The sequence below is a fragment of the Bombyx mori genome, chromosome 2 (genome assembly GCF_030269925.1).
Source record: "Bombyx mori chromosome 2, ASM3026992v2".
Taxonomy (NCBI): Eukaryota; Metazoa; Arthropoda; class Insecta; order Lepidoptera; family Bombycidae; genus Bombyx; species Bombyx mori.
The window spans coordinates 2,462,012-2,599,999 of record NC_085108.1 but is presented as its reverse complement, the minus strand read 5'-3'; the positions used below and the strand labels follow the sequence as shown (position 1 = coordinate 2,599,999).

General features: G+C 41.9%; 25 protein-coding genes and 1 non-coding gene across 27 annotated transcripts in view; 15 read left to right on the top strand and 11 right to left on the bottom strand.

Annotated features, from left to right (window-relative positions):
* Window positions 1-7,008, top strand: part of Era.5 (chorion protein gene ErA.5) — an 8,872-nt gene extending 1,864 nt beyond the window's left edge. The window contains 1 exon segment of the mRNA NM_001118907.1: window positions 6,703-7,008. Coding sequence (NP_001112379.1) covers window positions 6,703-7,008 — 306 coding nt within the window.
* Window positions 7,009-10,624: 3,616 nt separating this feature from the next.
* Window positions 10,625-12,829, top strand: LOC101740949 (chorion class CB protein M5H4-like). Its single transcript, XM_004933187.5, has 2 exons — window positions 10,625-10,952; window positions 12,284-12,829. The coding sequence occupies exons 1-2, from the start codon at window positions 10,902-10,904 to the stop codon at window positions 12,779-12,781; spliced, it is 549 nt and encodes a 182-aa protein (XP_004933244.1). The 5' UTR covers window positions 10,625-10,901; the 3' UTR covers window positions 12,782-12,829.
* Window positions 12,830-18,486: 5,657 nt separating this feature from the next.
* LOC101740806 (chorion class B protein ERB4-like) lies at window positions 18,487-20,071 on the bottom strand. Its single transcript, XM_004933186.4, has 2 exons — window positions 20,003-20,071; window positions 18,487-19,033 (listed from the first exon to the last, which is right to left on the bottom strand). Exons 1-2 carry the CDS (start codon window positions 20,051-20,053, stop codon window positions 18,551-18,553), a joined length of 534 nt encoding a protein of 177 aa, XP_004933243.1. The 5' UTR covers window positions 20,054-20,071; the 3' UTR covers window positions 18,487-18,550.
* A 2,989-nt stretch (window positions 20,072-23,060) lies between these two features.
* Window positions 23,061-24,361, top strand: LOC101740521 (chorion class B protein ERB4-like). Its single transcript, XM_004933184.4, has 2 exons — window positions 23,061-23,151; window positions 23,871-24,361. The coding sequence occupies exons 1-2, from the start codon at window positions 23,107-23,109 to the stop codon at window positions 24,318-24,320; spliced, it is 495 nt and encodes a 164-aa protein (XP_004933241.2). The 5' UTR covers window positions 23,061-23,106; the 3' UTR covers window positions 24,321-24,361.
* Window positions 24,362-27,319: 2,958 nt separating this feature from the next.
* On the bottom strand, window positions 27,320-29,287 carry 5h4 (chorion CB early protein gene 5H4). Its single transcript, NM_001118902.2, has 2 exons — window positions 29,240-29,287; window positions 27,320-27,876 (listed from the first exon to the last, which is right to left on the bottom strand). Exons 1-2 carry the CDS (start codon window positions 29,285-29,287, stop codon window positions 27,400-27,402), a joined length of 525 nt encoding a protein of 174 aa, NP_001112374.2. The 3' UTR covers window positions 27,320-27,399.
* A 4,041-nt stretch (window positions 29,288-33,328) lies between these two features.
* Era.1 (chorion protein gene ErA.1) lies at window positions 33,329-34,201 on the bottom strand. The gene is made up of 2 exons (NM_001118904.2): window positions 34,117-34,201; window positions 33,329-33,697 (listed from the first exon to the last, which is right to left on the bottom strand). Exons 1-2 carry the CDS (start codon window positions 34,165-34,167, stop codon window positions 33,389-33,391), a joined length of 360 nt encoding a protein of 119 aa, NP_001112376.1. The 5' UTR covers window positions 34,168-34,201; the 3' UTR covers window positions 33,329-33,388.
* Window positions 34,202-34,390: 189 nt separating this feature from the next.
* On the top strand, window positions 34,391-36,104 carry Erb.1 (chorion protein gene ErB.1). Its single transcript, NM_001115005.2, has 2 exons — window positions 34,391-34,475; window positions 35,570-36,104. Exons 1-2 carry the CDS (start codon window positions 34,428-34,430, stop codon window positions 36,053-36,055), a joined length of 534 nt encoding a protein of 177 aa, NP_001108477.2. The 5' UTR covers window positions 34,391-34,427; the 3' UTR covers window positions 36,056-36,104.
* A 10,706-nt stretch (window positions 36,105-46,810) lies between these two features.
* Erb.2 (chorion protein gene ErB.2) lies at window positions 46,811-48,185 on the bottom strand. The gene is made up of 2 exons (NM_001118908.1): window positions 48,138-48,185; window positions 46,811-47,344 (listed from the first exon to the last, which is right to left on the bottom strand). Exons 1-2 carry the CDS (start codon window positions 48,183-48,185, stop codon window positions 46,811-46,813), a joined length of 582 nt encoding a protein of 193 aa, NP_001112380.1.
* A 290-nt stretch (window positions 48,186-48,475) lies between these two features.
* Window positions 48,476-49,715, top strand: Era.2 (chorion protein gene ErA.2). The gene is made up of 2 exons (NM_001118905.1): window positions 48,476-48,526; window positions 49,407-49,715. The coding sequence occupies exons 1-2, from the start codon at window positions 48,476-48,478 to the stop codon at window positions 49,713-49,715; spliced, it is 360 nt and encodes a 119-aa protein (NP_001112377.1).
* A 4,114-nt stretch (window positions 49,716-53,829) lies between these two features.
* On the bottom strand, window positions 53,830-54,554 carry Era.3 (chorion protein gene ErA.3). Its single transcript, NM_001118906.1, has 2 exons — window positions 54,504-54,554; window positions 53,830-54,138 (listed from the first exon to the last, which is right to left on the bottom strand). Exons 1-2 carry the CDS (start codon window positions 54,552-54,554, stop codon window positions 53,830-53,832), a joined length of 360 nt encoding a protein of 119 aa, NP_001112378.1.
* A 333-nt stretch (window positions 54,555-54,887) lies between these two features.
* On the top strand, window positions 54,888-55,959 carry Erb.3 (chorion protein gene ErB.3). Its single transcript, NM_001118909.1, is given in 2 exon segments — window positions 54,888-54,935; window positions 55,417-55,959. Coding segments are annotated over 2 exon segments (591 nt in total).
* Window positions 55,960-58,950: 2,991 nt separating this feature from the next.
* On the bottom strand, window positions 58,951-60,110 carry Era.4 (chorion protein gene ErA.4). The gene is given in 2 exon segments (NM_001118901.1): window positions 58,951-59,259; window positions 60,054-60,110. Coding segments are annotated over 2 exon segments (366 nt in total).
* A 339-nt stretch (window positions 60,111-60,449) lies between these two features.
* On the top strand, window positions 60,450-61,488 carry LOC101740388 (chorion class B protein ERB4-like). Its single transcript, NM_001118910.2, has 2 exons — window positions 60,450-60,497; window positions 60,952-61,488. Exons 1-2 carry the CDS (start codon window positions 60,450-60,452, stop codon window positions 61,486-61,488), a joined length of 585 nt encoding a protein of 194 aa, NP_001112382.2.
* A 4,896-nt stretch (window positions 61,489-66,384) lies between these two features.
* LOC101740255 (chorion class CB protein M5H4-like) lies at window positions 66,385-67,295 on the top strand. Its single transcript, XM_004933182.4, has 2 exons — window positions 66,385-66,510; window positions 66,801-67,295. Exons 1-2 carry the CDS (start codon window positions 66,463-66,465, stop codon window positions 67,242-67,244), a joined length of 492 nt encoding a protein of 163 aa, XP_004933239.2. The 5' UTR covers window positions 66,385-66,462; the 3' UTR covers window positions 67,245-67,295.
* A 3,317-nt stretch (window positions 67,296-70,612) lies between these two features.
* LOC101740116 (chorion class B protein M3A5-like) lies at window positions 70,613-71,635 on the top strand. The gene is made up of 2 exons (XM_004933181.3): window positions 70,613-70,660; window positions 71,183-71,635. The coding sequence occupies exons 1-2, from the start codon at window positions 70,613-70,615 to the stop codon at window positions 71,633-71,635; spliced, it is 501 nt and encodes a 166-aa protein (XP_004933238.1).
* Window positions 71,636-74,078: 2,443 nt separating this feature from the next.
* On the bottom strand, window positions 74,079-76,237 carry LOC101739985 (chorion class B protein M3A5-like). The gene is made up of 2 exons (XM_004933180.4): window positions 75,981-76,237; window positions 74,079-74,588 (listed from the first exon to the last, which is right to left on the bottom strand). Exons 1-2 carry the CDS (start codon window positions 76,026-76,028, stop codon window positions 74,136-74,138), a joined length of 501 nt encoding a protein of 166 aa, XP_004933237.1. The 5' UTR covers window positions 76,029-76,237; the 3' UTR covers window positions 74,079-74,135.
* A 1,643-nt stretch (window positions 76,238-77,880) lies between these two features.
* Window positions 77,881-78,839, top strand: LOC101739848 (chorion class CB protein M5H4-like). Its single transcript, XM_004933179.4, has 2 exons — window positions 77,881-77,979; window positions 78,255-78,839. The coding sequence occupies exons 1-2, from the start codon at window positions 77,929-77,931 to the stop codon at window positions 78,753-78,755; spliced, it is 552 nt and encodes a 183-aa protein (XP_004933236.1). The 5' UTR covers window positions 77,881-77,928; the 3' UTR covers window positions 78,756-78,839.
* A 2,948-nt stretch (window positions 78,840-81,787) lies between these two features.
* On the bottom strand, window positions 81,788-83,854 carry LOC101739706 (chorion class B protein PC10). Its single transcript, XM_004933178.5, has 2 exons — window positions 83,771-83,854; window positions 81,788-82,437 (listed from the first exon to the last, which is right to left on the bottom strand). The coding sequence occupies exons 1-2, from the start codon at window positions 83,819-83,821 to the stop codon at window positions 81,946-81,948; spliced, it is 543 nt and encodes a 180-aa protein (XP_004933235.1). The 5' UTR covers window positions 83,822-83,854; the 3' UTR covers window positions 81,788-81,945.
* A 188-nt stretch (window positions 83,855-84,042) lies between these two features.
* On the top strand, window positions 84,043-86,520 carry LOC101739564 (chorion class CA protein ERA.1-like). Its single transcript, XM_004933177.2, has 2 exons — window positions 84,043-84,121; window positions 86,024-86,520. The coding sequence occupies exons 1-2, from the start codon at window positions 84,071-84,073 to the stop codon at window positions 86,318-86,320; spliced, it is 348 nt and encodes a 115-aa protein (XP_004933234.1). The 5' UTR covers window positions 84,043-84,070; the 3' UTR covers window positions 86,321-86,520.
* A 2,924-nt stretch (window positions 86,521-89,444) lies between these two features.
* On the bottom strand, window positions 89,445-92,097 carry LOC101742372 (chorion class CB protein M5H4-like). Of its 2 annotated transcripts, none has more exons than XM_062673266.1 (3): window positions 92,031-92,097; window positions 91,380-91,539; window positions 89,445-89,961 (listed from the first exon to the last, which is right to left on the bottom strand). In XM_062673266.1, the coding sequence occupies exons 2-3, from the start codon at window positions 91,428-91,430 to the stop codon at window positions 89,500-89,502; spliced, it is 513 nt and encodes a 170-aa protein (XP_062529250.1). In that variant the 5' UTR covers window positions 91,431-91,539; window positions 92,031-92,097; the 3' UTR covers window positions 89,445-89,499. The 2 variants fall into 2 exon arrangements, with proteins under 2 accessions (XP_062529250.1, XP_037871975.1); XM_038016047.1 differs by lacking the exon at window positions 92,031-92,097 and adding an exon at window positions 91,925-92,028.
* Window positions 92,098-93,906: 1,809 nt separating this feature from the next.
* On the top strand, window positions 93,907-95,907 carry LOC101740807 (chorion class CA protein ERA.2-like). The gene is made up of 2 exons (XM_004933594.3): window positions 93,907-93,974; window positions 95,363-95,907. Exons 1-2 carry the CDS (start codon window positions 93,927-93,929, stop codon window positions 95,672-95,674), a joined length of 360 nt encoding a protein of 119 aa, XP_004933651.1. The 5' UTR covers window positions 93,907-93,926; the 3' UTR covers window positions 95,675-95,907.
* Window positions 95,908-102,139: 6,232 nt separating this feature from the next.
* On the bottom strand, window positions 102,140-104,205 carry LOC101740664 (chorion class A). Its single transcript, XM_004933593.4, has 2 exons — window positions 104,137-104,205; window positions 102,140-103,125 (listed from the first exon to the last, which is right to left on the bottom strand). Exons 1-2 carry the CDS (start codon window positions 104,179-104,181, stop codon window positions 102,712-102,714), a joined length of 459 nt encoding a protein of 152 aa, XP_004933650.1. The 5' UTR covers window positions 104,182-104,205; the 3' UTR covers window positions 102,140-102,711.
* Window positions 104,206-113,056: 8,851 nt separating this feature from the next.
* LOC101740523 (chorion class B protein M2410-like) lies at window positions 113,057-114,800 on the top strand. Its single transcript, XM_021352910.3, has 2 exons — window positions 113,057-113,129; window positions 114,404-114,800. The coding sequence occupies exons 1-2, from the start codon at window positions 113,082-113,084 to the stop codon at window positions 114,704-114,706; spliced, it is 351 nt and encodes a 116-aa protein (XP_021208585.1). The 5' UTR covers window positions 113,057-113,081; the 3' UTR covers window positions 114,707-114,800.
* Window positions 114,801-116,739: 1,939 nt separating this feature from the next.
* On the bottom strand, window positions 116,740-119,405 carry LOC101740390 (chorion class A proteins Ld9). Its single transcript, XM_004933591.5, has 3 exons — window positions 119,278-119,405; window positions 118,029-118,197; window positions 116,740-117,905 (listed from the first exon to the last, which is right to left on the bottom strand). The coding sequence occupies exons 1-3, from the start codon at window positions 119,320-119,322 to the stop codon at window positions 117,628-117,630; spliced, it is 492 nt and encodes a 163-aa protein (XP_004933648.3). The 5' UTR covers window positions 119,323-119,405; the 3' UTR covers window positions 116,740-117,627.
* Window positions 119,406-119,503: 98 nt separating this feature from the next.
* Window positions 119,504-124,036, top strand: LOC101740257 (chorion class B protein Ld34). Its single transcript, XM_062673304.1, has 2 exons — window positions 119,504-119,628; window positions 123,527-124,036. The coding sequence occupies exons 1-2, from the start codon at window positions 119,590-119,592 to the stop codon at window positions 123,950-123,952; spliced, it is 465 nt and encodes a 154-aa protein (XP_062529288.1). The 5' UTR covers window positions 119,504-119,589; the 3' UTR covers window positions 123,953-124,036.
* Window positions 124,037-133,151: 9,115 nt separating this feature from the next.
* Window positions 133,152-133,223, top strand: TRNAE-CUC (transfer RNA glutamic acid (anticodon CUC)). The gene has a single exon. It is a non-coding gene; the product is annotated as a tRNA-Glu (tRNA).
* Window positions 133,224-137,988: the final 4,765 nt, after the last annotated feature.

Sequence of the window (137,988 nt, the reverse complement as noted above, 5' to 3'; positions counted from 1 at the left end):
TGGCCTCTATTCCTCGAGCACCTACGTCTGCGCTTTCTCGCCCCCCGCGGAGGGTTGAGTTAAGGCCTGCGCTGCCTCCCCGGATATCGGCCGCCCCTGCATCCGTGCAGAGAGGAGTGCAACGGCCTGCGCCAGCACAAACGGAGGACATCCGTTCGCCACTGGCAAGGATGGTGGACGAGTGGCCGGCACTGCCGCGGCCCAGATCTACAGAGCCGTATCTTTCGGCCCCGCGTGCCGTGGGGCCACAGAGTCCACACTACGTGGCTGCTGGTATGCGGGAGGTGAACAATTCCCTCCCAAGCAAAGAGGAAATGGTGGCCTGCATTTCGCGGGCGGTGGCAGTAGAGGTCGGAAAGCACTTTGCCAGCCTTGAGGAGATGCTCCGCTCCTCGGTTGATTCCGGAGTCTGCGTCCTGGCGCCAAAAGCCGCAGCCGCCCCGCGCGACCAATCCACTCGGCCGACCTCTGCCTCTACCCCCTCTGCGAGGGTGGTACAGCGTGGAGGCCGAAACCAGAACAGTAGGGCTGCGGGTGCTCCGCGATCCCAACCACAGTCTCGTTCCCTTCCTCCTCCTCCGTCAAACATGGACGAGGGCTGGACGGAAGTGGTGAAGAAGGGAAATAGAGTAAAGGGACAGACAGCAACTCTGGCAGCTCCCCGAAGGGGTCGAGCGCCGATCAATGCAACTCAAAATACAGCGCTGGTGGCCATGGCTGCTCCTCGCGAGGGTAGAGCACCGGCCGCCAGCAAGAAGAAAAGAGAAAGGAAGAAGCCGCGCGCAGCGCGGTCGGCTGCCGTCGTAGTGACGTTGCTGCCGGCCGCCGCCGAAAAGGGCCTCACCTATGATGAGGTGATGGCCCGGGCGCGCGCGGCCGTAAATTTGGAAGAAATCGGGGCGGAGGAGGGTCTGCGCTTCCGGCATACCGCCAATGGGGCGAAGCTGCTGGAGTGTCCCGGTGCCAATAGTTCTGGCATCGCAGACAAACTAGTAGCGACGCTCCGCGTGGCACTGCCGGAGGAAGACGTGCGCGTGCACAGGCCGGTGAGGATGGCTGAGATTAGGATCACCGGCCTGGACGATTGCGCCACCAGGGAGGAGGTGGCAGCTGCGATAGCCGCCCAAGGTGGATGTGCCCCGGAGAGCGTGACCGTGGGTGAACTCCGCTCAGGGTACTCCGGGGCCAGGTCGGCGTGGGCGCGCTGCCCTGTGGAGGCGGCCACCTTCTTAGCCACTCCTCCGCCGGGAAGATCGACGGGGGATCCGGGGAGACTGCGCGTGGGCTGGATAGCGGCCCACGTGCGTCTCCAAGAACCGCGTGCCTGGCGATGCCTTCGGTGCTTTAGTACCGGACACGGCCTCGCCAGGTGCACCAGCTCGGTTGACCGCAGTGGTCTGTGTTTCCGCTGCGGCCAGCCAGGCCATAAAGCGGCTTCCTGCACGGCCGCCCCGCACTGCGCTCTGTGCGCTGCGGCCGGGCGCAGGGCAAACCACCGGGCAGGAGGCAAGGCGTGTTTCCCGTCCGGTGATAACACCGAACGAAACCGGTGCCGGAAATCAAAGCGCCGGCAAAAGAGAAGGTTGGCCAGAGGAGCACTGGCCAACGTTGTAATCCCCGTTGCGGCGCCGGTGCCGGAGAGCGGGGGCAGCGGTGAAGGGGAGGGGGCGATGGATGTGGTCCAACAGTAATGGACCGCACCTATCGCTTCCTCCAAGGAAACCTGAACCACTCCGCCAGAGCTCAGGACATGCTGTCTCAGAGCATGGCGGAGTGGTCCATAGATGTGGCTGTGGTCGCCGAGCCGTATTTCGTTCCCCCAGCAAATGATTGCTGGTTTGGGGACGACGGCGGCTTGGCGGCCATAGTCATAAGAAGAGACGCGGCGATCCCCCCCCTGGCGATGGTGACCAGGGGTCAAGGGTTCGTCGCGGTGCAGCTGGAAGGGACCGTCGTGATCGGGGCGTACTTCTCTCCGAACAGGCCTACCGTCGAGTTCGGACATTTCCTGGACGGGATCGGGGCGATTGCTCGCCGCCTCGCTCCCCGTCCAGTGATTCTTGCGGGGGATCTTAATGCGAAATCTGTCGCATGGGGCTCCCCCCGCTCGGACGCTCGTGGTAGGCTACTGGAGAGGTGGGCGAACGCGGCCGGCCTCTGTTTATTGAATAGAGGTACGGTTGCGACGTGCGTGCGGTGGCAGGGCGAGTCTATTGTGGACGTTACGTTTGCGAGCCCGGCCATCGCGCGCCGTATCCGCGACTGGAGGGTTTTGGAGGGGGCGGAGACACTGTCAGATCACCGATATATTCGGTTCGATCTCTCCGCCCGCTCCACAGTCGCGGACGCCCGCGGGGGCCATCCCCGTGACGCGTCTCGATCATTCCCTAGGTGGGCATTGAAGCGCCTGAATAAGGAGCTCCTGATGGAAGCCTCTACAGTGGCGGCGTGGGCGCCCATGCGTCCACACCCGGTCGAGGTCGAGGGCGAGGCGGGGTGGTTCCGGGACACGATGCGTCGCATCTGTGATGTGTCGATGCCCCGGATCGGCCCTCGACTTCCCAATCGCCAGGCGTACTGGTGGTCGCCTGAAATCGCGCAACTCCGCGTGGAGTGCGTTCGGGAGAGGCGCGAGTGCGCCAGGCATCGCCGCCGCCACCTGCCGCGGCGCAACGATCCGGTTGCGTTCGCGGCAGTGGAGGCTCGGCTGCACGGCGCATTTCGCGTCGCGCAGAGAGCGCTGCAGCTAGCCATCAGAAGAGCCAAGGACCGACACATGGAGGGTCTCTTGGAGACGCTGAATGAGGATCCGTGGGGGCGGCCCTATCATATGGTGCGCAATAAAATGCGCCCATGGGCCCCCCCGATCACGGAGCGTCTCCAGCCTCAGCAGCTGCGGGACATCGTATCGGCGCTGTTCCCGCAGGAGCGGGAGGGATTTGTCGCTCCCGCTATGGACGCGCCGCCGGAATACGACGGTGAAGTCCCTGCTGAGGTGCCCCATATAACTGGGGCGGAGCTCCGTGTGGCCGTGCGCAAAATGTGCGCGAAGGACACTGCACCCGGCCCGGACGGCGTCCATGGCCGGGTTTGGGCCTTGGCTCTTGGTGCCCTAGGGGACCGACTCTTGAGGCTTTATAACTCTTGCCTCGAGTCGGGACGGTTTCCTTCATCGTGGAGGACGGGCAGACTCGTGCTGTTGAGAAAGGAGGGGCGCCCGGCGGATACTGCCGCCGGGTACCGTCCCATCGTGTTGCTGGATGAGGTGGGCAAGCTGCTGGAACGTATTCTGGCGGCCCGCATCATCCAGCATCTGGTCGGGGTGGGACCCGATCTGTCGGCGGAACAGTATGGCTTCCGAGAGGGCCGCTCAACGGTGGACGCGATCCTTCGCGTGCGGGCCCTCTCGGAGGAGGCCATCTCCAGGGGCGGGGTGGCTTTGGCGGTGTCACTCGATATCGCCAATGCATTTAACACCCTGCCCTGGTCCGTGATAGGGGCGGCGCTAGAAAGACACGGAGTGCCCCCCTACCTTCGCCGGCTGGTGGGTTCCTACTTGGAAGACAGATCGGTCACATGTACCGGACACGGTGGGATCGTGCACCGGTTCCCGGTCGTGCGCGGTGTTCCACAGGGGTCGGTGCTCGGCCCTCTTTTGTGGAATATCGGGTATGACTGGGTGCTGAGGGGTGCCCTCCTCCCGGGCCTGAGCGTAATCTGTTACGCAGACGACACGTTGGTCGTGGCCCGGGGAGGGAGTTTTGCTGAGTCTGCCCGTCTTGCCACCGCTGGGGTGGCGCATGTCGTCGGCAAAATCAGGAGATTGGGCCTCGACGTGGCGCTCAGTAAATCCGAGGCCATGTGGTTTCACAGGCCCCGGAGAGTACCACCTGTCGATGCCCATATCGTGGTTGGAGGCGTCCGGATTGGGGTCGGGGTGCAGCTGAAGTATCTCGGCCTCATTCTGGACAGTCGTTGGACCTTCCGTGCTCACTTTCAGAACCTGGTCCCTCGTTTGTTGGGGGCGGCCGGCGCGTTAAGCCGGCTTCTGCCCAACATCGGGGGGCCTGACCAGGTGACGCGCCGTCTCTATACAGGAGTGGTGCGATCAATGGCCCTATACGGGGCGCCCGTGTGGGGCCAGTCCCTGGCCGTGGGGGTGGCGAGGCTGCTGCAAAAGCCGCAACGCACCATCGCGGTCAGGGTCATTCGTGGTCACTCTAGCGCGCTGCCGTGGAGTGAATAGAGCGACCGGTCGACGGTGTATCGCGTCCCGACCCGGCAGGCTGGTTCTGGTCCAGCGGGGTATTCCGGGACACCAGCGGCACCGTCTGGGCGGCCCGACGGGCTGCCGTACCGAGACGTCCGACGTTTCAGAGCCTTCGATTCGCCTCGAAGGCTCCGTCGGCTGGGCGTCCTTGGGGTGAGCCGCGCCGTCTGGTTGTAGTGTTGACCGCGGTAGCCCCCCTACCTCATCCGGGTTCTGACCTCGGAGGGGATCGGACGTCGGGTGTAAGAGTGCAGGGGAGTCGTTTAGTGGGTGGGCTCTAAAATCCTTGGGCCCGCGGTCTGCTCACAACACCATGCAGATCGTTGAGTCTCACATACCCCGCGCGCCCCTTTTGCGCGGGGACCTCGTAGGAGGTTCGGCCCTCTACCCGAAAAAAAAAAAAAAAAAAAAAAAAAAAAAAAAAAAAAAAAAAAAAAAAAAAAAAAAAAAAAAAAAAAAAAAAAAAAAGTATCACGTAAAAACTATCAGTGGCGGGCTGACCTTCGTGCCCGGGGCGTGGCGCGTCCCAGCCCCAGTGTGGTCAGAGCGCGGAGGGCCCAATCTCGGCGGTCCGTGCTGGAATCATGGTCCAGGCGGCTGGCCGATCCTTCGGCTGGTCGTAGGACCGTCGAGGCGATTCGCCCAGTCCTTGTGGATTGGGTGAATCGTGACAGAGGACGCCTCACTTTCCGGCTCACGCAGGTTCTCACTGGGCATGGTTGCTTCGGTGAGTTCCTGCACCGGATCAGAGCCGAGCCGACGGCAGAGTGCCACCATTGTGATTGCGACTTGGACACGGCAGAGCATACGCTCATCGCCTGCCCCGCATGGGAGGGGTGGCGCCGTGTCCTCGTCGCAAAAATAGGAAACGACTTGTCGTTGCCGAGTGTTGTGGCATCGATGCTCGGCGACGACGAGTCGTGGAAGGCGATGCTCGACTTCTGCGAGTGCACCATCTCGCAGAAGGAGGCGGCGGGGCGCGTTAGAGACGCGCAAGCCCGCCGCCGTCGAGCGGGGGCCAGGGAGGCGGATTTCGCCCTGGCCCTCTAAGTGTTTCGGGTCCCCCTCATATGTCGGTCTGGGGACCGGCGAGGGGGACCTAAGAAGACGTCGTGCAAGCTGCTCTGCACGCGTTTTACGCAAGAGCATCCGGGTGATGGAAGGCCGGCTATCCTCGACCCACGCTGGTTCTGACCCAGAGGGGTATTCCGTAGGATAGCTCACTCTAACCGGCGCCATCTAGGCGGGCTCCGGATAGCCTGCCGACCGAGAGGGCTGGTGGTCGTGGCGCCGACGACCGCCAGTCCGGCGTCCCGAGGGGGAGGGTGATGGGAGAGATGTGCTCCGCACTAAACACTTCACTTTCCCCCCTTTGCCTTTTCATGAGTTCTGTCTCATGTGAGGTTTGGACGTTGGTTGTTGAGCGACAGGAGGTTTTAGTCGGTTCGACTCCGACATGCTCCGCCCGCCGTCCCCAGTGGAGGGCGGAAGTCCGGCGATTTCCTCCTGACCAAAAAAAAAAAAAAAACCACCAGTAATTACGCAAATTATAATTTTGCGGGTTTGATTTTTATTACACGATGTTGTTCCTTCACCGTGGAAGTCAATCGTGAAAATTCGTTGGTACGTATTTCATTGGAAAAATTGGTACCCGCCGGTGGGATTCGAACGCCGGTGCATCGCTACATACGAATGCACCGGCCGTCTTATCTTTTAGCCCGCGACAATTTCTATAGTTCGACCATTCTATCCATTTCTGCCATGACGCAGTCCAGTGGCACAGTTTTACAGAAGACAACCGTCATTGATAAGGCCACATTATTGAACCCCAATAACCGCATGACATCAAGGGGGCCGTGAGTTTCTTCAAAGATTTAAAAAGTAATATTTCTGATGAGGTCAAATGTCTAAATTCCAAAACACTGATTAAAACAAGCGCTTATTGAAACGCGGATTGAAAAGAGCAGTTGAGAGCGACTTGGCTCTAACATTGGTAGCGTCAGCGGCAGTAATCACATATTATAAATTTCGCTGTGATGCTTTTGTTTTTTTTTATTGCCAGGCAGACGAGCATACGGCCCACCTGATGGTAAGTGGTCACCGTCGCTCATGGACGTTAGCAATGCCAGGGGCAGAGCCAAGCCGCTGCCTACCAATTCTCTACCTTTGGCGAAAACAGAAAAGCTATTTAGCTAGCTAATAAAGCTATTTAAGTTAACTCTAACTCTCCCAAAGGTTTATTCCATACTGAGACATTTTTGTAAATTTTATCAAGACAGGATAATGTATTCTAAACATTTATGTAGACTGATGATTATATGGCCTATCTCATCGGTCATGAACTTCAGCATTCCCAAGGGCACAACGAAGCGGCTACCTACTACTGTCACTTCCAATCTAAATAAAACAATATATCTAATTCTGTTTTCCAGAATGTGTACAGTCAGTGCCTGGGTCGTGTGGGTCCCGGTGGGCCTCCTGTAGGTCCATATGGACCTCTCGGTGGGCCTGGGTACGGTCCTGTTGGGTACGGCGGCTGTGGAGGGTACGGCGGCTCCGGCATCGGTAACGTGGCCGTTGCTGGCGAACTCCCCGTGGCCGGCTCCAGCGCTGTAACGGGACAGGTGCCCGTCATCGGCGCGGTCGAGTTCGCGGGTCCTGCCTGCGCTGTCGGTTCTGTCTCCATCTCTGGCGCGTGCGGACCCACCTGCGGATGCGGCGGCTCTCCATACTATTAGTAATCTATGTTGTTAAATAAATTAATTGTTAAGTTTATACGGGTGTTTAATTCGAATTGAAATTTGAATGAGATAAGGCGGAAGATCATAAGTCGTTTATGATAATTCGTCTCTGTGTTGGTACTTCAATTTTTTTTTTTTTTTTTCAGTATAATAGGTTGGGGTAAAAGTATTTTCGGTTTATAGTATGTATGAACTTGTAATAAAATCTATTTGGCTATACTATTTGTATCTGGCTGGTTTTGGTATCGTTAAAAGTTTCAATTTTAAAGAAGATAATTCCAAATTCAAATTAGGTAAACGTGTGATTTTTATTTATTTTTCGTACTGTCAAGATGAGTGGATCAAATGAAGAAATTCAATTCATTTTAAAATTTTACTACAAAAAAGGTTAAAATGAAACGCAAGCCGCGAAAAAAATTCTCAAACCTGACGAGACTGATTCACATACTATGGGATTAAGGGTCTTATTGGTGGGAACGTTATAATATAAAGGTTTTGGGTTGACAAAATTCGTTAATTAGGGGTATCTATACTTTTTTTTTCGCAAGAAATCTTCGCAATGTTAAGGTATATTTTACATTGACTCTTAAGGACTCTTTTAGGACCTCTTGGGAGTCCGCACGGGTAGGTACCACCACGGTTCGAAGGGTGGGGGTAGCCGTTGTAACTATACAGAGACCTTAGAAATTATATCTCGAGGTGGGTGGCGCATTTACGTTGCAGATGTCTATGGGCTCCAGTAACCACTTAACATCAGGTGGGCTGTGGGCTCGTTCACCCGTCTAAGCAATAAAAAAAAAAAACAATTTAAGGGGGATAGCAAAGGATTTGTTAAATCAAGGACGTCGTTTAATGAGGTTCGTTATATTAACACGTTGACGGCTAGACTATTTGAGGGACTTTTAGCCGGTGCGTATGCGGTCTTTCCAAGGCGAGATTGGACTTGTTTACGCTATGAGACCTTATAGGCCTCAAAAATGTTTTCGTATATACCCATACTTATAGAAATGTGGACTTGTCGCCTTAAGCACTTAGCGAAAAGCTTTGGACTGCGGCATCAGGGAATCGTCGCTTGTGGGGCTTTTAAGTCGCATAACGCAGTCAACGTGTTAAGGTTGCACTGTATAATATATACAGCGGAAATGAGATATTGTTTGAGACAATCTCGCCGTTGTGAAGAGCCATCAGTAGCAGGCTAAGGCTTGGCTCCACCACTGGCAATGATGACGTTAGTATTTAACCACTCGACAGGCTGGTATGGAAATTAGATTGTAACGTGTCTGTGTCTGAGGGTGCCCTGGGTATGTTAATGTTACATGAGGCCCAGTCGAGAGACCCGGGGTCGAGTCGCACCACTTCTAGACACGTCACCACCGGTAGACAACCGGTGAACAGGAGACTCGTTGAGGAGGATCTCAGGGCGCCATCACTTACCGCTCTGGGAGACTTACACCAGTAAAAAAAACAAGTTAAAAATAACAATATAGTGTTTATTACACACACATATAAAAACATACGAGTTAAATTTACAATGGTTGTAATATAAAACTAGTGAGAGGTTATGATACAAATTTTAAATTAATAATGATGGAGTGTCGGTAGATACACCGAACACTCGAGAAAGTCACAGAAAGAAACTTAATATAAGATTATTTAAAAGGAACAGTAAGGTTCACCGGATCGCTTCCCAGCAACCGGGGTTGCTCAATTCGAGCGAGGATGGGAATGCGAGTGTCTTCTAGGTCTACCGCAGTCAAGTAGCTTTTCTTGGACCGACTTGCCAGAGCACCTCGCTTCCGGCAGCGTCCACACAGAAAGGTACTGCGGGATCTCGAAGAAGGTCACGCTCCGCACCCTAACTGTAGTACAATATTTTGTACCAGTTACAAGGACCTAAGTGATAAGACATAATTATGCTTTAAATTTTATTTAATTATAGATTGTGGACACAGTGTGGAGAATAATTTAAAAACACTTACCCTGGTTTATCACACGACACCAAGAATTCATGAAATTGACTTTGGTAAATGTCTAAGGATATAATCACCTCGCAGCTCGAGAGATGTTGAACGAAAAAGACTTGGACAAAGTGAACTTGTCCTTTTATATTATTTATCTGTCGTTTCTCGAAAATTCTGCATGCCAGTGATGTGCAAAATTTGTTGTCGAACAACATACAGAATCGCACAGTCACGGCATGCAGTGTCGAGTATGTGAGGTTTAAAATCATTTTTTTCACACTGCGCCAAGTATAAACGCTAGATGGCGTTAATTTATAAAAAAAATTATTTAGTTTTTTTTTGTGTTACAAGATATTCAACTATAAATATGTTAAAATCGAAGCACAGTGCTGTACCCGGTATTTCTTATTTAGGGGATGTCTTGTATATCGACGATAAGCACCGAGCTTCAGGTTTTGTTTTATAATACGCGACAGAGTCCTAGCGGGAATTTTCATTCCTCGCGTTAAATTTTTGCTTCCTAATGGGGCTTCGACGAATTCTGGCTTAACAGCATTAACAGCCTTTGTAGTTCTAGCGGCACGCGGTCGACCCGTTCTTTTCTGATCTTCGACAGACGAAGTGTTGTTGTATCTGTTGATAGTACGAACCACGCACATACGGCTGATACCAAGCTTTTGAAGTGTCTGGAATATGACCGACGGCTTCATACCCACTTTGTGCAAGGCGATCACTGCAATCCTATTTTCTTTAACATCCCATTCCATATTGTAATTTGATAATGAACACGAAAAATATTATGGAAATGGCGCAAAATCGAAAGAAGTTTTAAAAATAATATACGTGTTCCAAATTAAAAATAATTAAAAAGTTGAAAAAAGCAAAAGTTTTTATGTAACGGATTTTATGGCCAGACTATGTAGTTATAATAATATTGTTACGCGCTGGGATTCGGAATAAAAAAATGTTTCAACAAAGTACAACATAAAACTGTATTCAACACTTAGAACGCTTACAGCACTTCACAAACACTTTAAAATTCTCAGTTCGCTTCTTCCGCTTCGCTTCAGGTGTTCCGTTCGCTGTTTCGCTTCGAGTAGTTCCGATTACTAACTGACTGCATGCCATCTCTGCGACGCCGAGACGAAATTCCTAGAATCGTCGAGAATATTCCACAGAAGTCGAGTATTGTGTTTCCGCTATCTAAAATAGATGGCGTTGTACTTCTCGAGCGTACTAGATCCTTCGATATTCGTTAGATCATTCGGCGATAGATGGCGTTACTCTTACGGACGTAACAATATGTACTACGTACTTACTATAAAAAACTAAAGTATGCGTAAATAGCAAACAAAAGTAACAATTACTTTCAATCATATATCCTGTTGATACAAGTCAGTATACTAAAGCGAAGTTACAATATTATGCCGATATCTTCAGTGAAGCAATCCTGCTTGCCGATTCAAAAAATAAGTATGCGCACTCCTTGTTATAATTGAGCAATTATCCAATTACCAAACGCACTCCGACACTAATAACGTAAAATGTCTTCATGTGTATTATTGTGTATACACATGCCTTGCAGCTAATTGATAATGTAGGTATATAGATTATAGTGTAATATCTGTAGGTATGTATGTGTAAGCGAGAAATGTGCTATCACTAAAACTGTTCGACTGTTACACAAAACGTGATAAATATCCATATTATTACAGAAATATTATTAATTCGAAATTATGGAGGCAACACAAATCGTTGTTGCATCAGAGAAATGCATAAAATGAAAACCTAAATAAATGTTGCTGAATATTACGTAAGCGCGTTACAGTAATTTTATTGGGCCATCAATATTAATTTAATGTTTAAATAGAAGGACTTTAGGAGGAAAAATTCATACGAGTATTGTTTCTCGTGTAGTGACCAAACAAAATGGCCGCCAAGACCGCTATCTTTGTCAGCGTCTCCGCATTATTGTGGGTGGTGAGTTTATTTTTGTTTTAAATCAAAGTGGATATCAGTTTATCTATACTAATATTATAAAGAGGAAATATTTGTTTGTTTGTTTGTATTGAATAGGCTCCGAAATTACTGAACCGATATAAAAAAATCTTTCACTGTTGGAAAGCTACGCTATCCCCGGGTGACATAGGCTATATTCATAGATTATACACTTGCTATATTTATTATAACATATTTTCAAAAAATTAGGGATCCCTACTGAAACTCCAATAATGTGATTCAATGTGTAAAAAAAAATTACCTAAAATTCTTTACATCGCGTACGCTACTTCCCAAGCGAAGCCGGGGCGGGCCGCTAGTGTTAAAATAAATATATAGCACAGCTAACACTCATATAACACGGTATTTTACAACACGGTTCCACCCTAACACGAAAAAAATTGTCCCCTAAGCGTTCTTACATCACTGGTACTTAAGTACTTCTAAAACACGAAAACAAAATTTTTGTTTAAAATTGCTTAGAAAATTATATTATGCACTATGAACACATAATATATTCAAATAACCTAAATTTTACTGTTTATTTTATGTATCATTGAGATTAAGAGAGAGATAAATTGCATAGTTGAGATGCTTAATTTAGAAATACTACTGTTATTTTTGTATTGACTTCTAGTTTTAGCACGTTTTCGTACAACATGGGACTTTGTAAGAACGTATCTGCCGTGTTAAGGTAGGGCTACCTGTGTCGGGCGTCCTCGAGGTGGCGCCGCGTGTCTGGTTGTAGTGTTGACCGCGGGGACCCCCCTACTCTGACCGGGTTTTGACCCCGGACGGAGATCGGACGTCGGGTGTAAGAGTGCATGGGAGTCGTTTAGTGGGTGGGCCCTAAAATTCCTTGGGCCCGCGGTCTGCTCTCAACACCTGCAGATCTTTGAGTCTCGCATACCCCGCGCGCACTCTAGGCGCGGGGACCTCGTAGGAGGTTCGGCCCCCGGCCCGAAAAAAAAGGGTTACCTGTGTATAAATATATATATTTAATAACACATCAAATGGCTCTGTCGCTATCAGAATTTCTAACAGTTTTTTTTTTCTAATTTAAACTATCTAACTATCTAAAACTAATATATCAATGTTACTTATAGATAAAAAAAAATTTCATAATTTTTAGAAACAATTCAATGATTCCACATGTTCATCACAATACAAACATAATTTACTTGTTCATGTCATTAGTCTGGATCATAGATTTAATGTTGATTATAGCAACAATAATAAAATATCATTAGGGGTTGTACACACTAAACTTTTAAAAACAGATTCAGGGTTACCTCCAGCTTGTTTGTTTCCAGAGTGCTGCAAGTCAATACCTGGGTCGCGATCCACTGATCGGTGGTCTAGGAGCTCCATGTGGTCCCTGGGGACCGTACGATGGCATCGGATACGACGGTCTGGGATACGGAGGTCTGGGAGTTGGGGGATTCATTGGTCTCGCTCCCGGTAACCTGGCAGCATCGTGTGGAGGCGGCTTCACTGTCACCAGCACTTCGCCCATTGCTCCTACCGGCATTACTGTGACGTCAGAGAACGCCATCGAAGGATCTTTGGCTGTGATTGGACAGCTTCCGTTCCTGGGCACTGTGGTCACGGAAGGCACCTTCCCGTCTAATGGTAGAGGTCTGGTGTCTTACGGCTGTGGTGATGGTGCTATCGGTATTGTCTCCGAGACGCCGGTGGCAGCTCCAGGGGCGCCCGTCGGTCCGGGACTAGGTTATGGTCCAGGGATCCCCCCGGTCGGCTTCGGATATAAGGGCATCGGTCCGGGATGTGGATGTGGCGGGTTGTTCTAAATTTGTTACTTATTTCTAAGTTTGCTTTTAAATATATTTTGGAAAGAATGTTTTTGTGTATTTATTATATTATACGTATTTTGTTTTTGTGTTTTGACTAACGTGTTTTGGTACCGAAATGATAATGTCCGAATAACTTCTCGAGCGAGATGGTTTTGCGTATTATATTATCCGTTTTTTTTCCTACCTAAGCCGATAGCTTTGAGAGGCTATGTCAGCATAACCGGGCGAGTAGGTGAACTCGCGGAGCTCAAACCTGATGACGTTGCTAACACTAACCTTAGCAAGAGTAGTGCTTCGCAGAATCTACCACCGGATCGGAAACACGACCCAATGAGAAGATCCAACGAGAAACTCAGTGGGCTGTGTCTGTGGGTTAATTTACTCGCCTAACAAGCGCAAGCGACGGGTTCGACGAGAACGATGACCGGTGCTTGACGTACCTAGAAGCGCCATTAGTGGATCGGGAGGATCCGAAATGACGTGTTTTGGGCGACGTCGACTGATTTATATTTTTAGTAGTATTTTGGGCAAAATTGTCCGAATGTTCATTCGGTTTTCTTAACTTGCATATACGGGTAAATGAGCCCACGGCCTGCTATTAGGTGGTGACTTCCGGTCTATTAATATCACGATATGAATTTCACCCCCAGCAGGATAGCAGAGACCTCATCCAAACTATATGGGAGTACTGCGTTCATCCGCAGTGCATTTCAAAAGATCCACGTTCATACGACTCTGGAACTAACTCACCACCATCTTATTTTGTTGCTCATCCAAGGAAACAAAGCAAAAGCAATCACCACCCCTCAACCCGAAACCCGTGTTTTCTTTGCAAGCACAAATATACAAGTACCTTTGTCGGCTCACAATATAAAGCGAAGTAAACTGTCCCTTTGTAACAATATAACACTCTATAAAACTTGCATATGTCCTGTCATGACCTATGCAAGTCTGTGTGTGTAGTGTGCAGTGTTCGCTCACTCGACTCACGTACTCATATGTAAGCTATCTCCAGATCATTCAATGTCGTTTCGGTAGAATCGCCATTAGAGCACCGTAGAATGTGAAAAACTTCAGTCATCACGATACCCTAAGCATAGAACCAATACGTAAATATATAAAGGATAGCCGTAGCCGCCCACTTTGCTGGGCATTTAAAATTAGCATTATTATTCATTGTCATTATTATTAGGGAGTTCAACAGTCATATAAATATTAGCCTATCCATCAAGTACATGTATTTTCTACATGGATAACAAGTTTCAAGTCAATCGGATGCATGTTTCAATAGTTATAACGGAACATCCAGACAAAACCACTGTAAATTTATATATAAGTATAGATGCGTCTATGCTGTACAGCAAGACGATCAAGAAACCGGTGTCGAATAATAAAACTAGATAATAAGTGTATTAAAAATGTAACTTAAATGAGATTGTTAATAAAGGCTTATCTTATCTTATCTTATAGATGCGTCAGAACGCTACTTTGAAAAAGCGGCGCGACACGATAACCTTATCATGGCCGCCGCTAATTACATACCTGACCCAGGCGACGCAAAAGCAAAGCCGCCATCACTCGAGACCTGTCAGATCCCCGGATCTACTCTCGGTGCTTTTAGGCCCCTTAAGCATCGGTCACCGTCCTCATCGAACTCGTCGATGACTACGAAGAGTTCGACGAGAGAACTAACCCATAGACGAAAACCTAATGAGTTTCTCGCCGGATTTTCTCATTGGGTCTCAATTCCGATCCGGTGGCAGATTCTGCGAAGTACTGCTTTTGATAGGGTTAGTGTTAGCAAAGTCAGTGTCTCTCAGGTTGAGCTCATGAGCTCACCTAGCTGTTTGCGAGAAGCTGGAATATTCCTTAAGCTACCAGCGAATTGGTAGGGAAATAAAAATGGCAATTTCCCTACTGATGATAATGACTAACCACTGTCAAAGAAAAAGTATTTTTAAGAACGCAGATCATTGTTGATGTCTATGGGCTCCGGTAAACATGTAACACCAGGCCGCCGTGAGATCGTTCACTCGTCTAAGCTAAAAAAAAAGCTTGAAAATTTTCGAGAATATGAATTTCGAGAAGAAGTTATATTTCTCAATAGGGTTAATTTCGCACCAAACTCCTTTATCAACAAGTTGTATTCATAACGAGGGTATTCGCAGAAGACGTAAGGTACCTGATATAGCCTGAAGAGTTGCAAGATTTAAGTGGCAGTGGATAGAGCACATTTCTCGTATAATAAATGGCCGTTGGACTCAAAAAGCTCTCGAGTGGCGGCTGCGTATTGTAAACCGGAGCGTGGCTAGGACGGTGGAGTGATGACCAGCGGAAATCCGCTGCAGCAGTCTGCGTAAGACTGGTTATTATGGTGAGCCTTGGAGCCGGTCTATAAATAAATAAAATAAATATTTACTAACAATCACGCCACGTTAACTGGTCCCGTGATAAGTTCGTAAAGAACTTGTGTTACAAGGTATTAGATAACGGAAATAAATGTAAGATTTTTATTATACATATACATATATTTAATATACATCCATAACCCTGGAAAGACATTTTATATTTATTATACACATATCTTTCCTTGGCGGAGTTCGAACCCGTGACCCCGTTGTGTAGTGACCATGTCACTTACCACCAGACGGCCATTATGTCCAGTAGAAGTAAATAGGATTGAAAAAACAAAAGCTAAAACAAACAAAACTTATTTAAGCGGCGACTAGAACACTAGATTGACTAGGCGTCTTTTTTGGTCATTCAAATGATCGCTTAGCTTACAAACGAATTGATATCAATTTGCGAGTCACTTACCGGATTGTATCTTTGTTTCCCAACGAGCTTGCCTACTCCGAATGCGAGCATAAACTACGCATCTAATATTAAAAGGATTTTATGTACACAAAAACGTGTCAATAGCATAAATAAGAACAAAAGCCCAATAACAAAATGGCGATAATTTTTAACGTGCATGCCAATATGCGATTCCGCCTATCGTCTGTAAAATATCAGCTTCAGTCAAATACGTCTTGGAATTGCAAGCTTTAGCCGCTTTGATTTAAGTCTGAGGATCCTGTGTTAGAAAAATGAGAGTCTTTGTTCGCGAATTCGGACACGTCAGTATCTTTATCATGATCACTTTAGTATATAATGGTGAGAAGATCCATTGAAAGTATTGTTATTCTAAGGATACTAACATGAATACCTCATTCGTCTTCCTTCTCTGCCTCCAGACTTGCTTGATTGCGGTATGTATACCTTAAATTATATTTTTGATCGTGTCTTGGGCGATAGAGTTTTTTTCTCTTTTCTCTTAATGATCAATTGGTGTTGGGCCATTTTTGCAACTGTACAGGGAGTCATTTAAAGTAACTTAATTGAATTTTGTTCTGAAGTCTTCTGAATCGAGAACTAGATAGAATTAGAAATCCCATTTTACCCAATTGAAACTGTTTTTTTTTCTATATTTATTTTGTTTGCGTAGCTCATGTTAGACCTTTTTTATTGTATACATGAGCCAACAAATCTACCACCAACTTATTTTAAGTGATCACTGGCTCGTCTCAACTTGAATACCGCCTATTTACCTTGAAACATGAGGTCTAAAACTTAATTGTATAGCACGACTGTCTGACCCTTCAAACCGAAACCTATAACTGTCTGGCCGTAAAAATTGGCAGGTTAGTGGTACCTACAGGGGCCACAAGACCTGACACCGTATTTGGCAGATTTAGTTTTTCACTATTACTATTTTCTTACTGGTGTTGGGACGTCCTGTGAGTCCGCACGGGTAGGTACCACCCTGCCTAATTCTACCGTGAAGAAGTAATGCGTTTCGGTTTGAAGGGTGGGGCAACCGTTGTACTGTAGAAGAATAGAGAAGCTACCTCATCGAAGATATGCTCTTTGATGAGGTAACCTGAACTTTGTTTGGGTTGTAAAACACACGTTGAAATGGAGAACATATATTATTCTTCTTCTTTGTCTCCACCTTATCCCACTAGGTCGGTGCAGCGAATTTTGCTATTCCATTCTCTTCTATTAGCAGTCATCTCAACAGTCACTCCTCTCTTTCTCATATTGTTATTGTGTCCACCTATGTCTTCTTCTGTCGATCTCTTCTTCCTCTACTGTGCACTACCATTTCCATACATCTTCTAGTCACATGTATCTCGCCGTTATTATAGTAGCGTTAGGTTGACCGAGAGGAATATCAGTAGACCGCTTTTACTTCTACTTCTGAGGCGGTCTTTTCATTGCTGATAGTCATGTATCATTCATTATACCGCTAGGGATGATAATAAATTGAACTGAATGAATTTCGTTTGATGGTACTTTTTTCTTCAGAGCATTTACGGACAGTGCACCGGGAGAGGTGGCTACGGTGGGTTGGGATACAGCGGTCTGGGCGGAGGTAGCTGTGGCAGTTGTGGCGGATGCAGTGGCTACGGAGGCGTCGGAGTCGGTAACATGGGCGTCACCGGTGAGATCCCAGTTGTCGGTACCGCCACCATTACTAGCAAGGTGCCCATCGTCGGCTCTTTTAGATTCGGTGGCAGTGCTTGTGCTCCCGGTAGCGTTTCTATACTTGGACGCTGCACTCCCCCTTGTGGATGCGGCCGATGTGGCTCGTCTTAGCCGCGCGGTAAATCGCATTGCGACTGGTTCGGTTTGTAAATCAAACTGCACTACATCGCGCCTTTTATGAATAAATAAATAAAGCTGTATCCGTTTGATTGCGCAGTTGTAGCCGAGATTAAAATATAATTGTGATAACACGTAATAGACTTTTTAAAGGCTTAGACGGTATGCTAGGATGTTTCTTCTTGGAAATACGTCTCATGGATTTGTCGACAAGCGGCCGACTATTGTCGACTGACATCGCTTAATAAGTGTCAACATATTTTACTCATAGTTTATATTAATAAAATCTGGCTCTATTACAAATGTGCCAATTAAATACGTAGATACAGAATTACTGTTTTATTATCTACCACAATACTAAAACGTGAGAGGAATGTTTCGATCGAGTGACCTAAAAATCTATTTTCGATCAACAAGGAGTTTTTAGTTGAGTGCATTCTTAGCTAACCCACAAACGGACATAGCGGATTTGATTTTTATCAGACGACGCTGTCTCATCTCTTTGTTTTGTAATACGATATGCAACTGGTATGTTTTTTTTATTATTTACAAAAAAAACCACACACACACACACATTAGATGGTTATATTAATCTATACTTCTATACTAATATATTTTTTTATATTATAAAGAGGAAAGATTTGTTTGTTTGTTTGTATTGAATATGCTCTGAAGCTACAGAATCGATTTGAAAAATTCTTTCACTGTTTGGAAGCTACACTATTACCGAGTGACATGAGCTATAACATTTTTTGAAAAAAAAATAGATATCCTTACTAAAACTCCAATAATGTAACCCAAGATATAAAAACATACCTAAAATATTCTTTACATCGCGTGCCCTGCGAAAACTATTGATGATAGAATAAAATAATGTACTAAGACATTGTAGAACACATTATTATTTACCAAAAATGTCGCGACAGCATATGTCTAACTATTAGAGTTATGCCGCGATAAGTGTTCTTTTATTTAAAAAAATAAAACAACGTCGTTGAAATTTTTGTTAAAGATCCGAGCGAAGCCAGAGCGGGCCGCTAGTGCTAAATAAAACATAATAAACATATAAAAACAGTTCTTAGATTTATTTATCATGAAATTATCACAGGGTGTTCCTGATTAGTACAAGGCTCCTCCGCATCCGCATCCAGTACCGGCATAGCCTGAGAAACCACGGTAACCAAAGCCTGGTTTGGTAGTAGCGATAGGCGCAGTTGCAGTCGGGGCTATCGGCCCAACGGGGCTCTCGTCAGTAATGCCAACAGCACCATCACCGCAACTGTAGTTAATGCCACCAAAACCAGAGCTAGAGAAAGTGCCTTCTACATCAGCGGTGCCCAGAAACGGTAGATTTCCATTGATGGCCACATTACCCTCGTAGTAATTCTCGGATGTCACGGAAAGCCCAGTGGGTGCTGTAGATGATGAGCTGACAACAGCCAGGCTGCCTCCATTAGAGGCTCCCAGAGCACCCGCTGCAGCGATATCTGGAGATCGACCAGCACACCCAGCTCTGCTTTTCCAGCCCCCGTATCCGATACCATTTGCCCAATCACCGCGTATCGAACCAAAACCGGGTACACGCATTTGACTCGAAGCAGACTGTGGAATTTAAAGCAGATATTGATTGTGCCTAGGATTGTGAAGACAAAAAATGCCGTGATCTGGACACGAAATGGGAACATGGTAAGCATAAACCCCCTTCTAATATAGCCTTAAATTGCTTCAGTGACGACCTCACGTGTACAAAATACTCTAAAATATTTACAACTATAATTGGGTATGTCGATGGTATAGGAAGCATCAGACCTATAGAATGAACATCAAGTATGAAATACATTGCCGTAGTGGATTTTTTTTTATTGCTTAGATAGGTGGACGAGCTCACAACCCACCTGGTGTTAAGTGGTTACTGGAGCAAATAGAAATCTACACCGTAAATGCGCCACCCACCTTGAGATATAAGTTCTAAAGTTTCAGTATAGTTACAAGGGCTGCCCCGCCCTTCAAACCGAAACGCATTACTACTTCACGGCAGAAATAGGCGGGGTGGTGGTACCTACCCGTGCAGACTCACAAGAGGTCCTACTACGAGTAATAATTGAAAAACTTAAGCTATTTTTCCTATATAATAGAGATTTTGAGTTTTAGCGACTGCGGAAAAAGAAGGTGGGTACCTTGAAAGCGTTTAATGCATTGTTTATAGTTTCCGTCAATCGGAAATAGTTTTTACTGGTGGTAGGACCTCTTGTGAGTCCGCACGAGTAGGTACCACCGCCTTGCCTATTTCTGCCGTGAAGTAGTAATGCGTTTCGGTTTGAAGGGTAGGGCAGCCGTTGTAACTATACTGAGACCTTAGAACTTATATCTCAAGGTGGGTGCCGCATTTACATTGTAGATTTATATGGGCTCCAGTAACCACTTAACACCAGGTGGGCTGCGAGCTAGTCCATCCATCTAAGCAACAAAAAAAATAGTACCCAGATTTCCAATTCGGTGATCGGTATCCTGAATTTTTCGAACTCTGATGTGTAAGTGCATCTAAAGCAATAAACATAAGCCAGAACTTACATGAACAAAAATCATTGAGTAGCAAATAAATCCGATGTATTTGCGAGACATTCTAATGTTGGCTCTATGCGAACTGGTGTATGCAATAGCGGTTTTCCTATTTATACCTAATATAAGTACTGCACGTGAAATATTTGATGATGCAAATTTAATTATATTATTTTGTAACTTTTAAAATGCATCTATGATAATGTATTTTTTTGTAATACACTGACCCGTTGATAATGGTCAAAGAATTTTATAAAACAGTTTAATATTGATTATGTTTTCATTCGTGGAATTCTTTTGTTGCCTAATAGATAACAGTTATCTTTAGGCATGATTGCTTTTTTTTCTTTAATCAAGGTGGGTGGCGCATTTACGATGTAGATGTCTATGGGCTCCAGTAAACACTTAGCACCAGGTGGGCTGTGGAGCTCGTCCACTCATCTTAGCAAGGTCCGTGCTGGAGGCGTGGTCTCGCCGCTTGGCGGACCCGTCGGCCGGCCTCCGTACCGTCGAGGCGGTCCGCCCGGTTCTCGCGGACTGGGTGGGCCGCGACCGCGGATGCCTCACCTTCCGGCTGACGCAAATGCTTACCGGCCACGGTACTTGCACAAGATAGCCGGAAGGGAACCGACGGCGCAGTGCCACCACTGCGCGGACCGCGACGAGGAAGACACAGCGGAACATACATTGGCGCGTTGCTCTGGATTCGACGAGCAACGCGCCGCCCTCGTCGCGGTCATTGGAGAGGACCTCTCGCTGCCGCGCGTCGTGGCTACGATGCTCGGCAGCGACGCGTCCTGGAAGGCGATGCTCGACTTCTGCGACTCCACCATGTTGCAGAAGAAGACGGCGGAGCGAGAGAGGGAGAGCTCTTCCCTTTCCGCACCGATCCGTCGCCGTCGAGCCGGGGGCCGGAGGCTGGAATACGCCCGTACGTCCCGGCCCCTGTAGGTGGCGGCCTCCCCCCGGTGAAGGTCAAGGGGCGATCTGAGGGGGTGAGGCCGCACGGCGCGCTACCAGCACTCTAGCGCGCTGCGGTGAAGTGAATAGAGCGACCGGTCGACGGTGTATCGCGTCCCGACCCGGCAGGCTGGTTCTGGTCCAGCGGGGTATTCCGGGACACCAGCGACACCGTCTGGGCGGCCCGACGGGCTGCCGTACCGAAACGGCTGACGTTTCAGAGCCTTCGATTCGCCTCGAAGGCTCCGTCGGCTGGGCGTCCTTGGGGTGAGCCGCGCCGTCTGGTTGTAATGTTGACCGCGGTAGCCCCCTTACCTCATTCGGGTTCTGACCTCGGAGGGGATCGGACGTTGGGTGTAAGAGTGCAGGGGAGTCGTTTAGTGGGTGGGCCCTAAAATCCTTGGACCCGCGGTCTGCTCACAACACCATACAGATCGTAAAGTCTAACATACCCCTTTGCGCGGGGACCTCGTAGGAGGTTCGGCCCTCTACCCATACCCCCTCTACCATAAAAAAAAATCCCATGGAAAGAGTGCGGCGTGCTTCTATTGATAACTGGCCTCAACGTTTAAAGGACTGTATTGCAGTCAATGGAGACCACTTCGAATAAGCTATTTATACTTTAAATTGTTTTATATTTATGTATTAAACTAACACACTGTAAAAGTAATAAATGTTATTTGCAATAGATTTTTTTTTATTTTTAGTTGTAACAGTATTTATGGCCAGACTAAGTATATAAGATAGAAGATTAATACGTGAAGCAAAAACTTTGTATCCCTTTTTACGAAAATTGCGCGGACGGAGGAGTACGAAATTTTCCACACCTATAGAGAATATAGAGAAGAAGTGCACAATATTAATTTTTTTTTTAAATAATGCATAAATGATACAGATACACACACTACATACCATATATTTGACGCACACACGCATGCATACTATTTATTTTATTGTCAAACTTTTGTTCTTGACGTCTGTTGTCAAATTGAGAAAAGATTAAATAATGTTTGTCTTTGTTAATATTTTTATTCTTATTACTATTTATTCTTGGCGAAATTTATGATTATAGAAGTATAAAATACAATCATAATAGTGTACAAACTTACAATTCCAATTAATTATAGTCGAATTTCGACTACTGCTGGACCACTAGTCTTTATTAATATTTGTCTAAAGTGTAGTCTTCGCGAAATATGTGATTAATGAGGTATAATAAAATGGTCTTTGACAATAGAACCTTATTAATGTTCAAACTTATAATTTCAATTAATTATTGTCGAATTTTTACTATGCGGGACTACTAGTATTATTTATACTGTCAGAAAATTATATATATAATACAATCATATATCCTCTGTTTGCTTCCAACGTATTCTCACATACTTCGATCACTTCGCTCGTAGAGGCCCCGATAACATAGAGAAGCTGATGGTAGTTGGTCAGGTTGACGGGAGAAGATCACGCGGACGTTCACCTACCCGCTGGTCTGATCTAGTAAAGACGATCACCGGCCTGCCGATAATCGAAGCTATAAAGACCGCCGAGGATCGCCGCACTCAAATACCTCTCTTTCTAATCTTTCTACCATATAAACCGAAGCGATTGGGATGTTATTTGCGAGTACATGATATGCCACACTACAATTGTCTTGTAGTCCTATACAAATAATTACAGAAATTATAAATTTAGCATGCTTTATTAGGTGATATTAATCCTTCATTGTATAAGTAAGTCGTTTGCGATTTTTCACATCAAAAATTTTTATCCGACAGCGGGATTCGAACTATAGCACCATCGCTCGATATTTTACCGGCCGTCTTATCGTTTAGGCCACGCGGGCTTCGGAAACATGCGTCATTGAATACTGCCTAAATATTGTTGGAAGCTTAGTGCTTACGTAGCTCTTACTCACTATTAGTGCAGTGAGATATTTGAATTCGAAAATTTCCTTAAAGTTACTTACGTAACTAATTTTATTGTATGTAATTGCGAAATTGTAATCACACGAAATGTTTCTTGGAAATAATTGAAAGTATTTTTTTTTATCAGCAAATACACTGACGTAATATCTGTTGTTTATTGTAACCTAAAAAAAATTGGGTATAAATACGCGCTCACAATTGTATTATGTTGAGTATAATTTTTAGGAAATAATGTCTGTCAAATTTTGCGTTCTTCTCGTGGCCGGACTTCTAACAGTGAGTATTTAAATTTTTAGATTAGTTACTAGAACTATATTGTCTTCTACGCTTACTTAATAAATAAAATCTAAAATAACATGTAAATGCTAAAGTCGAGCTTACTTATGAGCTTATTCCAGCACACGACTTAGAGAAACAGAGTGTTTATGAGGGGTAAAATTTTCCTAAATTAAATATGTTTAAAAATATATGAGATTGCGAAAATCATTTTAAAATTTTAATGTGAAAAAAAAAATAGGCCAAAAAACAACACGCACTCTATATGTGTACATGTATGAATTACCCAGACTATTATTTGAAGGGTACTTTCAATGTTTTACACATTTAATGATTATCCGATATTTCGACATATTCCATACATCCTACCCGGAAGGTCTGTGATGAAATAATAGCGTGTGTAATGTAAATAGTCGCGACAGCTTAAATTATGGTGGCCCATAGACCATTACAGTTTCTCCAGACGAGTGAAGCTCAGTTTGATGGGATATGAACGTTAACAGCCTTTCCGAACATCAAGAGAAGCTGCTTCGCTAATGTATCTATTAGCGGATCGGAATCACGATCTACTGAAAAGATCCGGTGAGCAACACAGTGTACTAATGCTATGGGCTGAGTTTCATGTCGAACTCTTCGATGATTCAGGCGAGGACGGTGCTTCTAGCAGCTAAAGCAGTATTTACTAATCTTCAATTAATTTCCTTTCACCAAATTTCCAGTCCGCTCTCAGTCAATGCTCGGGTCGTGGCTGGTACGAGGGCCTGGGCGGCGAAGGACCGGGTTTCAGCTCCTGGTACAACCGTTACGGTAACCGTGTCTTAGTAGACCTTGCAACGAATTCAGCTCTGGGAGCGTCTAATGGAGGAAGTTTCGCAGTGACCAGCGTGAGCCCATGTGCTCCTACCGGCATTGCCTTGTCATCCCAAAACATTTACGAAGGTCCTGTTGGTGTGGCCGGCAATCTACCTTTCCTTGGAACTGCTGCCGTCGAAGAAACCTTCAAGTCCATTGGTGTTGGCCATATATCGTCTCAATGTGGGGACGGGGTCGTGGCTATAAGAGCTGAAAGTCCCGTCTCTGCTATTACACCAAGCCCTGTGCCTGCAGTCCGGGGAGTGGTCAATGGGCTACTAGGCCAAGGTACGGAATGTGGCTGTGCTTCTTACTAGAATTACAATGTAAGAATATGATTAAACAAAATGGAAAAAAATATTGTTTTTTTTTTTAACAACTATACTTTGGTTGGTTGGTATTGTTGGAGGTGATAAGACCTGGTGATTCTTGATACGATAACACTGAACAATATACTATTGGAATAATTTACGTGTTCGCAGTGTATTTACGTATAGCACGCAATGTAACAAAGTTCGTAATTAGCTAAGGCACAGGATTAACGGCCTAAAGGAAACAAGTTTGGTAGGCTATGGTAGGCAGCGGCTTGGCTCTACCCCTGGCATTGGTGACGTCCATGAACGATGGTGACCACTCACCATCAGGTGGGCCGTATGCTCGTCTGCCTACAAAGGCAATAAAAAAAAGTTTGCTTTTAACTACCTTTGTGTTACATTACCGGTTCACATAATATGGTACTATTACCGCTGATGACCGTTCTCAACGAAATTCAAGGCTAAATGTAACCTATTAATACAAAAAACTGAGTTTCTTATCGGATTTTGGCAGTGAGTCGCGATTCCGATCTGGTGGTAGATTCAGCTAAGCACTGCTCTTGCTAGGGCATCTATTAGGAAATCATTTCAGGCTGAGCTCCGTGTTCGCCCGTCAGACAAGGTGACAAGCTAGAATACACTGATTACGTAGATATAAATAAATAATAGTTAAAAAAAAAAACAAAAAAAAACACGCTTTATAGAAAATCCAACTAAAAAATAGAAAATAAAATTTGTAAATTTGAATTAAAAATGGTGTAAGAAAAAATGATTTTATTGTAAAAAAAGCGTGGGGTGCTTTTCAGGATATTATCAAAATAATCCTACTCACATCTGTTCATAAAATATTTATAACTACTGATACCATGCACCCAACGATTTTTTCTTACACTATTTTTAATTCAAATTTATTAAAATTTATTTTCTATTTTTTAGTTGGATTTTCTATAAAAGCGTATTTTTTTAGCTATTTTAAACTATTATTTATTTTTCATTTTTTAGTTGAATTTCAATTTTATCAATTTCTTTTTCAGATTTTTTTACTATTGAATTGTCACCGGTCCTTAATAAGTATACCAAATTTCGAGTTATTTCGACGTTTTGAAGGTAGTCAAAACCATGTTCAAAGATTCTGTTAATTACTAACATACATACGTCTGAAGCTAATAAAAGCGTATTAAAAAAAACTACTACCAAATTATTATAGGAAGAACTTTACTTCGGAGCCGGAGGTTGACCAAAAAATTATCTGGTTACGCATTGTGGCTTAAAGCAGCGGGTCAAAATAATATGGACGAACTCGTGCACCACAATCAAGCCCTAAGAGTTATATAGTACAGAAAACAGAAAGAACATGGTCTTTGCACTTTGCAGAAGTTTTTGTACACAGAAGAAACTTTTTTATTTATTTATTGCTTAGATGGGTGGACGAGCTCACAGCCCACCTAGTGTTAAGTGGTGACTGGAGCCCATAGACATCTACAACGTAAATGCGCCACCCACCTCGAGATATAAGTTCTAAGATCTCAGTATAGTTATAACGGCTGCCCCACCCTTCAAACCGAAACGCATTACTGCTTCACGGCAGAAATAGGCAGGGTGGTGGTACCGACCCGCGCGGACTCACAAGAGGCCCTATCACCAGTAATTACGCAAATTATAATTTTGCGGGTTTGATTTTTACTACACGATGTTGTTCCTTCACCGTGGAAGTCAATCGTGAATATTTGTTGAGTACGTATTTCATTAGAAAAATTGGTACCCGCCTGCGGGATTCTAACACCGGAAACCAACAATATTACGAGGTCTATCAGTTTAATTGGAGTACCATCATCGCGTTACCAAGTTAAAGTGTGCAGCAGTGGCAAATGTTAACCGTGTACCCGCACGTCATTGGGGTATAATCGGTATTCCCGACTACCCACCTTGTTTTTTTCTTTACCTATCTATTCGCCGGCTGCCTTAGGGGTTATTCTAGATTGACGCGGCCGAGATATCTAGCAGTGTTACGACATACACGACAGACAGACGGTGTTTCCCAAGCGTTATGACGTGTCCTTCTTCAAGCGAGGCTTGTGGAGTGGGCCTGGCTTTGTCCCTAGCATTGCTGAAGTCCATGGGCGACGGTAACCACTCACCACCAGCAGGGCTGTACAGTGCAATAAAAAAAAATACACTCTAAACCCAAACGTCGAGCGATGGGCTCAGTTGAAAATAATCCATTAACAATTATTTTTGTTAGTGCCCTAACTAAAATTTCTTTCTACACATTACACTACAATCACTGGCGGTAGGGCATTTTGAGTCCGGACGGGTCGGTACCACCGCCCGCCTATTTCTGCCGTGAAGCAGTAATGCGTTTCGGTCTGAAGGGTAGGCAGCCGTTGTAACTATACTGAGACCTTAGAACTTATATCTCAAGGTGGATGGCGCATTTACGTCGTAGATGTCGATCGGCTCCAGTAACCACTTAACACCAGGTGGGCTGTGAGCTAGTGCACCAATCTAAGGAATAAAAAAAAGTTTGATTGGACGGAACGACAAAGAGAATATCTTCTAAAAATTTCATTTCCATCTTTCATCACAATCACTTTTACGTTTTTAAAATAATGACTTTATTGGCATATTAATTACTACAAAATCGAAAATGGATACTCAAAATTTACCAACAAGTATTTAATTATTTAATGGTTTTTTTTATTGCTTAGATGGGTAGACGAGCTCACAGCCCACCTGGTGTTAAGTTGTTACTTGAGCCCATAGACATCTACAACGTAGATGCGCCACCCACCTTGAGATATAAGTTCTAAAGTCTCAGTATAGTTACAACGGCTGCCCCACCCTTCAAACCGAAACGCATTACTGCTTCACGGCAGAAATAGGCAGGGGTGTGGTACCTACCCGCGCGGACTTACAAGTGGTCCTACCACCAGTTTATTTAATGGTTCTGATATTATTATCAATTTTCAGTTCATTAGTAAGATATACAAAAACCACAAAACTATTATCCATTTTTTATTTAAATTAATAAGAACGAATCAACATAAAAAAAACAACAATTTTCTTAAAAATTAATGAACTATCAGTATAACCCGCCGCATCCACATGGCCCGATTCCTTTATAGCCTGCATTGACAGGCCATTGACCATAGCCGATCGGGGCTGGTGCAACAATAGGAGCTTCTGAAACTATGCCGATAGCGCCGTCACCACAACCGTAGAGAACAGCACCAATGCCGCCAGTACTGAACGCACCATCCGTAGCCACTGCACCCAGGAAAGGTAGCTGACCGAAAATTCCCAAGTTACCCTCAATTGTATTCTCAGAAGCAACAGTCAGCCCCGTGGGAGTGGTGGGAGAGAGACTGTTGACCGCCAGGGCACCACCACACGATGCAGCTAAATTGCTAGGACTCAGGCCAATAAACCCTGCTGAATAAGGTACGCCGTACCCCAAGCCATCGTATGGACTAATTGCGTCATAGCCTCCCCATCCTGAGCCGTAGGCACCTCCAAATCCTATAACAGGATCACGACCCAAGCATTGGCTGAAAGCTAACTGAAATAAAAACATAGTTTTAAATATGTACGTTGTAATGTTTTTGGTTTATTTTATAACTATTCTCTGTTTAAATGTTTTCTGTTTAAGCGGTAGGCAGCGGCTTGGCTAGCGGTAGGCAGCGGCTTGGCTAGCGGTAGACAGCGGCTTGGCTCTGCCCTTGGCATTGCTGAAGTCCATGGGCGACGGTAACCACTCACCATCAAGTGGGCCGTATGCTCGTCTGCCTACAAAGGCAATAAAAAAAATATATTCCAAAAATTGTAACAACTGTTAATTCTTTTAAGACAAGAAAATCCCTTTTTACTCATTCGCATCTTCATACATTAGGCGTCTTATGACAAAATTTCTGTATAATAGTAGAGCTTGAAGTATATTGGTGGCATCTATGAGGTTTAGTTAAAATACCAAATTTCCAAAGTCAACAGTTTTGGAAAAATTCACAATTAAAGGCAGAGTAGATTGTGTGAAGATGTTTATTTTCCAAATTCGTTGAAAAGGACTAAAGCCAGGGAGTATCATGACTGAATACACCGATATCGTTGGCAATAGGGAACTTTTTTTAATCACGTTCGCAGATTAAGTTAGAACTCTCATCTAAGATTTGGTAAAAGTGGCAGTTTTCCGGCGTGCATTTAATACTGGCTGTGCTTAGCTTGTTAATTCTTATATAGCTAATAGAAAATACGAAACTGATGTGAAAAGTGGACGCCATTAAAAAATAGTCATGTCTTTTCGAAATGTTTTTTTATTTTTTATTTCCTAGATGTGTGGACGAGCTCACAGCCCACCTGGTGTTAAGTGGTTACTGGAACCCATAGACATCTACAACGTAAATGCGCCACAGACATTGAGATGTAAGTTCTAAGGTTTCAGTATAGTTACAACGGCTGCCCCACCCTTCAAACCGAAACGCATTACTGCTTCACGGCAGAAATAGGCGGGGCGGTGGTACCTACCCGTGCGGACTCACAAGAGGTCCTACCACCAGTAATTACGCAAATTATAATTTTTGCGGGTTTGATTTTTATTACACGATGTTATTCCTTCACCGTGGAAGTCAATCGTGAACATTTGTTGAGTACGTATTTCATTAGAAAAATTGGTACCCGCCTGCGGGATTCGAACACCGTTGCATCGCTATATACGAATGCACCGGACGTCTTATCCTTTAGGCCATGACGAGTTCAGTGCTTTAAATCATAGATCATTTACTATTTAGGAATTCTAATTGTTTGGTATCTGTTTTAAATGCTTTCAGACCTTAGCAACTTGCATAAACCTGAAGCAAGATTAAAAAAGGTCCAGCCTAACTAGGAATCGTTTAGAATAATGCACTAATCAATCGAGGTTACATATTTACCTGCACGAAGAGAGCTGAGGCGCAAAGAAGAACTACAATAGTGGTCATATTTGTTCAGGTCTACCCTCCAAAGACAAGAAACGAATGTCATTTTGCATCCCTAGCTGATATTTATATGTGGCTTTAAACTGGTAAATAAGTTACATTGAAAGAATTGCCTAGGAGTTAAGTAAGCTTTGATAACAATTAGCTAAATGATAAAGTTTCAAGAAATAATAATTATGTACTCATTGTAGCTTCTGTTTTGATATGGGAATTGTGAAAGGTTTCAGCATTGTATTAAAAATTTGGGAATTTTTTTTTTTTATATTTCCAATTTCTTGATAGCGTTCAATATGTTGATAAGGTCAGGGCACAACTTGTTTTTAAAGTAAACCTATAAGGACTATAAAATGTATGGCTTTAACTAGCTAACCCGGCAAGCGTTGTTTTGTCATAGACATTATGTCAAGGATTTTTTGTGTGGATCACGCTTAAAATGTATGACAAATTTCACATTTTACCCGAATGGTAAGGAGTAAGCTGGAATGGTAAGTAGGTATTTTTTCTGTTTAAATGTAATATTGTTTCAATAAATGCTATATGTAAACTGCCGTGTTAATGACTAAACCACTACAAATTTCAGATTCAATAAAAGCGCAACATAGCACTTTCTTCCCTTTTTTTCTGTCACTATCAATCTTCTCTTACACTAGTGGTTTGATATTTGTACAGCTGTATTAAATATTATCTCTATCGTCGCTTTTTTTTGTTTCTATCTATACTTATTAAATAAATAGGTATAGGTATGAGTTGTTAGCTCCAAAACCGTAATCCACACATACTGGTCAATGCTATTTGGTGCATGTCACATGTCCTTGAATGATTAGTTCTAGGATACGCTGGTTACCTCCTGGAGAGAGAAATTTTCTCTCCATTTCTGAAGACAGTACCAGAGAAAACTCTTAGAAAAGAAAAGAACAGAAGAAGTTTTTATACCAGTTTCCACGAATGAGGGCAATGTCGATGATAAAAACAGTTATGAACTTAGAAACTCGTTTAACACACCACAAACTTCTACATCACTAGATATAGACCACAAAGAATCAGTAACCCAAAACTTGAAGAAAAAAATTAGAACTTTGAAGAAATATATGGCGAATAAGGCACAAAAAGATAAAATAGAAATAGAGTTATTGAAGAGAAAAAAAACAAATACAAAAAAATAATTCTGAGACTTAGGAAACGCTTACAGAATCCTAACACAAAAGCAAAAGCTCTAGAGAAAAGAGCATTCCACTATACAATTATGCGTAAAAAAACATTTTAAAGAAGCATAAAGTTTTGTCAGAAGCACAGAATTTCTTGCTGAGAGAGAAGAAACAGCCCCAGCAAAAAAAAATTTAATACGAAAAGTTGAAACAAGATATACAAGATTTTTTTGAACGCGACAACGTTTCTAGAGCTTTGGCAGGCAAGAAAGAGTTTATAACACGACAAAAGGAGAGAAAGCAGAAGAGATATTTGTTAGATAACATGAAGAACCTGCATAAAGTATTTGAATCCGAATTTCGAGCAGTGAGTTATTCTTACTTTTGCAAACAACGCCCATACTGGGTATTGATTCCAAGTGTAAACCAAAGAGATACATGTGTTTGTAAAATGCATGCAAATATGGAACTATTGATTCAGGCTCTGTACAAAAGAAGAATTATAAAACACGCCAGCATCAATGTTAAAGTCAATTTTCTCTGTTGTGGAAAAAATAAATGTCTTATTGAGCGTTGTAACTTGTGCGAAAACAAAACCATTTGCTACGAAGAATTTGATAATAAGGACCTAATAACATTCAAACAATGGCAAAATTCTACAACCAGTTATGAATCCAAAGGCATTAAGAAAAATAAAAGAATAATATCAAAAACAAAAATAACAACTAACCCTGAAGAAGTTGTTGAGCTGTTAGAACAGATGATTCCAAAGTTTCTAAAACATAAAGGGCTGCGCAGATGGCAATTTAGTGCAATGAAGGGTTTAAGGGAAAATCTTAAGGATAACGAAGGTATCATTCACATAGATTTCAGTGAAAACTATGCTTTAAAATATGAGTCTGAAGTTCAGGCTTTTCATTTTGGGGGAAGTAGGCAAGAGCTGTCACTGCAAACTGCTGTCGTCTATTTCATAGATAAGGAAGGTAAGTTCACTAACAAATTCAAATTCAAATTCAAAATCATTTATTTCAACTTAGATGTCAGTATGACACACTTGTTGAATGTCAAAATACAAATAACAATGTTAACTCTACCACCGGTTCCAAAAAAGCCACAGTCCTGAGAAGAACCGGCGAAACAAACTCAGCGGGCTTTTTTTTTTTTGGTTTTTTTCTCAAATATTTTCTTTTTTTAAAATAAATAAAAATATTTACAATAAAAGAAAAAACAAGTCAAAAAATACAATTAAAAAAATAATAATAATAATGAAAAATGAAAAGGCCAGGAGCGAGCGCCTCATTCCCATCATTTTGCACAGTAAGGTAAAATCTACGTCATGACTCTGCTGCGGTATGGGGCCATCTTATACCGCTACTAAAATTTGTCAAATTGGCTAATAACAATATTACTGCTCTTCACTTTTTATCTGATTCCCCAAGTAGCCAATATAGAAATAAAACTATGTTTTATGTCATCAGTAAATTATATTGGTATTTCGATGGATTGAAACACATTACTTGGAACTATACTGAGTCTGGTCATGGAAAAGATGCAGCTGATGGGGTAGGAGCAGTAGTTAAGCGTACTGCTGATGCTGCTGTACCACAAGGCAATGATGTTGCTACAATAGAATCCGGTGATGATGGTTTTAACTTAATTTGATAGACAAAGAAATATCGTTTCATATTCAGAAAACGATTTTTATATTCTCACCCAGGTTTAAAGAAATCTGTTTTTTTTCTGCAGCTAAAATTAAGTTGTTAATTATTTTCTTCGAAATCAATAATCGCTCTCATCATTATTTACAGTATTAAATAAGTTAATTGTTGTTAATGTTGCTAAAAATAAGCCCTTACGTACATTTTATTATTATTATAATATCCTCATAATAATAATAAAATGAAATGAAAATCCGGAAGCCGGCAACGATATTGTTGTTGTTGTTTTTAAATTCGCCAATAATTAGGCAAAGAGCGTAGCCTATACAGCCTAGTCTGTCGTAGTTATATTTTTTTAATGTCAATAAAAAGCCGGTGTATCTCTTTTTATTGCTTTTTGGGAGTTTTGACGTCAACTCGTTGAATAGCACATTGAGTGAGCGCAAAGTTCCACAGACCTTTTACCTTGAAAAAAAAAAAAAACAGTCAATGCTATGTTAGCCACAGTTTTATTCCAATGCCTCAATAATCGTGAATAACGATTATTTTCGTTTAATACACAAAACAACACCCAATTTATATATTATACATCACAATAAACTATTAAAAAAAATTTAAAAAAAAACTTCACGTGACGCTACACTCGGGTTGCTGCCAAAACTCTCTGATCATAATAATATATAATAAGAATAGAGTAATGGTAGGCCATTGAGATTTTTACTAATGAAATCATTAATATCTAAAAATATTAAATAATTCATGGTTTTAAGTAATAATTATTATTACAATATATAAATATGGAATTGAACAAAAATAAACTAAAAAGTCTGTGAATTATTGCCATTAGCTATTGTTTTTAATTTGTTTTCAAGTCACAGACAACTCTTTCGTGTGGCAGCATATAGGTTTACTATAAGGCTATATGGGCTAAGCCCTTTGCCTATTGGCGAATTTAAAAATTATGGCACTCAGTTTTGGGATGTTATCAAATAAGTAATTTATTCTTTTGTAAAACAATGCCAGGGTGAAAGAAATGTTGATATATAAACTAAACAACGTGAAAAAATAAGGCATAGTTTTTCAAGTACAAATAGTTTAGACATAAAGTTGGCCCACTTTGGGGCATTGTCCTTTAGCTCAATTTCCAACTTTTGGTTACATGCTCCCAATGGAAAACATACTTATTTAGGTCGCTCACTTTCAAACCGCAAAATAAAGTTTTATAGAATAAAAGAATTGAATATATCGAACATTTTACTTATTTGATTAAAATAACACTTAATTATTTACAATATAGATTGCTAATAGTATGGAGAACCGCCGCATCCGCAGGTGGGTCCGCATGCGCCAGAGATGGAGACAGAACCGACAGCGCAGGCAGGACCCGCGAACTCGACCGCGCCGATGACGGGCACCTGTCCCATTACACCGGTGGAGCCGGCCACGGGGAGTTCGCCAGCCACGGCCACGTTACCGATGCCGGAGCCGCCGTACCCTCCACAGCCACCGTACCCGACAGGACCGTACCCAGGCCCACCGAGAGGTCCGCCATATGGACCTAAAGGAGGTCCACCGGGACCCACACGACCCAAGCACTGACTGTACACATTCTGGAAAAACGTACCGGTAGTGATTAATATAACTCGAAAGACAAAATGATTACTATCAGTACTCAAGGCAGATCTTAGAGGAAAACCTGGAATAAGATATCCAAGATTACTTATACTGCAGATAGAGGGTTGGGAAATATTTGCTGACATAAGGACATGGAAATGGACGTCTTATAAAGTCCCAATTATACATGGCTATTGCGCTCTTCGAAGGGGATAAATTTCTTTTCATTACCATTACATGCTGTTAGAATAAATTGTGGTCGCATCGCTGGATACGAGAAAACCGGACGTTTTATCATGAAAGCCACGGAAACCGTAAATTTATACGTATTCAAAGATCTACAAACACGGGACAGTGTGGAATCTTGTAAAGACCTGGCCTAATAATAGACATTAATTGGCATTGTTAAACTTACTTGGATCAAGCAAGCCTGAACGCAAAGGAGTAAGACGGCGAATGTAGACATGACGTTAAACTTCTGAGGGCCTTTGAATCTTAATGTTTTGAACTATTAACAACTGTCTTTTATACTGAAAGATAAAAACACTGATTTATTGAAAAACACACAAAGATAGTACCAAAATTGGGTAAGGTCTTTGAATTACATACAGAAACAATCAGAGTTGCGTGATCCATATACGTTAATGTCGCAATTTTGATATATATAAAAGAGATTTGATATAAACGTTGTGTATTCGCAAGTTGTTCCTCAATTGATCAAATAAAATGGCGTTCAGGGATATTGTGGTCCTTGCTTCAGCACTTTTTGTTCAGGTGAGTGGATTTAAGAAGATTATTCCTTTAGTGAATTGAAATATAAGAAAGTCCAAGCTGACACGAGTTGATTTTGCATCTAAATGCAAAAATACACACTCATTGGAATTAGTTTCACTATACAAATGATAAGGAGAGATCATTTTTGCATTGATGTGGAATGTACTTCCGATCCACTTGGGTTTTTTTTTTTTTAAACAGTCACGCCACGTTATCTGGTCCCGTGATAAGTTCGTAAAGAACTTGTGTTACAGGTACCAGGTAACGGAAATAAATGTAAGATTTTTATTATACACATACATACATATATTTTATATTTAATATACATCCATAACCCTGGAAAAGACATTTATATTTATCATACAAATATCTTCGGCGGGATTCGAACCCGCGACCCCATTGTGTAGTGACCATGTCACTTTTGACTACACCAGACGGCCGGTTATGGAGTTCGGGGCGATTATAAGGGCGTGAGTGCCGTCAATAATTTTGAGATTTGAAGCCAGTTTAACGTCCTAGTATTTGCCCAAATCGAATGAACGTCGGTATCAAATATGTACTTCTGCCGAACTTCTTGTTCTTATTCCGTTAGCCAAATGTATTAGCGCTTCACTTGGTATCCAATTGGAATTATAAGCCATTAGACTAAAACTTAAATGCTGCTTTTGAACATGAATACGGAAGCTCAATTGTAAATTTGCGATGCTCCTATTGATTATCTAAAAAATCCTATATCAGTACAGTTTTCTACTATAATTTCTTTCTTCTTTTTTTCTATTTTTTCACGTGACAACGTCTAATAATTCAATGGAGCCGGCTGCACGCACGAAAAATTATGACTCATGCGGCGTTACCGCACTCTGAGGCGTAATTTCTTATGATGTTGTCACGTTCATCTATCGTCAGTAAACCGACTTTACAGACAACCGATTTTTTTTGTAACAAAGTTACTAAAGGTAATTTTAGGAGTTAATAATTTTTTCTATAAATATCACACGTATGAAATATGACAATTATGTGGTTGACATTGAACCAAAGAGTTCGATACGAAGGGTACAATTAGATAAAGATATCTAATCATTATAATTTTCCAGTCTGCCTTGAGCCAGTGTGTCGGCCGAGCTGGTCCCGGTCTTGGAGGGTACCGAGGCGGTTGGGATGGCTTTGGTTACGACGGTCTGGGATACGACGGTGCCGGATACGAATGGAATGGTCGCCTCGGCTGTGGTGGTCTCGGAGATGATATCGCAGCGGCCAGCGCTCTTGGAGCCTCTCACGGAGGTACCCTTGCTGTGGTGACTTCTTCTGCCGCTCCCACTGGCTTGGGCATAGCTTCTGAAAATTCATACGAAGGCGGCGTTGGTATATGTGGTAACCTACCATTCCTGAGTACTGCGTCTATAGCCGGCGAACTCAGAACCGGTGGTACCGGTGGTATCGACTATGGGTGTGGTAACGGAGCTGTTGGGATAACAGTGGAAAGCGTAATATCTCCTGCCATTAACTATGCTCCTGCTGGTGCTCCTTTAGGCAGGAGCTTCAATCGCGGCTGCGGATGCGGTGCTGCCAACCCATATTAAAATTTAATGATGTTATTTTAATGTGTTAATAAAAATACTTATCAGTTAATTCTCTTACTTACTACATCCGTCAGTGGTCTTCGCTCTAAATAAAGCGTCTCAAATGCAAATATTAAGCTAAGAGCTTTAATTCTATGCTTTGCTGATGAATTTTGAAATACATACATATTTTAACGTATTTCCTGCCCGTTTTGGTTTTGTAAGCGGTAACATTACACATTCGATTTTTTTTCAAACATAACAGTGGACTTAGATCGAAATTATCCAAAATTACTAGACAAGGAAAACATATTTTTTTCTATAACAATACTTAGTTAAGTGGCTGGGTCTTGTCTGTAACTCAAATATTATGTTAGTAAACTCGGATTTGTGAGGAGAGAGACTGTACAGAAATGGGTTTGGATATAACCAGCACCTTAAATTGCTTTTTCTTTATTAGGCGTTATGATAAACACATCTGGTATTATTTTTTTGAACGATTTGTTACCCACTTTCCACATTCGGTTCCATAAGAAATCTGGATTGTGGCGGTAGTTATCATTCAACACAATATATTTAACAGAGGGCTGAATCTCGCTTACGACATTTTCAAGATAAGCTTACATATAAGTTCGGAACAATAATATTCTCGGATCTTTGGTCTACCAAAGACCTTGCCTTTGTCGTTAAACTTCTTAGAGGGTAATTGTGACAATTTGCTTAGACACTTGGTCGGATACTTGGTATTAGTTTAGTTATTTTCCCCTTCCGAAAATATATTGTAATTTATGAGGATTTTTATGTATATGAGCATAGTCATAGGGTAGATGTATCGTATTTTACTTATCATTCAATTATTCCAAGAAAAACATATAAAATAAGGAAATAGGTATAACTTTGCAAATTCAATGGACCAACTTATTAAAATTTAAGCTGAGCTTTTTGTACTAGTATTTACAAAACGAAATTAAATAGACACGGATTCCGAGAACTAGTACTAGTAGAGTAGTTTTGACAGCGTATCTTTCTAGACCGGTGTTTCCCAAGGTAGGGCCCACGCCCCCCCACACAACGTGGTCTCGCCTTGTCGCGGCGGTGGGGCTTAAGTGTGCACCCCGATACCGTGGAGCAGCATTGTCTGCAGAGGGGTGCCGCGAACTAAGAAGACTGCACACGGTGTTCCCTTTTCCCACCTTTGCTGGACAAAGGGTGCGTGAAGCGGGAGAAGGCTCCCTTCTGGAGACCTTTTGGAGGCTAGGCCATGTCCCCGGCAGCTCTTTGACTGCTAAAGGGGAAGGCCCTCCAGAGGAGGGTACCGGTACGCCGGCGTGGCCACGTCGTGGTCAGACGTGTGGGTCTGTCAGCAATGGTAGACCCCACGTGGATGAGAAGTGAACCGGAGGGCACTCCCTTCCGGTCGCTGGTTGCCATGTCCCCGGCTGCCTCTTGGCGGCTACAGGGGAAGGCCCTCCAGAGGGGGGTACCGGTTTACCGGCGTGGCTTCGTAGAAGCATACCGTAATCCCTACCGAGTAGGGGACGGGGGCCGCTGCCTAGCAGGGGCCGCGAGGATGTGTACCTCTATAAAAAATGCCCTAATCTTAAGCTTGTGACGTGCCCGGTGATGAGATGAGTGGCTGGAGGGAGTCCAGTCGTAAGGGCCGTCCCAGGGGACCGACCCCTGGTTAAATAACAAAGGACCAAAAAATGATGGCAAACTTAAAAATAAAATTACCCCAGGAGGGTACCACCCTAGGTGGAGAATCCCTCCGTGCTTCCACCTCGGTGGGAGCATGCTGCCCCGCGTATTCTGGGGGGGGCAAAGCATGCCACGATGAAGGGGGCTGTGCGACGGGCAGCGGAAAACCCGTCGAACCGAGGTGTGACAGCGCTGGCTCGACGCGCTCTGCGCTCGTCAGCGAAGGCGAGGCGGCTGGTCCGAAAGGGACAACCGCCAAGAAGATTAGGCGGAAGAGGAAGTCTTGGCGAGCTTCCTCTCGTGAGGGGGTAGGGGAGCCAGCGTCATCCTCTGGCGCAGATGCCCCGCCGGAAAAGGTGTTGGTAATCTCCGATGCAGCCTCTGCTGCGGAGGAGATGCCGCCCCCTAGAGGGAGACCCGCCCGGAAAAGGGGCGCGCCGTCACCGGCGCCATCATCAGTGTCAATGTCTGTCGCCTCGTTGGATGGGCAGACGACAGAGGAGGAAGAGAGCGGCCTTCAGGATCCTGCCATGGTCATAGACAGGGCCATGAAGACCGTGAAATCATACGCGGCCAATGGCACCAAGACCAAAGCCGCTGGTCGTAAACTGCGAGAAGTGGTCTCGCAGGTCTCGAAAGTTCTGCCATCAGTTGCTTCTGCCAATGACCAGGTGGTACAGCTGATGGCGGAGAATTTGAGACTTCGAGCACAGCTCCAAGCTCGGCAACGGCCCGATGATGGAGCAGCGACGTCCTGGGTCGCTGGAGCCCCTCGGAGCTCCCGTCTCCCGGCGCTGACTAGTGATCAGTGGCCTGTGCTGCCACCACCGCGTGCGGCACAGGAGCGTCCGCGTCTCCCGTCACCGCGCTCTAGAGAGACGACCGCCGCCGCGCGGCAGCAAGCACTCGCGGGGCCACGGATGCTGGCTCCGCCAGAACCGAAGACCTTCAGCCTGGACGAGGTCATCAACCGCACCGTCCAGGCTGTAGTAGAAAAGCTGGGCGGGAGGCTAGCGGCTCTCGAGGCGAGAGTGACTGTTTCGGCCGACGTTAGGCAACCGGCGGTGACGGGTGCTTTGGCCACCCGTTCCGCTCCCGTACGGGCTCCGGCCACCAGGTCGGGCCCGGGACGGGATCGAACTAAGCGAGGGGGCGGCGCTAACGCGAAGCCTCCATCACAAGCACCCCAGTCCCGTCCGCTGCCTCCGCCCCCGTCAGACATGGACGAGGGGTGGAACGTGGTGGCCCGGCGGGGTGCCAAAAAGGCCTCACTGGCAGCTCCCCAAATGGGTAGAGCGCCAGTGGCCATGGCGGTTCAGGCTGCACCCCAACAGGGTCGAGCACCTGTAGCCGCCAAGAAAAACAAAAAAACAAAAAAAAAAAAAGGGAAGAAGTCGTCGCGGGCGCCGCGATCAGCGGCAGTGGTTCTAACTTTACTGCCTGCCGCTGAGGCCAAGGGCATCACATATAATGATGTGATGGCCCGGGCGCGTGAAGCAGTCAACCTGGACGAGATTGGGGCGGAGGAGGGCCTCCGCAGCAGGCAGACGGCCAATGGGGCCAAGCTGTTAGAGTGTCCCGGTGCCGATAGTCCCGGCATCGCGGAGCGTCTGGCGGCGAAGCTCCGTATGGTCTTGCCTGAGGAGGAGGTGCGGGTGCACAGGCCGGTAAAAATGGCGGAATTAAGAGTGACCGGCCTGGACGACTGCACCACCAGGGATGAGGTGAGAGCGGCCGTCGCTACCCAGGGCAACTGTGCACCGGAGAATGTAACCGTGGGTGAGCTGCGCCGTGGTTATAACGGGGCCAGCTCAGTGTGGGTGCGTTGCCCGTTGGAGACGGCTGCCTCCCTGGCTGCTCCTCCGCCCGGGGGACCGTCGGGGAATCCAGGCAGGCTGCGCGTGGGCTGGATAGCGGCCCACGTGCGCCTGCTTGAACCACGCGCCTGGCGATGCCTCCGGTGCTTTAGCACCGGACACGGTCTCGCCAGGTGCACTAGCTCGGTTGACCGCAGCGGTCTGTGTTTCCGCTGCGGCCAGCCGGGCCATAAAGCGGCGTCCTGCGCGGCCGCCCCGCACTGCGCTCTGTGCGCTGCGGCCGGGCGCGGGGCTAACCACCGGGCGGGAGGAAAGGCGTGCCTCCCGTCCGGTGATAACACCGAACGCAACCGGCACCGGAAGTCAAAGCGCCGGCAGAGGAGAAAGTTGGCCAGAGGAGCACTGGCCAACGCTGTAATCCCCGCTGCGGCACCGGTGCCGGAGGGTGGGGGCAGCGGTGAAGGGGAGGGAGCGATGGATGTGGTCCAACAGTAATGGACCGCACCTATCGCTTCCTCCAAGGAAACCTGAACCACTCCGCCAGAGCTCAGGACATGCTGTCTCAGAGTATGGCGGAGTGGTCTATAGATGTGGCTGTGGTCGCCGAGCCATATTTCGTTCCCCCGGCAAATGATTGCTGGTTCGGGGACGATGGCGGCCTGGCGGCCATAGCCATAAGAAGAGACGCGGCGATCCCCCCCCTGGCGATGGTGACCAGGGGCCAAGGGTTCGTCGCGGTGCAGTTGGAAGGGACCGTCGTGATCGGGGCGTACTTCTCTCCGAACAGGCCTACTGTCGAGTTCGGGCATTTCCTGGGCGGGATCGGGGCGATTGCTCGCCGCCTCGCTCCCCGTCCAGTGATTCTCGCGGGGGATCTCAATGCGAAGTCTGTCGCATGGGGCTCCCCCCGCTCGGACGCTCGTGGTAGGCTACTGGAGAGGTGGGCGAACGCGGCCGGCCTCTGTTTGTTGAATAGAGGTTCGGTTGCGACGTGCGTGCGGTGGCAGGGCGAGTCTATTGTGGACGTTACGTTCGCAAGCCCGGCCATCGCACGCCGTATCCGCGACTGGAGAGTTTTGGAGGGGGCGGAGACACTGTCAGATCACCGATATATTCGGTTTGATCTCTCCGCCCGCTCCACAGTCGCGGACGTCCATGGGGACCCCCGTGGTGCGTCCCGGTCATTCCCCAAGTGGGCACTGAAGCGCCTGAATAAGGAGCTCCTGATGGAAGCCTCTACGGTGGCGGCGTGGGCGCCCATGCGTCCACACCCGGTCGAGGTCGAGGGAGAGGCAGGGTGGTTCCGGGACACGATGCGTCGCATCTGTGATGCGTCGATGCCCCGGATCGGCCCTCGACTTCCTAATCGCCAGGCGTACTGGTGGTCGCCCGAAATTGCGCAACTCCGCGTGGAGTGCGTTCGGGCGAGGCGCGAGTGCGCCAGGCATCGCCGCCGCCGCCTGCCGCGGCGCAACGATCCGATTGCGTTCGCGGCAGCAGAGGCCCGGCTGCACGGCGCATTCCGCGTCGCGCAGAGGGCATTGCAGCTGGCCATCAGAAGAGCCAAGAACCTACACATGGAGGGTCTCTTGGAGACGCTGGATGAGGATCCGTGGGGGCGGCCCTATCATATGGTGCGCAATAAAATGCGCCCATGGGCCCCCCCGATCACGGAGCGTCTCCAGCCTCAGCAGCTGCGGGACATCGTCTCGGTGCTTTTCCCGCAGGAGCGGGAGGGATTTGTCGCTCCCGCTATGGACGCGCCGCCGGACTACGACGGTGAAGTCCCTGCTGAGGTGCCCCATATAACGGGGGCGGAGCTCCGTGTGGCCGTTCGCAAAATGTGCGCGAAGGACACTGCACCCGGCCCGGATGGCGTCCATGGCCGGGTTTGGGCCTTGGCTCTTGGTGCCCTAGGGGACCGACTCTTGAGACTTTACAACTCCTGCCTCGAGTCGGGACGGTTTCCTTCATCGTGGAGGACGGGCAGACTCGTGCTGTTGAGAAAGGAGGGGCGCCCGGCGGATACTGCCGCCGGGTACCGTCCCATCGTGTTGCTGGATGAGGTGGGCAAGCTGCTGGAACGCATTCTGGCAGCCCGCATCATCCAGCATCTGGTCGGGGTGGGACCCGATCTGTCGGCGGAGCAGTATGGCTTCCGAGAGGGCCGCTCAACGGTAGACGCGATCCTTCGCGTGCGGGCCCTCTCGGAGGAGGCCGTCTCCAGGGGTGGGGTGGCTTTGGCGGTGTCGCTCGATATCGCCAATGCGTTTAACACCCTGCCCTGGTCCGTGATAGGGGGGGCGCTGGAACGACATAGAGTGCCCCCCTACCTTCGCCGGCTGGTGGGTTCCTACTTAGAGGACAGATCGGTCACGTGTACCGGACATGGCGGGATCCTGCACCGGTTCCCGGTCGTGCGCGGTGTTCCACAGGGGTCGGTGCTCGGCCCCCTTTTGTGGAATATCGGGTATGACTGGGTGCTGAGAGGTGCCCTCCTCCCGGGCCTGAGCGTAATATGTTACGCGGACGACACGTTGGTCGTGGCCCGGGGGGGGAGTTTTGCTGAGTCTGCCCGTCTTGCTACGGCTGGGGTGGCGCATGTCGTCGGCAAAATTAGGAGATTGGGCCTCGACGTGGCGCTCAGTAAATCCGAGGCCATGTGGTTCCACAGGCCCCGGAGAGTGCCACCTGTCGATGCCCATATCGTGGTTGGAGGCGTCCGTATCGGGGTCGGGGTGCAGTTGAAGTACCTCGGCCTCATTCTGGACAGTCGTTGGACCTTCCGTGCTCACTTTCAGAACCTGGTCCCTCGTTTGTTGGGGGTGGCCGGCGCGCTAAGCCGGCTTCTGCCCAACGTCGGGGGGCCTGACCAGGTGACGCGCCGTCTCTATACGGGGGTGGTGCGATCAATGGCCCTATACGGGGCGCCCGTGTGGGGCCAGTCCCTGGCCGTGGGGGTGGCGAAGCTGCTGCAACGGCCGCAACGCACCATCGCGGTCAGGGTCATCCGTGGTTATCGCACCATCTCCTTTGAGGCGGCGTGTGTACTGGCTGGGACGCCGCCTTGGGTTCTGGAAGCGGAGGCGCTCGCCGCTGACTATAGGTGGCGGGCTGAACTTCGTGCCCGGGGCGTGGCGCGTCCCAGCCCCAGTGTGGTCAGAGCACGGAGGGCCCAATCTCGGCGGTCCGTGCTGGAGTCATGGTCCAGACGGCTGGCTGATCCTTCGGCTGGTCGTAGGACCGTCGAGGCGATTCGCCCGGTCCTTGTGGATTGGGTGAATCGTGACAGAGGACGCCTCACTTTCCGGCTTACGCAGGTGCTCACTGGGCATGGTTGTTTCGGTGAGTTCCTGCACCGGATCACAGCCGAGCCGACGGCAGAGTGCCACCATTGTGGTTGCGACTTGGACACGGCAGAGCATACGCTCGTCGCCTGCCCCGCATGGGAGGGGTGGCGCCGTGTCCTCGTCGCAAAAATAGGAACCGACTTGTCGTTGCCGAGTGTTGTGGCATCGATGCTCGGCGACGACGAGTCGTGGAAGGCGATGCTCGACTTCTGCGAGTGCACCATCTCGCAGAAGGAGGCGGCGGGGCGCGTGAGAGACGCACAATCCCGCCGCCGTCGAGCGGGGGCCAGAGAGGCGGATCTCGCCCAAGCCCTGGCCCTCTAAGTGTCTCGGGTCCCCCTCACGTGTCGGTCTGGGGACCGGCGAGGGGGGCCTAAGAAGACGACGTGCAAGCTGCTCTGCACGCGTTTTACGCAAGAGCATCCGGGTGATGGAAGGCCGGCTATCCTCGACCCACGCTGGTTCTGGCCCAGCGGGGTATTCCGTAGGGTAACCCACTCTAACCGGCGCCATCTAGGCGGGCTTCGGACAGTCTGCCGACCGAGAGGGCTGGTGGTCGTGGCGCCGACGACCGCCAGTCCGGCGTCCCGAGGGGGAGGGTGATGGGAGAGATGTGCTCCGCACTAAACGCTTCACTTTCCTCCCTTTGCCTTGTCATGAGTTCTGTCTCATGCGAGGTTTGGACGTTGGTTGTTGAGCGACAGGAGAAAAAGGGCCCACGCCCCACAAAAGGGCAATTTGATAGTTAAGGGGGACAATCGCACTAAATTAATATAGAAAATGTGTATTAAAATTATTTTGAATATGAATTTCTTTTTTTTATTATAATATTATATGTTTTGAAATATTACTTACAGTGTTTTGATAACAATTTCACAGTGATTTCTTCAGAAAACCTATCATTTATGTTTCTTAAGTGAACATATTTTTTTTTATTATTTAAAAAATTATGTATGGAGGCATAAAAGTTTTAGAAATGTTACAGTGGGGCGTGGGGCGCACAAAAAATGTTTGGAAACACTGTTCTAGACGCTCATAGTACCGAGAAAATATGTACTGTACTTAATAGACACGGTTCTTTCTTCCCAGTCGTTCACTACTGGCGGAGTGGTCGTGGTTACGTAAATTTTAATGTTTGGTTGCGGCTTTTGAGAGACTTCTCCATCTTTCTCTGTTTGTGGCGGTACGTGTACACTCAGTAAGGGAACACTTCGTAGATAACTTAACCAAGTCTGTCCACCTTGTGGATGATCGGCCGCGAGAGCGTTGACCGTCTACTCTTCCTTGAACCACTAAACGTTCCAATGAGCTTTCATTACGAATGATATGTCCAAACATATTAAGGATTAAACATATTAATAGACACGGTAAAGAATAAAAAAAATTCCGTTAGTAAGAGTAACACCATCAGCCGTCATCCAATACCAGAAAATAACTAGTACTATCGGGAACGCTCGAGTAATGTAACGCCATCTATTGTCAAATAAAAACATATATCAAAACGACTAGTACTATCGGAAATGTTTTCGATAATTGTAGACATGTTGTGGAGGTTTTTAAGCGCGTTGCAGAGATGACACGAAGGCACCTGAAGCGAAGCGGAGGAAGTGAATTGCGATTTCTGAAGTGTACCTTAAGTGTTGTAAGAGTTATAGATATGTGGCGGGTAGCCATCATACAACGCAAGATAATTGACAGATGCTTGAATCTCGCTTACGACATTTTCAAGATAAAGCGCATATATACAAGTTCCGAACAACAACATTCGGACCGTCGGTCTACCGAGCAATATCATCCGCTCGGTGGAAGATCTTCCCTTTGTCGTATACCTCCCCAAAGATAGAGTTGTAAATAGAGTTTTAGAAATTGTGCTTCAGTGAAATTTTTAGCAAAATAAATTTTAAATTTTATAGCAACAAAGATATAGCAACAAAGACTCAACTTTTCCTGATGAAAATCTGACAACAGATTAGATTATTGTTTTTCAAGAAACAGATTGCTAAGATGCAGGATAGAGAAAAAAAAAAGTGAATTTTTTTTTGTACCGAGCCTTAGCGTGTAACAATACTTTGGAGACTCATGTCGACATGATACTGGTTGTAAATGAGCAAATAGCGATGTCTTCATTAAAAGCATTAGCGGCGGTAGGGAAATAAAAAGCAACTAATAATCTATATATTAATACGTGAAGCAAAAGCTTTGTATCCCTTTTTACGAAAATTGCGCGGACGGAGGGTATGAAATTTTCCACACTTATAGAGGATACAGAGAAGAAGTGCACAATGCTAATATTTTTTTAAAATAATGCGTAAACGATACATTAAATCAATAAAGAAAACATTACACACACTACATACCATGTATTTGACGCACACACGCATGCATACTATTTATTGTCAAACTTTTGTTCTTGACGTCTGTTGTCAAATTGAGATTAAATATTCTTTGTCTTTGTTAATATTTTTTATAGTGTAGTCTTTGCGAAATTTGTGATTATAGAAGTATAAAATATAATCATAATAGTGTACAAACTTACAATTCCAATTAATTATAGTCGAATTTCGACTACTGCGGGACCTCTAGTAAACTTTAAACTGTTTTAAAAGAATGGTGAAGGAACACTACTTATCTTCTTAGTGCTGTTTGTTTGCATCATCATTTATTATTTCCATACTGTTGATGTATTATGTGTATGTAAGTGTATTATTATGTATATAATTGGTATATAAATATAGGTATATATTTCATATTATATGTAAACGGTATATATTTTGTTTATTGTATGTATATATTTTCTGTAATGTATTATCTATAGTACACCGCAACATACCTGCTATATTTTTTTATATTTTCCAGAATTTTTATAAATTAAACGGTTGTCTGGAAGAGATGGCTTTTAGCGATAAGACCGCCTATTGTACAAATGTATCTGTTTTTTTGGTTGTTTTTTTGAATGTAAATTGTGTTTTGGTGTGCAATAAAGTGTATTCTCTCTCTCTCTCTCTCTCTCTCTCTCTCTCTCTCTCTCTCTCTCTCTCTTCTCTCTCTCTAATAAATGCAAATATGAATGTAGCCAAAGCCACTAGGCAATTCACCAATAAGGCGATCAAAAAAATAACCTTCTAATATATATTGTAACATACCTTTCGAGGTCGTCGTGGCCTAAAGGATAAGACGTCCGGTGCATTCGTATCGAGCGATGCAACGGTGTTCGAATCCCGCAGGCGGGTACCAATTTTTCGAATGAAATACGTACTTAACAAATATTCACGATTGACTTCCACGGTGAAGGGATAACGTCGTGTAATAAAAATCAAACCCGCAAAATTATAATTTGCGTAATTACTGGTGGTAGGAACACACGTGAGTCCGCACGGGTAGGTACCACCACCGCGCTTATTTCAGCCGTGAAGCAGTAATGCCTTTCGTTTTGAAGGGTGGGGCAGCCGTTGTAACTATACCTTAGAACTCATATTTCAAAGTGGGTGGCAGCATTTACCTTGTAGATGTCTATGGGCTTCAGTAACCACTTAACACTAGGAGGGCGGTGAGCTCGTCCACTAAGCAATAAAAAAATTAAAAAATATGTAAAACACTAACTGTTCAATTTAAGAAAATTTTAGTATAACGATTGATACTCTATTTATCAGGTTCATTGATTTTATTATGAGTACACTAATGTTTTTGATATCTTAAAAAAAACTATTGATAATCGCAATTGCATCAATACCTAATAATTAAATAAAATAATTAAATAATAATTAAATAAAACAATAAATATTAAACATAAATACTTTTCAAGTAAAGGCGGATAATCATTGTTGTTAACTCAGTAGTTGTTAAAATTGTGAGAACAAAAAAAAAAAAATTTTTAAAGAAGTCTTTATTAAAGTAAATTAAAAATTATTGCATTAATATCCGTAGTTAGCTCCACAACCGCATCCGCGGTTCACACCGCTGTAGGCAGCTGGTGCGATACCAGCTCCATAGACAGGGGTAGGGGCTGCGTTATAGACAGGGGCAGCAATGGCAACAGCTGGAGCGTAACCAATACCACCTTCAGCTGTTATACCAACGGCACCGTCACCACAGCTGGAGTTAATACCACCAACACCAGCAGTGGGGAATTCACCGGCGACAGCTGCTGTACTCAGGAACGGCAGATTACCGCAGACACCCACGGAACCCTCGTAAGAATTCTCAGAAGTCACGCCCAGGCCGGTAGGAGCTGCAGACGAAGATACGACAGCAAGAGTACCTCCATGAGAGGCTCCGAGGGCGCTGGCAGCTGCGATATCATCACCGAAGCCTCCACAACCAACGCGACCGTTCCATCCGTAACCGATACCATCATAGCCCAGACCATCGTAGCCAAGGCCGTCCCAACCGCCACGGTATGCTCCAAGACCAGGACCGGCTCGGCCAAGACACTGGCCCAAGGCAGACTGGAAATAAACAATATAATACTTCAAAACGATATCTAAGGATTTTTTTTCTTTTTTTAATTTTTTATTTATACAGCCCACCTGTTAAGTGGTCACTGAAGCCGAAAGGCATTGCTGAAGATCTAAGTTCTAAGGTTTCAGTATAGTTACAACGGCTGCGCCCACCCTTCAAGCCGAAAGGCATTACTGCTTCACGGAAGAAATAGGCAGGGTGGTGGTAACTACCCGTGCGGACTCACAAGAGGTCTTACCACCAGTGGTAACAGTTTAACAGTATCTGTCGCTAGAACGGAAAGATCTGTCATCGTCAGGCTTCACCAGGCTCTCATTATGATGAGCCATTTGATATCATGTTCTCAAGAATGATATCACTGCTCATCATGCGATATCATCGACGCCTTCAGTTCTAGCACTAGGAGCAGGCTTGGGGACACCGGTAACCGTACTCGTCGAACTCGACAAAGAGGTTGACGTGCAACCTAACCCACGCATCAGCCCGCTGAGTTTCTCGCCGGATCTTCTGAGTGGGTCGCGATTCCGATCCGGTAGTAGATTCATTCGCGAAGCACTTGAGTTGTTAAGTCTCCTTCGGAGGCGCTCGGGCAGTTGTTAGCAAATCCCACCCCTCCTGGTTGAACCTTTGCTCGCCCACCTGTCCTGCTGAAACTGGAAAGGCCTTCGGGCCACCAGTAAACTTTCAATCATAAAAAAATGCGATATCATAGCTCATTGTTAAGCCTTGCGAACAGACAAATTTGATTTGTTAATAATGAAAAAAAAACATTTAACTCACCTCTAGAAAAAGTGCTGAAGCGAAAACTAGGATAGCTTTAAATGCCATTTTTCGTATGTATTCTAAATAGTTTGGAAAGCTACAAACTTGTGGACGCTGTTACAATATTTAGTGGCATTAAATACAATAGAATTTCATCATTGGTCATTGCGATTATTTAATTTCAAGTATGTTCAATAATTTGTTGGTACACGCGATAATGATAATGATTTCTGCAATTAAATTGTAATGACGACGAACCGATAAACTAGTATTACCAAAATAACAACGATATATAAAGACTTTGTTGTGATTAAAACAACATTGTAACTAAAGTTGACCTTTGAAAACAACCAAATATGTCTAAACTTGTTGTCTTCTTATTCTGCATTCAAGTTTGTTTTATACAAGTGAGTCTTTTTTATCTTATTTGAGCTATATTATACATTTGGATTTGTAAGCTAAGAGTTAGTGAGATTTATTTTTAAGATCCACTGCGGCTCAAAGTGGATGACGTTTATATTAGACACTAACTGTACCCGTCCGCTTCGCTGGGAATTTAAAATTAACATGATTATTTCTCACCCCAACAAAGTTTCTCATCATTAACGCCCCCGCGACTGGTGTCCAACATTCATATAAATATTAGCCTATCCATTAAGTACATATATTTTCTACATGGACACAAAGTTTCAAGTCAATCGGATGCATGGTTCAGTAGTTATAACGGAACATCCGTAAAAACCACTGTAGATTTATTTATTAAATAATAAATAATAATAATAAATATTTACTAACAGTCACGCCACGTTAACTGGTCCCGTGATAAGTTCGTAAAGAATTTGTGTTACAGGTACCAGATAACGGAAATAAATATAAGATTTTTATTATACACATACACATATTTAATATACATCCATAACCCTGGAAAAGACATTTAGATTTATCGTACAAATATCTTCCCTTGGCGGGATTCGAACCCGCGACCCCCTTGTGTAGTGACCATGTCACTTACCACTACACCAGACGGCCGTTAATATTAGTATAGATGTATAGATAAAATACCGCTACATGCAATCTGACTAATGTAGTGAGTGACATTAAGTATAAAATGTAAGCATTTTTGGGTGGCGCCTGAGAGTTGCGGGCTCCCATTAGTATAAAAGTATTTGAGACGAAAACTATTTCAAAGTTCTCCAATGATCCAAATTAATCCAAAGTTTAGGGTTTAAAGTTTAGTGGTTGAAAGTAATTGACATAAATGCTGAAGTTCTTTTCTATATTTTCCAGAATGTGTACAGTCAGTGCTTGGGTCGTGTGGGTCCCGGTGGACCTCCTTTAGGACCATATGGGGGACCTCTCGGTGGGCCTGGATATGGTCCTGTCGGGTACGGCGGCTGTGGAGGGTACGGCGGCTCCGGCATCGGTAACGTGGCCGTGGCTGGCGAACTCCCCGTGGCAGGCTCCACCGGTGTAACGGGACAGGTGCCCGTCATCGGCGCGGTCGAGTTCGCGGGTCCTGCCTGCGCTGTCGGTTCTGTCTCCATCTCTGGCGCATGCGGACCCACCTGCGGATGCGGCGGTTCTCCATTCTATTAGCAATCTATATTGTAAATAATTAAGTGTTATTTTAATCACATAAGTAAAATGTTGGATGTACATAATATATTCAATTCTTTTATTTTAAAGTGGGTGACCTAAATTAACCTGTATTCCATTAGAATGTAATCGAAATTTTGGAGTTGAGCCAAATTAGTAAATCGTGTTGAGTTTATCAGTTTATTAATAGTTTTTTTTATAATTTGAATAACCACGAACTTTTAAAACAATACAAAAAAGAAGTGTGGTGTCGTGGGACACCGGATAGGAACGAAGTTCCTTATTATAAAAATATTAATTTAAAGTTCTATTCGAGGTATAAAGAAAATAATTATTCGGGTATACATTTTTATTATGATTTTTTTATTGATAAAAATAAAAAAATAAAACTACTTTACAAAGCTCAACAAATCATTGACTAAACAGTTTTGATTTAAGGACAAACATTACACTAACAGATTTTATTCGAAGCTGTTTATAGAGAGATTATAAGTAGAATAGTACATAGAGATTATGTACATAGAGGTACATAGCGATAGTACATAGAAGTATAATATATAGAGATTATGGAGGGTATTTTTTTCCTACCTATTCTAGTAACCTCGAGGGGCTATTCTAGATTCGTTGAGCTAGTAGGTGAGCTCATGGGCTCAAACCTGACGACGTTGCTAACACGAACCCTAGCAAGAGCCGTGCTTCGCAGAATAGCGGTAGGCAGCGGCTTGGCTAGCGGTAGGCAGCGGCTTGGCTAGCGGTAGGCAGCGGCTTGGCTTTAGCGGTAGGCAGCGGCTTGGCTCTGCTCTTGGCATTGCTCAAGTCCATGGGCGACGGTAACCACTTACCATCAGGTGGGCCATGCGCTCGTCTGCCTACAAAGGCAATAAAAAAAAAATCTACCGCCAGATCGGAAACGCGAAATTCAGTGGGCTGTGTCTGTGGGTTAATTTACTCGCCGAGTCCTTCGTCGCAAGCGACGGGTTCAACGAGACATGTAGACCGGTGCTTGGGGTACCTAAAAGTACCGTTAGTGGTTCGGGAGTATCCGAAATGACGAGCTTTGGGCGACGTCGACTGCTTTCCATTCGGTCTTCATGATCGAGAATGTAGTTACCGGCCGCCACGATGAGGGGGTTCTTGTGTCGTGCCGCTTTCTCGAAATGGCGCACCGATGCCGACTGTAGATACTGATAGACTCTAGGTCCAGGTCGTCGTGGAGGTCGATGTGTCTGACGTACCACGGGGCTCCGACGGATGGAGGGTAGAAGTAAGAAGAAGCATCTCAGTATATCAAAAAGTGTCGACTAAAAGGCAGCCAATTAAGGTGGCGCCATGGTAGCAAGTGGAAAGATTTTAAAAACATTGCCATAAACTATTAGAGTAGGATAATACTGTCGGACTGGCAACGGGTGGGGAACAAAATACTGGAGTAGAGACCTCGTACTGGACGTCCTAATGTGGGCAGACAATCAGTAAAGTGGACCGATGACCTGGGAAAATAGATGGTTAGGACTGAATGCGCAAGACAAGAGACCGAATATAATGGAGTGCATAAGAGACCTACATTCAGGATTGGGTGGACACGGTTTGTAGAAGAAACGTTGGAATTTCGGCATATATGCATATCTATCTAATAGGGGTTACAGTATGAAATTGCCGTTTTATTGTAATATGTACTTCGAATTGCCAACCTTCATGGTTTGAGTTTATTGAGTGAAACTTTTTTCAAATAGTACCTATGAGGTACCTACCAAATGGTACCTTTTAAAAAATGTGCAACTTTAAAAAATGTGTAATTACTGGTGGTAAGACCTCTTGTGAGTCCGCACGGGTAGGTATCACCGCCCCACCTATTTCTGCCGTGAAGCAGTAATGCGTTTCGGTTTGAAGGGTTGGGCAGCCGTTGTAACTATACTGAGACCTTAGAACTTATATCTCAAGGTGTGTGGCGCATTTACGTTGTAGATGTCTATGGGTTCCAGTAACCATTTAACATCAGGTGGGCTGTGAGCTCGTCCACATAACTAGGCAATAAAAAAAAAAAGCATTCGATTGTCGACTTGCAGTTGTTTTTTTTATTCAGCTTAGAAGAAAGATGGAAAATTCGAGGGATTTTTTAATACAAATTCCGACGCGGAACTAACGCTACAGAAACAGCTCGCAATATCAATGTTGCGTTTGGAGAGGGGACTGCTAATGAATGCACCGTGCGAGTTTGGCTTATACGCTTTAGTGGTGGAAATTTTGATTTGAAGAACGAGCCAGGTGGAAAACCCCCCACGCATGTGAATAACAATGTATTGAAAGAGATGGTGGCAGCCGATCCGAGCCAAACTACCCAGGAATTAGCAGCATGCTTTAACGTTACCTTACCAACAATACTGACTCATTTGCGTCAAATCAATGCCATAAAAAAATACCAAAAACATGCCTCATGTTTTGACTGATCTGCAGAGATTCTGCAGAAAGAAACGCGTGTTGAAACTTGGGTTGCCTTGTTGAATCGGTACAGAAATTAGGGAATATTGGATCGAGTTGTGACATGTAATGAAAAGTGGATTCTTTACGATAACCAAAGCGACCCCAGGTCAAACGAACAACAGTGTCCTAAACCAAAGCTTACCAATAAAAAGGTAATGATAGCTGTTTGGTGTTCTCAGCATGGTGCTATTCACTAAAGCTTTCTCCGATCTGGTCAAGCAATAACGGCAGATATCTACTGTGCCGAACTCCGAACAATGTTAGCAAAACTTGCAGCGAAACAGCCCGATTTATGAATTCCATTCCATTCCTTCACCATTATTGCTCCATGATAACGCGAGACCTCATACAGCACGAGAAAGCGTTTTACACAGGAACGGCAATTAGAAACCATTCACCACCCTCCGTATTCGCCAGACCTTGCTCCAACGGACTACAATTTTTTTCGTGATTTGGACAACTGTCTACGTGATAAAAAGTTTTTTGCCCAGGAGGCAATGATACCGTCATCTCGTTTTTACCATCGCACCGCCCGCCACCGGAGTAGAGTTCATCCATACTACCTGGAGCCACTGCGGTCATCCACAGTGCGTTTCCAGAGATCTTTTTTGCCACGTACCATCCGGCTATGGAATGAGCTCCCCTCCACGGTGTTTCCCGAGCGCTATGACATGTCCTTCTTCAAACGAGGCTTGTGGAGAGTATTAAGCGGTAGGCAGCGGCTTGGCTCTGCCCCTGGCATTGCTGAAGTCCATGGGCGACGGTAACCACTCACCATCAGGTGGGCCGTATGCTCGTCTGCCTACAAGGGCAATAAAAAAAAAAAAAGGCAGTACAAAATGCTTTCACACAGTTTGTAGAATCTAGATCACCAGAGTTCTATCGCAAAGGCATAATAACTTTCCTATTAGATGGCAGCAATGTATAGTTTTTATTGGTAAATATTTTGATTCAATATATATGTTAAATGAAAGAAATATTTTTCAGTACAAATCGGCAATTTCATACTTTAACCCCTAATATTAATACGTGAAGCAAAAATTTTGTATCCCTTTTTACGAAAATTGTGCGGACGGAGAAATATGAAATATCCCACACTTATAGTTTATATAGACATGGGAGTGCAGATTGTTAATATTTTTGGACAGCATTTCGGAATGACGTATCAATTTTGCAAGAACTCAAAAACTCCTCGCGGCTGTCAACCGAATGTCTTCGCAGATTCCTTGAACACTTCGGTGACTTTGCACGGAAGGATGGTAGCAATCTCAAGAGGCTCATCGTGACCGGTAAGGTGGATGGGAAAAGGCCATGGGGGCGCAGCCCAATACGTTGGTCCAACCAGAATAGATGGAGAAAGATCGTGCGTGCTAAGGTGATACAAAAGGTTGGTCACGACCCTCAGCAGTGAGGAATACGACGCAAGGAGGATATTAATTAACAGTCCATTTTCACGATCGGATACTAAAAATTGAGATTCTAATCGAAAGCATATCTAACTAATAGCATATCTAACTAACACTAATAGACCGGAAAATAAATGTTTTTTTAGAATAAAATAATTGGATATGTCTTAAAATTTTACTTTTATGATTAAGATAACCCTTAATTATTTACAAGTTAGTAATCTATGTTACTAATAGTATGGAAGACCGCCGCATCCGCAGGTGGGTCCGCATGCGCCAGAGATGGAGACAGAACCGACAGCGCAGGCAGGACCCGCGAACTCGACCGCGCCGATGACGGGCACCTGTCCCATTACAGCGCTGGAGCCGACCACGGGGAGTTCGCCAGCCACGGCCACGTTACCGATGCCGGAGCCGCCGTACCCTCCACAGCCGCCGTACCCGACAGGACCGTACCCAGGTCCACCGAGAGGTCCGCCATATGGACCTAAAGGAGGTCCACCGGGACCCACACGACCCAAGCACTGACTGTACACATTCTAGAAGAAAAACAGTTATTGGTTAAGCAGTACTGCAACTAATAGTCACACAAATACCGAATAAGACTGGCTTCAATCACAACTACTTAATTTTTTCAACCCCATTACTCGTATTAGTTCTAAGCTTATTTTCACATATTTTGCAGAAAAGTAAATTCTCAGCAAAATAATTTTATATTATTTATTAATGTTATTAACTTATTAAAAACGTTATACGTGCGCGCGCTTAAACACTTCCGCACAGGTCGATACCTAATCCTTACAATCAAACTGCGCAATAGTCGGTATTCCGACGTGCCGCACTTTAAACGCATTAATAGAGGGTCGATCTATCGACGGTTCGAGTTCAAAAGATTACAACTTACATGGAACAGGCAAGCCTGGATACAGATCGCGAACACAACGAAGTAAGACATTTTGAACGGCGGATTGAAAATAAAAAAATATTTTTCGAACGTAGCCATTTATAGTTCCGGAAATAAAGCTTTTTTTTTATCAATTTACACAACACCCGACCAATCTAAGGCAATCGATTTCAAATGACGTAATCATTAAAGTTGCCTCAGTTCTATGTGTTAGTAGGTTCGCTTATCTGAAAAATCGGTTCGGAGGCACGTACCGTCTCTGTTATAATACTGCTGTTACGTTATTGATAAAGATGTGCATTTTGATATAAAAGACCGGTCTTTAATTATCGATAATCATTATTAAGTTTTCTTTGACCGGTATAAAGTCATTTTCGCGGCATAATGCCTAGAATTTTGTTGATTGCGTGCGCTTTTATTTTCGTGTTTAAGGTGAGATGTTTATAATTAATTTACGCTTTGAGGAGATAGACCAGTCCAGATTTTGCTAGAGTCCTTAATCAAGCGAAACGCAGTCGTGTTGAGTACCACAAATCAAATGTGAACCTCCAATTTGGCATTTGTAGAGAATGCCTATGCACACCTACAATCCTTCAGTCGTGGCCCAAATATTCTATTTGAGGCCATTCTAGTTTTCAAACTAAAACGTATGATACCATTCTAGAAAATTCTGGAAAAATTCCGGAATAGGCCCATATTTGTGGCCGAGCTAATTTTTGTTAAAACCTTTACTGAATGCAAATTCTTGTTTTTGGCCTAAGCTTATCATTCGTTATTTGGGAATCACAGCGACTGGTCGCATATGACAGTATGCTAGTTGACAATATTTAGTTTGAGGAGAAGAACTGAAAATATAGCAACTAAAAACAGGTTAATCATTAAAAGTTCTTTCTAAATTCCGTTTTTATTTCAGTCTGCTGTAAGCCAATGTGCTGGCCGTATTGGTTCGTTGCGGGCTGGCCCACTCGACGGGTGGGGTTACGATAGTCTGGGCTATGATGGCTTCGGTATTGGCGGCTGGAACGGCCGCGGCTGTGGAGGTCTAGGCGATGAGATAGCCGCTGCTGCGGCGCTGGGAGCCTCTCACGGCGGCACGCTCGCTGTCGTCTCAACCTCAGCCGCTCCTACCGGTCTGGGCATAGCGTCTGAGAATATTTACGAGGGTTCAGTCGGTGTCTGCGGTAACCTGCCCTTCCTGGGTACTGCTGATGTCGCGGGCGAGTTCCCAACAGCTGGGCTTGGCGGTATCTACTATGGCTGTGGGGATGGTGCTGTTGCCATCACCGCGGAGAATGGTATTTCCGGTCTTTCTGGTTTCGGATACGCGCCGGCCGCCGCTGTAGCTACTCCCGCCTTGGCCGGTCCCACCATTGGCTACGGAACCGGAATCTCTTCCCTGGGCTACAATGGCGCTGGTCGGGGCTGTGGTTGTGGCCCAGCACCCTATGGCTACTAGTTTAATGAATGAATGAATGAATGTATTTTTTATAATTCTCCAATACAAATAAATAGTTTGCAAATTTTATGTTTTTTTTATTGGGTAGACAATTGAAAGAAATCAACACTTAGTTGCAGTAAAGAGCTCACCACGGCTCAAATCGATCATAACGTAAATATCGGTTTTTAACCTGAAGTTTATGTTTCAATTGTATGGTAATTATGCGGGCACTGGTCTTTCCCATATTCCTCTACGGGGCGGAAACATGGTGCATGAAAAGCTGCGATATAAAAAAGATCGATGCCTTTGAAATGTGGGTGTGGCGAATACCGTGGACTGCCACGAGAACTAACGAGTCCATTCTAAAGGAGCTAAATATCCGAAAAAAGCTCTCTTCCATCTGCCGGGAACGTGTTATGAGCTTTTTCTGACACATCATGGGGTCTCCCAGACATGAATTAGAGAGGCTCATAATTTCGGGTCGCATCGAGGGCAAGCGCGCCGCTACCAGAACACTACCCTAGTCAGATCTAGTAAGCGAAGCACTTGGTGGTAGCCTGTACCATGCGGCCCATGCCACCCATGATCGAACACAGTGGAAGAACGTCACGTGTGGTCGCGATTCTCAGTAATGAGAGAACGATACAGAAGAAGAATTATTCTGTCATCGTGGAGGACCTTTGTGAACATGCGTTAAGTGCGTATTTTATTAGGTAAATTAGTACCTGCCTGCCTGCTTGATTTGAGCATTGGCGTAGTCGTTACGCTCAGTGCCAGTATACCGGGCGGCTGGTCCTTTAGACCATATATGGGTAACAGCTGGCCCGCTGTAAGATATGATCCGGCCCGCGAGACATTTTGTAAAAAACATACTTTTTTGTAGCCCTTATAGGCAGACGAGCATACAGAGGTGGCCATAAATAAATAAAATACTAACAATAAAAGCAGATGAGGAAATCGCGTAATCATTTTTTTCGCATTTCTTTTTCATTGGAACCTCCCGCGGTGTCTATGTCTGCAGTAGTTTCTAGAACATCACAGCACAGATTCAACCTTAAAACTTAAGAATGAGAAAACGAAATTTCTATTTTATATCAACTCAATAGGTAAGTCAGCCTTTCCTAAAGTGGGCAATAACGTCCCCTAGTGAGCGTTGCAGGCTTAAAGGGGGGCGGTAAGAGACCCAGAAAAAAAATGGGGGCGTGGTGTAGAGGCTTTGGAGGCGATTTGTAACTTACATTTAATATCATCTATGTATTGTATCGACATTGATAATCTAGGAGGATTCTTAGACACCGACTGAGCTCTCGCTATAGTGGTTTTTAAATAAAGCAAGGCCAACTAGACGAGATAAAAAATGTAAACAAAGTTTCAGGAGTAAAAAACATTTTTATTTAAATAAATTATTACAAAGTTCGAATTTTAATCGCTGTCATCTGTACTAGACAAAGATGATTCGTCGGAAGAGTCCGAGTCAGATGTGTTTATGATAAAACTATTGTATTATTGTATTATCTCTCTGTATTATGTAAACTCTATTGTATTATCAATCGTATTGTCAAAATTGCTATAAAAACTTCGAACGCAATCCAAACAGGAATTAACTTGTTCACAAAATGGCGGACCAAATGTTGACAACTGCGGTACTCAGTGCTTTCCTGTACCACGAAACACACAACGACAGCTGTTGTCGACCAACTGACGCCATAACTGCGCGTACGAGTGATAAGGACAGAGATAATAATCCCTCGCTATCGCAATGTAACTCATGTAACTTTTTTTTATTGCTTTGATGGACGGACGAGCTCACAGCCCACCTGATGTTATGTGGTTACTGGAGCCCATAGACATCTACAACTAAATGCGCCACCCATCTTGAGATATAAGTTCTAAGGTCTCAGTATAGTTACAACGGCTACCCCACCCTTCGAATCGAAACGCATTACTGCTTCACGGCGGAAATAGGCGAGGTGGTGGTACCTACCCGTGCGGACTCCCAAGAGGTCCTACCACCAGTATATAGAATCCCAAATAGATCCCATTGCTATAGAAATTTTGGGGCTTCTGATCAAAATACCGCGACAATAGGTTTTGGCAGTTCTCTTGTGATGTTAACCTGTCACTGCCTAACGAATTCTGAAGAGACCGAAACAGGAGGAAATCTGAAGGTGCAAGGTCAGGACTATACGGCGGATGCATTAACACCTCCCGGGCCGAATAACCGTGCGGGATTCATTCCTAGTTATTTATTTATTATTACTTTTACAGTCAAATCTCGGAAGACGCCTAAAATGTTGTTGGTCGACATTTGAGTAGGTAAGAAAACCAAAATTTTACCTAAATTTTATAGATAGATTTGACCATACCTGAATACTCAAATATGGAGAAGCAACACCTTATACTGTGACCGAGAAAACTTTAAAATATTTGAAGCGTCCGGAATAATATATGACGGAGACCCTGGTGCTATAGTGTTTTTAAAATGATGACGTCAACGCCATTCTCTTCTTCATTATCATTGTCTTTCATAGTGACAGCAATTAAGACTCCCTTTTCCAATTCCAACTCCATTTAGTACATTGCAAGTGTACAACGATAACAACAGAGAGCTCCGCCTCGTTCGGATGCTCGAGCCGAAATGCTTTGTACGACAATAGTCACTCGTATATATAATAAAATAGTGAGGGTAGCTGAGTCATAAATTCTATTGAATACCGACTTATACAGTTGTTGGCATGCGGAACATTAAGGAAATAGTTAACTTTAACAAATCTTAGTTAGTTAACTAGGTTAGTTAAATAGTGACGCTGCGCCGACATATAATAAAATTTTGTGGTCATCAAATTATAAATATTCCCACTAAACTCGGTTTAAATTCGATTTTGCTGAACTCAGAAAAACAGAATAATTTGAGGTCGCCCACTTTAAAATAAAAGAATTGAATATATGTACACCCAACATTTTACTTATGTGATTAAAATAACACTTAATTATTTACAATATAGATTACTAATAGTATGGAGAGCCGCCGCATCCGCAGGTGGGTCCACATGCGCCAGAGATGGAGACAGAACCGACAGCGCAGGCAGGACCCGCGAACTCAACCGCGCCGATGACGGGCACCTGTCCCAATACAGCGGCGGAGCCGGCCACGGGGAGCTCGCCAGCCACGGCCACGTTACCGATGCCGGAGCCGCCGTACCCTCCACAGCCGCCGTACCCGACAGGGCCGTACCCAGGTCCACCGAGGGGTCCGCCATATGGACCTAAAGGAGGTCCACCGGGACCCACACGACCCAGGCACTGGCTGTACACATTCTAGAAAACAGAGTTAGATACATTGTTTTATTTAGATTGGAAGTGACAGTAGTAGGTAGCCGCTTCGCTGTGCCCTTGAGAATGCTGAGGTTCATGACCAATGAGATAGGCCATATAGTCATCAGTCTACATAAATGTTTAGAATACCATACCTTGTTTTGATAAAATTTACAAAACTGTCTCAGTATGGAATAAACCTTTGGGAGAGTTAATCACTAAGTATTAGACTCAGATACCTCTATTATAAATGGCCAGGGTTTTTGAGGTTTTTGATTGAAATGTCGCGAGCCCGAGCTAAGGCAATAATTCAAAACAAAAGTGGACCTTAAAGCTCCAGAACCCAAGGCTGATATCGGTTTGACGCTAAATGGACACCACAACGTAAAATTTCCGCTCTAATTTAAGATCGAAATATCTACTGTATTTGTAAATATATGTATAAACATATTTATATTTTTAAGATTGAAGAAATACTGGTGGCCCGGTGGCCTTTCCAGTTTCACCAGGAGAGGTGGGCGAGCAAAGGCTCAGCCAGGAGGGGTGGGATTTGCTAACAGCTCCCCGAGCGCCTCCAAAGGAGAGCTGACAACTCAAGAGCAGCTGCTTCGCGATTGAATCTACTATAATAGTTTTTAGTGCCAGTTGCTGAATTAGGAGCTTGGTAAGCTCAATCTCCTGAATATATCTCTTCAGACTTTTATCATATATAAAGCACATCAGATAGCTTCTGTCTCCAACGAAAAGTCTCGCTTCAGAAAAATCTAAAACTGTTATTGTGATTGTATAGTACTCACTTGGATTAGACAAGTTTGAAAGCAGAATAAGAAGAAACAGTAGAAATAGGAAGACATATTGTTTCTAATAACAGCAAAGTGCGAACTTAAAGTATTTCTAATTCGCATCAGACACTCTTTTATACTTTAAAACAAGCAATTTTCATCATTTGTATTTGTAACATTTATTACGTGACAGTTCGATGATAGCTATCGCTTTGAAGATGCCCCAACAATAATTGCCAAATTTCCGTATTAATCGGTTTAATTATCGCAAAGTCTGGTCGGTCACGTATTTTCGACTTAGACCACTGTTTCACCCATTATCAGATAACGGTTTTGTATAAATAGGAAGGTTGTTGGCTGAAGAGACATTCAAGGACTGGCGTTTTGAGGAGAGCGAACTAACAAAGCAAAATGTCTAGCAACTTTATTGTTCTATGTGTTTCGGCACTCTTTATTCAGGTATGGATTTGAATTCGCTGTCTTAATCAGTCGCAAAACGTTCTGAGCTCTGATTTAGATTTAAATTCTAAGGACGTACCTTCGACAACAGTAGCAAACAGGTAGCGGACACACAGTCATACAAAAAAATATTGATAAAATTTGATTTTTTACTGGTTGTAGAACCTCTTGTGAGTCCGCACGGGTAGGTACCACAGCCCCGCCTATTTCTGCCGTGAAGCAGTAATGCGTTTCGGTTTGAAGGGTGGGGCAGCCGTTGTAACTATACTTAGACCTTAAAACTTATTTCTCAAGGTGGGTGGCGCATTTACGTTGCAGATGTCTATGGGCTCCAGTAACTACTTAACACTAGGTGGGTTGTGAGCTAGTCCACCCTTCTAAGCAATAAAAAAAAACGAAAAAATAATAATAATATAATTTCTTGTAGTAATTTTTGGTGTTGTTTTACTTACAGTGTGCTGTAAGCCAATGCGTTGGTCGGATTGGTTCTCTGCGTGGTGGTCCCCTCGATGGCTGGGGTTACGATGGTCTGGGCTATGATGGCTTCGGTATTGGAGGCTGGAGCGGCCGCGGCTGTGGAGGTCTAGGCGATGACATAGCCGCTGCTGCGGCGCTGGGAGCCTCTCACGGCGGCACGCTCGCTGTCGTCTCAACCTCTGCCGCTCCTACCGGTCTGGGCATAGCGTCTGAGAACGTTTACGAAGGTTCAGTCGGTGTCTGCGGTAACCTGCCCTTCCTTGGTACTGCTGATGTTGCCGGCGAGTTCCCAACAGCCGGCCTTGGCGGCATCGATTATACTTGCGGCGATGGTGCAGTTGGCATAACTGTCGAGAATGCCGTTAATGGCATCTCTAATGTTGGGTACGGACTAGCTCCAGGCATAGTTGGACCTGCTGTAGCTGCTCCTGCCCTCGGCTACGGACCTGGAATCTCTTCTCTTGGCTACAACACCGCTGGTCGCGGCTGCGGGTGTGGGGCTAATTACTATTAATGATATTATAAATTAAATGATTTTTAATTAATCATGAGGAAATAAACGAAATGAGTTATATATATACAATTGGTTTTCTTTTTCTTGCTGTCCCTGCAAAACGAATATTATGCAACAGTTTTAAATTAAAATAATAATCTTCTTCTTCTCCTTTTTCTCCACCTTATCCCACTAGGTGGGCTCGGCACAGCTAATTTTTCTGTTCCATTCTCTTCCATCTGTTGTCATCTCAACACTCACTCTTCTCTCTCTCTCTCTCTCTCTCTCATATCGTCATTCACACACTCCATCCATGTCTTCTTCGGTCGACCTCTTTCCCCTCTACCTTGCTCTACCATTTTCATCACATCTCCTAGTCACATGCATCTTCTCTCTACGTATCACATGTCCGTACTACGCTAACCGTCCGCTCTTTAATTTGTTGATTACCGGGGCTACTTTCACACTTTCTCTGTTAAACTCATACTTTATCTTGTCCATTCTTGTCACTCCACATATCCATATCGACATTCGCATCTCTGCCAATTAAAATAATCTATATATTAATACGTGAAGCAAAAAGTTTGTACCCCTTTTTACGAAAATTGCGCGAACGGAGGAGTACGAAATTTCCCACACTAATAGAGAAGGAGTGCAGAATGTAAATATTGTTTTTTTTAATTATGCATAAAAATACATTAAATCAAAACATTAAAACACACTACCATGTATTTGACACACACACGCATGAATACAATGACTATTGTCAAACTTTTCTTATTGCTTATAGTCTGTGGTCAAATTGAGAATAGATTAAATAATTTTACCTTTATTAATATTTGTATAAAGTGTAGTCTTGGCGAAATCTGTGATAATAGAAGCAAGAGTTTAATAGTCTTTGACTGTTTGACAATCTATATATTAATACGTGAAGCAAAAACTTTGTATCCCTTTTTACGAAAATTGCGCGAACGGAGGAGTATGAAATTTTGATGAGAAGAAATGCACAATGCTAATTTTTTTTTAATAATGCATAAAAGATACATTAAATCAATAAAGAAAACATTACACACACTACATACCATATATTTGACGCACACACGCATGCATCCTATTTATTGTCAAACTTTTGTTCTTGACGTCTGTTGTCAAATTGAGATTAAATATTGTTAGTCTTTGTTAATATTTTTTATAGTGTAGTCTTGGCGAAATCTGTGATTACAGAATTACGAGTTTAAAATAGTCTTTGACTGTTTGATGATTATATAGAATCATAATAGTGTACAAAACTTATAATTTTAATTAATTAAATTCGAATTAATTTTTAATTTTTAGCCGACTAACCTAATAGGTGTATGGCTCTAATAAAGAATAAAAAAAATAAAAATAAAAAAATCGAATTTCGACTGCTGTGGGGCCACTAGTAATAATAATAATATGAAAATATGGCGAAACTAGAAGATATCGAGAGATGTGGTGGCTATCCATGTCGGTTTTCCATACGTCCTACTACCAGTAATATTTATTTTATTGCCTTTGTAGGCAGTCGAGTGACAGGTAAGATACCACCGAAGGATCAAAAAGGACCTTTTTTTATTGCTTAGATGGGTGGACGAGCTCACATCCCACCTGGTGTTAAGTAGTTACTGGAGTCCATAGACATCTACGACGTAAATGCCCCACCCACCTTGAGATATCAGTTCTAAGATCTCAGTAAAGTTACAATGGCTGCCTCACCCTTCAAACCGAAACGTATTACTGCTTCACGGCAGAAATAGGCAGGGTGGATTCAGATGAGGTCCTACCTCCAGCTATAGAGACAATGTGAAGAAGATGGCGAGGATGAATGAGGGAGCGGCCTAAAAATGAGATGTCAATTAATTGTTAGTTTTAATAAGAGAGAAGATTTGATTTGAGTACAATAAAACTACAATCCACTGAGTCAGTTTTTTTATTTTTTTATTATCCTTGTAGGTAGACGAGCGTACAGCCCACCTGATGGTGATTGGTTACCGTCGCCCATGGACTTCAGCAATGCCAGGGACAGAGCCAAGCCGCTGCCTACCGTTATGTACTCTCCACAAGCCTCGTTTGTAGAAGGACATGACATAGCGCTCGACTATGCTACCACAAATTAAGGATGATGTATACGCTAAGTAAAGCAAAGAAAAAAGTATATATTATAATACATGGACAAAGTAAAAATCAAAAGGTTAGCTTAAAAAAAAAGAAATTATGTGGTGTCGTGGGACACCAGGTAGGAAGGAAGTTCCTTCGGTTAATGTAAAATCGACACAAATTGCAAAAAAAATCGTGCTCAATTTTATGTAGGTTTTCTTGATTTTTTTCTTAAATTTTGCTGATTAGTTTTTATTTAAGTACAAGAAAGTATTTAGGAAATTCAGTATTTTAGGAAATAATAAATTACTTAACATAAAAAAAACAACGTAATTCAAATTATCAACTAAAATAACAAAATATGTCTCTTTATTTTTGTTTGACAACATAAAATTACATAGAAATAGAAAAATAGAAATAATAATAGAAAGAGAATGGATGAGAGAACGAAAAGAAAGAGGGAGAAAGAGAAAGGTATTATACACTACTCGCTTGTGTATGCGACTGTCGCGCCTGCGCACGTCTCATTTAACGGTTTTATTCCACGCACTTTTTTCCATGGATTTTTTCTTACTGTTTTACACACTTTATCACATTTTTTTCAGTTCGGTCGCGCAGCAAAATCCCTATCCCCTCCAAGCCTGCCGTAAGGAACTTCGTTCCAAAAACTTATGTCAATGCTGTCCCCACTAACTATACTGAGACCTTACAACTTATATCTCAAGGTGGGTGGCGCGTTTACGTTGTAGATGTCTATGGGCTCCAGTAACCACTTAACACCAGGTGGGCTGTGAGCTCGTCCAACCATCCAAAAAAAAAAAAAAAACATTCGTATCTGGCGATGCAACGGTGTTCGAATCCCGCAGGCGGCTACCAATTTTTCTAATGGTATTCCATTAGCAAATGTTCACGATTGACTTCCACGGTGAAGGAATAACGTCGTGTAATAAAAATCAAACCCGCAAAAATTATAATTGCGTAATTACTGGTGGTAGGACCTCGTGTGAGTTCGCACAGTTAGGTACCATCATCCTGCCTGTTTCAGCCGTGAAGCAGTAAATTACTGCCAGTAATGCGTTGTGGTTTGAAGGGTGGGGCAGCCGTTGTAACTATATTGAGACCTTAGAACTTATATCTCAAGGTGGGCGACGCATTTATGCTGTAGATGTCTATGGACTCCAGTAACCACTTAACACCATGTGGTCTGTAAGCTCGTTCACCCATCAAAGCAATAATAAAAACATCGAATTAATAAAATAAAAATAAAATATCTTAAAAATTAGACGGTAAAAGTCGCTCATTTTTAAATTTTCCGTACCAATTATCAAATTTTATAAATTTTTAAATGAAGATCTCAAGTTGATAAAAATTACTAATTCCCAGATTTTGGCTTGACCCGAACGGTATTTGTTGCGCGCTGGGGTTCGAGATAAATAAAAGTTCCACCAAAGTAAAATTTAAAACTCTAAATAGAGTTACGTGTTAATAACACTTAAAGCACTTACAGAGCACTTAACAATCGTAATTCGCTTCTTCCATTCCGCTTCGCTGTTTCGCTTCGAATAGTTCCGATTGCAAACTGACTTTGTGCTATCTCTTCAACGCTTTTATAGTCGATAAGACATCGCTAGATTTATCCAGAACATTCTGGGAATGTCGAGTAGCCTCGATGTGTGTTTCCGCTATCTGACAATAGATGGCGTTGTACTTCTCGAGCATTCTTTATGACATTCGTTTCTACTATTCGACGATAGATGGCGTTGCTCTTACCGGCGTAAAAGTAATATCAAATAATGATTATTTCCTACAATCCAATAGGGTGCGGTGTGGTAGATGTCAGATCACATCAGCTGAGCCCGCTTAAGTTAGTAAGAGAATCTAATCTAGTATTAGAAATCTGTACGGGTAGACACCACATGTCTTCCTACTTCCTACTTCCTATTAATGCCACAAAGCATTCCCGCATTCTAGTTTGAAGCCTGTAATATTCTTTAATTGCTGTAATTTAGAGTAACAATATATTATATAGTATGCTAAGCCAACCGATGGGTCGTAAAACGTTCAACGTCTTTGAGGGTTTGTTCAAAGCGATTAAGGTATTTTGTGAACGCTTTGAAATGAGGTGCTTAGACAACTCTACTCTACTCAATTCAAATTGTTTCACAGAATGCCAAAATTATAGACATGTCAGTGTTTGATGTATGAAGTCGCAACACTCTTGAAATCGCATTCCGACTTCTGTTTTCTCTACGACTCTGTGAAGTTGTTAAGGCTTCGTCAAACAGAACGCGTAATTAGCGCGCGTCAGAGCGCTACGCCATGACGCCGAGATGTGTTGTACTACTACGGTATCATACCGTCACACAGAGCGCCAGCTCTATAAGCGCTATAGCGCTGGCGCTCTGTGTGACGGTATGTTACCATTGTAGTACAACACATCTCGGCGTCATAGCGCGGCGTTAGTTTAGCGCTCTGACGCGCGCTAAGTACGCGTTCTGTTTGACGAAGCCTTTAAAGTACATTTTACAAAAACGTTCTAATTTGTAATCTCTTGCGCGTAATCATAATGTTAGTTTTCGTTTATAATTCGTGTAATGGATTTACGGAAATTGTGAAATTTAGCGATAAAATCCACTGAAAACTCGTGTCCGCGCAATATAATATGTGTTATTGCTAAAGAACTATGTAATTGTGTAATCTAAAATATTAAAATTTCAGTAAGTCTCATGTAAGGTAAGTTTATCGAATAATAACTGATAATAGAATATAAGGCTTACGCCAACAACTTATCTGTATGATGCCATAATTTCAATTAACTTTCCGTATATAAGACGTAATTCTTTATTTCAAATTTATTCCTTTTAATAAGAGCTCGAAATGGCCTTACGAACTGCACTTTTTTGCTTTTCTGCGCTCTTAGTACAAGTAAGTAGTTACAATTTTAAAAAGGTGGATGAGCTCACGGCCCACCTGGTGTTAAGTGGTTATCGGAGCCTATAGACATCTACGAGGTAAAACTCCGTCACCTACCTTGAGATATAAGTTCTAAGGTTTCAGTATAGTTACAACGGCTGCCCCACCCTTCAAACCCAAACGCATTACTGCTTCACTTCAGAAATAGGCAGAATGCTGGTTTCTACACATGCGGACTCACAAGACGTCCCAACACCAGTGATTCCCACCGTCCCACCTAATTTGCTTTTGTTTTATTTCAGAAAGTACACAGTCAGTGCTTAGGTCGTGGAGCAGCCGGGCCGTATCCCCCTTACGGCCCCGGCTGGGGGGCTTATGATGCCGTAGGATACGACGGGTACGCTCCGGGAGGATTCATAGGACTTGCCCCCGGAAACCTGGCGGCGTCCTGTGGCGGAGGTCTCGCTGTAACCAGTACATCACCAATAACTCCCACCGGTCTCACGGTGAATTCGGAAAACTCCATCGAAGGCACCGTCACGATAGTCGGTCAGCTACCGTTCTTGGGTGCCGTTGCTACTGATGGAGTATTCTCGTCTGCTGGCGGCGGGACGGTCGTGTACGGATGCGGTGATGGTGCGATCGGCATTACCAACGAAATGCCTATATCGGCGCCTACTGTGGGTCCAGGCTATGGCCCAGTCGGCAGACCTTACCCTGGTTTCAAAGGAATAGGGCCTTGTTAAGCATTGTTATAATTGTTATTATGATAAGTATATAAATATGATTATAATTAATTTATTGTTTCTGTCTTTACCTCTCCTATATTTAAGGCTAGACGGCATGAAAGTTAATTGAATTACTTAAAATAATAGTTTTTTTTTATTAAAGCTTTCAAAGTTAAGCATAAGCTCAGAAAAAAAGTTATGTTACGCACTATTGTATCGAAGGGTGAAAAGCTCTTTCGTTTACGCCACATTTGCGTCAGATTAAAATTTGAAAAAATATTGGTACCGAGTCCAGGCCACCCCCGACCGAGAGCCAGCGCTAAAACTATAAAAACGATCCCTTGCTGCGCCTTTGCCTCCTCTCAGACACAGCCCACTCCTCGTCGAACCCGTCGCTTGCGACGAAGGGCTCGACCAGCGAACTAAACCATAGACACAGCCCACTGAGTTTCTCGCCGGATCTTCTCAGTGGGTCGCGTTTCCGATCCGGTGGTAGATTCTGCGAAGCACGACTCTTGCTAGGGTTCGTGTTAGCAACGTCATCAGGTTTGAGCCCCGTGAGCTCACCTACTAAAGTTAGGGTTACGCTGAAATAACCCCTAGGGCTATCAGCTTAGGTAGGAAAAAAAAAGAAAAAAAAAGCCTTTGCCTCTTTTTTGTGCGTGGCGTTCGTGTGTGCGGTTCTTGTTGAAACATGTTTGGGACTTGTGTAATTTTTCGTTAATAGTAGATTGAAATCATTTTGTTAGAAGTATTGGTTAATTCAGTGAACTATAATTAGGCCAGTTCTGTGTAATTTATTTCTTATTTAACTACCTCACTTCTGATCGATAATAATATCATATCAAAAATCTTCTTCAGGTATTTGATTGGGGCAAACTTAATTGAAGTCTGATTAAAATCACCGAACTAATGATGCTAATACCAAAATAAAACGCACCTTTACAAAGATAAATGTCGCTTATTAAGCGAAAAGACGCTAAAACCACAAACCCTCGTCACTCCTTGATATTTAAGACTAATTTTAAACTTTAATTTCCCGTTCAGCATTGATATAATGATGATATGTTTGACGTTTCTGTACTTTATAGTTTTCGTGGTCACGGAAGACCGAGAGAGAGAGAGAGAGAGAGGTTTTTTTATTGCTTGGATGGGTGGACGAGCTCACAGCCCACCTGGTGTTGAGTGATTACTGGAGCCCATAGACATCTACAAGGTAAATGTGCCACCCACCTTGAGCGGTAGGCAGCGGCTTGGCTCTGCCCCTGGCATTGCTGAAGTCCATGGACGACGGTAACGGTAACGGGCCTACGAGGGCAATAAAAAAAAAGATATAAGTTCTAAGGTCTCAGTATAGTTACAACGGCTGCCCCACCCTTCAAACCGAAACGCATCACTGCTTCACGGCAGAAATAGGTGGGGTAGTGGTACCTACACATGCGGACTCAAAAGAGGTCCTACCACCAGTAAATAATTACGCAAATTATATTTTTTGCGGGATCGCTTCGTGGAAATCCTGCGTGGAAGTGGTCCTCCATCGTGCAAGTTATTCGTGGACTCGAATTAAGGATGTGTTTGATTGGTCTTACTAGACTGTCGCATCGGTCGTTACAACTACCTTAGGCTTCTTATGCTTTAGACTTCGCATTATGATTACTTTTTTTTCCTACCTATTCTAGTGACCTCGAGGGGTCATAGATTCGCCGAACAACTAGGCGAGCTCACAGGGCTGGGACTTTGCTAACACAAGCCCTAGCAAGAGAGTGCTTTGCAGAGTGTCCCGTCGGAACGAAAACGCGCCTCACTGAGAAGATTCGGCGAGAAACTTTGTGGGTTAGCAGTATGAAAGACTCAAAATTTAGCACATATACAAATAATATTGTTACGCGCTGGGGTTCGGGATAAATAAAATTCTACCGAATTACAAGTTAACACTGTATTCAACACTTAGAACACACACAGAACACTTTAAAATTCTCAATTCGCTTCGCTTCAGGTGATCCGTTCGCTGTTTCGCTTCGAGTAGTTCCGATTACTAACTGACCGCGTGCCATCTCTGCAACGCTTTTATAGTCGAGATGAAATCCCTAGAATCGTTGAGAACATTCCACAAAAGTCTAGCATTGTGTATTTCCGCTATCTGACAATAGATGGCGTTGTACTTCTCGAACGTTCTAGATGCTACTGGATCCTTCGATATTCGTTCGACTGTTCGGCGATAGATGGCGTTACTCTTACCGGCGTAACAATATTCATCGTTTGAAAACTTACTTCACGATCCCCTCAAAAATCACTTTTACCTTAAAATCTTAGTGAAGTTAGGTGAGATATGTTCACATTCAGTAGCTATGATCCAAAGATGACTACGTTCATCAATCACTGGAGCTGAAGCGAATTTTGGTTAACCGCTATCCCGTCCTTAATCATGAAGTTTTCATAATAATATGCTCCCACCAAAGTCTTAGATGGACCTTTGGACCATCTAGTTACCACAACAATTTCCCTACTATTTATTTGAATAATAAGCACACTAGCGTATTGCGTGCTTGATTATGTAAGATTGTAACTATACTGAGACCTTAGAACTTATATCTCAAGGTGGATGGCGCGTTTACGTTGTAGACTATTAAAGAACATCTGTGCAATAAAGCTTACTATAAAGTCTTATCTAGAAGATTGCACAAAGTGGGAATGAGTTGCTCGCTCCTGGCATTTCAATATTGTAGTAATTGTTACGTTATATTACTCATTGTAAAAAATTCATATTTAAAAAAAAAACTAATATTAAAAAATAAATAAATAATAATTTTATATGTAAAAAAAAAAAAAAAATGGCCGCTGAGTTTCTTGCCAATTCTTCTCAGGACGGAGGCTAGTTCTTGTGAATTGGCGGTAGTTTTTTTGACGTTCAACAAGTATGTACTTGCATTTATGTTGAATAAATTTTTTTGATTTGAAATTTTTTTTGATTTGATTTGATTCGATTTGATGTCTATGGCTCCAGTAAGCACTTTATATCACGTGGGCTGTGAGCTCGTTCACTGAGATATGAGTTCTAATGTCTCCGTTTTTACAGTACAACGGCTGCCCCGCCTTTCAAACCGAAACGCATTACTGCTCCACGACAGAAATAGGCAGGGCTATGGCACCTACCCGCGCGGACTCACAAGAGTTCCTACCATCAGTCAAAACCGTCGAAAAGTCATTGGTGCAAGCGTTTCACCATTATTATCTGATAACATGCGTTGACTAATAAAATTTCAATGATCACGTAATAAGTGCGTATTGCGTGCCTGATTATGTATGATTGATGATAACGCATTAATTTTCCATATATTAATGCTTGACAAAACCGAAGACAGCATAGTTCAGATCCAATTGGAACAATGGCCTTTAAAACACTCCTCATCTGTGCTTCGGCACTCTTCGTCCAGGTATTTTCTTTCTTTATTTTTATGGAATGTTTCATGTTTTTTATTGGGGGTAGGAGCTCATGTGAGTCCGCATGGGTAGGTGCCACCACCCCGCCTATTTCGGCCGTGAAGCAGTAATGCGTTTCGGCTTGAAGGGCGGGGCAGCCGTTGTAACTATATTGAGACCTTAGAACTTATATCTCAAAGTGGGTGGCGAATTTACGTTGTAGATGTCTATGGGCTCCAGTAACCACTTAACGCCAAATGGGCTGTGAGCTCATCTACCCAGCTAAGCAATAAAAAAAAAACTATTCAGTTTTAAGGATGTCCCCTGTTTTTTTTTTAATATGTAGCAAATTACTTAGGAAACGTTTTTAAATATTATGTAGAAGGATTAGAAAATCAAGTTGCAGATACCATCTAAAGGTAGGTTGTCTCACTTCAATGTGCGTGCTATCCCTTTCGTTTTTTATTTAATTCACAACTAAGCGAATTGAATTTTGACTATGTTGAGTAATTAAATGAAAATTATTTTGTCTGCAGTCTGCTGTCAGTCAATATCTGGGTCGCGTCGGTGGCTGTGGTTGTGGAGGGGTTGGCAATGGTTTGGGCTACGGTGGTATCGGCTACAACGGCTATATCGGTAACGATATCGGCGCTGCTGGAGCTCTAGGAGCTTCCAATGGAGGGTGTCTCAACGTCGTCAGCTCCTCTGCCGCTCCTACTAGTTTAGGTGTAGCCTCTGAGAACTCTTACGAGGGAACTGTCGGTGTCTGTGGTAATCTGCCCCTCCTGGGTACTGCAGTCGTCACCGGCGAGTTCCCTACTGGTGGTCTTGGTGGTATTAACTACGGCTGCGGTAATGGCGCCGTTGGGATCACCGCTGAAGATCGCGCCGGTATCGGCTACGCCGGCGGCCTCGGCTACGGATCTGGCTACGGACTCGGCTACGGAGGCTACGCCGGCAATGGATGTGGATGCGGTGGCGCCTATTGAATGCTAGAATATATATAAAAAAACACGTTTTTTTTGTAATAAATTCTTTTAAAAAAATATACTTTTTATTATAGATACTTCGACATAAATGGGAAACAATATTATTCAACAGCTAGGATCTAGAGAATTAGCTTACTTAGTTTTCGGAAAATCGCTTAAAAATTCAAAGGTAACATTAAGCAGATCGCGAATGCGGCAACCAGGGCCTTGAAACTATGATACTTTAAGATATATACCTTTAAATGAGCAATTCTTGTATATATATGTATGTAATCTGAATCTCGAAAACAGCTCCAACGATTTTCATAAAATCAGGGTTTTCGGGGGCGATAAATCGATCTAGCTACGATTTATTTTCAGAAAATGTTGTTTTATTCGTGTTTTCAATAATCAACTCTTCGCGACATCTATTGGCGAATAATAATACTATTTTTCTTAATTGAGAGCAACACAAGATGGCGTTGTACAAAAAAAAATCGAGCAAAGCTCGGTCATCATCTAGTGATACTTTAAGACTTGTAGCGACCTACCCCTAACTTATATGTTGTTAAAGCTAAGGTATTTAATGCGCAAAAAGGTGGCATCTATTATGCGTAGAGTGTGAGGAAGCAGCAACAATATCTTGAGGGTATTAGCAGAAAGACTAGATGGACCAACCCTGGGTAGGCTCATCAAGTTGCTTGTCCTACATGCTGCTTGATGAGGCTGCCAGGGACTGAGTTACTAGATATAAATACTAACATAGTTCTTAAACTATTTGAAGTCGTCGTGGCCTAAAGGATAAGACGTCCGGTGCATACGTGTTGAGCGATGCACCTGTGTTCGAATCCCGGGCGGGTACCAATTTTTCTAATGAAATACGTACTCAACAAATGTTCACGATTGACTTCCACGGTGAAGGAATACCATCGTGTAATAAAAATCAAATCCGCAAAATTATAATTTGCGTACTTACTGGTGGTAGGACCTCTTGTGAGTCCGCGCGGGTAGGTACCAACACCGTATCTATTTTTGCCGTGAAGCAGTAATGCGTTTCGGTTTGAAGGGTGGGGCAGCCGTTGTGAATATACTGAGACCTTAGAACTGATATCTCAAGGTGGGTGGCGCATTTACGTCGTATCTGTCTATTGGCTCCAGTAACCACTTCACACCAGGTGAGCACGTCCACCTATCTAAGCATTACAAAACAAAGGAATACTAACACACTATGAGATTATGTCTTGAAATAAAAGATTTTTATTTATTTATTTATTTATTTATTTACTAGCTGACTCGGCAGACTTCGCAGTGCCTCAATCGATAAATAACAGACCTACACTTTTGTATAAAATAAACTTAAAACAAACAAAAAAAATCCGTTCGACGGGGGAAACCTCAAAGGAAAAAAAAAGTTTTTTATTTAATTCTGAGCATTCTCATATTTATGTACCTTTTAAACCTTCTCTGGACTTCCACAAATAATTCAAGACCAAAATTAGCCAAATCGGTCCAGCCGTTCTCGAGTTTTAGCGAGACTAACGAACAGCAATTCATTTTTATATATAGATAGATAGATAATTCATAACAACTTCTTATCAAATGGCACCAGCTTTATTACAGGTGTGTACTGTGAGGAACTAGATATGATGATGAAGAAGCTAGCGGATGTTTGACCAGTCTTGGTTGGTCCCTGGTCCCTGCTGCTCCTACACGACAACGCTCGACCTCATGCGGCTCAACAGACATCGCGGCAAAGTGATTGCACTTTCATTACAGTTAACTGATGTAGTCGTAAGTTAAAAATAAAGCAAGTCAAGTTGTAAAAAAAAAATTATAGTCTGAACTGTTCGAAATGTAATGTTTAGTTTATGTAGGAGACCGTTTGAAACATAGGTTATACACATAAATTAGTTATAGATAAGCAACTCAAGCACTCAACAAAAATGTTTACGGGCGTCGCCCACTAGACGTCCTCGCTTCGATTAGTTTTTTATTGCTCCTGTAGATGGCAGTAACATATTACTTATCCTATATTCTATTTTAAAATGACGGATTTTGTAAATTTTCATAAACCACAAATTGATAAAATCTAGTCAATTTATCTGTAACAAATAAAGACTTGTATGATTTTTATTTTGTTTATTTTCTGTGTTTAATTATACAATAATTAAATACCTTAGCTTTAACATCATATAAGTTAGGGGTCCCTCGCTACAAGATGTCGCTAGTTCCTATACTAAAAATATTTGTCTTAAAGTATCATAGTTCCAGGGCCCTGATTTGAAATGAAGCCGCATTCGCGATCTGCTTAACCTTTGAACGTTTAAGCGAATCTCCGAAAACTAAGTAAGCTAATTCTGTAGATCCCAGCAATTGAATAATATAGTTTCGCATTTATATCAAACCATCTAAAATAAAAAGTATTTGATCTTAAATCACTAATATTATTAAAATTCATTAAGAATATTTTTTCACAAAGAATTTATTAAAAAAAAGTTTTTTTTTATATATATTCTAACATTTAGTAGGCGCCACCACATCCACATCCATTGCCGGCGTAGCCTCCGTAGCCGAGTCCGTAACCAGATCCGTAACCGAGTCCACCGGCGTAGCCGATACCGGCGCGATCTTCAGCGGTGATCCCAACGGCGCCATTACCGCAGCCGTAGTTAATACCACCAAGACCACCAGTAGGGAACTCGCCGGTGACGACTGCAGTACCCAGGAGTGGCAGATTACCGCAGACACCGACAGTTCCCTCGTAAGAGTTCTCAGAGGCTACACCTAGACTAGTAGGAGCGGCAGAGGAGCTGACGACGTTGAGACACCCTCCATTGGAAGCTCCTAGAGCTCCAGCAGCGCCGATATCGTTACCGACATAGCCGTTGTAGCCGATACCACCGTAGCCCAAAGCGTTGCCAACGCCTCCACAACCACAGCCACCGACGCGACTCAGATACTGACCCACAGCAGACTGTGAACAAAAACAAAACAGTGTTTTTAATCAGATTCGGATGAACTTGTGTTATGAAATTATATTTAATTGTACTATTCCTTTCTCGTCATCCGCAGTTGCAGTCTCCTTCAACATCTCTTGTTATCTCTATCTTATTATACTATATATACCTAACCCTTATATTGATCATTAGCGGTAGCACCGTCCCGCTTCTGCCAAGAAGCAATCATCGGGAATTTTCATTTCTTCGATGGCTTACCTTCGGAATACTTTGCTTTGTGATCGGCTTTAAATATATCTGGTCAGTCTTTTTCAAAAATTGTCACCGATGTCTGTCATTGAATTTACACATCATCTCCCGTCAGCGCGTAGTTAGAATATCTCCTTAGAGTACCAGAGAATAGGTACGGAAAGAAACGCATCGAAAAATCCTAAGTTGACGACGTCGCATGCGATGATGCGTTCCGATTTCTAAGTGAGTTAGGTATTTGTGAGGTCCAGTTAAGCTGATAGTGGTGATAGAGCAAAGACTACGTGGTCAGATTCTCATTTGTCAAAACCGATAACATTACTCACGGGCATGCCTGAAGCACTAAAGGCTGCTGAAGCTAGAGAGAACAGTTTTGCAACGAGTGACCATAGAGTCTTCAGATTAGAGACGGCCTTCAAAAATTAAGATACCCACTCGGAAGAAGAACGTTAACTGGGCTTTTAATTTTATTGCCCTTGTAGGCAGACGAGCATACGGGCCCGCCTGGTGGTGAGTGGCTAACGTCGCCCATGGACTTCAGCAATGGCACGGGCAGAGCCAAAGCGCTGTTTGCCGTTAATTACTCTCCATGAACCTCGTTTGAAGAAAGGTTAAAGACATTTTCTTTTGGACTCACAGAAACTAATCTAATTTATAGTATTTATAGTAACTAATTTAATCCTAGCTTGTGAAAACTTCCTTTTATTAAATTTTTTTTTTTTTAAGCTGCCCTCAGGTTGTTATTACTGTGTGCTTATTATGTTTTGTATTCATGTACATGTTTTGTATTCGGGTTCACCGTTTAATTTGATTTTTGTTTTGTTTTTTTCTTAAATTTTTGGTTTTGTTTTCGGGTTCACCATTTAATTTGATTTTTATTTTGTTTTTTTCTTAAATTTTTATAATTTACTAATTTTACTAATTTATACCATATTCTGAGTATGTACACACGTACGGAGTCTTCATTCCCGCAAAGAACCAAAGGGAAACGGGGGTGACTGAAAATCAGCGCTGTTCAATTTATCAACCTTGAACAGCAATAGCTGAGCCACCTCCTTTTGCCTTTTTCTCTTTTTTTTGCTTTTCTTTTTTTTTGTATTTCATTTTATGATGTGAAAGGCAATAAATGATCTTTATTATTATTATTATTTATTACATACCTGATGAAGGAGTGCTAAAGCACATACGAGGAGAGCGTTAGTTGTCATTTTGAAGCGTGCGAGAGCCAATTGATTGAACTATAATTGTATTAACTAGTCGACTACTTTTATACAAGACCGCATTCTATTTTATCAGCGTTGCTAAATTGGAATTTTCATTTCCACTGTACGAACGGAATGCATGTTTCTTATCTATTATATTATATCTATTACGTGAATTCTTTACGGCAATAAGCAAAATTTGGACTGTCTTTTAAGCAAACTGCGCGTAAAGGAATTTGAGAAACTCAATTCGACTAGAGGTCCCGCAGTAGTCGAAATTCGATTATAATTAATTGGAATTGTAAGTTTGTACACTATTATGATTGTATTTTATACTTCTATAATCACAAATTTCGTCAAAACTACACTATAAAAAATATTAACAAAGACAAACAATATTTAATCTATTCTCAATTTGACAACAGACGTCAAGAACAAAAGTTTGACAATAAATAGTATTCATGCGTGTGTGCGTCAAATACACGGTATGTAGTGTGTGTAATGTTTTCTTTATTGATTTAATGTATCTTTTATGCATTATTTAAAAAAAATATTAGCATTGTGCACTTCTTCTCTATATTCTCTATAAGTGTGGAAAATTTCATACTCCTCCGTCCGCGCAATTTTCGTAAAAAGGGATACAAAGTTTTTGCTTCACGTATTAATATATAGATTCCTGTAAATATGAGGTAGAAATTTTATTTCTTCAAATGTAAGAAATATTGGTTACTTAATTATCTTATCTGATCATATGGTACATTGAGTGACCAACACTTCAAACTAGACACGACCTTTATCTATGAAGATAACGAGTGAGAAGAAGATATGATATCTTCTTCTCACTCGTTATCTTACTCTACAGATTCTGACCTGAATATATCATGAAAAAATCCATAATTTAAAAACTTCAGTGAAGTCCGTTGACAACGGTAGGCAGCGGCTTGGCTCTGCTCCTGGCATTGCTGAAGTCCATGGGCAACGGTAACCACTCACCATCAGGTGGGCCGTATGCTCGTCCGCCTACAAGAGCAATAAAAAAAAAATTTGGCTGAATGTCAAAAAATATTCACCTGTTAAACCCACGGCACAATAACAAAAACCATCTTTGAAAGGTCAACCTTAAATTAACAGATTTAAGCTTCACAGACACACACACACACACACACGCACACGCACGCACGAACACACACACGCACGCACGCACGCACGCACGCACACACATCAGACACAAAACCATTTATGTAATATATTATTATGGTCGATTAGGGTTTATGGTATTACACCAGATACTGTTCCAGCAACAACGGTGCTTTTAGGTACCTCAAGCACCCTTGCGACGAGTTTCTCGCCGGATCTTCTCAGTGGTTCGCGTTTCCGATCCGGTGGTAGATTCTGCGAAGCACTGCTCTTGCTAGGGTTAGTGTTAACAACGTCGTCAGGTTTGAGCCCCGTAAGCTCACCTACTTGTTAGGTTACGTTGACATAGCCTCTCAAGACTTACGGCTCAGGTAGGAAAAAAAAACTCCCAGCAACATTGCAAAGTATTAAAACGAATCGGATATTTCATGGACGAAAGCATCGAAAGTGAGCAACAAGAATTTTTATTATTATTAATGTACAAGTCTTCGAACTGCGAGCAAATCAGGCCCTTGCAAATCGATGTTACTACATATCGGCCCAGGTTCCCAATACGTAACTCGCCTTTACCAAATCACTATCAGTTGCAAAAATATTAATAATGTCATCGCTTTATCAGAACCATGTCGATATCAGGCTTTTACATAATTTTTAAATTGCACAATTCGAGTTCTATAACAATTTTCGTTCGTATATAAACTGGGCCATTTCCTTTTTGGTATCATTCGCAAATTATTCGCCTTTGTTAGTTGAATACGAGATTTTTGAAATGGCCGCCAAAGTTTTACTGGTTTTTTGCGCACAGGTCTTTTTCGTTCAGGTAAATTGCTTTTGCAATAGTTCAAGTAATGTGATATGTTCACCAATAAATTTGATAGACCTCTTAACTTAGGGTATTCATCTACACAGCGGCCTGTGGCTAATTATATGGCGCGAATTATTGTAAAATAAACCCGTCCAGACTTGTATTAATGCTCTGTCTATTTTCTGTGAAGCAATTTTGTGTTCCTTCGTCATGTAGAACATGAGATTTTCTTCTCCTCCACTTTATTAGAGTAATAACCATCTTAAATGTAAAATTATAATATTTTCCAGGTGTCGTTATCCCAATGCATCGGTTATGATGCGTACCCAGGCCCTATAGGAGCTTGGGGCTATGACGGATTAGGTCCCATCGACGGCTACGGATTCGGGCCATACGATGGTGTCGGCGCGCCCTGGTCTGGTGGCTGTGGAGGTCTCAACCCCGCTAACTTAGCAGCATCATACGGCGGCGGACTAGCCGTCACCAGCATATCACCAATAGCACCAACCGGAATCACGGTAAACTCCGAGAATGTCATCGAAGGTACCGTTAATGTGTTTGGTCAGCTGCCGTTCTTGGGCGCTGTGGCCACCGATGGTACGTTTGGCACGAACGGTGTTGGTACTGTTCTGTATGGCTGCGGCGATGGTGCCATTGGCATCACGAATGAAGCTCCCATCGCTCCCGCCCCTGGTTACGGCCCAGGCTACGGGCCTGGATACGCAGGAGGCTACGGATGGAATGAGTTCAACGCTCCCGGACCGTACGGATGCGGATGCGGTCTCTATTAATCCTATTTCATTTATTTAGTAATAACTTTATTTGTTGAATTTGCATTTGTGTTTTTGTTGGTAAATAAATGTATTACGTTTGTATCCTATTTTTTTAATGACCAATGATGTACATATAATTTAAAAATATATATAAATTATATCCACCTCTATTTGAGTCGTTTGTGAATACGTATATACCACAGCAGGGTATATACCACAGCAGCGTTGTTTGAATATTTCATCAGTCTACCTGCGATTGACCACTGCCTTTACATACTGGTAGGGGATATTGTAAGCCCGCATAGGCATCCAGCTTATTTATACCAGCCGGTGAGACCACAGAAACCTCTAAGGTGGGTCAAACTATAGACCAGCCTCTGAAGTTGGGTCAAAAAAAATTTAATTTTGAAGAACAAAACTTATAAACATCGGTGTTTTTCATTTAAATAAAATTAAATGTCTATTATTTCCTCCAGAATTCACTCCAGAAATTCAAAAAAGTTACATATCTGATTTTCCTTCTTTTTTGGTAGCTTAAGGGGCTATTCCTGCTACGCGACGGGTACAGACAAATAGATGAGTTCGCAGGCTCAGCCTGAGAGAAGTTGCTAACACTAGCCTAAGCAACAGCAGTACTTCGCAGAATCTAGCACCGGACCGGAATCGCAACCCAATGAGAAGACCCGGCGAGAAACTCAGTGGGCTGTGTCTATGAGCTAGTCGCCAAGCTCTTCATCATAATCGACGAGTTTGACGAGGACGGTGACCGGTGTTTGCGGTGAAAAGCTCCAAGAACGGACTCGAGGGATCCGACAAGAGATGTTTCGGGCGACAACAGCTTGACGTTGCCCCGTCGAATGGATAGGATAATTTTCTTTCTTCAGTAGATTGTTTTTATTGCCCTTGTAGACAGACGAGCATACGGCCCACCTGGTGGTGAGTGGTTTCCGTCGCCCGTGAACTTCAGTAAAGCCAGGGGCAGAGCCAAGCCGCTGCCTACCGCTTAATACTCCCCACAAGCCTCGTTTGAAGAAGGAAACATGGGCAACCTTCCACGTGGTCTGGTGCCTTCTACTTTCCCCTAATTTTGCACTCTATGTTGTCATATCCTCACCGGTAGACATGTTCAAAAAATAATAGTATGCGCCCACGTACGAGCGCGGACAGGCGCTGCTTAATGCCGAGTTCTTGAAGAATGGAGAAATTGGTGCGAAGATTCGTCCGTGAAATACCAAACATTCCTCTCCAGCACCACATCTCCAGATTTTTTTATTGCTTAGATGAGTAGACGAGTTCACAGTCCACCTGGTGTTAAGTGGCCCATAGACATCTACAACGTAACGCGCCACCAGTCTTGAGATATAAGTTCTAAGGTCTCAGTATAGTTACAATGACTACCCCACCCTTCAAACCGAAACGCATTACTTCATGGCAGAAATGGGCGGGGTGGTGGTGGTTGGTACCTACCCATCCGGACTCAGAAGAGGTTCTAACGCCAGTAATTATGCAAATTATAATTTTGCGGGTTTGCTCTCCATTACACGATGTTATGGCGGCGTTCGGCAAACTGCGTGGAGTTTTTTCATCGCACATACCACAGTGCCTGACAACGAAAGTTTTTAACCAGTGCGTCCTACCGGTAATGACTTACGGAGCCGAAACGTGGACACTCACAGTACGGTTGGTCCATCAGCTCAAAGTCGCTCAGCGAGCCATGGAAAGAGCCATGCTCGGAATTTCTCTGAAGGATAAAATCCGGAATGAGATTATTCGACAGAGAACTAAAGTCATCGACATAACTCAAAGAATCAGCAAGCTGAAGTGGCAGTGGGCGGGCCATATATGCCGTAAGACTGACGATCGCTGGAAAAGACGGGTTCTCGAGTGGAGGCCGCGCAGCGGAAGACGTAACGTGGGACACTCCCTGGCTAGATGGTGCGATGACCCCCGACGGTGGCCGGCAAGAAGTGGATGAGGAGAGCCGCAGACCGGGCTCCGTGGTGTGGATTAGGAGAGGCCTATGTCCAGCAGTGGACGACTGTGGGCTGTTAATGATGATGATGATGACACGATGTTATTCCTTCACCTTGGAAGCCAATCGTGAACATTTGTTAAGTATGTATTTTCATTAGAAAAATTGGTACCCGCCTGCGGGATTCGAACACCCGTGCATCGCTAGATACGAATGCACCAGACCTCTTATCCTTTAGGCCACGATGACTTCAAAATATATATTTAATTTCAATTATGTTCAAATATCTCGAATACTTCATGTTATTGGGCAACAAATGTACCAGCTTCAAGCCGAAACGCTTCTTTTTAGCAGTAATAGACTGAAAATTGGCCTACATTTACAACGTCACAATACATCCTACCACCAGTCAACCTAATGCTTAAAGATTCATTTGAGCTCAATTTATTTAGCATTGATTTTCTAAGTATTATTAAACAAATTTGCCTAATCTATAAACTAGTTTTGAATTCCTTTATTCCTTTTGCAGTCAGCACATATCTAACGCGATGTAGTTACCATCGGCCATGGATATTAGCAACGCCAGAAGCAAAGCCAACTTGTTATGCATAAACTCTAAGTCCCGCTTCAAAGTCGAATCACAAAGCCCTCCATAACCTAGAACCGAATGGTTTGGTGCGAGGCGATGTTAAGAGACCAGACGGTATGTCGATCTTCCAGGGAAGATGGGTCGGTCGCTCGTTTGGGATGCGACTTGTGTAGATACCATGGCACCGACACATCTTCTGGCGACTAATTCTAACGCTGGCAGCGCTGCTTCAACGGCTGAGGGCCTCAAACGGCGGAAATATGAAAATCCTTCTAAAGATTTAATTTTTGTTCCATTTGGGGTAGAAACTTTGGGCCCCTGGGGTCCATCTGCTAAAATTTTTTTAAGGACCTTAAAAAAAACTATTTGAAGCCTCGGGAGACCAGAAGGCCGGTACGTATTTTGCACAAAGAATTACCATTGCTGTCCAGCGTGGAAATGCTGCCAGCCTTTTGGGAACGCTGCCAACTGGCGGTGAGCTAACACAGATTTTCTATTTATAAGTAGCTTTAATTAAAACTAAAATTACGTTTTTACAATATACTTAAAGTAACTCCATAAATATATTGACAATAATGAACGCAACGAAATATTTTTTTAACAACATTTATTCAAAATAAAAATAATACACCTAACTAGTTACCGGCTTAATGGTACGGGCCAAAGCCGCATCCTGGTGTTCTATAGCCTACATCGTCGAAATTGTAAGGTATAGGCGCATAATCTAAGACAGCCGCAATCCCTGGTGCTTCATTGATGATCACCGCTGTATCGCCACACCCATACGCCACTTCTCCAGTGCCGGTGGTAGGAAACTCTCCAGACATAGCTATCGAACTAATAAACGGTAACTGTCCTACAACTTTCACAACACCTTCGATTACGTTCTCTGACAAAACCGATAAGCTGGCTTGAGGGAGTGTGGGTGGGGCAACCGATATTGGCAGTAGGCCGTTGTATCCTGCGGCTATGCCTGGTGGTGGAGCGATGATAGATGAAGCCAGTGGCCCGAATCCACAGCCAGGGTAGGGACCGTCCAGTGGGCCAAAACCGGTATCAAAAGGTGGGACGCCGCCAAACGGGAAGCAGTTAAAACTGTCGTCGAAAACTGGGTTGTAAGGGCCGATGCACATTACCACCTGAAACAAATAGGAATTAATCATTTAAAGCAAAAATCCAAAGCGTCGAAGTTTGTCAGTGAACGATAAGCAACCATGCAATTAGCCTCACTTTTGGGAATTCATGTCCTAATCGACATGTTGATTTGGTTAAAATAGTATATTAATTTTTTTTCCTGAATTTTGTATCAGTGAATCTGGAGCATAAAAATGGCATCTAATATTGGTGAAGCCCAAAAGGAAAATCTATGATTTAATTGAGTAAATAAAAATAATACGATTGGCTTCAAGATCGAGTATCCAACAGTAAAACGTAACGTTAAGATATTTTCAAACTGAACTTATAGAATTGATTGAATTTACGAGTATATGAATTCGAAAAACGCTTTTGGAATATGGCTGATATGAATAAAACTTGGAATGTGTTTAAAAATGAAGACATTAAAAAAAAACTCAATGCTTAAAACACAAAAATGTCGTTACAAGCATCATTTTAAGCAAAATGGAATCGGATACGACCATTTGCTTATTTGCATTGCTAACTATTTGTTACTCAGATAGTTTTGGCTGTTATAAATGAAATAAATCATAGTTTCTTCTTGTTATAAGTATGATTGTTAGATTCTTATGATGAAACGAAATGAAATGTGATGAAATGATGAGAAATAATGTGAAATACTGACTTAGAAAAGGGTATTAGTTAGAAATTTACGGGGGGGTCGAGAAGCTATGCCATATTATTATATATTCACACTTGTGCTCTGCCACATATGTTAAACAGTTATTAAACAGTTATTAATTACACGTTTACAAATTTAAAAAATTCACATATGTAGCTTTGGTGCTCGAATTTCTGCCACATAATCTAACCATAGTTTTATCAATAGAACGAATACCTACAAGTGACGTCATGTACTGTCATCAATGTTTTTTTTAAATTTATTGCTTAGATGGGTGGACGAGCTCACAGCCCACCTGGTGTTAAGTGGTTACTGGAGCCCATAGACATCCACAACGTAAATGCGCCACCCACCTTGAGATACAAGTTCTAAGGTCTCAAGTATAGTTACAACGGCTGCCCCACCCTTCAAACCGAAACGCATCACTGCTTCACGGCAGAAATAGGCAGGGTGGTGGTACCCACCCGCGCGGACTCACAAGAGGTCCTACCACCAGTAAAATATAACCAGTATAAGTTAACCTTAAAATTATTAGTTTTATATGGTGAGAGAGATGTAAAGAATTAACATATCACAAACATACTGATTGGATTTAGTTAAATCAACGTCCTTTACAACTACTTTGTAGATTGTTTTTTTTATCGATATCCCATTGCGCAGCTTTCAGAACCTACCTGTACAAATAAAGCTTGTAAGCTGAGGACAAATACAGCTTTCCCGTCCATTACGACTTCTTAAACTTTTGCCCGGCACAATAAAATCACCACAACACACATTTAATATTTATAGGTTCCTTATCGTGCCTCTGAAATATGTATTTATTAATTGCAATACTCGGTAATCGATATGTAATGAGCATTTGATAATAATTCATTGCAAATAATAATGATTTCGTTTTCTGGTAGATATTGAATTCGATATAAAGGATATTTATTCATTGAAGGCTAGTAGTACATTAGTGAAATCTAATCAGTATGTCGAGTTTCACGATATTTCTCTTCGTCGTTCAAGCGTGTTTGGTTCAAGTGAGTCGTATTTATTGATTTAATGCTAAATGCTTCAATCGCGAATTTGAATTTATTAATTTATTACAAACAAGACGAATTAGATTAGATGTAGATGAAAGAAATAGGTAACAAAAAGTCAAGCAAATGAACCACACCAATAAAAATTAGTATGCCACTTTTGTAGCCACTTTTATGGAAATCTTAGAAACTAATAGTGTTTTTATTATGTTGGGAAATCATCGCCATCTAGTTTGGCGCTAAGCTGACGTGTCACTCTTGTTATAAAAGAATTAATTGGGACATCAACTTCTTCTTCTCCTTCTGAGTCGGTTTCTTCATTGTTGAAAGTCGTGTCTAGTTTGAAGTGTTGATCCTTTGATGCACTATCCTTCCCCACGTCTTCCTGTACTCCGCAGTCTTTATAACCTCGGTCATTATCTATTATAGTAACCTGTCAAATGTGTTGAAAAATACAATTTGCTTTATCCCAATCTGTTTTTAATAGTGCTCTTCTGGAAATACGGCAACTTCTAGTTTGGATACTGTACTGCAAATGTTAGGAGTTTTATTGCACTACTGGAGTCAATTTTTAGCCAGAGTGTGTTGGCTACTATGCCTATAATCCTAGATGTTCGCTTGTACGTTAGTTGCACGTTGTGTCTATACTTGAGACCTTAGAACTTATATCTCAAGTGGGTGGCGCATTTACGTCGTAGATGTCTATGGGCTCCAGTAACTACTTTTTTTTATATTGCCTTTGTAGGCAGACGGCCCACCTGATGGTAAGTGGTTACCGTCGCCCATGGACTTCAGCAATGCCAGGGGCAGAGCCAAGCCGCTGCCTACCGCTACTTAACACCAGGTAGGCTCTGAGCTCGTCCACCCATCTAAGCAATAAAATTAAAAAAGGGTTTAGGAAATCATGTTTACTAATTCGCGCTTTCACAGTCTTCCGTATCATTTGTTGTTCACTTATGTTTGTCGCTACATTGTCTGTCTACCTGGTTTTAGGTCGTTACCGGCTAGCCCAAGGAGTTATCTAAAATATTATAGGTACTTATTTGGTGGGCTCATTTGGTCATCACCAAAGTTTTATAAATTCCTTTCGCTCTTACACTCACTCATGCTCAGACTCATTACACACAGAGGGTACATTGATACACTGATTTCAATGTTTTTTGTTAATTGTAATGTTTTAAGCTCACATATTGTCACTATTATGTATTTCAGATTATTTTTTGTCTAGTACATAATTTTCTATTTTTGTGTATCTGAAGTAAAGCTGTTTTATTCTTTGTAAGAGGAACACTGCTGCTTGAGATATACAGGTTTTATGACCTAATTCAAGCACAGATGCAAATTATGATCGTGTGTCTACTTCTATGTTAACAATAAATAAATAAAATATCGGTCGTCTGTAAAGTCGGTTTACTGACGATAGTTGAACGTGACAACGTCATAAGAAAATACTGATGGAATGGTTTCATTTTTCAAAAGAATTTTTTAATTTTATTTGTTTGGTAGATATTTTGTATGGATATAGAGAAGGAGGTAAATGGAAATCACTATTGAATTGATCAAGTTACATTTATTTGTATGCATAAATACAATTCATCGCTCACTCAAGTAGGAGAGAGACAGATGTCGAACGCTGCCGAACGCGGAGGCCGATTGTGCCTCTTTCGCTCGTTGCGCGCTCTCGCTTGCACTTCAAGCCTTAAATGGAACGCCTCAGAGCGAGGTAACGCCACATGAGTCATGTTTTTTCGTGCGTGCAGCCAGCTCCATAGAATTATAAGACGTTGTCACGTAAATAAAAATAATTTTAATAAATAAGTCAAAGGTTCAGGAACTTTTGTCAGGAACTATTATCACTATTGTGTTTAAGTTATTAACAGTGATTTTGTTTTTCCATGACAGAATGCTTTGTGCCAATGCTATGGCGGCTACAATCCTGGCCCGATTGTAAACGGATACAGTGGTCCCATCGGCGGTCCTGGGTACGGTCCTCCCGGCTGTGGGGGCTATGGCGGTACCGGAGTCGGTACCGTGGCGATTGCTGGCGAGCTGCCGGTTGGCGGTACCACGGTCGTGTCGGGACAAGTACCAGTGGTCGGCTGTGTCGAGTTCGAGGGTCCGGCTTGTGCGGCGGGATCTGTGACGATCAGCGGAAACTGCGTCTGCAGTTGCGGGGTGCCAGGGCCGATTCTGTACTAATTTAGGTTTATCCAAAGCTTGAGAACACTTCTCTAGCCTATAATTCTAAACGTAACGCCTCAGAGGTATACTTGTCTTTGTCACACTCAGTTAAGTTTTCACGCGATCGAAAGAGAAAAAAACTGAAAGTGTCATTGAGTAGACTGTGTTTTCAATTGTGTTATCTAATTTTAATGTTTTAAATAAATGTTTGTTAGTTACACCCTGTTTTTATTATTACATTCCAGCTCCATTTTTTTTATGAATTTAACCGAACTTATGCGATTTAATATCGCCTTTATTAAATGAAATGTATAGGTTTAGAAGTCAATTTTTCTCCTACCTACGCCGAAAGTTCGGTTTTCCTCCCGCTGTACAGGGAAGAAAGTCTAACTTTTCCTCCCGCTGTACAGGTAAGAAAGTGTAACTTTTCCTCCCTGGATACTGACAAGTGCGCATGCGCGTTAGTGTCTACGTCTGCTCTCACGCACCTAAAATTCTCCGCCATTGTTGTGCTCGGGTAATTTGAAATATTGTGTTTAGTGTAAAAGTGAAATAAACAAAATGCAATAAAATTTAATAGTGAAGTATTAAACAAAGATGAGTTCATCAGACAGTTCTTATTCAATCAGTAGTAGTTTGTTTAAAAATAAAAAAAACAGTTAAATTGTTTTTTTATGAGTATGGGGGCTCCGCCCCCCTAACCCCTGCCAGGGCTTCACCCCTGGACCCCGGCTCGGTACTCCACGAACTTTCGGTCTGGTAAAAAAAAAAAAAAAAAAAAAAAAAGGAGAAAAAATAGTATGTGCACCGCGGGAAAAAAGTAGGACATCTCATCCCGCGTGTTTGCAATTTTACACGCGGGAGGGAATGTACTACTTTTCTCCCTTGGTGCACAATGTACTATTTATAGAGAAACTGATGGTAGTTAGAATAGTATCAAATGTCGACAAATAATACCTTAGTCGTTTTTGACCAGAGGAACTATGAACTATTCTCGAAGCGTCGAAAACAATGGATTTTCAATGAAAGAACATTAGATTAAACTATTAAAATACTTTTAATTACGTCTTCATTGATTTTTCGAAAAAAAAAACATGAGTTTTCAACGTTTATAATAACCGATAAAGAATGTAACTGTAATAAAAAAGCATGAATGATTTTCACAAGAAAAATATTATGGTTCATCTCAATTCTGTTAGGACAACTTCTTTTTTTTTTTCTTCCTTTGCTAAAATACGGGTAGTATAATTCAATAGCAATAATACACCTTTGATTCTAAATATAGTTCCTGCAAACCCTATCTAATTATTATTTTTCCTATTAATTGATAGTAGCTCTAACCTGGGACGTTGCTAGCACTGGCCCTAGCAAGAGCAGTGCTTCGCAGAATCTACCACCGGATCGGAAACGCGACCCACTGAGAAGATCCGGCTAGAAACTCAGTGGCTGTCTGAGGGTTAGTTTGCTCGCCGATCGCTTCGCCGCAAGTGATAGATTCAATGAGAACTGTGACTGGCGCTTGAGGTACCTAAAAGTATCGATAGTGGATCGGGAGGATCGCTAATGACGTGTTTAGTGTGACGCTTACGTCAGCCAATATCTACACCTATCAATAAAATTGGAATGTCTGTTTGTAATATTGAAATAACCGCTTTTTACTACATGCATATGAATATTTATACGGTACATACACCAAAATAATATTTTTTACAATTTTTGTCGGTCTGTCTGTCTGTTTGTTCCAGCTAATCTCTGGAACGGCTGGACCGATTTTGACGGAACTTTCACTGATAGGTAGCTGATGATATAAGGAGTAATATAGGCTTTTTTAGACTAGCTTTGCCCCGTGGCGTCACCCGCGGTACGACAATAACCGCGGGTAGCATCGCGAGACTCAGCTAGTGTATAATAAAATAAAATTATATTTTTTACAATTTTTGTCGGTCTGTCTGTTTGTCTGTCTATCTGTTTGTTCCGGCTAAACTCTGGAACGGCTGGACCGATTTTGACGAGACTTTCACTAATAGGTAGCTGATGATATAAGGAGTAACTTCGGAAACTTTTTTTAGACTAGCTTCGCCCCGCGGCCTCACTCGCGTTACGGCAATAACCGCGGGTAGCATTGCGGGTTTCAGCTATCTAATATAAAATGGAAATATTTATTTTAAATGGTCCTACAAAAAGTCTGCGACAGAATCGACGATCTGTCTTTTATGTGAAGTCATTATCGCCAAAATAGGACCATGAAGAGGAAAGATTAGATTTGTTATTTTGTTACATTCTTTTTTTATTGTTTGTTACTTCCAGGTTTGTATAAAAGAAAATTCAATAAGATCATTAATAAGCTGCGGTTGCCGAAGCGAAGCAAGGCCGGGTCGCTAATCAATACTATAATATTATTATAAAGATGAAAGATTTGTGTGTGTGTGTGTGTTTTTTTTTTTAATTGCTTAGATGGGTGAACGACCTCACAGCCCACCTGGTGTTAAGTGGTTACTGGAGCCCATAGACATCTGCAACGAAATGCGCCACCCACCTTGAGATATAAGTTCTAAGGTCTCAAGTGTAGTTACAACGGCTGCCACACCCTTCAAACCGAAACGCATTACTGCTTCACGGTAGACATAGGCAGGGCGGTGGGTACCTAGCCGCGCGGACTGACAAGAGGTCCTACCACCAGTAATAAAATGTATGAGAGTATGTCTGTTTGTATTGAATAGGCTCCGAAACGACTGAACCGATTTGAAAAATTATTGCACTGTTTGGAAGCTACGCTATTTCCAAGTGACATGAGCTATAATCTTTTTTGAAAAAAATTAGGGACCGTTACTAAAACTCCAATAATGTAACCCAAAGTGTAAGAAAATTACCTAAAATATTCTTTACATCGCGTGCCCTGCGAAAACTATTGACGGTAGAATAAAATAATGTACTATGGCTTTGTAGAACACATTATTATTTACAAAAAGTGTTGCGACAGCACATGTCTAACTATTATAGTTATGCCGCAATAAGTGTTATTTTATTTAAAAAAATAAAACAACGTCAAATATCGTTGAAATTTTTGTTAAAAACCCGATCGAAGTCGGAGCGGGCCGCTAGTTTGACTCAAACATAAATAAAATAGAAAGAAAGAAAGAGGTACATTCTACAAAAGATTTATTACACACAAAAGGTAACAATTAACAATTAATTATTTAATAAATTCCACCACATCCACAGGGTCCTTTATAGCCAACTCCCGGCCATCCGCCATAGCCGACAGGACCGGGAGCGGAAATAGGGGCTTCGGAAACTATGCCAATAGCGCCATCACCGCAGCCGTACACCACAGCCCCAAGTCCAGCAGTGGGGAACGCGCCATCAGTAGCCACCGCACCCAGGAACGGCAGCTGTCCCACCACAGAGACGGTACCTTCGATAGAATTCTCAGAGGTAACCGTCAGACCAGTGGGAGTGATCGGTGAATTGCTCGTAACAGCCAGGCCTCCGCCGCATGATGCGGCCAAACTGCCAGGAGTGATGAACCCTGATGAATATGGTGCGCCGTAGACCGAACCATCGAACGGGCCAATAGGGTCGTAAGGTCCCCAACCAGGGCCATACGGGCCCAGTCCTCCCAATAGGGGATCACGGCCAAGGCATTGACTGAAGGCAGTCTGAAAATGGCAAATAAAACTATTAAATCTATAGTAACATGTTCTGACTCCTCAAAATCCAGGTCCACGACTCTTGTCAGAAGCAGGGATTTTAAATACTCTTTTATGAGATACATAACGACTGAGACATTTCGATCATCAGACAAAGCAGCACCACAAGTCGGATGACGCAACAGAATTGGCATGAAATATATCAATCAGTGCAGATTGTCAATTATTTTACATTTCATAAAAGTAGTGTAGTAATAAAACACCTTTGACTCAAAAAATTGTTGCTAATTTTTTTAAGCAATCACGCCACGTCAACCTGTCCCGTGCTAAGTTCGTAAAGAACTTGTGTTACAGGTACCAGATAAGGGAAATAAATGTAAGATTTTTATTGTACACATACATATATTTCATATATATGCATAATAACCCTGCAAAATACATTTTATATTTATCATACAAATATCTTCGCTGGGTGGGATTCGAACCCGCGACCCCCTTGTGTAGTGTTACCACTACACCAGACGGCTGTTAAATTGCTATAAACCGTATTTAATTATTTTTCCTACTTATTGATAGTAATCTCAAGGGTTATGCTATCATCACCGAATGTGTACGTCAGGTCACGGGGCTCATTCCGGAGCCCCATTTCAGGATTCTGCTGAACCAATCGTGAAATCGGTGAGAATTCTCAAATAGACAAAGTATCTTAAGGATGTATAAGGCGTAAACAGAACTTTTTTAATTGCAATCTATTACATAGCTGATTAAATCTCACAAACAAAATCAAACGTTTTTTATCCAATGGATACGTAACAAGAAACTATGGAGTTGCCATAAAATGTGTAACAAAATTATTAATTTTTCGCGTTTTAATTATAATAGTTGCAGTTTTTTTATAAGCCTTGAACCAAAATCAGTTTATACTCAATTTTAGCGAGAATTACATGCTTGATTGTCCAGAGTTTTGTCTAGTATATTATAGTCGTCGTGGCCTAACGTGGATAAGACGTCTGGTGCATACGTGTTGAGGCGATGCACCGATGTTCGAATCTCAGGCGGGTACCAATTTTCCTAATGAAATACGTACTCAACAAATGTTCACGATTGACTTCCACGGTGAAGGAATAACATCGTGTAATAAAAATCAAACCCGCAAAATTATAATTTGCGTAATTACTGGTGGTAGGACCTCTTGTGAGTCCGCGCGGGTATGTACCACCACCCTGCCTATTTTTCTGCCGTGAAGCAGTAATGCGTTTCGGTTTGAAGGGTGGGGCAGCCGTTGTAACTATACTTGAGACCTTACAACTTATATCTCAAGGTGGGTGACGCATTTACGTTGTAGATGTCTATGGGCTCCAGTAACCACTTAACATCAGGTGGGCTGTGAGCTCGTCTACTCACCTAAGCAATAAAAAAGTCCTTACCTGAACTAATAGTACTTGAAAGCAAACGAGGAGCACAATATTGGTGGCCATTTTATCTTCTGGTGATTGTATTACGGACCGTGTTCCTCCAGTTGTGTGATCAAAAACAATTATAAATATTGTTTTTATAACAAATATTATCTGCCGCCGACGTAATCGACTGTGAAATTAGAATGTGTTGGGTGTTGCGTAAAATGATAATTTAAATTTGAACTGTGATATAATCTATATCGACGCTTGAAAGGCAAACGTGACTAAGCGACAATGCGTGAACTTTACAGTAGACTAATTTAAAGTTGAAATACCTGAAAACAAATTATATTTTAACGAATCTTAAACTGTAGGATTGAAATTATTTTAATAGATCTAGAAATATATATTTTTTTCGCATCGAATATGGTTATTGCCTATCATTTATGTATAAAGCAGCTATTGTCGCTTAGTCATGTTTGCCTTTCAAGCGTCGATATATTAATACGTGAAGCAAAAACTTTATATCCGTTTTTACGAAAATTGCGTAGACGGAGGAGTATGACATTTCTCACACTTATAGAGGATGTAGAGAAGGAGTGCAAAATGCTAATATTTTTTTTAAATAATGCATAAAAAATACATTAAATCACTAAAGAAAACATTACACACACTACATACCATGTATTTGACGCACACACGCATGCATACTATTTGTTCAATGTCAAATTTTTCTTATTGCTTAAAGTCTGTGGTCAAATTGAGAATAGGTTAAATATTGTTTGTCTTTGTTAATATTTGTCTAAAGTGTAGTCTTAGCGAAATCTATGAAGAAATAGAATTCTTTGAAGTAGAACTCTTAGACAATAGAATCATAATAGTGTATATACAAACTTATAATTTCAATTAATTATAGTCGAATTTCGACTACTGCGGGACCACTAGTTATTACTAATGCATCTAAATCATGAATGTGCTTACAATTGTGCAGTTAATTATGTTCGCGCATAACACAAAACTTCTCGGATTTACATAGTAAACTAAATACAGGTTTCGAATTACGAATTTGATGAAACACATCTAGGTAGGTCTTCTGCAATAAATCATAGTAAAGTTAATTCTAAAACATTCTAGAAGGTTCTGGGAAAATGACGCGTGCTCCCGGACCTTTTCATTTTATTTGGTCAACGTTTGTAATATTTAAAACTTAAATAATAATATGTGTAATTACAAAAAAAGGTAGAGAAAATGACAGGCCTTCGGGTCCTTTCGAGAATTGGTACTTATTTTGACTATGAATTAGTCTGCTTTTTTTAAACTTATTGCTTAGATGCTTAGATGCGGGATTCGAACTCCGGACGTCTTTTCCACGACGAGTATATAAAATATATATTATATAAAAGATGTAACGGCAATAGACTTGAAGTTGTTATTAATATTTCTGGGCTTGAGATTTCAGTGAAATTAAGAGATGCGTATTTTTTTTTAAACCAGTTGGCGTGTTTATACTGAATCATCTAAATCGTACAGTTTTATTGGATAGTAGGGTCATGGAACAATATTCTTAATCAATTGCAACCGCACGCGTTTCTAGCGTCACAACACAGCTCGATTCTAATTGGTGGCGAAAATTTAAACAATAATACAATAACAAATTTATTTTTATATTTATTGCTTAAATGGGTGGACGAGCTCACAGCCCACCTGGTGTTAAGCGGTTACTGGAGCCCATAGACATCTACAACGTAAATGGGCCACTCACCTTGAGATATAAGTTCTAAGTTCTCAGTATAGTTAAAACGGCTGCCCCACCCTTCAAACCGAAACGCATTACTGCTTCACGGCAGAAATAGGCGTTATCGTTGTCCGTGCTGAGATTAGCTTGCAAGCGCCAGTGCTGCTCGAAGTTTGCGGTAAGTCGAAACTGAGCTTGAAATGCTGCGTGATTGTCGCCAGTGCTGCTCGAAGTCTGCGGTGAGTCGAGACTGAGCTTGAATACTGCGCGATGAGGCAGTGCAGGTGCGTGCCGTAGGACCAGGAAGCGCGGTGAGTCAGCTGCGATGGTCCTGTTGAGGTTGCGAGGCTGGCTTGCTGTGGGACGACTGTCGATGACTTGCTTTTATCTGCGAGAATGCGGGGATTGTGGTAGCCGAAGTTCTTGATGCGCTGATGATGAATCAGAAGGTTGCGTGTTCACATCACGTCGCAGGTCACCAGTTTGGGAAGGCTTAGACGACAAAGGGAAGATCTTCCACCGAGCAGGTGATATTTGCTCGGTAGACCGACGGTCCGAATTTATCTTGAAAATGTCGTAAGCGAGATTGAGGCATCTGTCAATTATCTTGCGTTGTATGATGGCTACCCGCCACAATAACAAATCGTAAATTAATATTGCAACGTATTTTTAAATGTCTTATGTAAAAATTTCTATTTAAACGTTTTTGCTGAGTACGTACGCAATTTTAATCGTAAGTACGATTTGATTGCAAATTATTTCGTCATTCGAAATAGGAAATGTATTAATACACTGATCGTGACATGCTTTGAGGCTATCGCGCATCTAGCTCTGCAGTAAATATGTCTCATTTGATCATCTATTACCTTTGCATCCAAGTCTTGTTGCAAGTAAGTTAGAAATGTTTTAACTTTTAATTTTTATCCAGCACTAACTGACCCGGCGGACTTCGTAGTGCCTCAATCGATAAATTAAAGACCTAAACTTTTGCATAAAATAAAGTTAAAACAAATAAAAGGAATCCGTCCGACGGGGGACACATCAAAGGAAAAACAAAATTGTTATTTTTATTTAATTCCGAGCATTTTCATGTTTATCTAACTTTTAAACCTTCTCTGGACTTCCACAAATAATTCAAGGACAAAATTAGCCAAATCGGTCCAGCCGTTCTCGAGTTTTAGCGAGACTATGAGCCCACTGAGTTTCTCGCCGGATCTTCTCAGTGGGTCGCGTTTCCGATCCGGTGGTAGATTCTGCGAAGCACTGCTCTTGCTAGGGTCAGTGTTAGCAACTCTCCGGTTGAGCCCCGCGAGCTCACCTACAAACGTTAGGGTGAAGCTGAAATAGCCTCTCAAGGTTATCAGCATAGGTAGGAAAAAAAAAAAAAAAAAAAAAAAAAAAAAAAAAAAAAAAAAAAAAAAAAAAAGAGACTAACGAACAGCAATTCATTTTTATATATATCGATCGATGGACAATCTCACGGGTACAACGTGGCTAATTAAAGTTGTTGAAGTTCCTCTATAATGCCAGGATATAATTAAACTATATCCTATCACAGGCGGCTCGTTTCTAACCTTGTTTGAAAAAGTATATATAACAGCGATCACGGTTTGTAGGCAGCGGCTTGGCTCTGCCGCTGGCGTTGCTGAGGTCCATGGGCGACAGTAACCACTCACCATCAGGTGGGCCGTATGCTCGGCTGCCTACAAGAGTTTCATAGACGACTGATGCGTCCAAATATGATGCTTTGAAATATCTTGCTCATAAAAATAGCATTCGGGGAGATGACCTCACATAGCTTTGAGCACAACATATCGAAAACACAATACAAGGCACATACTGGTAGATACCACAACCCCGCCTATTTCTGCCAATGAGCAGTAATGTGTTACGACTTGAAGAGTGGAGCAACCGTTGTAACATAGAACTGAGACTTAGGACTCATGTCTCAAGATGAGTGATGGCATTTCCGTTGTAGACTTCTATGGGCTCCGGAAACCAATTAAGACCAGGCGGGCCGTGAGCTTATCTACCTATCTAAGCAATAAAAAAACCAGGAAATATTAGTCACCCTGTGGACACAAATGCTTTAAACTGTGACTAGATTGAAATCCTGTTTTGGATTGATTTCGCACCAGCCTTAATTTATGGTTCCACGCAATGTCCCAGACTCTAGTTCTCTTGTAGAGAAGAACTCGATACCGCCATATTTGTCCGACTTCGGCGGAAGCGTGTGGCATCGTTACTTTTGTAATAAAATAAATTTACCCTATTTCAGACTGTGTATGGTCAGTGTTTGGGACGTGAGGATTACAGTGGAAACCATATCGGCACGTGTATCGCCCCCCTCGGCGGGTCTGACTACGGGCCTGTCTGCTACGGCGGCTCTAGGAAGTACGGCGGGTCTGGCCTAGGCAGTCTGGCTATCGCTGGCGAGCTCCCAGTCGCTGGTGCCGCCACTGTAGGCGGACACGTGCCTATCATTGGTGTTGTAGAGTTCGGTGGGCGGGCCCGTGCCACTGGTGTGATCTTCATCACCGGCCACTGCTTTCCTGCCTGCAGATGCGGGGGAGCTTCTATCTTTGACTGATAAATCATTACTTTTTAAACCTCAGGTTCTCTAACTACATTTCAATAGAGGGAAGTGTAATTGTCGTAACTTGAAAAACCAACCAACTTTACACCAGATATTGGAATAGTGAATTAGCCCCAAAATGTAAGTTACGACATTTCTGCTTTCCTCCGTCGATATCACGTTACAAGGGAAATTTTAACTAATTAAGATTCTAGACTTTAAAATAATAAATAATTGATTTACATATATGATGTTTTTATTTTATTTTTGCTTTTTATCTCTTTATCTCTTTTTGCTTTTTACGTAACTGAGTAACGAGCAAGGATCAACTGATCTTAAGTGGTCATCGAAGCCTGTAGACATTACAACCTAAATGCTGCCCGCCTTGAGGTCGGCTACTGCCTTGAAGAGGCAATGAGATCGAATCTCTGACCGGAATGCAAGATTAATTCATGATAGAAACATTTCCTATCCTCCTGGGTTCGATGCACCATAATATCACAAATTTCAACGCAAAAAATAATATGCAAATTTTGCTGCTTTGAATTTTAATTACACGACTTCACTCGTTCAATTTGGAATGGTTTTTGAAATTTTTTGTTAGTACATACATATTTAATTGCATAAATTAGTGCCTACTTGTCTGCGGGATTCGAACACCGACTCAATCCCATCGCTCGATACGATTACACTGGGCCCGTTATCTTTGAGACCACGATGACATGATTTAGAGTTTTATTGTTTATATGGGTGGACGAGCTCACAGCCCACCTGGTGTTAAGTGGTTAATGGAACCCATAGACATCTACAACGTAAATGCCCCACCCTTAAAATCGAAACGCATCACTGCTTCACGGCAGAAATAGGCAGGGTGGTGGTACCTACCCGTGCGGACTCACAAGAGGTCCTACCACCAGTAACTTCCGGTTGCTTTCGGGTCTTCGTGTCCCCCCGTCCTCGGGCATAGTTGGGGCTTTCAGGAGATTCCTTCGCCCGGGCTTTCTCTCCTGCCTTCACGGCAGGGGTGATGATAATGCTAATGGGGAAGGCTTAACGACGAAGTGAAAGATCTTCCACCGAGCGGGGGATATTGATCTGTAGACCGACGGTCTCAATGTTGTTGTTCGGAACGTGCATATATGCTAGCTTATCTTGAGAATCAGATTTAACTTTGGACTCTAGCATCAATGCCGCTATCCACTGCGCGGAGGGCAGGAAGGAATGGAGGAACGTTCGGTACATACAACGGTAGGCAGCGGCTTGACTCTGCCCCTGGCATTGCTGAACTCCATGGGCTACGGTAACGACTCACCATCAGGTTGGCCATAAGCTCATCTGCCTACAAGGGCAATAAAAAAAAACATAGACCTAACAAAAGTTTATATTTTATTTTTTATTGCTTAGATGGGTGTACGAGCTCACAGCTCACCTGGTGTTAAGTGGTTACTGGAGCCCATAGACATCTACGACGTAATTGCGCCACCCACCTTGAGATATTAGTTCTAAGGTCTCAGTATAGTTAGTATAGTTAGTGCCTAAAGGTCATGACCCTCGGCACTGAGGAATATAATGCAGGGAGGAGGATCTTGAAAATGTCGTAAGTGAGGTTCAGGCATCTGTCAAATATCTTGTGTTCTATGATGGCTTCCCGCCACACTGGTTAGTTTCTTTAATTTTATGATGGAACGGTGATGTTAATGAAAATTGTGTTTGATAAATGATGCGATGGGTTAGAGTTGGCGGTCGGCAAATGTTTTATCGCTGATTGACTCCCTATGAACTTCTTCTATACTAATATAAAAAATCTACAGTGGTTTTTACGGATGTTCCGTTATAACTACTGAACCATGCATACGATTGACTTGAAACTTGGTATCCATGTAGAATATACATGTACTTAATGGATAGGCTAATATTTATATGAGTGTTGGACTCCGTACACCCTACAATTGTTCGAAATGATACCGGCGTCTCGTTTTTACCATCGCACCGCCCGCCACCGGAGTAGAGTTCATCCATACTACCTGGAGCCACTGAAGTCATCCACAGTGCGTTTCCAGAGGTCTTTTTTGCCACGTACCATCCGGCTATGGAATGAGCTCCCCTCCACGGTGTTTCCCGAGCGCTATAACATGTCCTTCTTCAAACGAGGCTTGTGGAGAGTATTAAGCGGTAGGCAGCGGCTTGGCTCTGCCCCTGGCATTGCTGAAGTCCATGGGCGACGGTAACCACTCACCGTCAGGTGGGCCGTATGCTCGTCTGCCTACAAGGGCAATAAAAAAAACCAGTTGCGGAGGCGTTAATAATGGGAATCTTTGTGGGGGTGCGAAATAATAATGTTAATTTTAAATGCCCAGCGAAGAGGACGGGTACAGCTAATCGTTAATACTTACGATTCTCGAATAGAAATTTAATACACCTTTGCCATTCGAAAAAAGTTACGACACAAATCAACCCAGAAATTACTTAAGCAATAAAATTACAGATGTAACATTTTCGTCTTTCTCAACACATACATACGTAATATATATATATATATATATATATATAAAATTAATACACACATTACATATTGCAGAATAATTTTCGATAAAGAATAACTTAGTTTCACATTATGTTACTGTAACATACATAGATAAAACTCGATAAAAATGTTGTTACTAAACACACTTGCGCTAATGTTTGCCCGGTGTGAGAAATACCGAAATCGCTGCCATTTCCATGTAAATATTATTTATGTTATATATGTACATCATGACGTATTTGTTCTTGACATTTCTAGAAAGAAAAAAAAGATGTGTGGTGTCGTGGAACACCGGATAGGAACGAAGTTCCTTATTAAAAAAATATTAATTTTAAGTTCTATTCCAGGTATAAAGAAAATAATTATTCGGGTATACATTTTGAAGTGAAAACTTCTTTAGAATCGTTGTGATTTCAAACCGGATGCAACGGAAAAAACGACAGATAAGAGACACAAATACAAAAATGTGTAGGATGAAGCCAGCAAAGAATGAGACAGAAATATACATACTATTTAATACAGCGCCATCTGTGAGATTTTTTAATACTAACGTGTGTATGAAAGCTCTTGTAGTGAATTTTAAGTTAGGATTTTACGTGAAATTAAAATATCAATTCACAGAGGGCGCTACCTTACAATTATTTACTAATGACAAAATTTTACATATACTTAAGACGTTTAGGATAATTGTATTTTAATTTTGGAAGGTTTCACTTCTACCACGTGTGAATTGCACACATTTTGTTTTTTTTATTATTGTTTTTTTGTTGATAAAAAAAACTACTTTACAAAGTTATCAACTTTATTTTATTCATAATGATTTATAAAAAATATATAATAATAATATACAAAGAAACAGCTATTTATATGAATAATAATAATTAAGCCTAATTATGTTCTATCATAGAAATAATAATAACCGTCATCACGTAGACTATGCTTTAGACACTGTATAGCCATCATACTAAGACTGTATACAACGGCTGCCCTACCCTTCAGACCGAAACGCGTTACTGCTTCACGGCAAAAATAGGTAAGGCAGTGGCTCCTACTCGCGCGGACTCACAAGAGGTCCTACCACCAGTAATTACGCAAATTATAATTTTTGCGTGTTTGATTTTTATTACACGATGTTATTCCTTCACCGTGGAAGACAATCGTGAACATTTGTTAAGTACGTATTTCATTAGAAAAATTGGTATCCGCCTGCGGGATTCGAACACCGATGCATCGCTCAACACAAATGCGCCGGACGTCTTATCCTTTAGGCAACGACGACTTCACGACGCTTCCGTTTGCCTCCGCCTACCTCGGTTGATCTTTGTCTCATTTGAGGCTCGGACAGAGGTTCTTAGAATACATGGCGGGGCAAGTTGTACCTACGCTATACGCTTCTCCTTGCCTCCGCCTACCTCAGTTCATTTCTGCCTCATTTGAGGCTCGTATGAAGGCGTTCATTGACAACATAAAGGTATAATATGAGCCCGCTGAATAAGAAGGACCTTTATATTAGGTGACACAGTTAAGACATCGACTGGTCCGATAGAAAATTAAATGTTTAACATAAATGCGGAACTTATTTTTTATAATATAGACTAGCTGATCTGGCAGACTTCTTAGAGCCTCAATCGATAAATAAAAGACCTAAGCCTTTGTATAAAATAAACTTAAAACAAACAAAAGGAATCCGTCCGACGGGGGACACATCAAAGGGAAAACAAAATTGTTATTTTTATTTAATTCCCATCATTTTCTACCTTTAAATCTACCTTTTAAACCTTCTTTGGACTTCCACCAATAATTCAAGACAAAATTAGCCAAATCGGTCCAGCCGCTCTCTAATTTTAGCGAGACTAACGAACAGCAATTCATTTTTATATATATAGATAAATGAACGAGTTTACTGCCCATCTGATGCTAAGTATCTTCCAGTTATAGTCTCAGTTGTGTTCTATACTCACCCACCCTTAAAACTGGAACGCATGACTGCTAGGTAGCAGTAAGAGACGGTATTTTGATATGTACCCAGTTGGGCTTATAATACACCCTACTACTATTGCCAGTGTAATGCCGGTCTGTCTTCTTCTCTTACATTTTTTTTCCTACCTAATCTGATGGTGTTGAGAGACCATTTCAGCGTAACCCTAACTAGTAGGTGAACTCACGGGGCTCAAACTTGATGACGTTGCTAACACTAACAAGCAAGCAAGAGCAATGCTTCGCAGAATCTACCACCGGATCGGAAGCGCGACCCACTAAGAAGATCCGGCGAGAAAATCAGTGGTTTGTCTCTGTGGGTTAATTTACTCGCCGAGTCGAGCCGACGGGTTCGACTAGAACGATAACCGGTTAAGATTCTCTTAATTGTCCATAATGATCCTCACATCTATGCTATATTCTTTGATATAGCAATTAGCATTCAGAAAAAAAAAAACGTGTGTGAGCAAGTCAAACACGGTAGAAGTGAAACTTCTAAAAACAATCGCAAGGGTCAACCACTCAGCAGTGCAATGGAGCAGCCTCATCCTAGGGAAACCGCCTGAATGAGCATGATCACGGTATCCCTACGCCAGCTAAGTATGACTTAATAAGAGAAATATGAGAACGTATATCAACTGTGTAACATTTCGCCACCGCGATTCAGGAATTGTTGAATTTACGTGCAGCGACATCTGTTGATAACAAACTAAATATAAATAAAAGTATCTCAGGGCGCTCCGAGAGCCACGACAGCGTGCACGGACGTCAAAAACACAATGAACTAGTCTGGGACGTGAGACCGTGTGGAGCGCTTCGTGATTTGTCGGCGCCGCTCGGAGCCGCTTCGGCAAGTCAATCGCGGCACACTTATTTTTTCGTTTCGTTTCATTTCCGTTTCGTCGAGTTTGAAATCGCAACGATTCCAAAGAAGTTTCACTTCAAAAAACTTAAACCAATAATTATTATTAGTACGTGACTTCAATGAAATCGATCTATCGTGCCTTATCTAGCCACCATTAATATTAACAAAACTGTTTGCAAGTGTGATCAGAGTTAGGTAATCGTTCGATTTATAATTTTGGTGTTTCATAGAAGATTGAAGTCGTCGTGGCCTAAAGGATAAGGCGTCCGGTGCATTCGTATCTAGTGATGCAACGGTGTTCGAATCCCGCAGGCGGGTACCAATTTTTCTAATGAAATACGTACTTAACAAATGTTCACGGTCGACTTCCACGGTGAAGGAATAACAGCTTGTAATAAAAATTAAACCCGCAAAATTATAATTTGCGTAATTACTGGTAGTAGGACTTCTTGTGAGTTCGCACGGGTAGGTACCACCGCCCCGCCTATTTCTGCCGTGAAGCAGTAATGCGTTTCGGTTTGAAAGGTGGGGCAGCCGTTGTAACTATACTGTGATCTTAGAACTTATCTCAAGAAGGGTGGCGCATTTACGTTTTAGATGTCTATGGGCTCCAGTAACCACTTAACTCCAGGTGGGCTGTGAGCTCGTCCATCCATCTAAGCAATAAAAAAATATTTAGAATATATATATTTACTACTATTCGAGCGTGAGCATGTGGGATCAGAAATCTAGCCAATTTTTAATACGCTAACAAATCATTAGCGTATATCTATACTACTATATAAATCTACACTGGTTTTTACGGATGTTCCGTTATAACTACTGAACCGTGCATCCGATTGACTTGATACTTGGTATCCGTGTAGAAAATAAATGTACTTAATGGATAGGCTAATACTTACATGAGTGTTGGACTCCCTAATAATAAGGATGATAAACAATAATGTTAATTTTAAATGCCCAGCGAAGCGGGCGAGTACGGCTAGTACTATTATATAAAAACCGTAACACAATAATAAATAATGTAAAACGTCCACCATTTTATTGCTTAAAGCCCAAAAAAAAACAGCTGAGAATTTGACAAAATACATCTATATTAAATTAAATAACACAATAAAAAAAACATGTTTTATTTATAATAATTAATACATCATTAACCTAAGTTTCCGTTTTTTTGTCTTTCCACAATTTTTCGCTGCAGTTTTACTAGTTTCGAGCCATAGGGTAATAAGCGACCTGATATCGATTTAATTTTTTTCGCATATTCGTTGACCACCTAACGAGCAACTGGCGTAATTCGACATGCCTTGACAATGTCAGTTGAAGTTTTGTATCCCGAATACGCCGAATCGAGTCTTGTATGAAAAATAACATCGCGCTTTCAGTCCGCCTCATTCAAGTTCGTTATTAAATAAAGCTTTTGTCGTTAGCCGCTGTCTGGTCGTCATTGGAAACAAGTTACACCACTCACAAGCTTTCTAGTGAATTAGAAAGATGCTTATCATTTAAAACGTGGTGTGAATTTTAAGGTTCTATCACGACAAGTCTTTTGCTTAATTTTATTATTAAATTTTCTTCTTTTTTTTTTGTAGTTTTAGAAAATCCAAAATTACATACAACGTTCAGACAGCGTCTAATTATGAGCGAAAATATTATGATTAATGTCTATCGATCGTCTTAAAGTTCCTATAGACGTCCACATCCACATGAAGGATCTATGTATTGAGTGACGAAACCGCCGCCAGTATTTATGACAGCCTTACCAGAAGACGGCATGTTACCATCGACGGCGACCGTGCCGTAAACCGGGAAGCAACCGCTCACTTTTATCGTGCCGCCTATCGGCATGTCCCCTGTGACCGAAATGTCACCGAACTGCAGAGAAGGCACGATCTCGGTGACCAGGGGCGTCACTTGGTTAGTGCGGACGGGGCCGTAGTCCGGAAACCCCGTTGCGGGGCTAAAGCAATTCGGTAAGGAGGTGACCGTGGCCTGGCCGTTCCCGGTCGCTACTGTGGGAATGTAGAGGGATGAGCCGTAAGGGCTGTACAAGTTCGACCCGAGGCAGCCGTTCCCGGACATCGGCAAACTTAGGATACCCTGTTGAAAACAAAACAAAATACACAATTAAATTGATTTAAACATGAAATGGTAGAAAATTTAATTTTGTTTACCGGCAGCACTGGATCTTTTATAGAATCCCAGTTTCTCTTCTTCGAACATAAGGGAAATAGAATTTAAAATAATAATTACATCGACAGAAATTGAACTTTTCTTTTTGCAAAGAACAATCGTTATGCCTGTGCTAATTTAATATGCAATTGTTTGTTAGCATTATTCTTTGCGGGTTTTGTTAGCGTAACACTTGTTTGAGTGAGTAAGCTAATAGTTTAAATCGTTTTTATTGTCTCGCGCTGAGCATTGTAAGTCTGAGCTACATTCTTTGTATAAGATATACGACATTTATGCTTTTGGGTGTAACTTATTCTTATATATGTCTTTCTACATTTAACAAAGGGGAAAGTTGTATCTTGGGTCGGCTTCCAATAAATTTCACAGTGTATTTAAAAAAATTATTAAAAATACACATCAAAGTATTTTTAAAGCAATTATATCGACGTTAAATAAAATTTTCATTTAATTAACGAGTATACATTTTGGTTTATTTTTATTTTATTATAGAGTAGTTTATTTTTATTTTATTTTTTCTCCAAATTAATTGACTGATTGACATAATGATAGCTAATATTGACATAGAGTGGTTACTACTGTATTGATATAATTATGTGTTTCTAATTCATTTCCTTTGTATATTTAATTAATTGAATTAGTATATTGTTCATTTTCTATTTGTATTGTTGAACTGTTTGTGTGCTGACTATTGTATTATTATTATTTTATGGATTTTTTCTGAAATAAATGTTTTATTATTATTATTAAACAATTGCAAATCTAATTTCGATTACTATTAAATTATTTCACGACCAAATGAAATAATAAAAGGAATTTCCCGTAGTTAAATGTCGAAAAACGACAACAGATGTCGCTACGTAATACGTGTTTAGCACAGATAAAAAATTCTACCGTATTCTACCAAAACGGACAACGTACCTGTATTAGTACTAAAATCACGGCCAATACCCCTCCAGACTCCATTTCTGTGCTGGTACCACAACAGAACAATGCAACGAGGCTTCGTGTACTGCCTTATATACATTCGTACATGCCTTATCACTTTCCTCGCGTGCTTATCGAAGTTTTGCGTAAATTTTTAATGTAACCCCGTTTTTATCTAAATTACCGATGCAATTAAAATATTTCAAAACAATTGCTACACTTGCCGCGTAGCTTTGTCGTAGCGAGTGCTACGGTAGCCTACGGCGTAGCTGGTCTTTGATACTGTAGGCTTTGTTATAGTATTGATAATAAGTGAAGATAAAATAGAATTCAGATTAACTAAAAGTAGTAATTATTTAACGTTAAATTAATTGTTTCTTCTTATTTTTTCCTTAAGTATGGCAATTGGCTTCTTGCGACGCTATTGTTGTCAGTATCGCAGTTTCTTAAAATATTCAATTTATTAATTACATATTTAGATATTTTCTAAAATCAAATAATAATAATAATAAAACAAAAAACTCAAAATTAACATCAAAACTACCTTAACCTAAAGGCTGGTTTGGATCCAGAGTGCTCAGCATGCACACGTGTCCAGTGTTGCATTATTGGGCAGTCCAAATCCATCCGCGAGGCGAACAGACGCAGTTTATACAGTATTCAAACGAATATATTAATAAATTAATACGTGAATTACCAAACAATTTCCAACTTTGCCATAACTTTATTAAAAACCAAACACAAAAAATAAACGCAAATCTATATATTTATACGTGAAGCAAAAACTTTGTATCCCTTTTTTACGAAAATTGCGCGGACGGAGGAGTATGAAATTTTCCACACTTATAGAGAATATAGAGAAGCTAATATTTTTTTAAATATTAGCTTAAAAAAATATTAGCTTCTCTAGCTAGAGTGCACAATGCTAATATTTTTTTAAAATAATGCATAAAAGATACATTAAATCAATAAAGAAAACGTTACACACACTACCATGTATTTGACACACACACATGCATACTATTTATTTAGTGTCAAACTTTTGTTCTTTACGTCTGTGGTCAAATTGAGAATAGATTAAATGAGGCCTATAAAATCAAACGCAGCTAAATCCAATTCTGTCAAATATTGAGGTAAACTACTAAAAACGGCCCTAAGCACGTCATTACGGATGCTTCTGATCCATCGAAGCACTGCTTTTGCTAGGGCCAGTGTTAGCAACACTCCCGGTTTGAGAAACTGAAATAATTTTGTTCGGGTAGCTACGAAATTCTTTATTTTAAAGCAGATTTATAAAGAATGAGAATATTACTAATAATCTGAATTTTAAATGATTAAGCTTTGTTTATATTTTAGTACAGAGCAAAAATTAAATTTTTGAACTGAATTTGCTAGAGATTTATTGCATTTGTTATAACATGAAAATACTACTTAAAGCGTGTTCAACTAACTAAACAAGATGGCGCCATAGTTAATCCATTTTACTACACTATGGCGTTTAGCTGCCTTTGATTTTATAGGCCTCAAATATAGTTTTTCTTTATTAATATTTTTCTATAGTGTATTCTTGGTGAAATTTGTGACTATATTAGTATAATAGTCTTTGAAATTAGAATCATAATAGTGTACAAACTTACAATTTCAATTAATTATAGTCGAATTTCGACTTTTTTTTTTTTTTTTTTTTTTTTTTTTTTTTTTTTATGATTGAAAGTTTACTGGTGGCCCGAAGGCCTTTCCAGTTTCACCAGGACAGGTGGGCGAGCAAAGGCTCAGCCAAGAGGGGTGGGATTTGCTAACAACTGCCCGAGCGCCTCCGAAGGAGACCTAACAACTCAAGAGCAATTGTTTCGCGAATGAATCTACTACCGGATCGGAATCGCGACCCGCTGAGAAGATCCGGCGAGAAACTCAGCGGGCTGATGCATGGGTTAGGTTGCACGTCGACCTCTTTGTCGAGTTCGACGAGTACGGTTACCGGGGTCCCTAAGCCTGCCCCTAGTATTAGAGCTGAAGGCATCTAATGCAAAGGTTATTGGATCTGATGGATCCGTAAGGACGTGTCTAGGGCGTCGACGGTGACTGGCTCCTGCATGATCAGGATTCGGGGAGTAGTCAGCGGCGGCAACGATAAGGCGATTATCATGACGCATAGCCTTATCGAAGTATCGTTCCGACGCTGACTTCATGTATTTCCGAATTGATTCGAGGCCCAGGTCGTCGTGTAGGTCAACGTTCCTCACGAACCACGGAGCCCCGACAGCTAACCTGCAAAAGCGGGATTGTAGGGATTGGAGGGTGTCTATGTGTGTGCGGGCCGCGTGAGCGAACACCACACTCGCGTAAGTCATGACGGGCCTTATGCAAGTTTTGTAAAGTGTCACCTTGTTCCGAAGGGACATTTTACTCCGCTTACAGATCATGGGGTAGAGTCTACCGAGAATAAACGCGGCACGGTCACGGACTGATTTTATATGCGGGCGGAATGTCATCGATGCATCCAGGGTAACGCCCAGGTACTTGACCTTCCTGGCCCAGGGTATGGGTTGTCTAAAGAGAGTAATCGGGGGTGTGAGATTCCTCCTCCTAATCCGGGAGGAAATCCGTGTGGAGCTTCCCCTCTGAAATAGCACCGCAGTACTTTTCGCTGGGTTGATGTCTATGCGCCATTTTCGGAACCACTGTCCTAGGGCTAGGGCTGCGCTCTGAAGCTTCTTCGCGATTAGGGACTTATTTCTACTAGAATAGTAAACAGTCGTGTCGTCGGCGAATAAAGCTAAATGGGTCGGCGGCGACCGGGGAATATCGTTGACGAATAAGCTAAATAGGAGGGGTGAGAGGACAGAGCCTTGCGGGACTCCAGCTGTGAGAGGTCGTGGGGAGGAGCGGGTTCCCTCGACTCGATATCGAAAAGAGCGGTTCGACAAGAAGTCCCGTATGATGAGCACGAGACTATCCGGCACGCCCATGTTGAATAGTTTGAAAATCAAACCATTGTGCCAGATTTTGTCGAACGCTTTTGCGACGTCGAAGAAGAGAGCTCCCGTGTATAACGGTTTTGGTCGATTAAGCCCCACAAGAATGTGCTCCGTGAGGCGGTGCACCTGTTGAACGCATGAGTGATTTGTACGGAATCCGAATTGTTCATCGATAAGAATGCCCTTGGATGAGACGAAGTCTCTGAGGCGTTTGTAGAGCAGACGCTCATACAGTTTGCCTAGAGACATGAGGAGGCTAATCGGGCGGTAGCTCGTCGGATGATTTTTTGGTTTACCGGGTTTATGTATGCCGATAACGTCCGCCGAATTTCGACTACTGCACGACCACTAGTATTAATAAATTCACTTAATAAAATATAACTTAAAAGTTAATAAATTCATAACGGTATTATTATTAAACGGTAGACAGTGGCTTGGCTCTACCCCTGGCATTGCTGACGTCCGTGAGCATAAAAATAAAAATAATTCCGCTAACTTTTCCAACAGCATTCCTAACTTAGTTGGAGACAAAGGATTTTTCACGTTTTTCTCTCGGTACCTACGTTGTTTTTTTGAATTATCACGCTGTTTTGAAACGCGGTCCGCCAGTCACGTTCCTGTTTCATTCGATAAGCACGATACACGTGTATATATCCGACTTCCGTATTCCGTGAGTATAGGGTTGTCGTTTGCTTGAAGTTGTGAATCTAATAATAATGTTTTAATAAATATGTGTGAATATAATAATAATGTTTTTATTGCAAGTAAGCATGACTCATATAAATTGTTAATAAGACTTAGACCTATATTAGTAGTTATATTTACATCACAATGAATTACTGTCGTAACATCCCATGGGAGATGGCACCGCAGCGACCCATGTATACACAGTCCAGCCTGCTTGCGATCATGCTCAGGATACTGTTGGAGCTGGCCCTCACTCTGCTTACCAGAGATGCACACCTCTTACGCATGATAGCGTAAAAACAATCTATGTGCGCGTCTGCAAACATCCCTGATGCGCTACAAAAGCGGAGCAGCACCACCAGCACCCTTAATTATGCTTTTGAAAGAGACAATTGCGCGAAAAGATCAGATTTAGTTTTATTATTATTTGTACTGGTGATAGGACCGCTTGTGAGTCCGCACGGGTAGATAACACCGCCCTGTCTATTTCTGCCGTGAAGCAGTAATGCGTTTCGGTTTGAAGGGTGGGGCAGCCGTTGTAACATACTGAGACCTTAAAACTTGTATCTCAAGGTGGGTGGCGTATTTACGTTGTAGATATATATGGGTTCAAGTAACCACTTAACACCAGGTGGGCTGTGAGCTCGTCCACCCATCTAAGCAATAAAAAAAAAGATCAGAATTAGTGGAGGGAATTTTTTAGGCGCTTCACAATTTACGTGGAGGCGGGAGACGCAGACAATCACCTCCACGGTAACCGTACTCGTCGAACTCGACAAAGAGTCCGACGTGCAATCTATCCTAAACATCAGCCCGTTGAGTTTCTCGGCGGATCTTCTCAGCGGGTCGTGATTCCGATCCGGTAGTAGATTAATTCGCGAAGCATTTACTCTTGAGTTGTTAGGTCTCCCTTGGAGGCACTCGGGTAGCTGTTAGCAAATCCCGCCCCTTCTGGCTGAGCCCTTGCTCGCCCACCTGTCCTTGTGAAACTGGAAAGGCCTCCGGGACACCAGTAAACCCTCAATAAAAAAAAAAAAAAAAAAAAAAAAAAAATAAAAAAAAAAAAAAAAAAAAAAAAAAAAAAAAAAAAAAAAAATAATAATAATAATTAGATACATCTTTTATATATATACACATATATTTACTAGCTTTTGCCCGCGACTTCGTCCGCGTGGAATAGTTACTTTGGCATAACGCTAAATTTTACCCCCCACTTCATTTACGTAGAAAGTGAAAATAATTTTGAATTATATAATGTTAAGGAGCTATTTAAACCCCTATTTTGAAACATTATTTATTGGTGCTACACCTGTATTGATCTTAGAGTGATGTTATATAGCCTATAGCCTTCCTCAATAAATGGGCTATCACGGTGCTTTTAGGTACCACAAGCACCGGTCACCGTCCTTGTCGAATCCGTCGCTTGCGACGAAGGGCTCGACGAGCGAATTAACCCACAGACACAGCCCACTGAGTTTCTCGTGGGATCTTCTCAGTGGGCGCGTTTCCGATCCGGTGGTAGATTCTGCGAAGCACTGCTCTTGCTAGGGCCAGTGTTAGCACCACTCCGGTTTGAGCCCCGTGAGCTCACCTACATGTTAGGGCGAAGCTGATAAGTCTCTCAAGGCTATCAGCATAGTTAGGGAAAGAGGGCTATTTAACACTGAAAGAATTTTTCAAATCGGACCAGTAGTTCCTGAGATTAGCGCGTTCAAACAAACAAACTCTTCAGCTTTATAATATTAGTATAGTTTACTAAGCCGGGTGATGGTCTCGTCGGAGACATGAGTGGTCACTGAGCTATTTGTATTTTATATCATAAAAGCGGAATATATTAACATGTTCGCGTGAAAGGTATAATTCATTGTTCATCACTCACTGGAATTTGGTACTTCGTGATACTTATAATAAGGTGTAATGAACAATGCTTCATAAGCCTATTCAGCCATGACAAGGTTGTAGGGAGAGAAATCAAACAGTTATATCTATCAAATAGTTATATCTATCAAATTTTGTATAACTAGTATTGTAGCTATTGTAGACCACATTAGTTGCTACTTTACCCTCAAGATGCAACCTTGTGTTCTGGTTTTACGGGGTCGGATTGTATTTCAAGAAAACTGAGTTTTCAGCCTTTTGTTAGAGGTTGTACGATTTGACCACCCAAACGGTAACAAGGGGTTACTGGAGTCCATAGACATCACAACGTGATACCGCCACTCACCATGAGACATGAAGCCGAAATCTTGATTTTATAGTCTAATATCCAAGTGCGATGTTGCCAGTTAGTAGTCGCAGTATTTTTAATGAGATACTCAGATGGTACTGTACTGATGGTACTCTCTGGTGATTTCCTTAGTTCCCTCTCCTGACATCCATGAGATGATGAAACGAGGTAACAGTCTTCTGACATTACACAGCCCAGGTGTCATATTGAGTAGCGATATTCGCGCTGTATCAGTGCATTAAAAAAAGTTTTGTTTGGTTAACTTTTAGCTCCTTGGTGATCTCAAAAACAAATACCCATCTTTCTTATTCATTTAAACCAGTCATGCTGTAGAGCAAGAGAATTAGTAAGAAAAAATTGTGTGGATTGAAACTTGTTAGTTGGCAGTGTTGGCACTATATCATTTTCGAAATGGTGTCATTGTTATATTAGGCGGCTCAGTGGACACAGTTCTCGGACAATCTTTTAAATTTTTCGGGCCTCATTCGTTGAACTTTTTTTTTATTTTTTTATTGCTTAGATGGGTGACCGAGTTCACAGCCTACCTGGTGTTTCATGGTAACTGGAGCCATAGACATCTACGACGTAAATGCGCCACCCACCTTGAGATATAAGTTCCAAGGTCTCAACTATAGCTAGAACGGCTGCTCCACACTTCAAACCGAAACGCATTACTGCTTCACGGCAGAAATAGGCAGAGCGGTGGTACTTACCCGCGCGGACTCACAAAAAGTCCTATCACCAGTAAAAGTGAACTTTTGCCGCACGATTAAAAATAAAATCTTTGTGACCACCATCTAATAATAAAACATTGCATTGAGTCGTCTCATACAGTTTATTGTTTCATTTTTATTTTACATAACACATAAAAAAATATTAAATATTCTAACAGAAATTTATTCATGTAAATAACAAAGCTAAAAGAAAACAATAGATCTTCAATAATAAATACCAGGTAAACTACACCCACAGCTGCAGGTTCCAGTGATAACAACGGTCCCTGATGCTGGTATCGTGCCGCTAAACTGGACCGTACCGACCACTGGTACCTGCCCCGCCAGAGCCGAAGACCCGCAAACCGGCAAATCTCCCCCAACTTTCAGTCTGCCGTTGCCAGAGCCCCTAAACGGTGAGAAAATTGGACTCCAATTTTGTTGCAACACTGGATCATAGGTTTGGCAATCTCCGCCACCAACATACCCACCGTAGGGACTATAAATTGGGCCAACGGTGGGAGCTGATGCGGGTGCTAATGTTGGAGCCAAATTAGGTATAAGGTTGTGGTAGCCCAAACCTCCGAAATTTCCGGATCCAAAACCTATATTACCAAATCCCAAGAAGTTGTGTCCTCCGTGATAATACGGGAAATATCCAAAAGTATTCAGTCCAGCGCATACTTCGATGACTGTCTAGAACAACACGATTTAGGTGTTTCAGTAAAAGAGGAAAATCATATGTACATATCTAATGTATAATCACTTAAAACTTATAAGCCAAGTGTCTGTGCGGCAAACATTAATCATCATTAGCTGAAGTCGTCGTAGCCTAAAGGATAAGACGTCCGGTGCATTCGTATGAAGCGATGCACCAGTGTTCGAATCCCGCAGGCGGGTACCAATTTTTCTAATGAAATACGTACTCAACAAATGTTCACGATTGACTTCCACGGTGAAGGAATAACATCGTGTAATAAAAATCAAACCCGCAAAATTATAATTTGCGTAATCACTGGTGGTAGGACATCTTGGGAGTCCGCGCGGGTAGGTACCACCACCCCGCCTATTTCCGCCGTGAAGCAGTAATGCGTTTCGGTTCGAAGGGTGGGGTGGCCGTTGTAACTATACTGATACCTTAGAACTTATATGTCGAGGTGGGTGGCGCATTTACGTTGTAGATGTCTATGGGCTCCAGTAACCACTTAACATCAGGTGGGCTGTGAGCTCGTCCATCCATCTAAGCAATAAAAATATAAATAAAAAAAATCATTCATCATGCCCCTCTCCCAGTCACCTGGGGTCGGCACAACATGTTTTCTCCTTCCATACTCTTCTATCATATACCATTTCTTCGCTCACTCCCCTCTTACCCATATCGTCTTTAACACAATCTATCCATTTCTTCTTAGGTCTACCTCTTCCTCTATATCCTTCCACATTCATAGTTACGGCAAACATTAATACCATTCAAAAAGTTCCCAGTACCGAAATTGTACTTCTTCATTTGGACATCTAATAATCTTTGCGGCTCTTTCACAAAAGTTGACAGAGACATAAAGTTTGAAATCGAATATGACTACAACACCCACTTCGATAAAGCGGTACGACACGAGAACCCTCTCATCGTGGCTGCCGGTAACTACATTCCCGATCCTGCGGACAGAATGGAAAGCAGTCGACGTCGCCCAAAACACATCATCTCGGATTCTCCCGATCCACTAACGGTGCTTCTAGGTACTTCAAGCACCGGTCACCGTTTTCGTCGAACCCGTCGCTTGCGACGAAGGGCTCGACGAGTAAATTAACTCTCAGACACAGCCCACTGAGTTTCTCGCTGGATCTTCCCAGTGGGTCGCGATTCCGATCCGGTGGTAGATTCTGCGAAGCACGACTCTTGCTAGGGTTCTTGTTAGCATCGTCGTCATGTTAGAGCCCCGTGAGCTCATCTACTAGTAACGGTTACGCTGGAATAGCCTCTCTAGGCTACCAGCTTAGGTAGGAAAAAAAAACTACAACACAGCCAACCCAATGATTACTACAACAAAATCAAACCAACCTGAATTGTAATCAACGGAACAAAGGCTCCAAGCATGGTGATAATTCTAAAAAAACTACACTCGATTACTCAAACCAGTGGTCTATATACGATATCGGTAATCAGAAATTTAGTAACGAACTGGGTCTTTAAGTAATCAGATTATTAGAAAACAAGGCAACAGTGGCACTCCTTATCTATATTACAATAAAAACGTGTTGACAGTAATGTTATATAAAGGATGCAAGTTATATTGAATCCGTTATTTGGGATTTTGTTTGAACGAAGTCACAAAAATGTCTCTGAGGTGCGTCGTGTTTTGTATTTCCGCTTTCCTAATACAAGTAAGCTGTGTTTATTATTATTAATTTTATATTAAATTCATTTTTTTTTAACAGTGTATTCTATTATAAGTCGTCTTAAAGTCACATCATTCCGCAGGCGGGTACCAATTTTTTTAATGAAATACGTACTTATCAAATGTTCAAGATTGATTTCCACGGTGAAGGAATAACATCGTGCAATAAAAAAAAATTAAAAAACTATGATTTGCGTAATTACGGGTGTTAGGACGCGTGAGGCAGTAATGCGTTTCGGTTTGAAGGGTGGGAAAGCTGTTGTAACTATACTGAGACCTTAGAACTCATATCTCAAGGTGGATGGCGGCGGCTTTGTCGATGTCTATGGGCTCCAATAACCAGTTAATGCCCGGTGGGCTGTGAACTTGTCCACCAACCTAAGCAATAACAAAAAATAGCACTAGCTGTATGGCCATTTTTCACTTAAAAATGACCTTTGAAAACACATATTAGAGAAGTTTCCGTGTAGCAGAGTTAAATTCTGCTCTGCTAGCGTGTGGTTTGATGGCAATAAAAGGAATTATTCTTTAGAAATCACTCGAGTAATTCTAAACAGCACTGTCTACGAAAAGGCATGTTGAGGGAAATTTTAAATTTGCGTAATTAATGCTGGGACTATGCTGAAAGAGACTTCTACATTATATATCAAGGTGGGTGTCCCACAATCAGGATTCGTGGTCTCCGATGACCACTTATCTCGTCAACCGATCTATGCAAATGCAAGAGCAGGTACCTTTCTATTGTATAAAACACTGACCAATTTTTGCTGAAACAAAAGCTGTTACTTCAGACATCAGCCTCAATTATCTTCGGCTTTCCAAATCATTCTACTTATCTTTTCCCTGTAGCTGTATTGGTGGTATCAATTATACGAACTTGTACAAGTACTTACCATCCATCATCTTAGGTATTTTTAATGAACTATTCGACATGGAAAGATAATGGCAGGTGGATCTACAGTTCATCAACTCATTTAAACAAATAATTTAATGAGATATCCTCCTCCTGGTGTCGATAATCCTCAAAGCGTGTCGTGGCGTGGTCGTGGCCTCATGAGGCTTTTGGAAGAGATTTCGTTCTTCGAGGTTGCTGAAGCCTTATTTGGGTCCGGCTAATTAACCGCCGCCAGACTAACGTTGACTGTTTTATGAAGGAAAAGTCGAACTCTAATTTAACCCTCCTCTTTTTTCATCCGGGCTTTGGACCGGCATTGGCAGAGTTCAATGTTCAGTTTTACTACTAATTATTTTACTTTTCAGACAATATCAAGCCAGTGCGTTGGCTACGGATCTATTTCACCATGCAACGGGAACTTCCCATCTTCTGTCAATCTACCACAACCTGGCATGACCATCTGCTCGGACAACCTGATCATCGAAGGTCCTGTCTGTATCCAGGGAAGAGTTCCATTTTCAGCCACCGTTGCTGTGGAAGGCCAGTTTCCCACCTCTGGCTACGGAAAGGTCACCTACGAATGCGGTAATGACTTCGGCCTCACCAACCTTCCTCTGGGGTATGGTGGACGCGGTGGTAATTGCGGCTGTGGTAGGCAATTTTATTAGTTGTTTGGAAATTTTGATATAACATGTTCAGTGTTGAGACATGAGAAAAAATGTATAAAGAATAAAGTCGAATAATAAAAGTTGTTAATTTGCATTGTTAAATTATTTCATTGTTGAAATTCAACAAAAAAGATACCTTAGTTTTAATCGTATGAGATAATTTAGTGTATGATAAACGAAATATGAATCTTTTTCTTTCCAGAACTGGTTGTGTTTTGATATTTTTTCAAGGCTTTTGGCAATACCGACGAATTGCGTTAAGACAGCTCATTTTCCGAATCGTATTATGGCTATATTCAATGATTTAAATAAAAAAATTGAATTCCACAAGCCAATTAATACCAGACCAACGAAATTGTCGGCATAGCTGCTCGATTGAAGTTTGATTTAACTTTAAAATTTCGCTCTTAACTGTCTTCGGATCATCTCGATCCTCTATCGGTGCTTTTAGGTACCTCAAGTACCGGTCATCGTTCTCGTCGAACCCGTCGCTTGTGACTAAGGGGTCGGCGAGTAAACTAACTTATGAACACAGCTCAACACAACACGGAGCTCTTGACGACGTTGCTAACACTAACCCTAGTAAGACAAGTGCTTTGCAGAATCTACCACGGGATCGAAAACGCGGCCCACTGAGAAGATCCGGCGAGAAACTCAGTGGGCTGTGTCTGTGGGTTAACTTACTTGCCGAGCTCCTGATCGCAAGTGACGGGTTCGACGAGAACGATGACCGAGCTTTTTTACAGTACAACGGCTGCCCACCCTTCAAACCGAAACGCATTACTGCTTCACGACAGAAACAGGCAGGGTGGTAGTACCTACCCGGGCAGATTTACAAGACATCCTACTACCAAGCTTATGATATAAATGCAATTTCTCAGCGGTCTCTGTATTAATCGCAACTTTTATCACAAAAGATTTATGTCTGAGTCTCTAATTCATAACATTTTTGAGAAGCAACAAAACACACTTAGCATAGACATACATAAATAGTTATGTATGTCGGAGAAGCCATAATTATAAACATCATCATCAGACATCGTAGAGGCGAATAGGGTGATCAAGCTAAAAGAAATATTGAGTACAGCAACGTTTGTTTTCTTAGACCAATTTAGAAATCTTCCCTTGACGTTAGCAAATGAAAACGAATGACAGTTCTTAGAACTTAGGCACTGCTCTTCAAGAAGGCTGGTTGGTAAGTGTGTAATGGCGTCTATGCGCCTCCATCGGCTAGGCTCTGTCGTAGCACGAAGTTAGCGGAGTTCCGACAATACCGCAATCGTGCTGCCATCTCTCGGCAATCGTGCTGCCTTTCGTTTAGCTACCAAACTAATGACTGTCTCCAACATTATATTTTATGGGGTTAATGACAAGGGGAAGGTGTTCCATCGAGCGAGTGACATTGCTCTGTAAATTGACGGTCCGAATGTCTTTGTTCGGAACTTGTATATATGTAAGCTTATTTTGACATTGTCGTTAGCGAGATTCAGGCAGCTGTCAAATATCTTGTATTCTATGATAGGTACTGCCACATTTTAATTACCGGTGGTAGGACCTCTTGTGAGCCAGCACGGGTAGGTACCATAACCCTACCTATTTCTGCCCCGGAAGCAGTAATGCCTTTCGGTTTGAAAGGGTGGGGCAGCCGTTGTAAGCTATACTGAGATCTTAGACCACCACCCTGCCTATTTTTGCCGTGAAGCAGTAATGCGTTTCGGTTTGAAGGGTGGGGCAGCCGTTGTAAGTTGTAACTTGAACTTATGTCTCAAGGTAGGTAGCGTATTTACGTTGTAGATGTCTATGGGCTCCAGTAACACCAGGGGGGCTGTGAGCTCGTCCACCCATCTAAGCAATAAAAAAAAATAGAGATTTCCATTTACTTTTGAGTTTGATAATAGCTGCATTTTATGGAAACGTATGTCTTAGATGAACTTAACGGGTTCAAAGATCTCGATTCTGAACGCGGTAAACTCCATTTTCATTAACATCAAATTAGAACAACATTGAATAACTAAAATAATTACACAAATACAAATTTATAATAAGTTCGTTTAATTGAAATAAAACATAAATAAGCGTATTTTTCGGATAGCGTTGTAACCGAAAATCCTGCTAAATCTATGATGTAAAACACAATTGTTTTGTTTAGTCCAAATATAGTTGGAGCTCACACATTGAATGCGCAAAACCAGCGCTAACTTAACACTAAACGTCATAATGCAGCAGCCCAACTCCTCTTCCTCCTTGCGTCGGTTTCCTCATTACTGAGGGTCGTGGTCAGGACCTTGAAACAGTTCGTTTTTTATAATGCACCGCCATCTGTTCCTATCTGCAGCTGAATGCAGAGCATCGTGCACTGTTGTATCAAGGGCTGCACGAATCTGGTCCGTCCAACGGGTCGAGCTCCTGCCTCTTGGTCGCTTGCCCTCGACCTTTCCAGTGACCACCAATTTCTCCCAGTTGTCACTGTCTTTCCTTGCAATGTGGCCAAAGTATTCAAGAATCCTTCGCAGGCAAATGGTGGAGAGTCTAGTCCGGAGTTTGAGCTGAGCTAGGATGGATACATTGGTGGGGCGTGCGGTCCAGGGAATAACCAACAATTTTTTGAAAATTTCTTTAAAATAATGAGCAAAAAATTTTGATATAGCATATTTCTGGTACACTTAAATCACATCGCGGGTACGCTATTTTTGTGTAAACACTTAGCTAAGCTTGTTAATTTAAGTACTACTGTGCTTTTTTGTTGACGATTGACTCTATTTTGGTTAGCGATATATACACTAACATCCATTTTTAATGAAACCATGCAATTAACTTAAATTTTATTCTTGCTTGCTCTACAAAAGTATTACTACTTAGACTTCAATAATATTATCTTTAAATAAATATCTAAAAGCATTAAGGACTAAATCCACTAAAACTTAATATCCACAACCACAAGTGCCACTGATGGTGACTACTCCACCAGCTTTTATATCACCACCAAACTGCACGCTGCCGACCACTGGAACTTGACCGGTGACAGCAGTCGATCCTGCTACAGGTAATTCCCCGGCTACCTTCAAGTCCCCGTTTCCTACTCCGCCGTAGAGGCCACTGATAGCCTGCGCCGGATATCCTTGAAGGTTTTGATTGATGAAGCCCGGTGGTATACCTGTAAAACCGGGTCCGGCGATTCCGCCTGCTAAATTTGCACCGCCTGAAAGAAAAAATACGTTAAAAAGTCATTCCCACACAATATTTTAATTGCAAACGGATCTACGGATACAATATTGTAGTAATTAAATGGATTCTACAAGCTTTTGTCAACAAAAAAACTCACCAATACCGGATCCAATTATTCCGGATCCCCCTAGTCCACCATTAAGGCCCCCACCAGAAAGAGCGTTAGTGTATCCGTGACCCAAACCGTTCGTTAGACCATACCCAAGGCCGTTAACCAAACCAATTGGGTTTATTGGACTTTGCCCGGTAACTTGGCCGAAGACAACCTAAAATTCAAATAAAAAACAAGGTTTGGATACTTTTTATGAATTTTTGGAATGGGACTATTGGAATTTTGGTAGAATTTACGATTCTCTACAAAATTAAATCCAGATATTACATTGGTTTTGGTGTAATGAAAATGAATGTAATGAGTTAGGTGTAACTGTTGTGAGAATTTGCGTTTTTGATTCATCCGCTCCCGCTGTTCTTGCAGCTAAAGTAGACTTTGGAGATAGCATTTTTAGAAACCTTTATTCCTACACAGCTTGGTCAGCTAAGGTCACCTTGAAGGAAACCAAAGGTCCAATCAATCGTCTCTGTAGGTGTACCCAAAGTAAAGTATCCATTGAACAACAAAGCCGTCTAATGTACTTACTTATCCGTGCCCCTGAACAATAATTAATTATAAAATATCATTAGTTAATTAACTTGAATATTTTAAATCTATCGGAATGGCAAAAACACGGAACTTCGAGAGTAATAAAATAGATAAATGCAATTAACTTTTTCACAAAACGTTAATTGACTTCGATAATGCATTACCAAAACGTATGAGTTATTAGAATATTTGAGTCATTATTCTTCGTTATCGAAGTGGAATTTTTTTTTGTACCTTCACGCAGCTATGTTCCATCTGAAAAGCTGTTTAGTCGTAGCAGTGTATCCTTCTAGCAATAGATCTTCTTCCAAAGACGTCAAAGAAGCTTAGTTACCCTGGTTTTACCGGTTTCCATGGGCGACGGTAATCATTTACAATCAGGGCATTGTTCTATCTTGCAAAACTTAAAAAATTGGGATACCTTTGAATTTATTTGAGAATGACTAATGATCTTAAAGCCTTTACACGTACTGTCAGACATTTACAAAATCCCCACGTGTAACGAGTAATTTTATATTGATTTTACTAATGTATTATATTCAAAATTACCACACCGGTCGGATGCACGCCAAAAGCGCTTCGCACTTACAAATGTCACAGTCGATATCAAAACCGGACGATTAATTAATCATTGTCTAGTGTCAATCATGATGAGACGTAGAATCTCATTAAATAGATCTTAGATAATAAAAAGAAAAATACTAACATGAATTGAAAATAAAACCACGAATGGTCTGATAACGGAAGACATGTTGAATGTGAAAGAGGAAACCACACTGATAATTCGCTTAGAATCAATGATACGGTTTTTATATAAAGGTACTATTGATTGCATTATCGTTCGGCTTAAAATTTTATCAGAATTATGTAACCGTATCACGGTATCGATATTAAAACAATAAAATCACAATCGAATCGTCTTTGATTGTGAATGACGAAATAACCTACGTTAAAATTGCATCTATATAAAACTGAGAGATTAATTTTAATGAATGAAGTTTATTTTTAGATTCTAAGGATGTATCTGTGTTTCGTATTGGTTTTGCTGGCGGTTCAGGTAAATATCTATATATTAATACGTGAAGCAAAAACTTTGTATCCCATTTTACGAAAATCGCGTGGACGGAGGAGTATGAAATTTTCCACACTTATAGAGAATATAGAGAAGAAGTGCACAATGCTAAATTTTTTTTTTTTAAATAATGCATAAAAGATACATTAAATCAATAAAGAAAATATTACACACACTACATATCATGTATTTGACGCACACACGCATGCATATACTATTTATTGTCAAACTTTTGTTCTTGACGTCCGTTGTCAAATTGAGAATAGATTAAATATTGTTTGTCTTTGTTAATATTTTTTATAGTGTAGCCTTGGCGAAATTTGTGATTATAGAAGTATAAAATACAATCATAATAGTGTACAAACTTGCAATTCCAATTAATTATAGTCGAAATTCGGACTACTGCGGGACCTCTAGTTATTTTAATTGTACTAACTAAGTAATAGTAACGGTAATGCTAAAGTAAACACATGCTACTAGAAGTATTATCATTTATTCCGTGATAAGACCATGCGAGACAATCATGGAAATACATATGTGACGGTGGCTATCATACAACACAAGATATTTGATTGATGCCTGAATTTCGCTTACAATATTTTTAAGATAAGCTCATCTCATCCGTTTGCACTCTTGGCAGAGTGGTCGTGGTCACCTTTTCGGGTGGTGGTGCGTTTGACCAGACGTCGCCATTCCTTTCCAAGATAAGCTAATCCTCCTCCTCCTCGAGTCGTGTTCCTCATGTCTGAGGGTCGTGACCACCATCACCCATGAGCTTCAATCTTAAGATCTTTTTCCACTTTCCCCTGTCCACGGCGTCATGCAGCGCGCTGTACACTGTACTGTCCAAAGCGGTGCGGATCTGATCGGACCAACGAGTCTGGCTGCGGCCTCTAGATCTGTTGCCTTCAACTTTCCCTGTGATCATAAGTTTTTCCAGGTTATCGCCGTCTTTCCTCGCAATGTGACCAAAATATTCGAGGATCCGCTTCAGACATACAGTAGACAGTCTGATTTTGATGCCCAGTTGCTTCAATATCGACATATATAATATATAATATAGATAGATATATACAAGTTCCGAACAACAACATTTGGACCGTCGGTCTATCTTCCCTTTGTCGTAACCCTCCAAGCGTATATTGTTTGATAACATAGGTTCTTAAAATGAAAAAAGGACCGTGTCTTTTTTAATATCCTTTAATAAAAAGGAGGTTTTTTTGTCATAGTAAAAGATATCCTCTACCATGTTAAGATATAGATCGGTGTTGACTCGTGTCTGAATATTCTCATGTCCTTAACCACAAGAAAAAAATATGGTTCACTAGCCAAGCTGGGAACGAGACAAAACTGCACATTTTGTTTATTCAAAAAGGGACTAAAGTTTTAAAACTAACTAGTTCCAACATTTTTTTTTATTTTTTATTGCTTAGATGGGTGGACGAGCTCACAGCCCACCTGGTGTTAAGTGATTACTGGAGCCCATAGACACCTACCACGTAAATGCGCCACCCACCTTGAGATATAAGTTCTAAGGTTTCAGTATAGTTACAACGGTTACCTCACCCTTCGAACCGAAACGCATTACTGCTTCACAGCGGAAATAGGTGGGGTGGTGGTACCTACCCGTGCGGACTCCCAAGAGGTCCTACCACCAGTGATTACGCAAATTATAATTTTGCGGATTTCATTTTTATTACACGATGTTATTCCTTCACCGTGGAAGTCAATCATGAACATTTGTTGAGTACGTATTTCATTAGAAAAATTGGTACCCGCCTGCGGGATTCGAACACCGGTGCATTGCTACACACGAATGCACCGGACGTCTTATCCTGTAGGCCACGACGACTTCAACATTACATTTGCGTTGTATTATATTGCATTGTATTGCACAATAATATAATGCATTGCATTAAATGTTCAGATTTTAAATAATTTCAAAATCAAATAAAACGATTTGAATACTTTATTGACACGTGACTAAGTTATTGTATCTTAAGTGTAGCTTATTTTGGTCACGAATGATGTCACGTGTTAAGAATTTGCGTTAAGTCGCGTTTTCTTTTCTAAATTGCCATCAAGTTTTCTTCTTCGAGTAAGTAAAAATGTCGTATTGTTTTAAAATTTCACGAGCGGATAGCTTCATAGCTTCGGTCACAAGGCCCAGCACGTTTTTAGGCGTGACGGAGCGAAGTCTGTCGTAATCTAGCACGTTAATTGCGGGACAATTTTTGTACAAAGCCAGTGCGTTTGAGGTTTTTCGAGGCAAGATCGGAATTCTTTGCAGTGCGTATGGCACATGATAAACCTCACAAAGGACCGTTTTTGAATATGACTCATGCCCATAGAAATCTGGACATAGTCGCCTCCCGTTTTGAGCGAAAGAACACAGGTATTTATAAAAATTACTTGAGACCTTAGAACTTATATCTCAAGGTGGGTGGTGCATTTACGTCTATGGGCTCCAGTAACCACTTAACACCAGGTGGGCTGTGAGTTCATCTACCCACCCGGACGTAACTGGAATAGCTTCTTAAGCTACCAAAGAATAGGCAAGGAAAAAAATTGACAGCAGTAGATGCTTTGGAAAAGAATCTTTTAACACATACGTCGGGACCCGGTATCGCCTGCAAAGACTGGTATAGACCCAAAAATTGCACCTTATAATGCAACTGAGTGCTTAGTGTGAGTTTTTTAACGTTCTCGACAGCGTGAAAGTTAACCCAATTTTGTATGCAGTTGGAACAGCGCCCCTAGCGGCAAACGTACGCAAACGATCCCATTCGATACAAATATGAGCTAACTTTTACGCTATCGAGAAAGTTAAAAAACTCGCCTTAAACACAGTGGTCAATAAAAGTCAAAAAAAATTTTTTTTAAGTGAAAACTTCTTTCGAATCGTTGTGATTTCAAACCGGATTCAACGGAAAAAACGACAGGTAAGAGACACAAATACAAAAATGTGTAGGATGAAGCCAGCAAAGAATGAGACAGAAATATACATACAATTTAATACAGCGCCACCTGTGAGATTTTTTAATACTAACGTGTGTATGAAAGCTCTTGTAGTGAATTTTAATTTAGGATTACATATACGTGAAATTAAAATATCAATTCACAGAGGGCGCTACCTTACGATTATTTGCTAATGACAAAATTTTACATATACTTAAGACGTTTAGGATAATTGTATTTTAATTTTGGAAGGTTTCACTTCTACCACGTGTGAATTGCACACATTTTGTTTTTTTTTGTTATTTTACTTAATAATTTGCTCCGTAATCATAATATGTTAACGATAAAATTCGTAATGTTTGCGTAACGTTTATACAGCCGAACGTGACTTATTATGTTAATATTATCAACAATATACGCACCTGCGTTTTAATGTATCTGTATTGTTAATTAATTTAATTTGAAAACTGCAGACACGAGGCGTTAATTGCGTTAGCCGTAATGATAACATTTACAATCTTTCAAAGGTAATAAATAAAAAAAATTGGCCCCTATTATTGCTAATTAGAGGTAAATTGTATGCAATGTATGTAAGCAAAAAAAATATGTAACTGTACTGAGACCTTAGAAGTCATATCTCAAGGTGGGTTACGTCATTTACCTTGTAGATGTCTATGGGCTCTGGTAACCACTTAATGGTGGGCTGTAAGCTCATTCAGCCATGTAAGCAATATTTTTTTTTATGCAAATCTGGCTTATGTCATCGGCCAAACCCTTTCTTTTCAAAGCAATCAAATTCTGTATTTTTTCCAACACAAGAGGTCTTTGAAGTTCCCTACCTCATCATCCACAAACCGTTATCTTCTCTGCTCACTTGTACCAGTAATTTATCCACAAACCCTTAAACTGCCTTATCTTGTTACAGGCAATATCGTGTCAGCGCCACGGTACTTTTTCTCCAGGACATGAAGGGAAATTTGCAAAAGAACGTCTTTCACCTAATTATAGTGGCTTTGGTATTGGCATCGGGGGTCCAGCCTCAGTCATAACTCCTGGATCGGGCTTAGCCGCTGCCAAAGGCGGAGGACTGACCGTCACAAGCGCTTCACCAATAGCACCAACTGGCCTGTCAATATTGTCAGAGAGCTTATCAATTGACGGAGGAGCTGCGGCTGGAGGGAATACCCCGTTTTGCGGAAATGCTGTGCTTTTGAGTGACTTCTCAAATGCGGGATCGGCTGCAGTTAATCACAAACGTTCCAACGGAGCTTTTAGTGCCTCTGAAGGTTTAATATCCAAAAGCTTAGGCTATAAGCCGGGGTTAAGAAATATTGGAATCAAAGGGCAATAGAATTAGTGGATATTTTAAGTTACTTTAGTTGAATAATATTTATGTATTTATTTCAATAAAAACAAAACTGTTTGGAGCAGAGAATTAAGACATTTATTTTTTGACTGTCTTTTGTTGTTGATTTTTTTGTTGTCTGTTTAGTAGACACGGGTAAAATAAATATCTACGCCTCAATAAATATGTTGGTGTAATAGTGCATATCAAACATCTGATAGGTGACTCTTGACCGACACGCTTGCCGGTACGTGGTCTCCGCTCGAGGATCTTTCAGGTCCATCGGCCATTCAATCCAGTGAAAATCGCTGGGTCACTTTGGATGCAAGTGGCAACGGACTGACCACATTGGAGATCAATTGGATAGGCCTTTGTTCGGCAGTGGACATGCTCAGATGATGATACCAAACATTCGTTGCTGATATTAGGACGTCTTTTGAGTCCGCACGGGTAGGAATCACCACCCTGCCTATTTATGCCGTGAAGCAGTAATGCGTTTCGGTTTGAAGGGTGGGGCAGCCGTTGTACTATGATGATGTAGCCTATCTTCGCGGCAAAACTCCTTGCGCATTGAGAGCACTTAAGCACGCCGTTCTTATAATTATAGGTTATGCCAGCAGTAGGGCGGACCTTCAACTGATCGAGTTTGTAATCAAGGTCAGCTTTACAGCCAAGAACGTTGTACTATATTGAAACCTTAGAACTCATATTACAAGGTGGGTGGCGGCATTTACGTTGTAGATGTCTATAGGCTCCGGTAACCACTTAACACCGGGTGGGCCATGAGTTCGTGATCTACCTAAGCAATAAATAAATCTTTATAATAAAACAGATCAGAGTCGGATCGTCTGGGACTACTGCGTTTACCGCCGATGCGTTTTAAGGTAATCATTTTTGCCACCATTAGCCTGTAAAATTTACGCCCTCCATTAGACATGTCTTTCTTGAAACCAACTTTGAAAGGGGTCTCCAGCGGGTAGACAAGTGTATAGCTGTGCCGGGCACCGCAGACGTTCATGATTTGAATGAAATATAAAACAGTTGAGAGGCAGACAGAAGAGCTTATCATGAACAATATAAGGCGTAGACCAAAGCTTGGAATAAGTCGACGTGATAATTGCAATACATTAAAGGCAATAAATACTTCAAATTGAGAAACATATTCGCTACGTGACCAGCAATGTGTGAGTATTGCCAAGTAACGTGTGCTTACATCACCTATTGTTCCGTGGCGAATGTAAGTACTACTGTAGTCAACTCCGGAGTTGATCCCAATCAAAATGGAGGTAGTAAATACTTTGTAATATTATTGGTTAGGTTTCTAACTATTGGCCCGCTTGGCTGGTCGGTCTATTTTTTTTTAATTGCTTAGGTTGGTGGACGAGCTCACGGCCCACCTGGTGTTAAGCGGTCACTGGAGCCCCTTGAGATATAAGTTCTAAGGTCTCAGTATAGTTACAACGGCTGCCTCACCCTTCAAACCGAAACGCATTACTACTTCACGGCAGAAATAGGCAGGGTTGTGGTACATACCCATGCGGACTCACAAGACATCCTACCACCAGTAATTACGCAAATTATAATTTTGCGGGTTTGATTTTTATTACACTCTGTTATTCCTTCACCGTGGAAGTCAATCGTGAACATTTGTTAAGTACGTATTTCATTAGAAAAATTGGTACCCGCCTGCGGGATTCAAACACCGTTGCATCGCTAGATACGAATGCACCGGACGTCTTCTGCTTTAGGCCACGATGACTTTGTCCCGAGCGTTACTGAATAGGATCACCGGCTGGGCCAATCTGAAGATGTCCTGAAAACATAATCGGTCCGGCCGTCTCGGAGGGGGCTGTGACGTAGATTTCTAGAGAATTTCGAATTAACATTATTGGTAATCAAATTAATGGTATCACGAATGCTTACGTCATTCGTATTAAAGTACTCCTTTTTACTGCAGTGTACTATCAAAAAGAACGCTGTTTTTTATACTTCATTTTTGACGGTATGTATCAGTGTTTACGGGGAATTGGGATTGGATATAATCGTGCATTGATAGAAGCGCCCAAAGCACGTCATTACGGATCCTCCCGATCCATTAACGGTGCTTTAGTACCACAAGCACCGGTCACCGTCCTCGTCGAACCCGTCGTTTACGACGAAGGACTCGACTTAACCTATAGGCACAGCACACTGAGTTTCTCGCCGGATCTTCTCAGTGGGTCGCGTTTCCGATCCGATGGTAGATTCTGCGAAGCACGGCTCTTGCTAGGGCCAGTGCTAGCAACACTCCGGTTGGAGCCCCGTGAGCTCACCTACACACGTTAGGGTGAAGCTGAGATAGCCTCTCAAGGCTTTCAACATAGGTAGGAAAAAAATATTAGAAGAGATTTGGAGATCCGCTTCGATACTAATGAGATTGATTTAGGGACCAATAATATGACAACTAGTCTCAAAATGTCTTTTAGCATTGACGTGATGTCTATGAATTGTTCTTACGGCCAGATGGACGTAAGCCCATCTAACTTCATAGCAACAGAATAGGGATCAATGAGTGGATTTTTTAAAAAGTAAAATTGTGCTTGGAATTCTTTTGATGGAAACTGGAATCGCTTATCGGCAAGTTCTGGTTGAGATTTCGTATCTACTGTGAAGAAATAATATGTTTGAGGTTAAAGGTTAAAACGGCTAGTATCCAGAGGCTTTACCTGTGGGGGAGAGGTTTTTATTTTTTATTGCTTAGATGGGTAGACGAGCTCACAGTCCACCTGGTGTTAAGTGGTTACTGGAGCCGATAGACAACTACGACGTAAATGCGCCACTCACCTTGAGATATAAGTTCTAAGGTCTCAAGTATGGCTACAACGGCTGCCCCACGCTTCAAACCGAAACGCTTCACGGCAAAAATAGGTATGGTGGTGGTACCTACCCGCGCGGACTCACAAGAGGTCCTACCGCCAGTAAATGCATGTCCTGGTAGGAAGAACATTCTAATTTTCATGGTGGCCAGTGGCAGCTTCGATGAGAAGTAATAAAAACGAAAGAAATCAATCTTTAAACATACCTTACGAAAATGTGTTCTGTGAAATTAGTCAAAACGTTTGACGAAGTAATGGGCGTATTAAAATTCAATTTTATATCGAGGCTAACCTTAAAATGTTTTTCATAAGCTTACATAACAGAAAAATGGGGAATTAATATTAACTAGTTGTCCCGCAGTAGTCGAAATTCGAATATAATTAATTGGAATTGTGTAATAAGTTTGTAAACTATTATTATTGTATTTTATACTTCTATAACCACAAATTTCGCCAAGACTACATTATAAAAAATATTAACAAAAACAAACAATATTTAATCTATTCTTAATTTGACCACAGACGTCAAGAACAATAGTTTGACAATAAATAGTATGCATGCGTGTGTGCGTCAAATACATGGTATGTAGTGTGTGTAACGTTTTCTTTATTGATTTAATGTATCTTTTATGCATTATTTAAAAAAATAATTAGCATTCTGCACTTCTTCTCTATATTCTTTATAAATGTGAAAAATTTCATACTCCTCCGTTCGCGCAATTTTCGTAAAAAGGTATACAAAGTTTTTGCTTCACGTATTAATATATAGATTTAAGAAGGAATACTCACGTGGTGAAAAGTATATTTAAAAAGTTGTTGTTGAACCAGAGCCTCAGCCTTGGTCTGAGTACTCGGGTATTACTGCCCTTGTTGTCTTTCTTTTGTTTTTAATTTTTTATTATTATTAATAGTATTGTTAAATCTCTATTAATATATTAATGTAATGCATGCTGTGATTGCCTATAATTAGAGTTGCAGTTATCAATTGCTCTATACATGTCAATGTTATTTTATGTCTTACTGTAAACCCTGTCGGTAATCCTTAAATAAATAAATAAAATGACTTCTATTAACAAATTTCATTCACTATTGTTAATTTATTACATTACATTTAACACTTTTGCACATCATATACAAATTACTTACATATTATTACTTACATATTACTTACATATTATTCATATTATCATAGAAAAACCTCTATAGTTTCAAAAAGATTTTTCTTAGACAAGTTCAATGAAGTAAACAATTAAATCTTACAAAATATAATATTTGTTTTTAAAGTTAAGGCATTTAATTATTGTATAACTAAACATAGAAAATAAAAAAATTGTAAATCATACAAGTATTTATTTCTTATAGAAAATTTACAAAATCCTTCATTAAAAATAAAATATAGGATAGGTAACATGTTACTGCCATCTACAGGAGCATTGAGAAACTAACCGAAGCCATCTAGTGGCCAACGCCCGTAAGCATTTTTGTTGAATGCTTGAGTTGCTTATCTATAACTAATTAATGCGTATTATCTATGATCACTCGTAGAACAACCGCTCTAGCCGACTGCCACAAGGGTACAATAAGGGCTCATTAACTAATTGATTTAACAGACTTATGTTAATGCTGTCAAAGTCAATTAAATATTAATTACTAAAGACAATTCAAAAGCTACGGGTCAGATCTTGTCCAAAATGGAGCCACATGAAATTGGTATTGGTTTTCAAATAAAAATATTCACCAAAATCGGTCCGCCTAGAAAGTTCTGGCAAAGGCAGCACTCATAAAAAATGTAATCGAATTGCGAGCCTCCTCATTTTTTAAAGTGCATGAACAAAATAAATACAAAACATCTGGGCACAGACAAAACGTTTCTTGAGATCGATTAAAACAAATAATTTGAAATGTCAATTTTGTTTTTGATATGCTTATTTGAGAGGCTTAGATTCTCTGTTTAAAAACATCAGAGGCGGATATATTTCCAGAATATTTTCAGCAAATTTCTAGGCACCCGTACATCCTCTTACAATTAAGCTTGACAAAGAACTAAATAATCATATAGCCATCACAGCCGGGGCGACTGAGTCATGGATACAAATCGGCAAACAGACACTTAATGCCAGCGTCATGATCGCGAGAAAACTGAAAATTGCGGGTAGGATGTTAAGGGCAGAAAGATCTGTCTACCCTCTAGTCCATATTCTGCTTTTTTTTAAGGTATTTTATGACCTGGTAACTAAGACGAGTCTTATTGTAATTTATATTCTTATTTTTATGAAAAATGATAATGAAAATAAAAATGAAATGGTAAACAGTCGACCTTCTTTCTAGTGTGACTCGGTCGTGCAGTAGCTTGCATCCCTGATAGTTGCGGCGAGGGTCGTGTATTCCGACATCGGGTAAACCCATTGGGCGATGAGCAGATTTGCTTGCTCTTTATCTGAGTGTTTATTATCTATACAGCGTGTCCCAAAATTCAACGATAAGCCAACACCGCTGTATGGTCGGGTCAATAACAACCCATGGAAAAATAATAAAAAAAATCCAGCTCTTTTTTTTTCAAAGCTACATAATCTTTATTGAAAAATATTGCGCACACCCTTTTTTTATTTTTTATTGCCTAGATGTGTGGTCGAGCTCACAGCCCACCTGGTGTTAAGTGATTACTGGAACCCATAGACATCTACAACGTAAATGCGCCACACATCTTCTAAGGTCTCAGTATAGTTACAACGGCTGCCCCACCCTTCAAACCAAAACGCATGACTGCTTCACGACAGAAATAGGCAGGGTGGTGGTACCCACCCGCGCGGACTCACAAGAGGTCCTACCACCAGTAATTACGCAAATTATAATTTTGCGGGTTTGATTTTTATTACACGATGTTATTCCTTCACCGTGGAAGTCAATCTTGAACAATTGTTAAGTACGTATTTCATTAGAAAAATTGGTACCCGCCTGCGTGATTCGAACACCGTTGCATCGCTATATACGAATGCACCGGACGTCTTATCCTTTAGGCCACGACGACGACGACGACGATACTGTGGTCACAAATGTGAACATATCCCCAGGTTTTTTTTTTTTGTATTATCTACCTAAGTAACATAACTATTCATTACAGTTCTAAATAGGACCATTTGCTACTGACCCGACCATACACTGGTACTGGCTTATCGTTGAATTTTGGGACACGTTGTATATGTATACATTTAAACCTATATTAGTATAGACTGATAAACTCTCTGGTATCCATAACACAGGAAATTCAAAAGTAGGGCCGTATTACAGTGCATGATTTGTTCCCAGTTATTATTAACCCGCGTTCGAGAGTTACAGTAAACGTGAAAGTCTTGTTAAAAACCCGTTCAAAATAATAGTGTTCATCTATATATCTATACTAATATTATAAAGAGGAAAGATTTGTTTGTTTGTTTGTATTGAATAGGCTCCGAAACTACTGAACCGATTTGAAAAATTCTTTGACTGTTTGGAAGCTACACTACCCCCGAGTGACATAGGCTATAATCTTTTTTGCAAAAAATTAGAGATCCTTACTAAAACTCCAAAAATGTAACCCAAGGTGTAAAAAAATTTACCTAAGATATTCTTTACATCGCGTGCCCTGCGAAATTATTGATGATAGAATAAAATAATGTACTACGACTTTGTAGAACACATTATTATTTACAAAAAGTGTCGCGACCGCATATGTCTAACTATTACAGTTATGCCGCAATAAGTGTTCTTTTATTTAAAAAAATAAATCAACGTCGTTGAAATTTTCGTTAAAGATCCGAGCGGAGCCGGAGCGGGCCGCTAGTTATTATATAAAAATGAATTGCTGTTCGTTAGTCTCGCTAAAACTCGAAAACGGATGGACCGATTTGGCTAATTTTGGTCTTGAATTATTTGTGGAAGTCCAGAGAAGGTTTAAAAGGTAGATAAATATGAAAAATGAAAATGCTCGGAATTAAATAAAAATAACAATTTTGTTTTCCCTTTGATGTGTCCCCCGTCGGACGGATTCCTTTTGTTTGTTGCAAGTTTATTTTATACAAAAGTTTAGGTCTTTTATTTATCGATTGAGGCACTACGAAGTCTGCCGGGTCAGCTAGTAGCTTATAAAAGGATTGGCTGCTACCGCATTTGAAATGTTAAATGTAACTTTGAGTACATCCACAGCCCTGTCTACAAGGCAATCCTTGCCCACAGCCATATGGAGGGGCGCCCATGTTTGGCAATTTCGTGGCCAACAAACTGGTCACAGTAAGCAAAGCCAATGTTTCCGCCAATGTCCCGGTAACTGAAGGCTGCAGGATTTGGATCGGAGCACTGCAAGAGGTCCTTGGAACTGACTTTAAAATGTCGCATCCTCGAAGACACTGCGCGAAGATTTCCTGGACAAAAAAAAGCGTTATTTATAATCTTATGTGTATATATCGGTGTGTATATATTTTTACTGGTGGTAGGTAGGACCTCTTGTGAGTCCGCACGGGTAGGTGCCGCCACCCTGCTGATTTCTGCCGTGAAGCAGTAATGCGTTTCGGTTTGAAGGGTGGGGCAGCCGTCGTAACTATACTTGAGACCTTAGAACTCATATCTTAAGGCGGGTGGCGCATTTACTTTGTAAATGTCTATGGGTTCCAGTAACCACTTAACACCAGGTGGGCTGTGCGCTCGGCCAACCATTTAAGCAATAAAATGAAAAAATCTTTCTGGTCTATGCCACATATATACCTTATCTTTCTAGGCGAACTGTATTTACGTCACGACTCCTTAAGGTTGACTTTGAGATTTCCTTTTAATCTACAGTAGTAAAAACCCCTTGACACAAGGGTTCGAAGTCTATTGTGAGACCAACACAGTGACACGAAATTTATAATAAAAAATGCCAGATCAAACTGTAAAAGTAGATTTAGTTGATTGTAAATAGCCATATTTTATTTTTAGGCATGTATTCTGCAGAGGACGTCTGCGGGCTGATGGAGATAGATAGTTGTCCTTTAAAATTAATATCGAAAGTATTCGTTGAAGAGGAGTATTTTCTTCGCTCTTTGGGAGTCAGAGACATAATTAAAAGCTCTTTTACGGTTCTATCTCACCTTTTTACCGTCACTATATTATTTCCGAGATATAGAAAATTTGGGATGGGATGGGCTGGGCATATGCTACGCCACCCCACTAACAAATGGAGCAAGCAAGTCACCCTCTGGCAACCAAGAGACGGCAAACGAAGTAGGGGTCGTCAAATTAGGAGATGGGAAGATGACTTGAAGCAGACAGCGGGACCATTCTGGCTGAGAGTAGCAAGGGATAGGACCCATTGGAAGGAATTGGAGGAGACCTATGCCAAAAGGCACACCGAACTTAGGGACCTCTTGTAACCCTATGTTTAGGAATAAAAAGGCTATTATTATTATTATTATTATTATAGAAAATTTACAGTTTCCGTGAACGGGGTCGATTAAGGTTCGAATGTCAACATTTGAATTTTGCGCTAACTACCGTCAATCACTTCATAGTATAAAGCAAAGTCGCTTTCTCTGTCCCTTTATCTGTCTCTATGTATGCTTAAATCTTTAAAACTACGCAACGAATTTTGATGCGGTTTTTTTTAATAGATAGAGTGATTGAAGAGGAAGGTGTATATGTATAATAACATCCATGAAATAGTGGAGAAATCAATAATAAATTACAGTTTCCGAAGCGAAGCGAGGGCGGGTCGCTAGTTTTTGTATAAAAAAACATTTCTATACTTTAACTTATAGTTCACACAGAACGAATTAACAGCATCTAGAGATCTGACAGTATGTCTGTCTTCAGTTTCATCATCGCGATAAAAGTATCCGGGGGTGTCAGATAAGAGCCAAACATCCTCCTTTTTTTTTCCTGCCTAAGCTGAGAGCCTTGAGAGGCTATTACAGCGTAACCTTAACTAGTAGGTGAGCTCACGGGGCTTAAACCTGACGACGTTGCTTACACGAACCATAGCAAGAGGCGGGCTTCGCAGAACCTACCACCGGATCGGAAACGCGACCCACTGAGAAGATCCGGCGAGAAACTCAGTGGGCTGTGTCTGAGGGTTAATTTACTCGTCGAGCCCTTCGTCGCGAATGACGGGTTCGACGAGAACGGTGACCGGAACATCTTCCGTATTAAGGGAAGCAGCACACTGCCTGAGATTCAGAAAGCTTTTGAAGTTATCGATAAAAGTCGAAGCTTGTTTTAATACAGTTAGATACCAATCAATCAAGTTAAAATTAGCTTCTGAACTTGGAGTGAGTTGGTAACTAAAGCTGTTTGAAATTGCAAAGCACGATATGAAATTAAATTCTGCTCACAAGGATATATCCCGTATGGTCTAGTGGCTAGGATACACGGCTCTCACCCGTGAGGCTCGGGTTCGATTCCCGGTACGGGAAGCTTTTTGTCCTTAAAAGTTTTATAAATAGTTGCTATTTTCATAAAACGAATATTTTTTTTTAATAAAATCATATTACGTTTTAAACATAGGAATATTTAGCGCTAATTTTGTTTACTTCCAACGGAGATAAGCTTTCCGTTAATTGATAAACAATTCAATTTGGCCATTAGGTTTAATTTTAATACACAAAATGTTAAAGTTGTTAGTTTAAATTAATCTAAATCCAGTGCCAAGAACGTAATTTTAAATCGCGTTGTTACCAATGCTATTTAAGTTTTTAATAAGGACGCTCTTCTTGTATTTGGAGACAAATATAAAAATAATGTTATAAATAGTACATAGTATACATCTATATATTAATACGTGAAGCAAAAACTTTGTATCCCTTTTTACGAAAATTGCGCGGACGGAGGAGTATGAAATTTTCCACACTTATAGAGAATACAGAGAAGAAGTTCACAATGCTAATATTTTTTTTAAATAATTCATAAAAGATACATTAAATCAATAAAGAAAACATTACACACACTACATACCATGTATTTGACGCACACACGCATGCATACTATTTATTCATTTATTGTCAAACTTTTGTTCTTGACTTGAGAATAGATTAAATATTGTTTGTCTTTATTAATATTTTTTATAGTGTAACTTTGGCGAAATTTGTGATTACAGAAGAATAAAATACAATCATAATAGTGTACAAACTTACAATTCCAATTAATTATAGTCGAATTTCGACTACTGCGGGATCTCTAGTATTTATAAATAAATAATTGTTAAACAAAATAAAACCTCTACTATGGAAGTCTGGTTAAAATAGAAACCTCATCATGTTCTACTTCGTACGTAAAATACGTCATGCCCACTGCCCTTAGAGGTATTGTACTGTGCTAGATTTTATTTGTAAATTTGCATATAATATGAGCTAACCAATCAAACAACATAGAAGAAAAAAATCTAATATAAAAAAAGTGTAAAATTGAAAATAGATCAAAATGTAAAAATCATATATATTTAAGAATATTTACATGTATTACTTAGATGATCGGAAATAAAGGCTTTATTATTATTGTCTGTATATTGTAATATGATGATAACAGCTTTTTTTTCTACCTAAGTTGATAGCCTTGAGAGGCTATATCAGCGTAGCCTTAACTAAGTAGGTGAGCTCACGGGGCTCAAACCTGATGACGTTGCTAACACGAACCCTAGCAAGAGCCGTGCTTCGCAGAATCTACCACCGGATCGGAAACGCGACCCACTGAGAAGATCCGGCGAGAAATTCAGTGGGCTGTGTCTGAGGGTTAATTTACTCGTCGAGCCCTTCGTCGCAAGCGACGGGTTCGACGAGAACGATGACCGGTGCTTGAGGTACGTAAAAGCACCGTTAGTGGATCGGGAGGATCCGAAATGACGTGTGATAATAGCATTGGAGGTTGCGTCTTATAAACACTGTTTTCAAGTCGTGCTAATTGTTGGAATGCGCGCCATCTATTGGTGCAATATGTAACAACCTTCTTAAGGGTGGTGCTTGATAATGATTTTGTGTATTACTTAGCGTCTAGCTTAAACGTTTAGTGAAATAGAACATTGTAGGAAGCACTAGGAGAACACATCCCTATCTATTTGAAGAGAAATATCGAGTAAAATTTAGTTTTCCACCTGCGGTCTTACTGGTAGGTCATTTTGTGAGTCCGCACGGGTAGGTAACGCCACCCTGCCCATTTCTGCCGTGAAGCAGTAATGCGTCTCGGTTTGAAGGGTATGGCAACCGTTGTAACTATACTTTAATAATGTTTTAATAATACTTTGATAATGCTTTTACTTTAATAATACTTTAATAATGCTTTTACTTTAACTAGAGGTCCCGCAGTAGTCGAAATTCGACTATTGTATTGAAATTGAAATTGAAATTGTAAGCTTGTACACTATTATGATTGTATTTTATACTTCTATAATCACAAATTTCGCCAAGGCTACACTATAATATATTAATAAAGACAAACAATATTTAATCTATTCTCAATTTGACCACAGACGTCAAGAACAAAAGTTTGACAATAAATAGTATGCATGCGTGTGTGCGTCAAATACATGGTATGTAGTGTGTGTAATGTTTTCTTTATTGATTTAATGTATCTTTTATGCATTATTTTAAAAAAATATTAGCATTGTGCACTTCTTCTCTATATTCTCTATAAGTATTGAAAATTTCATACTCCTCCGTCCTACCTGATGATATGCAGGCGAAGTAAAATGTCCCTTAGAAATAAGGTGACACTCTACAAAACTTGCATACGCCCCGTCATGACCTATGCAAGTGTAGTGTTCGCTCACGCGGCCCGCACTCACTTAAAATCCTTCCAGATTATTCAATCCCGTTTTTGCAGGAAAGCCATCGGAGCCCCGTGGTTCGTCAGGAACGTCGACCTCCATGACGACCTGGACTTAGAGTCCGTCAGTAAGTATTTGCAGTCGGCGTCGATGCGCCACTTCGATAAAGCGGCACGACACGAGAACCCTCTCATCGTGGCCGCCAGTAACTACATTCCCGATCCTGCGGACAGAATGGAAAGCAGTCGACGTCGCCCAAAACACGTCATCTCGGATCCTCCCGATCCACTAACGGTGCTTTTAGGTACTTCAAGCACCGGTCACTGTTCTCGTCGAACCCGTCGCTTGCGACGAAGGCCTCGACGAGCAAATTAACTCTCAGACACAGCCCACTGAGTTTCTCGTCGGATCTTCTCAGTGGGTCGCGTTTCCGATCCGGTGGTAGATTCTGCGAAGCACGACTCTTGCTAGGGTTCGTGTTAGCATCGTAGTCAGGTTTGAGCCCCGTGAGCTCACCTACAAACGTTAGGGCGAAGCTGAAATAGCCTCTCAAGGCTATCAGCATAGGTAGGAAACAAAAAAAAATAAAAAACTCCTCCGTCTGCGCAATTTTCGTAAAAAGGGATACAAAGTTTTTGCTTTACGTATTAATATATAGATAATATTTTAGTAATGTATAAAAACTTATAAAAATCGAATTTAAAACGAAAATTCAATGTTGCGTATACTACAAATGCTTAACGAGAGTAATTCTTCTTTACTGGTGGTAGGACCTCTTGTGAGTCCGCGCGGGTAGGTACCACCGCCCTGCCTATTTCTGCCGTGAAGCAGTAATGCGTTTCGGTCTGAAGGGTGGGACAGCCGTTGTAACTATACTTGAACTTATATCTCAAGGTGGGTGGCGCATTTGCGTTGTAGATGTCTATGGGCTCCAGTAACCACTTAACACCAGGTGGGCTGTGAGCTCGTTCACGCATCTAAGCAATAAAAAAAAAAAAATTTACCGCGACGGTATATAAAAAAACCCGTTGCAAGAAATTTTATTGCTTTTTAAAACTCACCTGCGACAATAATGCTTGAACGACAATTATTACGGCCAGACCTCTCATTTTTCTTAAAATCACGACACAGACAGAAAGATTCTAATCGATTCTAAGATTTATATATAAATTTATTTTGTAATCATGCTAGTACATATTTATCGATTGGGTTAAGAAAATGATTTCTATAAATTTAATATGGACGTGATTAAAAACGTACAATCTAAGCGATTACAAATATATTGTTTTGATAGACTGTTAGTTAGTTAGATCTCTTCTCCATCGCTCCCTCATTGCTGAGGATCGTGACTCCGTTTTAGCTTGTCGACTGTTAGCCTCCATCGGTTCCGGTCAGTTGCCTGGTGTAGTGCAGCGCTAAGTGGTCCGCTGGTTTGCTCGGAGATCTGGTCGGACCAACGTTTGGGGCTCCGTTAGCTCTAGAGGGGCTAGTTAGATCTAGAGAATTGAAAAAGTACTGTACCTATCTATATATTAATACGTGAAGCAAAAACTTTGTATCCCTTTTTACGAAAATTGCGCGGACGGAGGAGTATGAAATTTTCCACACTTATAGAGAATATAGAGAAGAAGTGCACAATGCTAATATTTTTTTTAAAGAATGCGTAAAAGATACATTAAATCAATAAAAAAAACATTACACACACTACATACCATGTATTTGACGCACACACGCATGCATACTATTTATTGTCAAACTTTTGTTCTTGGCGTCTGTGGTCAAACTGAGAATAGATTAAATATTGTTTGTCTTTGTTAATATATTTTATAGTGTAGTCTTGGCGAAATTTGTGATTATAGAAGTATAAAATACAATCATCTTAATGTACAAACTTACAATTCCAATTAATTATAGTCGAATTTCGACTACTGCGGGACCTCTAGTATATAAAAAAAAACCTTGTCGCGGATGGCGGTTCTCAAACTTTACCCTGTCTTTTAATCATTGAATAGTAATAGTAGTTCGTCTGCCTAATTTAATAAATAAAAACGCAACGAAATGCCTGCTTACTCGCATTCTTGCCTGGTAAACTGTCAATAATCTAATTTTCCAATCTCCTATAATATGGCAGATACTATATGTATCGCGAAGCAATGGGTTTACACTTGACGGGTGGGTAGGCTACAAAAGAACACGTGAATTGAGTTTTTTTTTTATTGCTTACATGGTTGGGCGAGCTCACAGCCCATCTGGTGTTAAGTGCTTACTGGAGCCCATAGACATCTACGACGAAATGTCGCCACCCACCTTGAAATATGAGTTCTAAGGTCTCAAGTATAGTTACAACGGCTGCCCCACCCTTCAAACCGAAACGCATTACTGCTTCACGGCAGAAATAGGCAGGGCGGTGGTACCAACCCGTG

Bases quoted from the DNA above. Each gene is read 5' to 3' on its own strand.
- LOC101740949 (XM_004933187.5), top strand. From the start codon at position 10,902: ATGGCCGCCAAGACCGCTATCTTTGTCAGCGTCTCCGCATTATTGTGG. The intron at 10,953-12,283 runs GTGAGTTTATTT...GTTTGTTTCCAG, and splicing joins TCTCCGCATTATTGTGGGTG to AGTGCTGCAAGTCAATACCT.
- LOC101740806 (XM_004933186.4), bottom strand. From the start codon at position 20,053: ATGTCTCGCAAATACATCGGATTTATTTGCTACTCAATGATTTTTGTT. The intron at 19,034-20,002 runs GTAAGTTCTGGC...TAAATTCCACAG, and splicing joins ACTCAATGATTTTTGTTCAT to TCTGCTTCGAGTCAAATGCG.
- LOC101740521 (XM_004933184.4), top strand. From the start codon at position 23,107: ATGTCTGTCAAATTTTGCGTTCTTCTCGTGGCCGGACTTCTAACA. The intron at 23,152-23,870 runs GTGAGTATTTAA...CCAAATTTCCAG, and splicing joins TCGTGGCCGGACTTCTAACA to TCCGCTCTCAGTCAATGCTC.
- 5h4 (NM_001118902.2), bottom strand. From the start codon at position 29,287: ATGACCACTATTGTAGTTCTTCTTTGCGCCTCAGCTCTCTTCGTGCAG. The intron at 27,877-29,239 runs GTAAATATGTAA...TTTTTATTTCAG, and splicing joins CCTCAGCTCTCTTCGTGCAG to TTAGCTTTCAGCCAATGCTT.
- Era.1 (NM_001118904.2), bottom strand. From the start codon at position 34,167: ATGTCTACATTCGCCGTCTTACTCCTTTGCGTTCAGGCTTGCTTGATC. The intron at 33,698-34,116 runs GTAAGTTTAACA...ACGTTTTTCCAG, and splicing joins TTCAGGCTTGCTTGATCCAA to AATGTGTACAGTCAGTGCTT.
- Erb.1 (NM_001115005.2), top strand. From the start codon at position 34,428: ATGGCGTTCAGGGATATTGTGGTCCTTGCTTCAGCACTTTTTGTTCAG. The intron at 34,476-35,569 runs GTGAGTGGATTT...ATAATTTTCCAG, and splicing joins CTTCAGCACTTTTTGTTCAG to TCTGCCTTGAGCCAGTGTGT.
- Erb.2 (NM_001118908.1), bottom strand. From the start codon at position 48,185: ATGGCATTTAAAGCTATCCTAGTTTTCGCTTCAGCACTTTTTCTAGAG. The intron at 47,345-48,137 runs GTGAGTTAAATG...GTTTATTTCCAG, and splicing joins CTTCAGCACTTTTTCTAGAG to TCTGCCTTGGGCCAGTGTCT.
- Era.2 (NM_001118905.1), top strand. From the start codon at position 48,476: ATGTCTAAACTTGTTGTCTTCTTATTCTGCATTCAAGTTTGTTTTATA. The intron at 48,527-49,406 runs GTGAGTCTTTTT...TATATTTTCCAG, and splicing joins TTCAAGTTTGTTTTATACAA to AATGTGTACAGTCAGTGCTT.
- Era.3 (NM_001118906.1), bottom strand. From the start codon at position 54,554: ATGTCTTACTTCGTTGTGTTCGCGATCTGTATCCAGGCTTGCCTGTTC. The intron at 54,139-54,503 runs GTAAGTTGTAAT...TTTTTCTTCTAG, and splicing joins TCCAGGCTTGCCTGTTCCAT to AATGTGTACAGTCAGTGCTT.
- LOC101740388 (NM_001118910.2), top strand. From the start codon at position 60,450: ATGTCTAGCAACTTTATTGTTCTATGTGTTTCGGCACTCTTTATTCAG. The intron at 60,498-60,951 runs GTATGGATTTGA...TTTTACTTACAG, and splicing joins TTTCGGCACTCTTTATTCAG to TGTGCTGTAAGCCAATGCGT.
- LOC101740255 (XM_004933182.4), top strand. From the start codon at position 66,463: ATGGCCTTACGAACTGCACTTTTTTGCTTTTCTGCGCTCTTAGTACAA. The intron at 66,511-66,800 runs GTAAGTAGTTAC...GTTTTATTTCAG, and splicing joins TTTCTGCGCTCTTAGTACAA to AAAGTACACAGTCAGTGCTT.
- LOC101740116 (XM_004933181.3), top strand. From the start codon at position 70,613: ATGGCCTTTAAAACACTCCTCATCTGTGCTTCGGCACTCTTCGTCCAG. The intron at 70,661-71,182 runs GTATTTTCTTTC...TTTTGTCTGCAG, and splicing joins CTTCGGCACTCTTCGTCCAG to TCTGCTGTCAGTCAATATCT.
- LOC101739985 (XM_004933180.4), bottom strand. From the start codon at position 76,028: ATGACAACTAACGCTCTCCTCGTATGTGCTTTAGCACTCCTTCATCAG. The intron at 74,589-75,980 runs GTATGTAATAAA...TTTTGTTCACAG, and splicing joins CTTTAGCACTCCTTCATCAG to TCTGCTGTGGGTCAGTATCT.
- LOC101739848 (XM_004933179.4), top strand. From the start codon at position 77,929: ATGGCCGCCAAAGTTTTACTGGTTTTTTGCGCACAGGTCTTTTTCGTT. The intron at 77,980-78,254 runs GTAAATTGCTTT...AATATTTTCCAG, and splicing joins CACAGGTCTTTTTCGTTCAG to GTGTCGTTATCCCAATGCAT.
- LOC101739706 (XM_004933178.5), bottom strand. From the start codon at position 83,821: ATGGACGGGAAAGCTGTATTTGTCCTCAGCTTACAAGCTTTATTTGTA. The intron at 82,438-83,770 runs GTAGGTTCTGAA...TATTTGTTTCAG, and splicing joins TACAAGCTTTATTTGTACAG to GTGGTAATGTGCATCGGCCC.
- LOC101739564 (XM_004933177.2), top strand. From the start codon at position 84,071: ATGTCGAGTTTCACGATATTTCTCTTCGTCGTTCAAGCGTGTTTGGTT. The intron at 84,122-86,023 runs GTGAGTCGTATT...TTTCCATGACAG, and splicing joins TTCAAGCGTGTTTGGTTCAA to AATGCTTTGTGCCAATGCTA.
- LOC101742372 (XM_062673266.1), bottom strand. From the start codon at position 91,430: ATGGCCACCAATATTGTGCTCCTCGTTTGCTTTCAAGTACTATTAGTT. The intron at 89,962-91,379 runs GTAAGGACTTTT...TGCCATTTTCAG, and splicing joins TTCAAGTACTATTAGTTCAG to ACTGCCTTCAGTCAATGCCT.
- LOC101740807 (XM_004933594.3), top strand. From the start codon at position 93,927: ATGTCTCATTTGATCATCTATTACCTTTGCATCCAAGTCTTGTTGCAA. The intron at 93,975-95,362 runs GTAAGTTAGAAA...ACCCTATTTCAG, and splicing joins GCATCCAAGTCTTGTTGCAA to ACTGTGTATGGTCAGTGTTT.
- LOC101740664 (XM_004933593.4), bottom strand. From the start codon at position 104,181: ATGGAGTCTGGAGGGGTATTGGCCGTGATTTTAGTACTAATACAG. The intron at 103,126-104,136 runs GTACGTTGTCCG...TGTTTTCAACAG, and splicing joins TGATTTTAGTACTAATACAG to GGTATCCTAAGTTTGCCGAT.
- LOC101740523 (XM_021352910.3), top strand. From the start codon at position 113,082: ATGTCTCTGAGGTGCGTCGTGTTTTGTATTTCCGCTTTCCTAATACAA. The intron at 113,130-114,403 runs GTAAGCTGTGTT...TTTACTTTTCAG, and splicing joins TTTCCGCTTTCCTAATACAA to ACAATATCAAGCCAGTGCGT.
- LOC101740390 (XM_004933591.5), bottom strand. From the start codon at position 119,322: ATGTCTTCCGTTATCAGACCATTCGTGGTTTTATTTTCAATTCAT. The intron at 118,198-119,277 runs GTTAGTATTTTT...TTTGAATTTTAG, and splicing joins TGGTTTTATTTTCAATTCAT to GTTGTCTTCGGCCAAGTTAC. The intron at 117,906-118,028 runs GTGAGTTTTTTT...TTTTTCTTTCAG, and splicing joins AATAATTGGATCCGGTATTG to GCGGTGCAAATTTAGCAGGC.
- LOC101740257 (XM_062673304.1), top strand. From the start codon at position 119,590: ATGTATCTGTGTTTCGTATTGGTTTTGCTGGCGGTTCAG. The intron at 119,629-123,526 runs GTAAATATCTAT...ATCTTGTTACAG, and splicing joins TGGTTTTGCTGGCGGTTCAG to GCAATATCGTGTCAGCGCCA.